The following is a 121,690-nucleotide window of genomic DNA, read 5'->3' on the forward strand; positions in this document are numbered from 1 at the left end:
TAAAATAATACAATCACACCTTGCTGTAGCATTTGTATATAGCCATGAGTAAGTATGGTTGTTATTGACAAAAGTATCAACATTTTATCAATTGCAGTCTATACCGTAGCATCAGGAATTGTATTCCCATGTGGTAAACTGCCATCTGAAGTTAAAAGCACCTTTCTGTTTTATTGCATACTTGAATAACAATAGCTGTTGGTTTGAATCAAAGTACTCATGTCTTTTTAAAGGCAGAAAAGCAGATTCACTTTAGTAATTTTTCAACCAACAGCTTAACAAGTAGGGCAGGTGGTTTTCTTTAGCAGCATCTGCCTATAAAATTAGCCATGTATGGTATTGCAATCACTTTAAATTCAGAAACAATGGAAAAGCTGTGTGCACTACTATAATCTTGATAATCATCACAGTATATATTTTGTCTACAAACAGAAGTAATTTGTTTCAAACCAACAGCTATTGTTATATCAACATGAAACAAGGCAGGATGGTGTTTTCAGCTTCTGATGGTAGTTTATTACATGGAAATACAATTTTGCCCGAATCTTTGTATACAATGCAATTGCACATGTTATGTCAATAACAACTATACTCACTCATTCATGAAGACCAGGTCCAAATGTATTAGCAAGGCGTGGTGATTAAATATATCTGTAAAATAAAACGAAGAGAAAATAAAAAATGAAGAAGAAACTAATATTGTCTTTCCTGCAAGAGTACCCACCTAATGAAGTCACGGCAAACATAAAACAATGTCTAGATAATAAAGAATGAAAGAAGGTACTAAACGAATTTTAGCATCGAAACTCATTCTAGTCATAACTGCTCTGAACGAAAATGAGCTGTGAATATCTTGCCTTTGCTGATAGTCGATTCTACGCGCAGTTTTCAATTGAACAAACGCGAATATTGGTATCACTGATGTCAAGTGATTAACATAACTTGTTTTATCCATGACAGATGTTTGAGTATCGAACTGTTCGAAAATCCAATGTAAACGTTATCCTCTTCACTATAGTAATTTGTATTTTAATGGTACCCTTTGCCAAATACATTCTCACTAACTAATAATCAATCTAATATCGTCAGTGGACATCATAGCTTTCATCGTTGTTTGCATAGATATAGTAGGACTAGATTGCTAACGAGTGTGACGTAATATAAGACTTATTAAGACGGCAGCGTGACATTCACATTGAGCTCTATAAGACCTGGAGGGGCAAAGGGGCCTGGACCCCGTGGTCAAAAACATGGCGGTAATGGCGGATTTTGGTTGTCAAAACTTCCACTTTGAGAAAAATTTTAACATTCCTCCCAGAAACGAATCTCTATTACTGCTCATAGTAATGACAACCAGCGAAAACAACCGATACCGTAAGCATAAAATATTGAAAATAATGCTTAAGGTTTGTGAAATAGACACACAAATGAGGTAAATCTACAATAAAATAACGTATATTTTGTCAAGTAATGCTTTAGCTATATTAGAAATAAATATCAAACGGCAATCTTTACACTGTTAATGTGTTGTTAAGCTTTAATGCATAATCCATGTGCATTACTTGTGTTTTTGACTGTTTGTGAACAGCTTGGTGCAACTGTCTTTCTTGAATAGATGGGTAAATCTTAGTTAAAATGTCGAAAAAGGAGTTAGAAAAAGTTAGCTTACGACTTTAGTCGACTGGAAATATATTATAAGTAGGTATGTAATTTTTTTGAGTTTTTTTGGTAGGATTGATTCTGGGTGTCTTATAAAGTATTATGATATTCTGATAAATCTACTGAGAACTTATGAGGAAAATATCTTGAACTAGGAGAGCAAAAGAACGAAATTCAGAAATTCTATAATCATGTTGCTGATTCTGTTTTAAGCCAAGATATTAGAAACTGGATTGTTATTGACAACCATGGATCTACTGAACAGAACTACATTAATTTCCCATTGAAAAATACTATTTCTTAAATCGAAGTGCATTGGTTTCTCTGACATAACACTTTTCTTATTGCTGCATGAAGGCAAACCTGTTTAAATAATTATAATGTAGGTGAAGATATTTAGCATGTTGTATAATTGTTATTATACAGACATTATTTATAATATTATGGCCTTGTGTAATGTATGTCAAGAACTTATTAATTCACAAAAATGCTAACCTTCTTGCACTACTTTTCTTTTGTGTCCTTACAAATTACAGTTACCTATACTAATTTTTTCTAGGTTCAAACAACTTGACAAATTTTTGAATTTTACATTATGCCTTTGAATTTTTCTTTTTGTCTTTTGGTAAAAATATCAGTGAATGACTTAAAAATCAAGTTTATCTAAAATAGTATTTTGTACAAAGTAACTATACATAATTGGAAAAGTCTCATGTTGAAGGCAGATGTTGCTTCTTTTACTAGATTGCTACTCTTATTCTTTTAAATGATATCGTAATTCTTCAAAAGACATAAAAAGTTCTTTGTCATCAATTTTTGCTTCTTCCACATTCAACTTCATTGCAACCAATGGATCTTATGTGAATTTTTAATCACCTGGAATTGAAAAATAATATGGATTTTGTCAGATGATGCAGTACTATATTTAATGTTTCATGCATGTCATCATAAGCTTTTCTTGAGCAAATATTTCAAGGTAGGAGCAAAATTTAGCACATTATTGAAGTAGTTTTTATCTTGATTTTGATGTACTAACCTGTTTACTACACTGTAAAACTAACAATTCATTTACAGAAACACCAGATGGCATTTATAAAACTTTTAGCATAAAGAAAACCTTTACACACCATCATCATGATTGTCCATAATCTGTCAAATTGTCCAGGCTAGCTGTTTAATACAGGTACTTTTTATTGTACGACAGGTACCAAAGAGTTCATTAATTAATCCTGCACTGCATTTGATTTAAATACAGCTCTGTCCTTATTATTTGCTTCATATTTTCATAAAAATATCATGAAAAAATCCTCCATTTCAACTCGGTTGAAACAAGGAGTTTTAAAATATGCATATCTCGATAAGAACAGGTTGCTGTGCCTCGTCTAGCAACCGATTAAGTAAGGAACAATTAAGATTGCATAAACATAACTTAAATTATAACTTAGGAGTGAAAACATTCACAAAATATATACCATCACACTTTAAGTATTGACTTAAAACAAAACTCTGAACACTTTAAATGGTAAACAATCTCACGTTGCTTACCGGTGTCTTGAAATGTTTCCATTTCTGGCATTACTTCAGCATCCCTATACCAAACAAGTTTGCAGCATGTTTTAAAGATAAAATGTCTAAAAGTTTTTATTCTTGGCATTGACATTTTAAATAATCGCAATTGTGGTTGTCGAATCCGGGTGGGCGAAAAAAATTTTATTTTATAAGCCTGCGTCTTTCCGCTTACGTTGACAACCAAAATCCGCCATGTTTTTGACCACACGGCCGCGCGCTAATTTATAGTAATTTTGTTGACGTTTCCCCTCCAGGTCTTATAAAACTCAATGATTGTGAACATTGATTATGAAAAAGAAATACTGTTGGATAATTGTGATAATGAGAAGTAGGAATATTTTTGATCCTCATCCCACCATTACTATCCATTTATGACAACAATATTCCTTATTAATAGAAACCATTTGTAATGTTTGGGGGGAGAGGATTGATCGATGCAGATCAGCGCGAGAGTTGTCCGACGTTTGAATAATTCAGTAGAAACACGACAATGCGAAACAGATAAAGAAACAGCTATAAATCCAGTTTTGCTTTACCAAGTTCTTGTTGAGGCAAGATAAATTTAAATCAAACGTTGACAATTTTTCCTCTATCATGATTGATTTGCAAATTCTCATTGATGACGTCATTCCTCATCGTGGTCTTCATCTAGTCATGCTCATGACAGGCTTCACAGCACGAACCAGAACGATCAATCATTCTCATCTGTCATCCTTTTTCCCAGTAAAATCACTTTCTCTCAATTATCTATGGGCACATAGATAGATAAATAGCCCACGCAGGTACCGTCAGCTAAAGTGGCATAAGCTTTTTGGAGCGATAGGCGTGTAAAATGTACAATAAAAAAGTTCCAAAAAGTTATATTTTCTCAGGTTTTGAATACAGTTTTCGACATTGTTATGAAATATTAGATAAGGCAATGTGAAGAACACATCCGCTGCCAAGCCAAGGCTTTGTGGACTTTCGTTGCTTCAACGTTTTCATTGGTTTATTGGTCCATAGCATGCTTGATGATTTGAATCTTACTGGTCATTGATTACTATGATGACAGTGTTCTTTTCTTTCTCGAACTAATAGGAACGATGAACCGCGGATAGTAATCTAATAAAATATTGCCAATATTATAATGAACTAAATTACATAGCCGATTGTATATTTCTTCAATTGAGCGTTTGTCATTGTCTATTCACAGTCACAGGTTCATATTTTTCTTCCTTTCTAGAACATAAATATGTTATAGAACAAAACCATTATAGAGTAGTTCGAGTTATTCATAGTAACTTACTATTAAAATGAAAATGTAATATCAAATCCAGTGAAGAGTGAGACTTCCAGTTACCGAAAAATCTGTTAAGCGAGTGATGATGAAGTTTCGATCGTAGTTCTTAGTGTGTTTTGCTTCATACTTCTGTATATAATACTTTTTTTTGTTACGAATTTCGTTAAAATAGAATAATATATTGTGCCAACATCTCGCTGAAATTTTCTCTTCCATGCAGTAATCCTCGTTATAAATAACGTAAGGGAAAACTGACTTTATTACGCTTTGTTTTGTTAAGATTTTTATTCTTGTACCACACGTGGTTTCACCTAAACGAACTCGTTGTAAAAAACAAAAACTTATTGTATGTCGTTTAAGTGTCTGTTTTGAAGCATTCGTTTTGTGAGCGATGAACAAACATATTATGAGATACTTAGCAGCAGACATATATTTTCTTATTGTGTAAGAATAAGAGTATTCTGATGTTGAATATACGTTAAATATTTGACTTGTAGAGTCATTCATCCTGGAAGGTTTAATTCTCTGCGTTCTTATTTCTTGATCATCAAAAACGTGACCGTATGTTGAGTGTATATTTTTTTCTTAAAGTGAGGTATGAAATTGACCTCAAAACGACACTCACTCTGTGTATCGTTTCTAAGTTTACTCTGATCTTGTTTACGACCAAGCGAAAGATGATTCGATAAGCAAAATAATTTGTTCGAATATTTCATGTAAATATGTTTAGCGGTATAATTTATTTACGAAGCCATCTCGTTGTTTTTTATATGTCTCTATAGTTCTATTTTTAAAATAATATTAAAAATTACTATGAAAAATAGTTGAGCGAGTTATAAAACGGCTCAGTTTTCGTCAAGCACTTCATTGATGAAATTTGAAATGTAAAAAATTTGTTGATCAAACTGATAAGAAAACACTAAATTATTAATATGTGATTTAAAGTCAGCTGTTGGATAATATAAGCAATCTACTTTTTGTTTTAGTTAAAATTGAGTAAGATGTCATCAGTAGACGATCAGACGCGAGGTTTTTTATGGACTGCTCCACGTTGCATATCAAGAGCATTTCAACGAGCAATAATAAATCTTTACAATGGTAAAATATTTCATGAGCCTTTTTCCCAATTCTATTATTTGGTCCTAACCGTAAAAGTGACCGCTACAGAAATATTCCTTATCAACTTCATGGCACTTTGGATGCTATCAGTGAAAGTCTTTCGGCCAAACACGAAGGAAAGAAATTTGTCTTCTCCAAAGATATGGCTTATCATCTAAAGGATAATTTTGAAATTCTTCGACAGAAAGGTCTTAGAAATTTTAAGCATTCCTTTCGCATTCGTAATTCAAAGAAAGCTGTTCCTTCTCTTTATCATGCATCAATAAGTTCAAAGAAGACAGGTTGGTATTATTTCGATCCACAAGAAGCTGGATTTCGCGAATTGTTGGACTTGTATGAATTTGTTGTTAAAGAGCTAGACCACAGTCCCATTGTCGTCGACGCCGATGATCTTCTTGAAAATCCTGAAGCAATGATCAAAAAAATATTGCGATGCGTCAGGTTTGGAGTACATGGAAAATATGACTAGTTGGGAACCAGGAGTTGCAATACCAGAGTGGAACTTATGTACCGGCTGGCATCATGCTGTTGCAAAGAGCTCAGGAATAAAGAAGAATGATAAAATGACCTCATCAAAAGAAAAAGAAAGCAATGAAATAGATGAAATTCTATCTTGTGGACAGCAGCATTCATGTCAATGTATGAATTTGTAAAAGATTTCCATAAATTCCATCTGATTGTAGTTTAGTTTCTATCATACTTATAAAAATTACGATGAAACGATCAAACATTCACATCAGACAGTGAGCTTGACTATGTTAGTTTAGTTGGCCATCAGTCGAAATCCGTGAAAGCAATCACAATAAAACAAAAATTCAAATGAACCAATTGTAAGATAGCAATTGGACTCCCTTACACGTCCGGCCACCCCTCTTATCAGTCGAGACCATTCCAGACTGTCCACTGATCTGGCCATTGAACAATAAAATAAGCGTTTTTTGGGTTCATAGACACTTTATCCGTCGAACCAGTCAAACCACCTCGCTTATCAGTCGGTTATTCCAGGTTAATTAAAATTTATCTGATCTGTATAATATAAAACAAATTCCGAAGAAACAAGACATTTTGAGATTGCAAAATATGAATCAAAACAAGACGAGAAGTAAACTGTAAATTTTTGACTTTATTTCAAAGTCATCCTCAGACAGAATGAGGATGACTTTATTTCAAAGTCAGTATCTAGAGAATTGTTTAAGATAATATTTTAATACTATGATGTATGTTCATGAAAATCGTTCTTACATTCTGATATTCTCCACCAAGTAGTAACCACGATGTTTTTGATTCATGACTTTCGTTTCCTTGTTCACTGTAGAAGTATTTTGTTGAAAATCCTTTGTTTCTTTTCTTAATTCCGTCATATCTTTACTTATTTCCTGATACTAACCACGTCCATACTAAATTTTTGATTTATTTCAGCCATAACTCTTTCCATTTTTCTAGTCATTTCATCCATTGCTTTTTTACTTGCTCGTTATCAGTAAGACTAGTATCACGGGCACTGGTCGAAGTGGTGAATCGCAGTTTCGGGTTGACTGCAGAAACCATTTTGAATGAACCGACATGCCGAAATAAATCAACCGATTTGTGGGGACAAATCGAACGTGAAAGTTATAAAAGCTCGAATCTTAAGTAAGAGGAGAGACCGACTAAGGTTCGAAAAGACACTGGGATCAACTGTCTCACTCTCTGAAAGGTCGGCATAAGGGTAGTTGATAGGTTTCTTTTCCTAGTGCTGAGGAAATAAAAGTTCTATCCACTGAGCGTCAGTGTGACAAATATGGCACAGAGCACGACGTGTGGTCGTTTTTGCGTGATTTGAATTTTACAAGTTAACTAAATTTCAGCATATAAAAATATTCACACATAGACTGCTCTAGCAAAAAGAACTTTGACCCACACTCTTTTAATAATACAGCTGTTTTAAAATGGTTATTCATTAAGGCTGTTAGTCTTGGTTTCTGCTGACCAAATTTGTGCGAAAATTTTATTGCATCCTGAAAATTTAAAGATTTTTGATGTTGTCTTATAAGCAATAAATGATTATTCCTCGTTGTTGTTTATACGTTCATTAGAAAAATTTCGTAGGTTTTTCACCAAATTTGTTTTCCTTTTTTTATCATTGTTGCAATGAAGAAAGTGGAACTTTCTTAAATCTAGTGTTTTTTTCCCATTAAGTCTAAATGGCAATGAGTATAGTTTGGACAGCCCTGTAGAAAAAGTTTCCTTACCTTTACACAGTTGTTTGTCAGTTCTTGAATAGTGACATCCGTAACTTGTTCACAGTCTTCCAGGTGATCTTGCGTAACTGTGGAAAATTTCAACACAGCAAAATTAAATTTTTATGGTCCACTTTAGAAAAAAAACACGTAATGTGCTTCAATATGATTGCACTTTTTGCAATGGAAGTCAAACAATATTATTCAGTGAAAGTCTGCAGGTCTCTTCTCTGCTGGTTAAGCTGAAGTAATTGTTGGATGTTTATCCTTGGCTGAAAAAGTCATCCATAGCCATCCCGACGTTTAGAAATATCATATAAATCTTTTAAACATGAGTTGTGTTCCCAGTAAGTTATAATTCTTTAATTACAACTGATCTTCAAATTCTTCAAAAGGAAGTCTTCCGACATGAACGATTTGCTTCTTTCAAAAATAATATAATGACTAAAATATAACGAAGCTTTCCAGGAAATACCTTCCAAGTCAGAGAAATGTTATTTAAATGCAATTTCTCTATTGCTTTTTAAGCATAGTTAAGATTTAACTGCACTTGTTCTTACATCAATCAACTTCTTTTCATCTCGAGCATTAGATGGGACACCTTCAGCAATCAAAATATCGCATCTTACTGTGTTCATTTCTTCTTCAATTGTTTTCAATGTTTGGACTTGTAGTTCTTTTATATTCATCTTTTCTAACGTTTCTTCATCCATTGTTTTTTTTAGTTGCTCGTTATCGGTTTTTACTCTTGATTGTTAATGTAAAATTTTGTACTTATTTTGATGATAAGTCATTTCTTCGTAAAAAGGTTTTGTTTTAACTATTAGTTTATCGCTACAAACTGAACCAAATAATTCTTTGGCATTTAAAATCATTTTTATCGATGTGCGATGGATACAAGATGTAGAAGTTTCGCAAAACTTAGATGGTTGATACACAGGTCATAATGCAGAGCTTGCTTTGCTGTATAGTGCACAAAGCATTTTCATGTCATGTATACAAGACACGGAGTCCTCAACTTACCCTTTATGTAGGTACTTTTTAAAATTTTTATGATTTTGTTTTGTGATTGTTTTAGATCTGCTGCACTGTAAAAGGAATGGGCTATTCTTTTCCACAAGCATATATGTCAATTTCAGTTGGCTTTTTAGAATTTATAGTTTCTCCTTTCGATAGGCCAACCTTTCTTTTTTATTACTGCAAATACGTTCTCTTCTTTATCCATAATAGTGCTATCCTGGCTTCTAAACAATGACTACACATTTATCGTACATTTTAACATAAAAAAATTTTGTGCTTTCAACTACTGCAAACATTCTCTTGCTTTGATTTGATATGCGGTATAATCCAGTTTTATGTTCTTCTCTATGGTCGTGTACGTAATTGCGTTTCTGTTTTTACAAGAAAACTTCTTAATCTGTGTTTTCCATATTTCTACGGCAATTGCATTTCCGATATAATCCATCAATCTGTATTCTACTGTGAGTGTGTGTTTTCCGGCATACATTTAACCACAAATATAACGATGATTATCTATTTAAATCAATGGATTTAGTGCTGTTTTTCGCTCTCTTTTACGATGCGAAACATCGCCCCTCCAGATTTTTCCCTTATTGTGATCGTAGATAGTTATATTTATAAGCTTTTAAAAAAATTTATGATTTCATTTATATTTTTTTGTTGGTTGTGTGAATTCTCGCTAATAAAATAATAAAATATTGCAAGTGTTAGTGAAATTGAAATTGATGAAAATGACCATGTCGTAAGTAATAATTTTAATATGTTTCAACCAGTTCCTCGAAATTTCACATTTTTGAATTTAGTCCTATTAATTTAAATCCCGAACCTGATGAACCTTGTGCAAACAAATTGAATGTCTAATATCGAAATCTGAATATGGTTTAATGAGAACTGATGACTTCGTTATGAGTGGTAGAATAAAATTTATAGCTGGTTCCACTTTATTTGATACTTTAAACATATGCGTTTATCCAAGACCTTTAACTATTATGTGGTGTAATATAAACTTATACATTGATGATGTTTTAGTAAATAATATTGCTAATCAATATATCAGGATTTCATATTTAAAAAGTATTCTATACACATCATATAATTCACGTGACGAGTTAGCTAATATGAACATAGATACGTTGCATGGAGCTGGAAAAATGCATGCTTTAGATAAAATTAAATGAAATACAATTGCGAATGAAAAAGTTGATAAATGGAAAAAAATGCACGAGTAGACCTTATAAATAATAAAACATGCAAAATTATAGATCAACTTTATATGACTTTAATAAATGGGTATCTTAAAACAAGTTGGATTTCATCAGTTGTGGTTTGAAATTCCAATTTGCAAGAGCTTAAAAACATTATTATTTGATGGAATTAGCTGCTGATAATCCTCAAAATTACGATATCCATCTTAGGGATTTTAAGATTACAATTAGAATGTTTACACCAAATGAACAATTAAGTGAAGCAATAAATAATAAACTGATACAAGAAAATAAAGAGAGTCATTATTTTGTAAACAATTTGAGAGTTGTTACAAAAACTCAGCCTATCGTAACCAAAGCAATGAAGTGTTATGAAGTATTCACAGGTGCTCTACCATCAAGAGTTTTTATAGTTTTTCAAAAAACAGCAAGATTTAATGGTTCATATCAACAAAATTATCACTTAAATATATTATTAAATTTCTCTTATTATTGTGCACGTACTAATCATGCTGTAACCCATACGTATTGTGAACGAAAAGAAACATATTGGAATTTAAAGAAAATTTTTGAAAAAAAGGAAAAAATGAATTTTGATTATCCCCGATTTAAATCTGATAATGGATATAAATTGTATGTTGGAAAAGTTTTTAACAACTGATGATATAATTTATTTGGGAAATAATAATAACACTATTAAAAAATTCAAAGGAGTTTTACCAGCTGATTATTACCCAAAAAAAATTTTGGGGAAGGAGGTTGGATATGGAATAAATATACTAGTGATCAACCAGTTCGTCATTGGGTAGCACTGTGGAAAGATAGGAAAAATTAAAATTTTTTTGATAGTTTTGGTTTAAGTCCTGCACATTATAAAAATAAAAGATGGAAAAAATTTGCATTAGATAAAAAATTAAATTTTAAAATTTTTTTTTATGAAAGACGTAAAAATATTAATACAACTACTTGTTGTGTTTATTGTTTGTTTTGTTATTACAAAAATGCTTAAAAATGAATATTTTAAATGAAATTAATCATAATTCGAGTTGAGAAAATGATAAGAAATTGTTAAGATTATCTAAAATGTTTTTTCCAAGAATTAAAAAGTTTATGCACGAAAATGTAAGAATTAGAAAAAAATACTCAAATATGAGGTAGTTATATATTTAAAATATATATAAAATATATTTAAGATATAAATTATGTGTAATATGTCATCATTGTATCAGGAATTACATTAATACCTTTGTTTATGTATCCATATCTAACACATATTTTCCAAAATTTTTTTAACAAAGTCTTTATCAGCATGTAATTCATCGTATGAATAGTCATTGCATTTAGGATCAACCATGTCCTTCATATTCAAGAACACATTTTCATCCAAAGTAAAATGTGCTTTTTTGTATATTTTCTTGTAAAATATTACTCAGTCAACAACAACAAAAACAGTCCTTCTCAGGACTTTATTAACCTGGACGATCATCATTTACAAACATATAACGATACTCCCAGGTTCAAACCATTTACTTTAAAATATTACTATGACAGACATCAACAGTTGCACTTATAATGGTTAAAATAAGAGAAATCAGCAAGCCTATCATCTATAAAACAATGTTTTAAAAGATAATAGCAGACTTTTTTAATTTAAGTGGGGGTTTGGAATGCATAGTAAGTTAGTCTACTAAGAGATGAGGAAGGGGAGCTTCCAAATAATATAATACATTTGTGTAAATCTGTTAGTCTTAAATTGGATTACTCTAAAACTAAGCATTGCTTAGACCAATAATTTCGTTGCAATTGACTATATATAATATAAATCACTGCAAAACATTTAATAGTCTCTTAATCTTTGTGCCAGTGTTGTTGAGAAATTTGGCAAGGGCCGTTTGCACAAAGAAAGAATAGTCATATCCACTAGATAGCAAATTCTTTTAAACGTTTACAAAACTTCTTAAAAGAGAGAAATTTAAGATTTGAAATGAGCATTCGCTAAAAGAATACATTTCTTCCAAGATTAAAACAATTTCTATGTCATAAAGAAAATATACACAACTTTTTACAAGTTTGAAATTTTAGTATACAATCGATAACGCTATACACTCTTTGTGCAACCGACCACAGAATTATTCATTTTTGACAGCTGAAAATTCAAACAAATAAATAAAAGTTGGACCATAAATAGCTTTAATTTTCTCTTACGCCTGTTTGAAACGTGGCATTTTACACGAGCTGAATGCATTTAAAACAAAAGATAATGAGGATTTTATATCATTTGTCGAAGGTAAAATGCAACGTTTAAAACGGGCCTTAACTAATATCTGGTGATACTCCTCAACAAGATAGAATCACTCGAAAATTTAGACTGGAGAGTTTATTTAGCAACAAGTATGGGTGATAATAAACATAAGGTATATTTACATGGGTAGCACATGTATCACAAAATTAGCCTTATAAAAAAATAAGGCTAATGCTAGCTGGCTGCTACTAAAACATTTCCACAAAAATCATTTTTTAACCCAAATTATTGTTCTTTTTAGTCTTCCCTTCAAAATAAAAGTCTATTTCTATTATTTCCTTCAATATCTGGAGAATAAGCTTTGCTTTGTTTTATCGCTTATGTTTATGTCGGTAGTGCAAATTAGGCTTAATGTTTTGCCAAAACATGCAATATTATATTAATCCTCGTCACTATCAGCAAAACATTTCTCTTCTTCATAAGCTTATGTCCTTAATGCGTTAAGAGTATTGCACTTGTTTGATAAACATAGTAATCACACAGTAAAAATTCCCAGTACGTTTTAATTTCTAAAGATCTTTATGTTCATATTCTATATATGTCCTACAGGATTTTGAAAACAAAGAAAATACATCTAATTGAATAGGATATGATCGAATTTTATATATGTTAATGAATAAATATTCTGTTGGGGTATATAAGTTTTGTCGGATTCCAGTCAGATCCTTTTAGAGTAATAGCTTACACGAGGCTCTGCAATGCTCTGCATTTTGGTGGACGTTAGTATCTGGTAGAAATGCTTTCGTTGTTTCCTTGTTCAAATGCTCTCATCATTTGCTTGATTAAATACTTGTGTCGCTTGCTTAATGAAAGACTTGCTTCATCAAAATAGAACTTCCTTGATGAAAGTGTTGTTGGTTCTGTGAAGGGTTTTCTTGTTTGCTTTTTTAAAGGTTTTCGCTGTTTGTTTTGTGACAGATTTTGTTGATGGTTGATTGAAGACTTATTAGATTGCTTCATTAGAGTTGCGGTGTTTTCTTGATAGAAGGTTTTCCTGGTTTCGTCGAAGGAGACTTTCATCGTTTGCTTTGTGAATGTCTTTCGTTCATTGCTGTGTCAAAGGTTTTCGTTATTTGCTTGTAAAAGACTTGCGTTGTTTGATTTGTGAAGGCCTTTGTTGTTTGCTTAGTAAAAGGCTCTCTTTATTTGGTTATTGAAAGTGCTTCGCTATTTCCATGCTATAGAATTTCTTGCTTGCATGGTGAGAGGCTTCGTTATATTAATGTGGTATTTTCTTTCGAGATTGTTGTTGTAGTTTTCTCGATTCTTGATATATATATATATATATATATATATATATATATATATAGGCTTCATTTCTTTAACTAGTGCTTGTAGTTAATTTTTTGTATCGTATTTGGCATTATGTTGTTAGAAGTGCTGTCCCAACAACGATTTTGCGTTGTTTCAATGCGAGTAGGTGGAAAATAATCAAAGTTGGTGCATAAAGATGCAACAATGTAGAATGTACGGTGTACTTAACAGTATGAATGGAGTATAGTATTTCTCTATAATTGCTTGAGAAAGAACTAAACATGCATTTGCAGTTTATCACATTTAAAGCAAAATCAACATTACATTTGTGGCATCTTCCAACTTCTTTGACGGCATTTTTTTCGTAAAAATTGTTAATCTTACATATAACCAAGGTATCATTCGTTTCCTTTTTTTCTTAACAATAAGAATGAAATTAAAGATATATAACATTTCACAATTAAAGAGATTTTGATGTTAATTAGTATTGATTACAGTATTTTACTGGTCTTGTGTGGAATGCCAGTCTATAGTCGACAATCGTAAATAGTAGTAACTATATAAACTACAGGAGTCTTTTGAAAAAAATAACACAGCTCAGTTAAGCCACTATTGAATATACATGCGACATTCTATAACTTTTTTTAGCATTGATCCTATTTTAATCGAAGTCACATTCTTGTGCTATAATGTTGTAAAGATTTTTAAATATTAGAATTCTTTTGATCCGATCAAAACTCTTAAGCAAAGTTGGTTCTACGTTGTTTGTTTATATTTAGTTACCATCATGAAATGAGCCTATTAGGATGTATTGGAGGCAATAAATCGCTTCATTGATTGTTTCAACGTGAATTAATTGCTTCAATGTGAAAGCTTACATTTAGTAAATTTCATTATCTTTCCGTGACAGGTTAAAATCAGCTAAGCAGGTATTTCATGTTTTCGATCCGAAGAAAATTTGGAAACATTTTTTAATCATCTTTAACATGCATTATCACGGCATGCATTTATCCTGTACAAACATGATTGTTTTCTAAATGAGATTTAAACTCTTTTCGTCTTTAAATGTCAACTCCTTAGATAGTGCTAAAGTTTCCTCAGGCCATTGGCAGCAAAAAACAACGTTTAATGAGTGTTTAGGATAGGTAGTTACAAGAAGCAAACTATGAAAATTTAGACGGAGAAATATTTTTCTAAAATTTCACAATTAAATACTTGCACAAGATAAACACCAGTCAGCAGTGTTTGACTTGTGCTTTTAATTGTTAGGTAGTAACCATCGTCTGTTCTTTTGCGTGTGTTTTACGCGAAAACTATTTCTGTCTTTACTTCATTAAACTACAATAGATTGCATTACTTAAATAAAAGGTCGCTTATATGTGCTTTTTTAACTGCAAATTTATTGCTGACATTATGAAACCTAAATTTTAATCACAATTTGTGGTGAATAATCATAAACGTCAATAACTTTAGTCTTACATTTTTGAGATGGCATTCATTTTGGTAAAAACTTTGTGGTTGATAGGGTGGTAATAGTTTAACTCATTTGCTGGAGTTTTGGTTATTTGTTTTGCACGAAGTAGTGGCTTCTGCAAGAGACTGTTGTTGGTGGAAGAAGAGGTAACATGTTTGCTTTTTATTGAGTAAGATTTCAAAGCCAAATCCAATGGGTTTCTATAGCATTGCTTCCATTAGAGAAAATAGTTATTCTGCTCAAATTTATTAAAGCGAGTTCTTTTGCTTCACTTTCAACTACAGTTTACTCGCGTTCTGTTTTCATCCTCTATTCAAAAAACTTCGGTGACTTTATGAGTATATTTCTACATTTTATTTTTTATAAGTATACTTCTACATTTTATGTTTATTTCTGCATAAAGTATATTCTATACTTGTTTGTTGCCAGAAACCAAATACTTTTTCTGACAAAATGAAACTTTAGTTAATGTATTATTAAAATTACAAGATCACTTATCCCTCATATGAACATATGATGAATCAATAAATGTATCTATGCTTAATTCATCAGTCTACCCATGCTAAATCCTTCAATTTACTCATGCTGGAGCCATTTATCTACTCATCCTCCGTCAATCAGTCTACAAATGCTGAATTAATCAACGCATTATCGAAAGTCAATCCCCAAGGGTTAAAGCAAAATGGTATGAAACACGAAACGAAATATCAATATTTTTCAGATTAGTATTAAATACGTATATAATATGTGTTAATCGGTTAATACGTACGTAATATGTATCAGTTTTTTAGTCCATTTTTTCATTTCTTTTCTTCTTCCTTGCCGCTCCTTTTTATTGGGATCATGCTTTCGCTTACGTCTTTCCTATTTTCTAACTCTTCAATTCAGGTCTTATTTTCGTCGTCGTTTCCTTTCTGTATACCAATTGGATTAATTTTACTTCTCGTTCTTTGGATTAAGTTCTTGTTAGTTCTGTTGTTCCATTGTTCAATTGTTTGGTTTAGTAATTTCTAAGCCTAATTCCAGCTTTCATGTCCTTCATCTGCTCCAAGCTCTTAACAATATACGCTTCAACCTACTCCCGGTTATTGGGTTTAAATTTGGTGCATGTCTGCCCCACTCTCTGTTTTCCTTCAGTCTTATTTTGTACGTGATGTTCATGATCGTGTCTTGCTTCGTTATATTATTTACCTGCATGTGTGTTTAAAGCTGAGGATTGTCTATTAAAATAGTGATTTGGTGCTGTCTTTTCCCCTCTCTTTTACGATGCAATGCATCGTCTCTCCAGATATAGTCTCCCTTATTTTGATCCTGGTGATCGCACATTTTACGGACCTTTCATACTGTACAATATTAAGCTCTGGATTTTTTGGCTGTAATTGCCAGCTGTGTTGTTGCAGTATGAGTCATTACATCATAAACTTTGTTCCATTTCTTATTTTTTGTTTTTTTTTCTCTTATTCCCTCTTGAATTTGTCTGGCTGTTGTAAATTGTTTAAGCACATACTCTAACTTCATATACGCAAGATGGATTTCCTTGTTCAGTTTATGCCCTTGTAAAATCGAACTCGAACGTGCAAGTTATAAAATTTCGATTCTTAAGTAAGAGGAGAGACCTACTAAGGTTCAAAAAGACACTGGAAATAAAATTTCTATCTACTGAACGTCAGTGTAATGAAAATATGGCACAAAGCAAGGCGTTTTGTCGTTTTTGCGTGATTTGAATAGTACAAGTTAAGCAAACTTGAACATATACAAATATTCACACAGACACTGCTCTAGATAAAGAACTTTCAGCCATCTTCAGCAATCAAAATATGGCATCTTACTGTGCTCATTTTTTTCCTCAATTGTGGTCAATGTTTGGACTTGTCAATCGAATTTGTGCTTTAGACCTCACATCATAACTTTTTCAGAATAGAGGTAGAGGCACAGGTTCTGTTTCATCACTTCTAGTTGGTGAACGAATGATGACATTTCATGACGGATTTCGACGGACATCAACATTACTTTGACATGAATTTCCGAAAATTTCAGTGTTTAAGTATCGCCAGCTTATATCTAATGGATTGAAAATTTTCGTCACAGGAATGTTCATTCGTTGTTCATAAGGAAAAGTGGGGTGGGAAAGGTTTAGGCTTAGTGGTTTTGAAAAGTCTTTACAAACAATGGTCATTTTTTCTCTTCGTTGTCTATCTGCTTGTTCAAAAGACGTTGTATGATGAGAAATGTTTAAGATACTCTTTCATCACCATGATGTATGTTCATTAAAAAGGTCCTTACATTCTCATTTTCTCTACCAAATAGTAACCACGCCTTTTTGATTCGTAACTTTCGTTTCTTTGTTCACTCTAGAAGTGTTTTGTTGAATATCTTTTTTTTCTTTTCTTAACTCTGTCTTCTCTTTACTTATTTCCTGGTACTGACAACGCTGAAACTAAATTTTTGATTTTACCATATAATACCATGCGGCACTGGTCGAAGTGGTGAATCGCAGTTTCGGGTTGACTGCAGAGACCAATTTGGATTAATCGACTTGCCGAAATAAATCAACCGATCTGTGGCGGCAAAATCGAACGTGAAAGTTATAAAAGTTCGATGCTTAGGTAAGAAGAGACACCTACTAAGGTTCAAAAAGACACTGGGGTCAACTGTCTCACTCTCTAAAAGGTCTGCATAAGAGTCGCTAATAGATTATCTTTTCCTCGTGCTGAGGAAATAAAAGTTCTATCTACTGAGCGACAGTGTAACGGAAATATGGCACAGACCAAAACGTGTGGTTGTTTTTGTGTGATTTCAAGCGTACGAGTTAAGTTTCGGGTTTTAATCGTCCACGAACATGTTCATTTTAAATTCTTGCCCAGGTCTGATTAATCATTAAAACCCTTTGTTTTCTTATTGCCACTGGCCAGTGTCATGATAACTACGATCTACAATGACGGCGAGAACTTCTATGTCTCATTACCCTGTTTAGGGATACAGGTCTTCTCATGTGTGCATTATGTTATCTTTGGCGTCTTGATAAAGTTTTCTTTCCACTGAATGAGTAATGATCCAAAGGATAGTTACTCTAAGATTTTATACCGGAGTCTTCTGTTTACTCGGTCGATGGCTGTGGCAGTGCTCTCACAATCAAATTTTTAGTTCCTTAGAAAATGCTTACAAATTCCTCAAATTCCAATTAACTTTCTTCAATTTGTAAAAATTACTACATAAGCTCAAAAAGTGTTTTTTCGTGGTTTTTCATTAGCAGAAATTTAATAATATGTTAGTTCTGAATAGCTATTGCTGCGCACGCACTTTATCCCGAAGTATCGGGATTTGTTTCACAAGGCACTACTTGAAACAAATTAAATCTGTTTTGTTCACTTTTTATTTCATTTACTTCAGTGGATGAAAATCCAAGATCTTCAAACGACTTTTTGATATCACAAACTGTTGTATGAAATTCGGCATCAAAAATTTTCCAAAACAGTTATGAGCAAATATATTTCTTATATTGCGAAGTTCATAAAAAAAAACTCTAAATTTGCTTCAAATTTTGTTCCAATTGAGTAGGGAAAATACTAGTGGCACAAATAATGTCGTACAGTCTCAGTTACTAGTGTCCCTATCTTGAAACGTTGACGTAATATTTTGTTATAAATTTTTTATGCTTTCAATTTGAACACGTTCGGACCACTAACCCTTGTATTATCTCACTCTCCGTTAGATACTTCGCAATGAGTGCTCCGATCTTTGATGAATAAATGACAAGTTTCTTTTGTACTAACATTTTGTATATTTTCTTGATGTGAATAGAATTTCTTTCTTCTTTTGATTCCATCGAAAATAAGAGGGTAGTTTGTTAGAGATCAGCGTCGATGCTATTATCGATAATCGTTATTTGCAATTTACCAAAATATATTGATAACGGAACTTTTACTTGGCAAATATCATTCAACTGAACTTTTCAAATTTGTTCAACAGCTTTTTAAAGTTGGAATTTTTCCTCATTTTGTGTAAGATTTTTAGATAAAGCAAATTACTTCATGTAATGCACACGTCATGTTATAGTATTGGATCCAAATTTATGGCAATAAAATGTTCATGAGGTATAGATTGTGTTGCTGGTGATCCCAAATTAGGTGAATGCATCCAAGATAAAAAAAGGCGTGGAGTTTCAATGAGTCGCGTAATTATTAAGCGATATCAATGATCAACTTGTACCGTTGATCACTAGACGCGTCAAAGTTTATTAAACACATTATACAGCAACTAAACACTAAGACCGTAACGGGGCAGAAGTTCTTCCTTTGTTATTTTGTTCTTTTCTTAATTTATGCTTGGATTTTTTTCTTATGCTTCCGCTTATGTCGATGATTATGTAACATTCATCGTTGATCATCTTTGTTTTGTCATTTTTCTACGCTTGTGCTTCTAGCTTTTGCTTAGTTTACTCGTGTAAACCAGATTTTTATTCCTTTCTGCTCGGCTTTCAACTATCTTTGCTGCTAAAGAGCGCCGGATTCTCTCCAGCGAAAGCTAATTTACATCTTTAGAAATAAGACTTTGTTTATAGAAAATTTTTCCATTCTCATATACATGACCTTTCAATAAATACACAAAAACTAACGATGAACACAGTTTTCTTGTTTATTTAATTCGGCCAATTTTTTATTGATACGTAATTCTGGTCTGAGACTGGGCTTTGTGAAAATTTCGTCAAAAATGCGGCCTAGGGCAGCAAGACACTTGCGTTCACACAAACTGTACCGGAAACATACTAAGGGATTGTGTTCACAATGATCAACGTCGTCGAAGAAACTGAGCATATTTAGTTTGTGAAAAGTTTATACTCAGCTAACACGTTGTATAAAAAAGAATTTAACCATGTGATACCTCGCTCAGTTGTAGCTTCAAGCACACAATAGCGAAATTCTATTTCGTTGACCATGAGTTTGGTGAAAAGTTATTCAAAATGCGTTGTCACAAACTACACCCGTTTTCGTTTACAAAACTTGAAGACATTAAAAATAGCACCAGGTAAATGTGAATATTCCAATATCTAACCATGTTTTGTCGCTGCCAAACTTCTTCTTCTTTATCTAACAGTAAACTAATACTAAAAAAGTTTCCGTATAAGCCGACGTCTGAAACTTTTGTTATGAATTTATCGTTACATTCCTAACCGATGTCACAATACCTTCAGCATACATACAATACCACGTGCTATTCGTGACTTTTGTTATTTCGACTACATACTATGTGCATAACATGATGCTTTGATCACAAAGTTTCATTTTTGTAGTTTAAAGATTTGTCCTAAATTTATAAAAATAGGCAGGAAAGCGTTAATTTGAGAAGCCTTGACATGAACAAAGTTTAAACAATGTTTAGCGTACATAAAAATAAAGAGAAGTTAATAAAAATCGTCATTTGCGAAGTTTCATAGTCGCTTTAATTCTTATAAACGTTAATGATTTCGAATGAAAACACTGATCGCAAAATTCTTCTCTGAAAATGCAAACCGATTTTCTTCTCCATTTTCTCTATCAATCGAGGCATAAACAAGTGGTGGTGCTTTACTTGTTGATGGTTTATTTTTATCACTATGATTTACTCATTTATATTGATTACGAACAGATTCATAAGCATTTTCTCCAGGTTCTCCAGCAATGTCCCTAACAATCATCCCTTTCTTTAACATTTTCTCACGTGGGAATGTTCTTTGTGCTTACTGTTTTGTTAAATAAAACCCAGTAAGAGCTTACTTTATGTATCATCAGTAAAATAGACAGCGGAGTATATGCGTAGGAATGGAAAGTTTTTTGAATTTGGTTTTCTGAATTTGGTCAACCTATCTTGAAACGTTGACGTAATATTTTGTTATTAATTTTTTATGCTTTCAGTTTGAACAAGTTCTGACCACTAACCCTTGTATTATCTCGCTTTCCGTTAGATACTTCGCAATGAGTGCTCCGATCTTTGATGAATAAATGACAAGTTTCTTTTGTACTAAAATTTTGTGCATTTTCTTGATGTGAATAGAATTTCTTTCTTCTTTTGACTCCATCGAAAATAAGAGTGTTGTTTGTTAGAGATCAGCGTCGATACTAATATCGATAATCGTTATTTTCAAGTTACCAAAATATATTGTTAACGGAACTTTTACTTGGCAAATATCATTCAACTAAACTTTTCAAATTTGTTCAACAGCTTTTTAAAGTTGGAATTTTTTCCTCATTTAGTGTAAGATTTTTAGATGAAGCCAATGACTTCATGTAATGCACACGTCATGTTATAGTATTGGATCCAAATTTATGGCAATAAAATGTTCATGAGGTATAGATTGTGTTGCTGGTGATCCCAAATTAGGTGAATGCATCCAAGATAAAAAAAGGCGTGGAGTTTCAATGAGTCGCGTAATTATTAAACGATATCAATGATCAACTTGTACCGTTGATCACTAGACGCGTCAAAGTTTATTAAACACATTATACAGCAACTAAACACTAAGACCGTAACGGGGCAGAAGTTCTTCCTTTGTTATTTTGTTCTTTTCTTAATTTATGCTTGGATTTTTTTCTTATGCTTCCGCTTATGTCGATGATTATGTAACATTCATCGTTGATCATCTTTGTTTTGTCATTTTTCTACGCTTGTGCTTCTAGCTTTTGCTTAGTTTACTCGTGTAAACCAGATTTTTATTCCTTTCTGCTCGGCTTTCAACTATCTTTGCTGCTAAAGAGCGCCGGATTCTCTCCAGCGAAAGCTAATTTACATCTTTAGAAATAAGACTTTGTTTATAGAAAATTTTTCCATTCTCATATACATGACCTTTCAATAAATACACAAAAACTAACGATGAACACAGTTTTCTTGTTTATTTAATTCGGCCAATTTTTTATTGATACGTAATTCTGGTCTGAGACTGGGCTTTGTGAAAATTTCGTCAAAAATGCGGCCTAGGGCAGCAAGACACTTGCGTTCACACAAACTGTACCGGAAACATACTAAGGGATTGTGTTCACAATGATCAACGTCGTCGAAGAAACTGAGCATATTTAGTTTGTGAAAAGTTTATACTCAGCTAACACGTTGTATAAAAGAATTTAACCATGTGATACCTCGCTCAGTTGTAGCTTCAAGCACACAATAGCGAAATTCTATTTCGTTGACCATGAGTTTGGTGAAAAGTTATTCAAAATGCGTTGTCACAAACTACACCCGTTTTCGTTTACAAAACTTGAAGACATTAAAAATAGCACCAGGTAAATGTGAATATTCCAATATCTAACCATGTTTTGTCGCTGCCAAACTTCTTCTTCTTTATCTAACAGTAAACTAATACTAAAAAAGTTTCCGTATAAGCCGACGTCTGAAACTTTTGTTATGAATTTATCGTTACATTCCTAACAGATGTCACAATACCTTCAGCATACATACAATACCACGTGCTATTCGTGACTTTTGTTATTTCGACTACATACTATGTGCATAACATGATGCTTTGATCACAAAGTTTCATTTTTGTAGTTTAAAGATTTGTCCTAAATTTATAAAATAGGCAGGAAAGCGTTAATTTGAGAAGCCTTGACATGAACAAAGTTTAAACAATGTTTAGCGTACATAAAAATAAAGAGAAGTTAATAAAATCGTCATTTGCGAAGTTTCATAGTCGCTTTAATTCTTATAAACGTTAATGATTTCGAATGAAAACACTGATCGCAATATTCTTCTCTGAAAATGCAAACCGATTTTCTTCTCCATTTTCTCTATCAATCGAGGCATAAACAGGTGGTGGTGGTTTACTTGTTGATGGTTTATTTTCATCACTATGATTTACTCATTTATATTGATTACGAACAGATTCATAAGCATTTTCTCCAGGTTCTCCAGCAATGTCCCTAACAATCATCCCTTTCTTTAACATTTTTCTCACGTGGGAATGTTCTTTGTGCTTACTGTTTTGTTAAATAAAACCCAGTAAGAGCTTACTTTATGTATCATCAGTAAAATAGACAGCGGAGTATATGCGTAGGAATGGAAAGTTTTTTGAATTTGGTTTTCTGAATTTGGTCAACCTATCTTGAAACGTTGACGTAATATTTTGTTATTAATTTTTTATGCTTTCAGTTTGAACAAGTTCTGACCACTAACCCTTGTATTATCTCGCTTTCCGTTAGATACTTCGCAATGAGTGCTCCGATCTTTGATGAATAAATGACAAGTTTCTTTTGTACTAAAATTTTGTGCATTTTCTTGATGTGAATAGAATTTCTTTCTTCTTTTGACTCCATCGAAAATAAGAGTGTTGTTTGTTAGAGATCAGCGTCGATACTAATATCGATAATCGTTATTTTCAAGTTACCAAAATATATTGTTAACGGAACTTTTACTTGGCAAATATCATTCAACTGAACTTTTCAAATTTGTTCAACAGCTTTTTAAAGTTGGAATTTTTTCCTCATTTAGTGTAAGATTTTTGGATGAAGCCAATGACTTCATGTAATGCACACGTCATATTATCGTATAGGATCCAAATTTATGGCAATAAAATGTTCAGGAGGTAAAGATTGTGTTGCTGGTTATCCCAAATTAGGTGAATGCATCCAAGATAAAAAAAGGCGTGGAGTTTCAATGAGTCGCGTAATTATTAAGCGATATCAATGATCAACTTGTACCGTTGATCACTAGACGCGTCAAAGTTTATTAAACACATTATACAGCAACTAAACACTAAGACCGTAACGGGGCAGAAGTTCTTCCTTTGTTATTTTGTTCTTTTCTTAATTTATGCTTGGATTTTTTTCTTATGCTTCCGCTTATGTCGATGATTATGTAACATTCATCGTTGATCATCTTTGTTTTGTCATTTTTCTACGCTTGTGCTTCTAGCTTTTGCTTAGTTTACTCGTGTAAACCAGATTTTTATTCCTTTCTGCTCGGCTTTCAACTATCTTTGCTGCTAAAGAGCGCCGGATTCTCTCCAGCGAAAGCTAATTTACATCTTTAGAAATAAGACTTTGTTTATAGAAAATTTTTCCATTCTCATATACATGACCTTTCAATAAATACACAAAAACTAACGATGAACACAGTTTTCTTGTTTATTTAATTCGGCCAATTTTTTATTGATACGTAATTCTGGTCTGAGACTGGGCTTTGTGAAAATTTCGTCAAAAATGCGGCCTAGGGCAGCAAGACACTTGCGTTCACACAAACTGTACCGGAAACATACTAAGGGATTGTGTTCACAATGATCAACGTCGTCGAAGAAACTGAGCATATTTAGTTTGTGAAAAGTTTATACTCAGCTAACACGTTGTATAAAAAAGAATTTAACCATGTGATACCTCGCTCAGTTGTAGCTTCAAGCACACAATAGCGAAATTCTATTTCGTTGACCATGAGTTTGGTGAAAAGTTATTCAAAATGCGTTGTCACAAACTACACCCGTTTTCGTTTACAAAACTTGAAGACATTAAAAATAGCACCAGGTAAATGTGAATATTCCAATATCTAACCATGTTTTGTCGCTGCCAAACTTCTTCTTCTTTATCTAACAGTAAACTAATACTAAAAAAGTTTCCGTATAAGCCGACGTCTGAAACTTTTGTTATGAATTTATCGTTACATTCCTAACAGATGTCACAATACCTTCAGCATACATACAATACCACGTGCTATTCGTGACTTTTGTTATTTCGACTACATACTATGTGCATAACATGATGCTTTGATCACAAAGTTTCATTTTTGTAGTTTAAAGATTTGTCCTAAATTTATAAAAATAGGCAGGAAAGCGTTAATTTGAGAAGCCTTGACATGAACAAAGTTTAAACAATGTTTAGCGTACATAAAAATAAAGAGAAGTTAATAAAATCGTCATTTGCGAAGTTTCATAGTCGCTTTAATTCTTATAAACGTTAATGATTTCGAATGAAAACACTGATCGCAAAATTCTTCTCTGAAAATGCAAACCGATTTTCTTCTCCATTTTCTCTATCAATCGAGGCATAAACAAGTGGTGGTGCTTTACTTGTTGATGGTTTATTTTTATCACTATGATTTACTCATTTATATTGATTACGAACAGATTCATAAGCATTTTCTCCAGGTTCTCCAGCAATGTCCCTAACAATCATCCCTTTCTTTAACATTTTTCTCACGTGGGAATGTTCTTTGTGCTTACTGTTTTGTTAAATAAAACCCAGTAAGAGCTTACTTTATGTATCATCAGTAAAATAGACAGCGGAGTATATGCGTAGGAATGGAAAGTTTTTTGAATTTGGTTTTCTGAATTTGGTCAACCTATCTTGAAACGTTGACGTAATATTTTGTTATTAATTTTTTATGCTTTCAGTTTGAACAAGTTCTGACCACTAACCCTTGTATTATCTCGCTTTCCGTTAGATACTTCGCAATGAGTGCTCCGATCTTTGATGAATAAATGACAAGTTTCTTTTGTACTAAAATTTTGTGCATTTTCTTGATGTGAATAGAATTTCTTTCTTCTTTTGACTCCATCGAAAATAAGAGTGTTGTTTGTTAGAGATCAGCGTCGATACTAATATCGATAATCGTTATTTTCAAGTTACCAAAATATATTGTTAACGGAACTTTTACTTGGCAAATATCATTCAACTAAACTTTTCAAATTTGTTCAACAGCTTTTTAAAGTTGGAATTTTTTCCTCATTTAGTGTAAGATTTTTAGATGAAGCCAATGACTTCATGTAATGCACACGTCATGTTATAGTATTGGATCCAAATTTATGGCAATAAAATGTTCATGAGGTATAGATTGTGTTGCTGGTGATCCCAAATTAGGTGAATGCATCCAAGATAAAAAAAGGCGTGGAGTTTCAATGAGTCGCGTAATTATTAAACGATATCAATGATCAACTTGTACCGTTGATCACTAGACGCGTCAAAGTTTATTAAACACATTATACAGCAACTAAACACTAAGACCGTAACGGGGCAGAAGTTCTTCCTTTGTTATTTTGTTCTTTTCTTAATTTATGCTTGGATTTTTTTCTTATGCTTCCGCTTATGTCGATGATTATGTAACATTCATCGTTGATCATCTTTGTTTTGTCATTTTTCTACGCTTGTGCTTCTAGCTTTTGCTTAGTTTACTCGTGTAAACCAGATTTTTATTCCTTTCTGCTCGGCTTTCAACTATCTTTGCTGCTAAAGAGCGCCGGATTCTCTCCAGCGAAAGCTAATTTACATCTTTAGAAATAAGACTTTGTTTATAGAAAATTTTTCCATTCTCATATACATGACCTTTCAATAAATACACAAAAACTAACGATGAACACAGTTTTCTTGTTTATTTAATTCGGCCAATTTTTTATTGATACGTAATTCTGGTCTGAGACTGGGCTTTGTGAAAATTTCGTCAAAAATGCGGCCTAGGGCAGCAAGACACTTGCGTTCACACAAACTGTACCGGAAACATACTAAGGGATTGTGTTCACAATGATCAACGTCGTCGAAGAAACTGAGCATATTTAGTTTGTGAAAAGTTTATACTCAGCTAACACGTTGTATAAAAAAGAATTTAACCATGTGATACCTCGCTCAGTTGTAGCTTCAAGCACACAATAGCGAAATTCTATTTCGTTGACCATGAGTTTGGTGAAAAGTTATTCAAAATGCGTTGTCACAAACTACACCCGTTTTCGTTTACAAAACTTGAAGACATTAAAAATAGCACCAGGTAAATGTGAATATTCCAATATCTAACCATGTTTTGTCGCTGCCAAACTTCTTCTTCTTTATCTAACAGTAAACTAATACTAAAAAAGTTTCCGTATAAGCCGACGTCTGAAACTTTTGTTATGAATTTATCGTTACATTCCTAACAGATGTCACAATACCTTCAGCATACATACAATACCACGTGCTATTCGTGACTTTTGTTATTTCGACTACATACTATGTGCATAACATGATGCTTTGATCACAAAGTTTCATTTTTGTAGTTTAAAGATTTGTCCTAAATTTATAAAAATAGGCAGGAAAGCGTTAATTTGAGAAGCCTTGACATGAACAAAGTTTAAACAATGTTTAGCGTACATAAAAATAAAGAGAAGTTAATAAAATCGTCATTTGCGAAGTTTCATAGTCGCTTTAATTCTTATAAACGTTAATGATTTCGAATGAAAACACTGATCGCAATATTCTTCTCTGAAAATGCAAACCGATTTTCTTCTCCATTTTCTCTATCAATCGAGGCATAAACAGGTGGTGGTGCTTTACTTGTTGATGGTTTATTTTCATCACTATGATTTACTCATTTATATTGATTACGAACAGATTCATAAGCATTTTCTCCAGGTTCTCCAGCAATGTCCCTAACAATCATCCCTTTCTTTAACATTTTTCTCACGTGGGAATGTTCTTTGTGCTTACTGTTTTGTTAAATAAAACCCAGTAAGAGCTTACTTTATGTATCATCAGTAAAATAGACAGCGGAGTATATGCGTAGGAATGGAAAGTTTTTTGAATTTGGTTTTCTGAATTTGGTCAACCTATCTTGAAACGTTGACGTAATATTTTGTTATTAATTTTTTATGCTTTCAGTTTGAACAAGTTCTGACCACTAACCCTTGTATTATCTCGCTTTCCGTTAGATACTTCGCAATGAGTGCTCCGATCTTTGATGAATAAATGACAAGTTTCTTTTGTACTAAAATTTTGTGCATTTTCTTGATGTGAATAGAATTTCTTTCTTCTTTTGACTCCATCGAAAATAAGAGTGTTGTTTGTTAGAGATCATCGTCGATACTAATATCGATAATCGTTATTTGCAATTTACCAAAATATATTGATAACGGAACTTTTACTTGGCAAATATGATTCAGCTGAACTTTTCAAATTTGCTCAACAGCTTTTTAAAGTTGGAAATTTTTCCTCATTTAGTGTAAGATTTTTAGATGAAGCCAATGACTTCATCTAAAAATCTTACACGTCATATTATAGTATAGGATCCAAATTTATGGCAATAAAATGTTCAGGAGGTAAAGATTGTGTTGCTGGTGATCCCAAATTAGGTGGATGCATCCAAGATAAAAAAAGGCGTGGAGTTTCAATGAATCGCGTAATTATTAAGCGATATCGATGATCAACTTGTACCGTTGATCACTAGACGCGTCAAAGTTTATTAAACACATTATACAGCAACTAAACACTAAGACCGTAACGGGGCAGAAGTTCTTCCTTTGTTATTTTGTTCTTTTCTTAATTTATGCTTGGATTTTTTTCTTATGCTTCCGCTTATGTCGATGATTATGTAACATTCATCGTTGATCATCTTTGTTTTGTCATTTTTCTACGCTTGTGCTTCTAGCTTTTGCTTAGTTTACTCGTGTAAACCAGATTTTTATTCCTTTCTGCTCGGCTTTCAACTATCTTTGCTGCTAAAGAGCGCCGGATTCTCTCCAGCGAAAGCTAATTTACATCTTTAGAAATAAGACTTTGTTTATAGAAAATTTTTCCATTCTCATATACATGACCTTTCAATAAATACACAAAAACTAACGATGAACACAGTTTTCTTGTTTATTTAATTCGGCCAATTTTTTATTGATACGTAATTCTGGTCTGAGACTGGGCTTTGTGAAAATTTCGTCAAAAATGCGGCCTAGGGCAGCAAGACACTTGCGTTCACACAAACTGTACCGGAAACATACTAAGGGATTGTGTTCACAATGATCAACGTCGTCGAAGAAACTGAGCATATTTAGTTTGTGAAAAGTTTATACTCAGCTAACACGTTGTATAAAAAAGAATTTAACCATGTGATACCTCGCTCAGTTGTAGCTTCAAGCACACAATAGCGAAATTCTATTTCGTTGACCATGAGTTTGGTGAAAAGTTATTCAAAATGCGTTGTCACAAACTACACCCGTTTTCGTTTACAAAACTTGAAGACATTAAAAATAGCACCAGGTAAATGTGAATATTCCAATATCTAACCATGTTTTGTCGCTGCCAAACTTCTTCTTCTTTATCTAACAGTAAACTAATACTAAAAAAGTTTCCGTATAAGCCGACGTCTGAAACTTTTGTTATGAATTTATCGTTACATTCCTAACAGATGTCACAATACCTTCAGCATACATACAATACCACGTGCTATTCGTGACTTTTGTTATTTCGACTACATACTATGTGCATAACATGATGCTTTGATCACAAAGTTTCATTTTTGTAGTTTAAAGATTTGTCCTAAATTTATAAAAATAGGCAGGAAAGCGTTAATTTGAGAAGCCTTGACATGAACAAAGTTTAAACAATGTTTAGCGTACATAAAAATAAAGAGAAGTTAATAAAAATCGTCATTTGCGAAGTTTCATAGTCGCTTTAATTCTTATAAACGTTAATGATTTCGAATGAAAACACTGATCGCAATATTCTTCTCTGAAAATGCAAACCGATTTTCTTCTCCATTTTCTCTATCAATCGAGGCATAAACAGGTGGTGGTGCTTTACTTGTTGATGGTTTATTTTCATCACTATGATTTACTCATTTATATTGATTACGAACAGATTCATAAGCATTTTCTCCAGGTTCTCCAGCAATGTCCCTAACAATCATCCCTTTCTTTAACATTTTTCTCACGTGGGAATGTTCTTTGTGCTTACTGTTTTGTTAAATAAAACCCAGTAAGAGCTTACTTTATGTATCATCAGTAAAATAGACAGCGGAGTATATGCGTAGGAATGGAAAGTTTTTTGAATTTGGTTTTCTGAATTTGGTCAACCTATCTTGAAACGTTGACGTAATATTTTGTTATTAATTTTTTTATGCTTTCAGTTTGAACAAGTTCTGACCACTAACCCTTGTATTATCTCGCTTTCCGTTAGATACTTCGCAATGAGTGCTCCGATCTTTGATGAATAAATGACAAGTTTCTTTTGTACTAAAATTTTGTGCATTTTCTTGATGTGAATAGAATTTCTTTCTTCTTTGACTCCATCGAAAATAAGAGTGTTGTTTGTTAGAGATCAGCGTCGATACTAATATCGATAATCGTTATTTTCAAGTTACCAAAATATATTGTTAACGGAACTTTTACTTGGCAAATATCATTCAACTAAACTTTTCAAATTTGTTCAACAGCTTTTTAAAGTTGGAATTTTTCCTCATTTAGTGTAAGATTTTTAGATGAAGCCAATGACTTCATGTAATGCACACGTCATATTATAGTATAGGATCCAAATTTATGGCAATAAAATGTTCAGGAGGTAAAGATTGTGTTGCTGGTGATCCCAAATTAGGTGAATGCATCCAAGATAAAAAAGGCGTGGAGTTTCAATGAGTCGCGTAATTATTAACGATATCAATGATCAACTTGTACCGTTGATCACTAGACGCGTCAAAGTTTATTAAACACATTATACAGCAACTAAACACTAAGACCGTAACGGGGCAGAAGTTCTTCCTTTGTTATTTTGTTCTTTTCTTAATTTATGCTTGGATTTTTTTCTTATGCTTCCGCTTATGTCGATGATTATGTAACATTCATCGTTGATCATCTTTGTTTTGTCATTTTTCTACGCTTGTGCTTCTAGCTTTTGCTTAGTTTACTCGTGTAAACCAGATTTTTATTCCTTTCTGCTCGGCTTTCAACTATCTTTGCTGCTAAAGAGCGCCGGATTCTCTCCAGCGAAAGCTAATTTACATCTTTAGAAATAAGACTTTGTTTATAGAAAATTTTTCCATTCTCATATACATGACCTTTCAATAAATACACAAAAACTAACGATGAACACAGTTTTCTTGTTTATTTAATTCGGCCAATTTTTTATTGATACGTAATTCTGGTCTGAGACTGGGCTTTGTGAAAATTTCGTCAAAAATGCGGCCTAGGGCAGCAAGACACTTGCGTTCACACAAACTGTACCGGAAACATACTAAGGGATTGTGTTCACAATGATCAACGTCGTCGAAGAAACTGAGCATATTTAGTTTGTGAAAAGTTTATACTCAGCTAACACGTTGTATAAAAAAGAATTTAACCATGTGATACCTCGCTCAGTTGTAGCTTCAAGCACACAATAGCGAAATTCTATTTCGTTGACCATGAGTTTGGTGAAAAGTTATTCAAAATGCGTTGTCACAAACTACACCCGTTTTCGTTTACAAAACTTGAAGACATTAAAAATAGCACCAGGTAAATGTGAATATTCCAATATCTAACCATGTTTTGTCGCTGCCAAACTTCTTCTTCTTTATCTAACAGTAAACTAATACTAAAAAAGTTTCCGTATAAGCCGACGTCTGAAACTTTTGTTATGAATTTATCGTTACATTCCTAACAGATGTCACAATACCTTCAGCATACATACAATACCACGTGCTATTCGTGACTTTTGTTATTTCGACTACATACTATGTGCATAACATGATGCTTTGATCACAAAGTTTCATTTTTGTAGTTTAAAGATTTGTCCTAAATTTATAAAAATAGGCAGGAAAGCGTTAATTTGAGAAGCCTTGACATGAACAAAGTTTAAACAATGTTTAGCGTACATAAAAATAAAGAGAAGTTAATAAAATCGTCATTTGCGAAGTTTCATAGTCGCTTTAATTCTTATAAACGTTAATGATTTCGAATGAAAACACTGATCGCAATATTCTTCTCTGAAAATGCAAACCGATTTTCTTCTCCATTTTCTCTATCAATCGAGGCATAAACAGGTGGTGGTGCTTTACTTGTTGATGGTTTATTTTCATCACTATGATTTACTCATTTATATTGATTACGAACAGATTCATAAGCATTTTCTCCAGGTTCTCCAGCAATGTCCCTAACAATCATCCCTTTCTTTAACATTTTTCTCACGTGGGAATGTTCTTTGTGCTTACTGTTTTGTTAAATAAAACCCAGTAAGAGCTTACTTTATGTATCATCAGTAAAATAGACAGCGGAGTATATGCGTAGGAATGGAAAGTTTTTTGAATTTGGTTTTCTGAATTTGGTCAACCTATCTTGAAACGTTGACGTAATATTTTGTTATTAATTTTTTATGCTTTCAGTTTGAACAAGTTCTGACCACTAACCCTTGTATTATCTCGCTTTCCGTTAGATACTTCGCAATGAGTGCTCCGATCTTTGATGAATAAATGACAAGTTTCTTTTGTACTAAAATTTTGTGCATTTTCTTGATGTGAATAGAATTTCTTTCTTCTTTTGACTCCATCGAAAATAAGAGTGTTGTTTGTTAGAGATCAGCGTCGATACTAATATCGATAATCGTTATTTTCAAGTTACCAAAATATATTGTTAACGGAACTTTTACTTGGCAAATATCATTCAACTGAACTTTTCAAATTTGTTCAACAGCTTTTTAAAGTTGGAATTTTTTCCTCATTTAGTGTAAGATTTTTGGATGAAGCCAATGACTTCATGTAATGCACACGTCATATTATCGTATAGGATCCAAATTTATGGCAATAAAATGTTCAGGAGGTAAAGATTGTGTTGCTGGTTATCCCAAATTAGGTGGATGCATCCAAGATAAAAAAAGGCGTGGAGTTTCAATGAATCGCGTAATTATTAAGCGATATCAATGATCAACTTGTACCGTTGATCACTAGACGCGTCAAAGTTTATTAAACACATTATACAGCAACTAAACACAGACCGTAACGGGGCAGAAGTTCTTCCTTTTTTATTTTGTTCTTTTCTTAATTTATGCTTGGATTTTTTTCTTATGCTTACTCTTATGTCGATGATTATGTAACATTCATCGTTGATCATCTTTGTTTTGTCATTTTTCTACGCTTCTGCTTATAGCTTTTGCTTAGTTCACTCGTGTGAACCAGATTTTATTCCTTTCTGCTCGGCTTTCAACTATCTTTGCTGCTAAAGAGCGCCGGATACTCTCCAGCGAAAGCTAATTTACATCTTTAGACTTAAAGACTTTGTTTATAGAAAATTTTTCCATTCTCATATACATGACCTTTCAATAAATACAAAAGAACTAACGATGAACACAGTTTTCTTGTTTATTGAATTCGGCCAATTTTTATTGATACGTAATTCTGGTCTGAGACTGGGCTTTGTGAAAATTTCGTCAAAAGTACGGCCTAGGGCAGCAAGACACTTGCGTTCACACAAACTGTACCGGAAACATACTAAGGGATTGTGTTCACAATGATCAACGTCGTCGAAAAACTGAGCATATTTAGTTTGTGAAAAGTTTATACTCAGCTAACACGTTGTATAAAAAGGAATTTAACCATGTGATACCTCGCTCAGTCGTATCTTGAACCTCACAATGGCAAAATTCTATTTTGTTGACCATGAGTTTGGTGAAAAGTTATTCAAAATGCGTTCGCACAAACTACACTCGTTTTAGTTTAAAAAACTTGAAGGCATTAAAAATAGCACCAGGTAAATGTGAATATTCCAATATCTAACCTTGTTTTGTCTCAGCCCAACTTGTTCTTCTTTATCTAACAGTAAACTAATACTAAAAAAGTTTCCGTATATGCTGACGTCTGAAACTTTTGTTATGAATTTATAGTTACATTCCTGACAGATGTCACAATACCTTCAGCATACATACAATACCACGTGCTATTCGTGACTTTTGTTATTTCGACTACATACTATGTGCATAACATGATGCTTTGATCACAAAGTTTCATTTTTGTAGTTTAAAGATTTGTCCTAAATTTATAAAAATAGGCAGGAAAGCGTTAATTTGAGAAGCCTTGACATGAACAAAGTTTAAACAATGTTTAGCGTACATAAAAATAAAGAGAAGTTAATAAAAATCGTCATTTGCGAAGTTTCATAGTCGCTTTAATTCTTATAAACGTTAATGATTTCGAATGAAAACACTGATCGCAATATTCTTCTCTGAAAATGCAAACCGATTTTCTTCTCCATTTTCTCTATCAATCGAGGCATAAACAGGTGGTGGTGCTTTACTTGTTGATGGTTTATTTTCATCACTATGATTTACTCATTTATATTGATTACGAACAGATTCATAAGCATTTTCTCCAGGTTCTCCAGCAATGTCCCTAACAATCATCCCTTTCTTTAACATTTTTCTCACGTGGAATGTTCTTTGTGCTTACTGTTTTGTTAAATAAAACCCAGTAAGAGCTTACTTTATGTATCATCAGTAAAATAGACAGCGGAGTATATGCGTAGGAATGGAAAGTTTTTTGAATTTGGTTTTCTGAATTTGGTCAACCTATCTTGAAACGTTGACGTAATATTTTGTTATTAATTTTTTATGCTTTCAGTTTGAACAAGTTCTGACCACTAACCCTTGTATTATCTCGCTTTCCGTTAGATACTTCGCAATGAGTGCTCCGATCTTTGATGAATAAATGACAAGTTTCTTTTGTACTAAAATTTTGTGCATTTTCTTGATGTGAATAGAATTTCTTTCTTCTTTGACTCCATCGAAAATAAGAGTGTTGTTTGTTAGAGATCAGCGTCGATACTAATATCGATAATCGTTATTTTCAAGTTACCAAAATATATTGTTAACGGAACTTTTACTTGGCAAATATCATTCAACTGAACTTTTCAAATTTGTTCAACAGCTTTTTAAAGTTGGAATTTTTTCCTCATTTAGTGTAAGATTTTTAGATGAAGCCAATGACTTCATGTAATGCACACGTCATATTATCGTATAGGATCCAAATTTATGGCAATAAAATGTTCAGGAGGTAAAGATTGTGTTGCTGGTTATCCCAAATTAGGTGGATGCATCCAAGATAAAAAAAGGCGTGGAGTTTCAATGAATCGCGTAATTATTAAGCGATATCAATGATCAACTTGTACCGTTGATCACTAGACGCGTCAAAGTTTAGAAAACACGTTAAACAGCAACTAAACACAGACCGTAACGGGGCAGAAGTTTTTCCTTTGTTATTTTGTTCTTTTCTTAATTTATGCTTGGATTTTTTTCTTATGCTTACTCTTATGTCGATGATTATGTAACATTCATCGTTGATCATCTTTGTTTTGTCATTTTTCTACGCTTCTGCTTATAGCTTTTGCTTAGTTCACTCGTGTGAACCAGATTTTTATTCCTTTCTGCTCGGCTTTCAACTATCTTTGCTGCTAAAGACCGCCGGATACTCTCCAGCGAAAGCTAATTTACATTTTTAGACTTAAAGCCTTTGTTTATAGAAAATTTTTTGATTCACATATACATGAACTTTCAATAAATACAAAAGAACTAACGATGAACACAGTTTTCTTGTTTATTGAATTCGGCCAATTTTTTATTGATACGTAATTCTTGTCTGAGACTGGGCTTTGTGAAAATTTCATCAAGAGTACGGCCTAGGGCAGCAAGACACTTGCGTTCACACAAACTGTACCGGAAACATACTAAGGGATTGTGTTCACAATGATTAACGCCGTCGAAAAAACAGAGCATATGTAGTTTGTGAAAAGTTTATACTCAGCTAACACGTTGTATAAAAAGGAATTTAACCATGTGATACCTCGCTCAGTCGTATCTTGAACCTCACAATGGCAAAATTCTATTTTGTTGACCATGAGTTTGGTGAAAAGTTATTCAAAATGCGTTCGCACAAACTACACTCGTTTTAGTTTAAAAAACTTGAAGGCATTAAAAATAGCACCAGGTAAATGTGAATATTCCAATATCTAACCTTGTTTTGTCTCAGCCCAACTTGTTCTTCTTTATCTAACAGTAAACTAATACTAAAAAAGTTTCCGTATATGCTGACGTCTGAAACTTTTGTTATGAATTTATAGTTACATTCCTGACAGATGTCACAATACCTTCAGCATACATACAATACCACGTGCTATTCGTGACTTTTGTTATTTCGACTACATACTATGTGCATAACATGATGCTTTGATCACAAAGTTTCATTTTTGTAGTTTAAAGATTTGTCCTAAATTTATAAAAATAGGCAGGAAAGCGTTAATTTGAGAAGCCTTGACATGAACAAAGTTTAAACAATGTTTAGCGTACATAAAAATAAAGAGAAGTTAATAAAATCGTCATTTGCGAAGTTTCATAGTCGCTTTAATTCTTATAAACGTTAATGATTTCGAATGAAAACACTGATCGCAAAATTCTTCTCTGAAAATGCAAACCGATTTTCTTCTCCATTTTCTCTATCAATCGAGGCATAAACAAGTGGTGGTGCTTTACTTGTTGATGGTTTATTTTTATCACTATGATTTACTCATTTATATTGATTACGAACAGATTCATAAGCATTTTCTCCAGGTTCTCCAGCAATGTCCCTAACAATCATCCCTTTCTTTAACATTTTTCTCACGTGGGAATGTTCTTTGTGCTTACTGTTTTGTTAAATAAAACCCAGTAAGAGCTTACTTTATGTATCATCAGTAAAATAGACAGCGGAGTATATGCGTAGGAATGGAAAGTTTTTTGAATTTGGTTTTCTGAATTTGGTCAACCTATCTTGAAACGTTGACGTAATATTTTGTTATTAATTTTTTATGCTTTCAGTTTGAACAAGTTCTGACCACTAACCCTTGTATTATCTCGCTTTCCGTTAGATACTTCGCAATGAGTGCTCCGATCTTTGATGAATAAATGACAAGTTTCTTTTGTACTAAAATTTTGTGTATTTTCTTGATGTGAATAGAATTTCTTTCTTCTTTTGACTCCATCGAAAATAAGAGTGTTGTTTGTTAGAGATCAGCGTCGATACTAATATCGATAATCGTTATTTTCAAGTTACCAAAATATATTGTTAACGGAACTTTTACTTGGCAAATATCATTCAACTAAACTTTTCAAATTTGTTCAACAGCTTTTTAAAGTTGGAATTTTTTCCTCATTTAGTGTAAGATTTTTAGATGAAGCCAATGACTTCATGTAATGCACACGTCATATTATCGTATAGGATCCAAATTTATGGCAATAAAATGTTCAGGAGGTAAAGATTGTGTTGCTGGTGATCCCAAATTAGGTGGATGCATCCAAGATAAAAAAAGGCGTGGAGTATCAATCAATCGCGTAATTATTAAGCGATATCAATGATCAACTTGTACCGTTGATCACTAGACGCGTCAAAGTTTAGAAAACACGTTAAACAGCAACTAAACACAGACCGTAACGGGGCAGAAGTTCTTCCTTTGTTATTTTGTTCTTTTCTTAATTTATGCTTGGATTTTTTTCTTATGCTTACTCTTATGTCGATGATTATGTAACATTCATCGTTGATCATCTTTGTTTTGTCATTTTTCTACGCTTCTGCTTATAGCTTTTGCTTAGTTCACTCGTGTGAACCAGATTTTTATTCCTTTCTGCTCGGCTTTCAACTATCTTTGCTGCTAAAGACCGCCGGATACTCTCCAGCGAAAGCTAATTTACATTTTTAGACTTAAAGCCTTTGTTTATAGAAAATTTTTTGATTCACATATACATGAACTTTCAATAAATACAAAAGAACTAACGATGAACACAGTTTTCTTGTTTATTGAATTCGGCCAATTTTTTATTGATACGTAATTCTGGTCTGAGACTGGGCTTTGTGAAAATTTCATCAAGAGTACGGCCTAGGGCAGCAAGACACTTGCGTTCACACAAACTGTACCGGAAACATACTAAGGGATTGTGTTCACAATGATCAACGCCGTCGAAAAAACAGAGCATATGTAGTTTGTGAAAAGTTTATACTCAGCTAACACGTTGTATAAAAAGGAATTTAACCATGTGATACCTCGCTCAGTCGTATCTTGAACCTCACAATGGCGAAATTCTATTTTGTTGACCATGAGTTTGGTGAAAAGTTATTCAAAATGCGTTCGCACAAACTACACTCGTTTTCGTTTACAAAATTGAAGGCATTAAAAATAGCACCAGGTAAATGTGAATATTCCAATATCTAACCTTGTTTTGTCTCAGCCCAACTTGTTCTTCTTTATCTAACAGTAAACTAATACTAAAAAAGTTTCCGTATATGCTGACGTCTGAAACTTTTGTTATGAATTTATAGTTACATTCCTGACAGATGTCACAATACCTTCAGCATACATACAATACCACGTGCTATTCGTCACTATTGTTTTTTCGACTGCATACTATGTGCATAACATGATGCTTTGACCATAAAGTTTCGTTTTTTGTAGTTTAAATATTTGCCCTAAATTTATAAAAATAGGCACGAAAGCGTTAATTTGAGTAGCCTTGACATAAAAAAGTTTAAACAATGTTTAGTGTACATAAAAATAAAGAGAAGTTAATAAAAATCGTCATTTGCGAAGTTTCATAGTCGCTTTAATTCTTATAAACTTTAATGATTTTGAATGAAAACACTGATCGCAACATTCTTCTCTGAAAATGCAAACCGATTTTCTTCTCCATTTTCTCTATCAATCGAGGCATAAACAGGTGGTGGTGCTTTACTTGTTGATGGTTTATTTTCATCACTATGATTTACTGATTCATATTGATTACCAACAGATTCATAAGCATTTTCTCCAGGTTCTCCAGCAATGTCCCTTAAATCATCCCTTTCTTTAACATTTTTCTCACGTGGGAATGTTCTTTGTGCTTACAGTTTTGTTAAATAAAACCCAGTAAGAGCTTACTTTATGTATCATCTGTAAAATAGACAGCGGACTATATGCGTAGGAATGGAAAGTTTTCTGAATTTGGTTTTCTGAATTTGGTCAACCTATCTTGAAACGTTGACGTAATATTTTGTTATTAATTTTTTATGCTTTCAATTTGAACAAGTTCTCACCACTAACTCTTGTATTATCTCGCTCTCCGTTAGATACTTCGCAATGAGTGCTCCGATCATTGATGAATAAATGACAAGTTTCTTTTGTACTAAAATTTTGTATATTTTCTTGATGTGAATAGAATTTCTTTCTTCTTTTGACTCCATCGAAAATAAGAGGGTAGTTTGTTAGAGATCATCGTCGATACTAATATCGATAATCGTTATTTGGAATTTACCAAAATATATTGATAACGGAACTTTTATTCGGCAAATATGATTCAACTGAACTTTTCAAATTTGTTCAACAGCTTTTTAAAGTTGGAATTTTTTTCTCATTTTGTGCAAGATTTTTAGATGAATCCAATGACTTCATGTAATGCACACGTCATATTATAGTATAGGATCCAAATTTATGGCAATAAAATGTTCAGGAGGTAAAGATTGTGTTGCTGGTGATCCCAAATTAGGTGGATGCATCCAAGATAAAAAAAGGCGTGGAGTATCAATGAATCGCGTAATTATTAAACGATATCAATGATCAACTTGTACCGTTGATCACTAGACGCGTCAAAGTTTATAAAACACATTAAACAGCAACTAAACACAGACCGTAACGGGGCAGAAGTTTTTCCTTTGTTATTTTGTTCTTTTCTTAATTTATGCTTGGATTTTTTTCTTATGCTTGCGCTTATGTCGATGATTATGTCCAATTCATCGTTGATCATCTTTGTTTTGTCATTTTTCTACGCTTGTGCTTATAGCTTTTGCTTAGTTCACTCGTGTGAACCAGATTTTTATTCCTTTCTGCTCGGCTTTCAACTATCTTTGCTGCTAAAGAGCGCCGGATACTCTCCAGCGTAAACTAATTTACATCTTTAGACGTAAAGACTTTGTTTATAGGAAATTTTTCCATTCTCATATATACATGACCTTTCAATAAATACACAAGAATTAACGATGAACTCAGTATTCTTGTTTATTGAATTCGGCCAATTTTTTATTGATACGTAATTCTGGTCTGAGACTGGGCTTTGTGAAAATTTCGTCAAGAGTACGGCCTAGGGCAGCAATTTTATTTTTCAATACTTGTTAGACCAATATTTATATAAACCATCATAGAACAAAGCATTATCCAGTCTGCTTGCACGATAAAAATATAAATGTTGCGTTCGTCGTTTTAAAATCGTTTGAAATACGAAACTGCAGGGAGAACAGGACGCGTAATCGTATTTATATATATTTATATTATAATGTTTACAATAATCTATATATTCATATCTCAAAGTTTTGTTGTTGATGCCAGCTACATTGTGCTCGTTAATAAAACTTTAAAGCATTTAAGTTGGTATCAATCTAAAGTAAAAACCAGAGTCTATTCAACAGGGGTCTTTGTTTTGTAAAAGCAGAATATGTTCACAAGACACTTGCGTTTACACAAACTGTACCGGAAACATACTAAGGGATTGTGTTCACAATGATCAACGTCGTCGAAAAAAATGAGCATATTTAGTTTGTGAAAAGTTTAAACTCAGCTAATCCGTTGTATAAAAAGGAATTTAACCATGTGATACCTCGTTCAGTCGTAGCTTGAACCACACAATAACGAAATTATATTTCGTTGACCATGAGTTTGGTGAAAATTTATTCAAAACGCGTTTGTACAAACTACACTCGTGTTCGCTTTCAAAACTTAAAGGCAATAAAAATAGCACCATGTAAATGTGAAAATTCCAATATATCAGCTAGTAATACATGTTTTAGAACAGCTAAAATATTTTGCGACATATTTGAAATAAAAGAACTCTTCGGGTAATTAACTAAAATTTTACTCATTCAAAACCAAACGTTACCAAAGCGTAGCGAAAGACAGGGCAATAACAAAGTTAACTTACTCAATCAATCATCAATGCGATAAAAGGAAAATATCTAACTTTGTTTTGTCACTGCCAAACTTGTTCTTCTTTATCTAACAGTAAACTAATTCTAAAAAAGTTTCCGTATATGCTGACGTCTGAATCTTTTGTTATGAATTTATCGTTACATTCCTGACAGATGTCACAATACCTTCAGCATACATACAATCCCACGTGCTATTCGTCACTTTTGTTATTTCGAGTGCATACTATGTGCATAACATGATGCTTTGACCACAAAGTTTCATTTTTGTAGGTCAAAGATTTCTCCTAAATTTATAAAAATTGGCACGAAGCGTTAATTTTAGTAGCCTTGACATCAACAAAGTTCAAACAATGTTTAGCCTACAAAAAAATAAAGAGAAGTTAAAAAAAATCGTTATTTGCGAAGTTTCATAGTCGCTTTAATTCTTATAAATGTTAATGATTTCGAATGAAAACACTGAACGCAATATTCTTCTCTGAAAATGCAACCGATTTTCTTCTCCATTTTCTCTATCAATCGAGGCATAAACAGGTGGTGGTGCTTTACTTGTTGATGGTTTATTTTCATCACTATGATTTACTGATTTATATTGATTACCAACAGATTCATAAGCATTTTCTCCAGGTTCTCCAGCAATGTCCCTTACAATCATCTCTTTCTTTAACATTTTTCTCACGTGGGAATGTTCTTTATGCTTACTGTTTTGTTAAATAAAACCCAGTAAGTGCTTACTTTATGTATCATCAGTAGAATAGACAGCGGAGTATATGCGTAGGAATGGAAAGTTTTCTGAATTTGGTTTTCTGAATTTGGTCCACCTATCTTGAAACGTTGACGTAATATTTTGTTATTAATTTTTTATGCTTTCAATTTGAACAAGTTCTGACCACTAACCCTTGTATTATCTCACTCTCCGTTAGATACTTCGCAATGAGTACTCTGATCTTTGATGAATAAATGACAAGTTTCTTTTGTACTAAAATTTTGTATATTTTCTTGATGTGAATAGAATTTCTTTCTTCTTTTGGCTTCATCGAAAATAAGAGGGTTGTTTGTTAGAGATCAGCGCCGATACAAATGTCGATGATTGTAATTTGCAATTTACCAAAATATATTGATAACGAAACTTTTACTTGGCAGATATAATTCAACTGAACTTTTCAAATTGTATCAACAGCCTTTCAAAGTTAGAATTTTTTTCTCATTTTGTTTAAGATTTTTAGATGAATCCAATGACCTCATGTAATGCACACGCCATATTATAGTATAGGATCCAAATTTATGGCAATAAAATGTTCAGGAGGTAAAGATTGTGTTGCTGGTGATCCCAAATTAGGTGGATGCATCCAAGATAAAAAAAGGCGTGGAGTTTCAATGAATCGCGTAATTATTAAGCGATATCAATGATCAACTTGTACCGTTAATCACTAGACGCGTCAAAGTTTATAAAACACATTAAACAGCAACTAAACACTAAGACCGTAACGGGGCAGAAGTTCTTCCTTTGTTATCTTGTTCTTTTCTTAATTTATGCTTGGATTTTTTTCTTATGCTTGCGCTTATGTCGATGATTATGTCACATTCATCGTTGATCATCTTTGTTTTTTCTACGCTTGTGCATATGGCTTTTGCTTAGTTCACTCGTGTGAACCAGATTTTTATTCCTTTCTGCTCGGCTTTCAACTATCTTTGCTGCTAACGAGCGCCGGATACTCTCCTTGAAAGCTAATTTACATCTTTAGACTTAAAGATTTTGTTTATAGAAAATTTTTCCATTCTTATATACATGATCTATCAATAAATACACAAGAACTAACGATGAACACAGTTTTCTTGTTTATTGAATTCGGCCAATTTTTTATTGATACGTAATTCTTGTCTGAGACTGGGCTTTGTGAAAATTTCGTCAAGAATACGGCCTAGGGAAGCAAGGCACTTGCGTTCGCACAAAACTGTACCGGAAACATACTAAGGGATTGTGTTCACAATGATCAACGTCGTCGAAAAAACTGAGCATATTTAGTTTGTGAAAAGTTTAAACTCAGCTAACACGTTGTATAAAAAGGAATTTAAGCATGTGATACCTCGCTCAGTCGTAGCTTGAACCACACAATAGCAAAATTCTATTTCGTTGACCATGAGTTTGGTGAAAAGTTATTCATAATGCGTTCGCACAAACTGTTAATCTTTCGCAAAATTGTTCGGGTAGAGCAAACATTTATTTAATGTAGTGAGCTAATTAATTTAGAAGATTCAATACAAAACTATAATCGTAACTGAAACTCAGAGGAATGTCAATAGTTTATATATACAAAAATATCACGTGACTAAATAAACTGAACTATATATATGAATACAAACTAGCGTTCTATTTTTCGTATAGTGATGCAGTATAATCTTTAACACTCCCTCTCGAAAAATATGAACTGTAACTAATCAATTAAACATTTAAAGAGTTCTTCTAACTTTCATGAGTTCTCTCATACTTTGAAATTTCGTCTTCCCTAATGGTTTGGTCAACAAATCTGCTAGCATTTCATCTGTAGGACAATAGTCAAGACGTATTTCTTTATTAGATACTCTATCACGGATATAATGACATTTGATATCGATATGCTTGGTTCGAGGATGATACTTTGGATTTTTGGATAATGCTATAGCTCCTTGATTATCTTCTTTAATCGGAGTGGGTTTTCTTTGAACAAAACTTAAGTCTGAAAGCAGTGCACGTAGCCATATGGCTTCTTGAGAAGCCAAAGATGCAGCAACATATTCTGCCTCCGTTGATGAAAGTGCTACAACACTTTGCTTTTTACTAGCCCAACTGATTACACCTCTGCATAAAGTAAACAGATATCCTGATTGCGATTTCCTTCCATTTGGATTACTTCCCTAATCTGCATCAACATAACCTTTTAAGTCTATATCAACTTCTTTCTTTCCATCATATGCAATTCCGTAATCAATTGTTCCTTTGACGTATCGCAATATACGTTTTGCAGCTATCCAGTGTTCTTTTCCGGGTTTCGAACAAAATTGATTCACCATTCCCAGTGCTTGTGCAAGGTCAGGTCTTGTTCCAGTAACTGCATATGTCAATCCTCCAATCAACGCTTGATACTTAGTAGTTTCAACTGGCTCTTCTTGATTGGGTAGCAACTTTGCTCCTTGATTAACAGGTGTTGCAACCGGTTTACACTGATCCATACCAAACTTTGCCAATAAATTAGTAAGATATTTCGATTGATGTAATTTCATTCTTTTTCTTTCTCTGTTTCGTTCAACTTGAATTCCAAGACAACAACTTAATTCTCCAAGATCCTTCATTTCAAAACGTTTTCTTAATGCTTCCTTTTCTCTTTGCAATATTTTGAAATTATTACTGGCTAGAATTATGTCGTCAACGTATAAGGCAATAACCATAATATCATCTCCCTCTCGCTTTATGTACAGGCAAGGGTCTGATTTTGATTGTAGATATTCTGAACCTTTCAAAAATTGGTCGATGGTGATGTACCAACATCGTGATGACTGTTTCAATCCATAAATGCTATTGTTCAGTTTACAGACGAGTTTTTCTTCTCCCTTTTTTATGTATCCTTCAGGCTGGTACATAAAAATTTCTTCTTCCAATTCACCGTTCAAAAAGGCTGTAGAAACATCCATTTGATGTATCTCAAAATTAAGCTGGTTCGCAATTTCCAACAAAGAACGAATTGATTTATACTTTGCAACAGGCGAAAAAGTTTCGTCGTAATCCAAACCTGGTTCCTGAGAAAAACCTATTGCGACCAGACGAGCTTTATGTCTCTCTACAGATCCATCCACGTTGTATTTTACTTTAAATACCCAACGACAATTGATAGTTTTTCGTTATTCGGGAAAATCAACTAATGTTCATGTTTCGTTCTTGATATGAGCTGCGTATTCATCATCCATGGCATATTTCCAATGCTTCTTATCAGGACCAGTTAGAGCTTCATCTACGGTTGTGGGTTCTATTAAACTTAGCTCTTCATTTATGAATGCTGTGTTACTTTCCCACCAATTTCCAGTAATCACTGTCCCATATCTTTCTGGAGGTTTTCGTTGACGAAATGAACAACGTGGTTGTTCTTCGATTTCTGTTTCTTGCAAAATGTTTGACTGATTCATGTCTTCATTAGGATCTATTGTGGTATCGTCTTTATGATTCGGTGAAGGTAAAGAAAGATCAGTAATCGTAAATTCTTCTTTAATAAATCTTGAATTCATTTCATTGAGATCAACTATTTCTTTCTTTGTTTGTTTGATAAATTCATCTTCATTAAACAAGACATCTATGGATATATAAACCTTTTGAGTCTCAAGGTCAAAAAGTCTATATCCTTTACTTGAAAGACTATAACCAACAAATATACATCTTTTTGTTTTCGAATCCCATTTCTTTCTATTTTCCTTTGATACATGCATATAGGCAGTACATCCAAATACCTTAAAATGCGATACATCTGGTTTCTTTCCATAGAAGCTTTCATAAGGTGTCATTCCATTAACAGCTGCTGTAAGACTTCGATTTCTAATAACGACTGCTGTGCAGACAGCTTCAGCCCAAAACCTTTTCTCAAGATTTGCATGACACATCATGGACCTAGCTGCTTCTTGTATAGTTCGGTTCATTCTCTCGGATACACCATTCTGTTGTGGTGTTCTAGGTACACTTAATTGATATTGAATTCCCTTTTCTTTAAGATAGTTCATGAACTCTTTGGATCTATATTCACCGCCATTATCTGATCTAAGGATTTTGATTTTCTTCTCTGTGAAATTTGTAACCATAGCTTCATATTCCTTAAACTTCTCTAATACCTCATTTTATCTTTTTATAAAGTAAACAGCTGTGAATCAGGACTTATCATCAATAAAGGTAACATAGTAACGACTATCACCATAACTGTTTTCTTGCATAGGTCCACAAACGTCACTGTGAATGATTTCAAGAATTTCCTTTGCTTGAGTTGCTTGTCCTTTGGGGAAATGAAATTCGATTCTGTTTGCCCTTTGCACAACCTTCACAGAACTTAGGTTCTTTTGTAGACTCAAAATCCAACCCATTAAACAAAAAGGGATCTCTCAATAATTGCAAATTCTTTATACTCAAATGACCATACCTCTGATGCCATAAATCCTCTTGATGATCTTTTTTAACCATATTGACATCATGGAATTTATCATTCTTTAAACTTGCATCAAGTATGTATAAGCTATTTCGTAGCTTACCAGATCCCATGACAGTTCCTGATGTGTCAAAGATAACACATCCACTTTCTTGAAGATGAATTGAATATCCTCGCTTAGTCGTGGCACTTACTGAAAATAGATTCTTCGCAAGGTCTGGAACATGCAAAACATCCACCAATCTTACAGGTTTATATTTCTTACCAGCTTTGATGTTAAGCCAAATATTTCCTTTTCCAAATGCTTGGACAACACGATTATCTCCCAGACGTACCTTTTGTGGGCTTGCAAAATGAACATAGCCAAACATCATTTTCTTTTCATATGACATGTGTTGGGATGCTCCTGAGTCTATATACCATTCAGTCTTTATGATTTTTAGATTCCGATGACCAAAATAATGCAGGTTCAACAGATGCATTAAATGATGTATCTTCTTTTCTTTCTTTGTGGTCTCTTGACTTATTTTTCTTGGGTTTATTGCAATTTCTTGCCCAATGTCCAGGGATTCCACAATTGTAACATTTTCCTTTTTTCTTGTATTTTATTTTTATTTTATTGTTTCTCTCATTTTTTGACAATAAAGCATCTTCTCCAGCATCTGCACTTGATAAATTTTCTTTACTTTTGTAGCTTCATGCAACAAACTTGCTACTACAAATTCCAATGTTAAATCATCAGCACGAGACTCTAAAGCTGTAATCAAGTTACTGTAGGATTCCGGGAGGCTACATAAGAGCGTTGCAACCTGATCATCCTCTGTTATAGATGCACCCAGCGCTTCAAGCTGACTTGCCAAAGCTTTCATTTTATTAATATGCTCAGTCATAGATTCGTCAATCCCCATAGTTGCCGAGAAATATTTCTTTCGAAGAAACAGTTTGTTCGCCAAAGACTTTACTTCATAGTGGTCTTCCAATTTTGACCATGCTTCCTTCGCTGTTTTAGCCGATCGAACTATTGACAATTGTTCGTCCTTTCATGATAAACAGATTGTAGCGAGAGCTTTTCTTTCTCGTCTTTGAAATTGTTTGCGTTGAGTTTCAGTAGAATCTTCAACAGAAGGCTCAACCTCGACGCCATTAACAATATCCCAAAGATCTTTATCTTCTAGGATCATTTGTAACTTAAATTTCCCAAGATGAAAGTTCTCTCCATTAAATTTTTCGATTCGATACAACATTGCGTGTTCGTCACTACCTGACGCCATTGTCAAAACTTGTCAAAAATACGGCTAATTTATGTATAAATTACACTCAACAAGTCCTCAAACCGAACAGGCGCTCTCTGGGCCCATAACCTGTTAATCTTTAGCAAAATTGTTCGGTTTGAGCAAACATTTATTTAATGTAGTGAGCTAATTAAATAAGAAGATTCAATACAAAACTATAATCGTAACTGAAACTCAGAGGAATGTCAATAGTTTATATATACAAAAATATCACGTGACTAAATAAACTGAACTATATATGTGAATACAAACTAGCGTTCTATTTTTCGTATAGTGATGCAGTATAATCTTTAACACAAACTACACTCGTTTTCGTTTACAAAACTTGAAGGCATTAAAAGTAGCACCAGGTAAATGTGAATATTCCAATATCTAACCTTGTTTTGTCACCAAACTTGTTCTTCTTTATCTAACAGTAAACTAATACTAAAAGTTTCCGTACATGCTGACGTCTGAAACTTTTGTTATGAATTTATCGTTACATTCCTGACAGATGTCACAATACCTTCAGCATACATACAATCCCACGTGCTATTCGTCACTTTTGTTATTTCGAGTGCATACTATGTGCATAACATGATGCTTTGACCACAAAGTTTCATTTTTGTAGGTCAAAGATTTCTCCTAAATTTATAAAAATTGGCACGAAGCGTTAATTTTAGTAGCCTTGACATCAACAAAGTTTAAACAATGTTTAGCCTACATAAAAATAAAGAGAAGTTAATAAAAATCGTCATTTGCGAAGTTTCATAGTCGCTTTAATTCTTATAAACTTTAATGATTTCGAATGAAAACACTGAACGCAACATTCTTCTCTGAAAATGCAAACCATTTTCTTCTCCATTTTCTCTATCAATCGAGGCATAAACAGGTGGTGGTGCTTTACTTGTTGATGGTTTATTTTCATCACTATGATTTATGATTTATATTGATTCCCAACAGATTCATAAGCATTTTCTCCAGGTTCTCCAGCAATGTCCCTTATAATCATCCTTTCTTTAACATTTTTCTCGCGTGGGAATGTTCTTTGTGCTTACTGTTTTGTTAAATAAAACCCAGTAAGTGCTTACTTTATGTATCATCAGTAAAATAGACAGTGGACTATATGCATAGGAATAGAAAGTTTTTGAATTTGGTTTTCTGAATTTGGTCCACCTATCTTGAAACGTTGACGTAATATTTTGTTATTAATTTTTTATGCTTTCAATTTGAACAAGTTCTGACCACTAACCCTTGTATTATCTCACTCTCCGTTAGATACTTCGCAATGAGTACTCTGATCTTTGATGAATAAATGACAAGTTTCTTTTGTACTAAAATTTTGTATATTTTCTTGATGTGAATAGAATTTTTTTCTTCTTTTGATTCCATCGAAAATAAGAGGGTAGTTTGTTAGAGATCATCGTCGATACTAATATCGATAATCGTTATTTGCAATTTACCAAAATATATTGATAACGGAACTTTTACTTGGCAAATATGATTCAGCTGAACTTTTCAAATTTGCTCAACAGCTTTTTAAAGTTGGAAATTTTTCATCTAAAAATGTTACACGTCATATTATAGTATAGGATCCAAATTTATGGCAATAAAATGTTCAGGAGGTAAAGATTGTGTTGCTGGTGATCCCAAATTAGGTGGATGCATCCAAGATAAAAAAAGGCGTGGAGTTTCAATGAATCGCGTAATTATTAAGCGATATCGATGATCAACTTGTACCGTTGATCACTAGACGCGTCAAAGTTTATAAAACACATTAAACAGCAACTAAACACTAAGACCGTAACTTAACTCATGTAAATGTTCAGATTGAAAAACACACAGAATTATTTTGCTTTTTTTTCCATAACAGGAATTGAACAAGGGCCTTGTGGGTGAGAACCACAATTCCTAACCACTAGACCATATGGAAGTGTGCATAAAACGACTAATCTTTAAAGTTTATGGCAAAAACGTATTTGAAGAGTTCAATTAAAAGTGATTATTGAAATAATATGTCAGTAACTAAAATTTCTTAATATTTGAGAAATAATAAATCTTGTCACAGAAATATGGGGTTTATTTGCTATTATAGTTAATTTAATGATGAAGTCTTCATGAGATACAATTTTCATTGCTTAGAAATTGTTATGTTTTTGCAATGTTAAAATAAAATAAGAGCAATGTCCGTATATATATTTAATATAAATATAATTTCTGTCATAAAATATACTTTTAAAAAACAGAGGGAATTTTATATTTCAATGAAAAACTGTGTCGATTTCATTGAAAAATTTTTTAAGTCAACTACTTTTCTAGTATCATATATCAGCCTTAGGGATTTTAAAATAACAATTTGAGATTGACATAATTAAAATACTTTGTTAAAAAACGTAGCTATGCAAATGTAAAAATACAACCTGAATGTATTATCTTTTGTTAGGCAACTTTTTTATTTTGATTAAGTAAGAGTTATTAAATGGAAAGATAAAAACCAGTAAGAGTGTTTTTTCCAAAAATGTTTTGTTTTTTCTATACTGGGAGTTAAACCCAGGCCTTGTGGGTGAAAAACACAAATCCTAACAAATAGACACTATAGAAGTACCCATTTTTTAACAACATTCTTTTGAGTTTAACGCATAAAATGTATTTTGTAGATTTTTAATTTAGAAATCATTCTTCAAAAAACAATTCAGTCATTAAAATTTTTTTTGTCGTGACAAATACTAATTTTCAATATATAGATATATTTAATTTCCAAAGCTTTATGTTAATTTAATAATTAGTAACAAATAGTTCAGTGTTTGTAAATGATGATCGTCCAGGTTAATAAAGTCCTGAGAAGGACTGTTTTTGTTGTTGTTGACTGACGTTTCGACAACCTTAGCGGTACTCATCTTCAGAGTCAAATGAGGAGTAAACGTCAGGTTAGCTGTATTTGTTATCTGGTTCTTACGTCAGTGTATTGTGTGTACAGGAAATGTGTATTGTCATTGTGGATTAGTGTGAAGTTAAATATTTTATTTTTAGTTGTGATGTGTGATTTAGGTGTGACGTATTTAGTTGTAATGTGTGGTGTCAATTGTGTATTGTCATTGGGAATTAGTTTGAAGTGTAGTGTTTTTAGTTGATCGTTTGTTTGTATTGTGAATAAGTCGTTTGTAAGGTGCCGGTAATTGCTGTGATCTGTTCAGGGGGGTTTGTTCCAAGTTGGTATACCAACTTTCTAATGTAAGCCGTTGTCTATAGTCAATACTGTAATTGATGCATTTTGCCGAGTCCCAGTCAATGTTGTGCTTTGTGATTCGGTGATGTTCGGCAATGTGATTAGTTTTGTCTTGTTTCTTAGTAACTCGTTTGTGCTCAGTAATTCTTATGTTTAAGTTCCTTCCAGTTTCCTCGATATAGGAGGCGTGGCAGTCGGAGCAGTTTATTTTGTATACTGCACCTTGTCGTTCGTTGGGTTGTTCTTGGTCCTTTATGTTCGTTAGTACTTGCCGTAACGTTGTGATTGGTTTATGTGCGACACGTATGTTGTATGGTCGTAAGATACGCGAGATAGTCTCAGACGTACCTTTGATGTAAGGTATCGTTGCTGTTGTCACTGAGTTGTTCGTTTCATTGGGTTCGTTAGGTTTGTAAGTGTTGCGTAAGTAAATAGTTCTGTAATAATATAAGGAATATATTTGAAATTCGTCATAAAATAATCCTATAGCTTCTCTTCTTAATAATCTCAACTAACAAAGCAAAATCTAAAAAATATGTTTCTCAAGATTGTTGGGGATTATGTCCATTAGTAAAGTATTTATTAACCATGTGAAAGATACTGTTGTTAATTAATTATCGTCCTTTTTTAATAGCAAATTACTACTGTAAAGAAAAGTTTAGATTTAAAAACTAAGGCTTACTGGGAAAAGTTGTAAATTTTAATGAAAATTGAAGTATCCAAAACTAGCCACATTTTTAATAAGCAACAATATTAAAACCGAAAAACAATGTGAACTAAAATTTATGTGTCATGCTACTTAAACTAAGTGCGCATAGTTTTTTAAATATTTTACCTTGATATTTTGTCTCACGTGTTAAACCAACTGTACTAATCATGTTTTAATTAATGATTTACAAAATATTCGACAAGAATTTATGAACTACACTTAAAAATTCTTACGGACTAACATTTAAAAATCAGATTTTAGCAAGACATTATTACAAAACCATCTTGTTTCTGCTGAAAATCATTTATATTTCCAGGATAATTGCTAAAGTTAATTAAATTTTTTTTGTAAAATAACTGCATTTAGAAAAGACTTTAAAAAATAACCATATTTTGAAACATTTACAGAAAACGAATAGGAAACGTTTAACAAAATAAACAGGATAAAACAAGAAGATGTTTTCCACTAAAGTATCTAACATTAATAATATTCAACACATATATTAAATTTATGTTTTCAGTGAAATAACAGCATTAAAATTAATATTAAATAGTCTCGTTTTTAAAGCCTTAACGGTAGTGGATACCAAACGTTTATTAAAATAAACAGACGAAGCAAATAGATGTTGAGATTGACATGAAAAACTTAAAGTACTTTGTTGAAAATCGTATCTATACAATTGTAAAAATACAACCTAAACGTATTATCTTTTGTCAGGCAATTTATTTATTTTGATTATTTGAAATTTATTAAATGGAAAGATAAAAACCAGTAAGTGTTTTACAAAAAAGAATTTGTTTTTTCCATACCAGGAATTGAACCCAGGCCTTATGTGTGAAAACCACAAATCCTAACCACTTGATCATATCGAAGTACCCACTCCTTTAATACTTTCTTTTGAGTTTAGCGCATAAAATTTATTTTGTAGAGTTTAAATTTGGAAATCATGCTAAAAAATATTAATCAGTCATTAAAATTTTTTATGTCGTGATAAATATTAATTTTCAATATATAGTTATATTTAATTTATAAAGCTTTTTGTTAGGTTAATAATTAGTAACAAACAGTTTTGTAATAAAATAAGGAACATATTTGAAATTCGTCATAAACTAATCCTATAACTTATTTATAATCTCAACTAATAAACCTAAATCTTAAAAATATGTTTCTCAAGTTTGTTAGGGATTGTGTCCTTTAGTAGAGTATTTATTTATCATATGAAAGGTACTATTGTTAATTAATAATCGTCCACTTTTTAATAGCAAATCATTACTGTAAAAAAGGTTTAGATTTAAAAAGAAAAGCGTAGTGGGAAAAGTTCTAAATTTGAATGAAAATTTAAGTATCCAAAACTAGCCACATTTTTGAATTAGCATCAATATTAAAAGAGAAAAACAATGTGAACTAATATTTAGGTGTCGCGCTAATCAAACGAAGTGCCCTATGGGTGTTTTAAAATTTTACGTTGATATTTAGTCTCACATGCTAAACCAACTGTACCTATCATGTTTTAATTAGTGATTTACAAAATATTCGTGAAGAATTTATGAACTTCACTTAAAAAATATTACGGACTAACATTTAAAATCACATTTTGGCAAGACAGTATTAAATAATCCATCTTTTTGCTGCTGAAAATCTTTAATATATCCAGGATAGTTGCGAAAATTGAACGTTATTAGATTTTTTTATAAAATAACTGCATTCAGAAAAGAGTTTAAAAAATAACCATATTTTGAAACATTTACCGAAAACGAATAGGAAACGTTTAACAAAATAAACAGTATAAAGCAAGAAGATGTTTTCCACTAAATTATCTAACACAGACAATATTCAACACATTAATTAACTTTATGTTTTCAATGAAATAACAGCATTAGAAATAATTTTAAAATAGCTTATTTTTATGTCATTAACGATAATGGATACCAAACGTTTATTAAAATAAACAGACAAAACAAATAGATGTTGTCATGTAATTAATCTAATAGAGATAATATTCGAAGCACACATATTTTGTGGGCTTCATATCCCATTGTATTAGTTTGATGTTGAAAATTTAATCCATAACATTGTCTTGCTTAGAATTAATTACATTTTTGCATTATTAATCGAATATGTTACCAATTCCTTATTATATATAAATGAGTGCAATTATTTTCATCAATACTGTTTTTCAAAAATATGCGGCATTTTATATTTTTATAAAAAAAACTGCGTTGATTTTATTGACGAAATAGATGTAGTTACTTCATACGTATCATATGTTAAACTGTAGGATTTTAATACCTGACCTTTAAAAATTATCTCATTTTATACTTATGAAATGTATCTCATTCCATTATCAAAATATTAGAATAAATCCTTTTCTGTTCGGTAAGGTATATTTATTTTATTTTTCAAAACCGAAAAATTTAATCTTTTTTATATTAAAAAGGAAATCAAGTCACTCTAAAAGTTTTATAATAACATAAATATAGTTAAATAATTTGTTAATTAATGTAGATATTTAACTATAAAATACAAAATTAAACGAATTGATTTTTGTTGACAAACTTTACTTTTATTTTGTTTATAAACAATTATATTAAAGTAATAAAGGTAAACACCAACAATTATCACACACAGAATCATTGTGCTTTGTTTCCACACCGGAAATTGAACCCGGGCCTTGTGAGTGAGAACCACAAATTCTAACCACCAGACAATATGGAAGTGTGCATAAAAATGACTTATCGTTAAAGTTTATGACATAACAATTGTTTGAAGAGTTTGAATTAAGAATGATTGTTGAAATATTATGTCAGACACCAAAATTTCTTAATATTTGAGAAATAATAAATCTTGTCACACAAATAAGGGGCTTATTTGCTATTATAGTTAATTTATTGATGAAGTCTTAATGAGATACAATTTTCATTGCTTACAACTTGTTATATATTTGCATTGTTAAGGGAAAATAAGAGCAATGTCCATATAAATATTTAATATAAATATAATTTCTGTCATAAAATATACTTTTCAAAAACAGAAGGAACTCTATATTTCAATGAAAAACTGTGTTGATTTCATTGAAAATTCTTTCATTCACTACTTTTCTAGTATCATATATTAGCCTTAGCGATTTTAAGATAAAAATTTGCGATTGAGATAAAAAACTTAAAATACTTTGTTGAAAATCGTATCAATGCAAATGTAAAAATACAACCTGAATGTGTTATCTTTTGTTAGGCAATTTTTTTATTTGGATTAATTGAAATTTATTAAATGGAAAGATAAAAACCAGTAAGACATTTTTACAAAAAAATTTGTTTTTTCCATACCGGCAATTGAACCCAGGCCTTTTGAGTGAAAAACACAAATCCTCTTCAACATTTTTTTTGGTTTAATGCATAAAATATATTTTGTAGATTTTCAATTTGGAAATCATTCTTAAAAAATAAGTCAGTAATTATAACTTTATATAAGGTGAGAAATATTAATTTTTAATACACAGTTATATTTAGTTTCTAAAGGTCTATGTTAAGTTAATAATTAGTAACAAATAGTTTTGTTATAAAATAAGGAACGTATTTGACGTTCGTAAAAACTAATGCTATAGCTTCTCTTATTTGAAATCTCAGCTAACTAACCTAAATCCAAAAAATATGTTTCTTAAATTTTTGGGGATTATGTCCTTTAGTAAAGTGTTTATTTATCATGTGAAAGGTACTATTGTTAGTTAACTATCGTCCACTTTTTAATAGCAAATTATTACTGTAAAGAAAAGTTTAGATTTAAAAACAAAAGCTTACTGGGAAAAGTTCTAAATTTGATTAAAAATTGAAGTATCCAAAACTAGCCACATTTTTTAATTAGCAACAATGGTCACCTTGGTCACCTTTCTCCGCTTTGTCCTGCTCGGGTAGCGGGTCTTTGCCGGAGACCCAGTTCTATGAGACTTCTCCAGGCTGCTCTGTCCTGGGTATCCTCTTCTTAGCAACAATATTAACCCTTAAATGCCAAAGGAGGGAGAAACTCAATGCAAAAATCTGTTCTTTGGTATTTTTTCTTAAAATAACAAGATATACCAAGTTCAATTAAAAAATTTAAAAAAAAACATTTTTTTCTTCTTAAAAAAAATTGTCACAGATTTGTCACATTGGGCATTAAGTGCTACTTTCTATAATAAAGAAAACTAGAGTTTAAAACTAAAATAATTATATAGTATTCATTAACAAAAGCATGAAAATTGTGAATATAATAAGAGTTTTAATCAATCAATACTTTAATCTGTCAGTATGTAGAAGTCTTTATGATTTTATTTTTTTGTGTGGTATTCCATAAAGCAATTTCTGTCTTTATTGAAGCAGAGATAAACATTGCATTTGCCACAGACAACATGAGAGCGAAAGGCAGAGCCAATTTTACATCTCTGACGATTTCTGTCATCCCAGGAAGGCATATGATCTATTTTATCAAACCGTATCTCATCATTTGGTTGAGTGGTTGGTCTTTTTTGAGATGTCGAGGCATTGGAAGATCGTCTTCTTTTTCTTTCTTTTGCTACCTTAATCAATCCCTCTGCAATTGTTGCTTGGAAGTCACAAGTTTGATTTGTTTCTTTCCTCTCTGATTTTTTCTGAAAAGAAGCCATGAATTGACCATAGCCACTGTAAGGGTATGAAACCAAAGGTAAAGATACCATCGCCTTGATCTTATGGAATACTTGTACAATGAGCAAAGCATGTCCATTAAGTCAATGCCCCCATGAATTTATTGTACTCGTCTACAAGCTTTGACTTGGGAATTTCCACATATTGCTTCTCCTTTTTTTTACCATCTCTTTCCAACACCTAATGGCTCTGCTCCACAGTAAGTAGATACCAATGTCACTGCCTTTTTGTCCAGCCATCTGATAATGGTAATTCCTTTTGATGAGTCATTTACCTCATCATATGCTCCTCGACCTTCCTTTTTTAGAATTTTTTCAGGTTTAAGCTGACAACCTTTCATTCGATTTTGAAGCATCGTTCCAATGTACTGTATACCTCTGCGTAGTAACTTTTGAACTAAGGCAAAGGAGTTGAAACAGTTATCAGCATAAATCTTGTGGTTTTTGTTATCAGGCAAGGTAGATGAAAATTTGAGAACCACCTCTCCACTAACACCTACATCAAAGCGACTTTTGGTTTCTTCAGTCGCTCCCTGGTACACATCAAAATCATGCATAAAACCAGAAAGATGATGCTCTAGCACATAATTTGAATCCCCACTTTGTTGGCTATTTTGGCATGTACACCCTTGGTCCATGCTTCCTTTAAACGCAACCATTACCTCCTCAATTGACTGGTGTTCTTCAGGAGTAACTTTGAGAAAGTTGCTTCTTAAGTCTCTAAGCCAAGGTCGTAATTTCCTAACACGATCATTTTTCATGTCATCAGTTGCATCATTGTTGTTAATAAAATGTGGTACTGTAAGGAGCTTCTCAAATCGGTTTCGGGATATCTCATCAGCAATTGGTGGGTAACGCGTAGCTCTCTCCCAGTATGCTCTTATAGATGGAAGCTGACAAAGCCCCATGTGCAAGTATATTGCAATTAATTTTTCTAATTCCTGTACTGTAGTATTAACAGATGTTCCAGTTTTTTCAACATATAAATGTTAGTTTGCTGACACATGTTTTTAAGCATCTCTTTGTTTACAAACTGTTGAAAAATTGTCAAAGGTGATGGTGGAGGTTCAGGTACAATATACTGATCTCCCATGCAAGGCTTTTCAACATGCACATATCTATGTCTTCGCCATCGATAAACACCCTTTTTTGCCTCGTTGTCAGCAAAAGACTTGACTCTTTGAGCCAATGGAATGCAATCATCACCATCTGTACTTGTATTTTCTTCATCATTTTCATCTGCACTTGTTCCAGAATCACAAAGCAAATCAATGTATCCATCATTATCAGCAATTAGCTGGTATTCATCATCAGATGATTCTTCACTGAAATCAATTTCACTAGTGTTGATATGATCTATTACTTGCAACACATCTTCAACACCAAAGATATCCTCTTTCAAATTCATACTCTAGAAATTGAAAAATTAGAAAGTAGTTATGTAGGGAAATAAATACACCGGCAATTGTGTTAAGTAAACATAACCCAAAATCATTCATAATAAAATTATACTAATAGTATTTCAAAATTCTAGCTTAAGACCTACATATATTGTTCAATTTTTTTAAATTCTAGTAAATAACATTTTTCTTAATAATTTAGTTAACTAAACATTCAAAAATAATAAAGAATTCCATCCGTGTAACAATTGTAATTCCATGTGTCATTAATTAAAATGGCACTCAAATGCCCATTGTGACAAATTTGACATACAACTATTTCCATGTATTTTTTTCGAAAGAAAATATATAATCAAAAAACTCTAAACTAATTTTATAAGCTTGTGAGTCAATTATAACGATTCAATATATAATACCACAGTAACTTACCTTTTATACAGTGTATTTCTCACATTTTCTTCACAAGATTTTCACTTCGCATATTTTAAAAATGACTGCCATGTTGAAATTATTTTTTTCAAGCCCCGTCTTCACAATAAGCATTATCAGCTCATTAGTAATATTAACTAAGGGTCAAATGTGTCACTAAGCGCATTTTTAGGAAAAATATAATACAATATGGATGCACTAGCTCTATAAATATATGTGTGACAAAGTTTTCAAACGGGGCATTTAAGGGTTAAAAGAGAAAACCAATGTGAACTAATATTTATGTGTCATGTTATTTAAACAAAGTGCCCTATGGGTGTTTTAAATCTTTTACCTTGATTTTTATTGTCGCATGTTAAACTAAATGTACTAATCATGTTTTAATTAATGATATACAAAATATTCGAGAAGAATTTATGAGCTACACTTAACAATTCTTACGGACAAACATTTAAAAATCAGATTTTGGCAATAACATATTACATAAACCATCTTGTTGCTGCTGAAAACCTTTTATATTTCCAAGATAGTTGCCAAACTTAAACTTTATTAAATATTTTTTGTGAAATAACTGCATTCAGAAAAGAGTTAAAAAAATAGTCATATTTTCATACATTTGAAAAAAACGAATAGGAAACGTTTAACAAAATAAATAGGATAAAACAAGAAGATGTTTTCCACTAAATTATCTAACTCAGACAATATTCAACACATAAATTAAATTTATGTTTTCAGTGAAATAACACCATTAAAAATAATTTTAAAATAGTCTTGTTTTTATATCTTTAATGGTAATGGCTTTCAAACGTTGATTAAAATAAACATAAAAAACAAATAGATGTTGTCGTTTAATTAATCTAGTAGAGATAATATTCGATGCATACATATTTTTGGGCTTCATATGCCATTGTATTAGTTTAATGTTGAAAATTTAATCCATAACATTTTCATTGCTTAGCATTTATTATATTTTTGCATTATTAATCGAAATTGTTGCCAATTGCTTATTATATATAAATGAGTACAATTATTTTCATCAATTCTATTTTTCAAATATATGCGGCATTTTATATTTTAATAAAAAAACAGCGTTGACTTTATTGACGAAATAGATTTAGTTACTTCATACGTATCATATGTTAAACTGTAGGATTTTAATACCTGACCTTTAAAAATTATCTCATTTTATACTTATGAAATGTATCTCAATTCCATTGTCAAAATATTAGAATAAATCCTTTTCTGCTCGGTAAGTTATATTTTTTTTATTTTTGAAAACCGAAAAATTTAATCTTTTTTCATATTAGAAAGGAAATGTAGTCACTCTAAAATTGTTATAACAACATAAATAAAGTTAAATAATTTGTTAATGAATGTAGATATTTAACTATAAAATACAAAATCAAACGGATTGATTTTTGTTGACAAATTTTACTTCTATTTTGTTTATAAACATTTATATTAAAGTAAAATGGTAAACACCAACAATTATCACACAGAGAATCATAGTGTTTTGTTTCCACACCGGGAATTGAACCCGGGCCTTGTGGGTGAGAACCACAAATCCTAACCACTAGACCATATGGAAGTGTGCATAAAAATGACTTATAGTTAAAGTTTATGACATAACAATTGTTTGAAGAGTTTCAATTAAGAATGATTGTTGAAATATTATGTCAGACACCAAGATTTCGTAATATTTGAGAAACAATAAATCTTGTCACACAAATAAGGGACTTATTTGCTATTATAGTTAATTTAATGATGAAGTCTTAATGAGATACAATTTTCATTGCATACAACTTGTTATACAGTGACACGCAAAAGTGTTCAATACACTGGATAGTTGTTATTTTTTGATGAAAATTGCATGAAATATTCATGTTAGTGTAAGAAACAAAATCTATGAAGGATATTGAAAAGCAATCAGTATTTTATTGTTTATTCAAAAACACATGAAACTAAGTAACGCAAAAGTATTCAACACATCAATTTAGTATTTAGTTGCAAATCCTTTTTTTCTGTTTTACAGCAAGAAGTCTCTTAGCATAGTTCTCAGTGAACTTCTTGCATGTCTCAGGCGTTATTCGATTCCATTCTTCCAAGCAGACAGTTTTCAAATCGTCCATATTTTTAGGTTTCCTCTTGTGGACAATGATTTTGAGAATCCTCCACAAATTTTCGATTGGTTTTAGGTCAGGTGATTGGCTGGGCCATTTCATCACCTCAATTTTGTTATCCGTAAACCATTTTTCAATAGCTTCGAGGTGTGCTTCGGTTCATTGTCTTGTTGAAGCACAAAACCACTTTCAAACTGGAAGGAATCAACCGATTTCTTAAGTTTTTCCATCAAAATGTCTCGATACATAAGGGCATTCATGCTTCCTTCTATGATCTTCAACTCTCCGACTCCATTCGAACAAAAACAAGCCCAAATCATTATACTACCCCCACCGAATTTAACTTTTGGGATAGTGTTTTTTGGAGCATGAGATTCTCCGCTTTTTCTCGAAACCTTGTTAGCACCATTATGACCAAAAAGTTCTATTTTTGTCTCATCTGACCATACAACAGTGTCCCAATACGTATCTGGCTTCACTAGATACTCGTCGTCAAACTTCAATCGGTCAACAACATGTTTCTTCATCAGAAGAGGCGTTTTTCTGGGGGACCTGGAGTGAATACCTGCTCGATAAATAGTCCGACTGATAGTATCTTTGCTAACATTTACTTCAGCATCTTTTAACTGCTCTTGTATCTCTGAACGGGTTACAAATGGGTTCTGTTTCACTTTTCTCATGACCAACCTTTCACTTGCACCAGTAATCTTTCTTGAGCGGCCTGTTCTGGGACCATTTCAAACAGAGTCACACTTCCTCCACACTCTGATGATGCATCCCACTGTGTTTACATTCACGTTTAAAGCCTGTGATATCTTCCTGTAATCATTCCCTTTTTGGTACAGTTCTACGATACGTTCACGCATGTCGTTGCACAATTCCTTTGCTTTAACCATGGCTAAATAGTAAACACTAAGGGAAACTAAGTTCACGAACGGTTACAGAGGTATCACCGGCCATACTGACTTCAAAATAAAGACGGGGAAGCTGGTGATTGGTCAAATATTGTCATATTAATATGGAAATGAACCATGATGAGATGTTTGCAATAAAACACTATAGTAATATGTTACCAACATTATGATAAAATAATGTGTTGAATACTTTTGTGTTACTTATTTTGATGGTTTTTTCAATAAACAATAAAATACTGATTGCTTTTCAATATCCTTCAGAGATTTTGTTTCTTACACTAACATGAATATTTCATGCAAAGTTCATAACAAAATAATGATTAGAACGTGAGATATTAACAATTATCCAGTGTATTGAATACTTTTGCGTGTCACTGTATATTTGCATTGTTAAGGGAAAATAAGAGCAATGTCCATATAAATATTTAATATAAATATAATTTCTGTCATAAAATATACTTTTCAAAAACAGAAGGAACTCTATATTTCAATGAAAAACTGTGTTGATTTCATTGAAAATTCTTTCATTCACTACTTTTCTAGTATCATATATTAGCCTTAGCAATTTTAAGATAAAAATTTGCGATTGAGATAAAAAACTTAAAATACTTTGTTGAAAATCGTATTAATGCAAATGTAAAAATACAACCTGAATGTATTATCTTTTGTTAGGCAATTTTTTTATTTGGATTAATTGAAATTTATTAAATGGAATGATAAAAACCAGTAAGACATTTTTACAAAAAAATTTGTTTTTCCATACCGGCAATTGAACCCAGGCCTTGTGAGTGAAAAACACAAATCCTCTTAAGCATTTTTTTTGGGTTTAATGCATAAAATATATTTTGTAGATTTTCAATTTGGAAATCATTCTTAAAAAAATAAGTCAGTAATTATAGCTTTTTATGAGGTGAGAAATATTAATGTTTAATATAGAGTCATATTTAATTTCTAAAGGTCCATGTTAAGTTAATAATTAGTAACAAATAGTTTTGTTATAAAATAAGGAACATATTTGAAGTTGGTCGTAAACTAATGCTATAGATTCTCTTATTAGAAATCTCAAATAACTAACCTAAATCCAAAAAATATGTTTCTCAAATTTTTTGGGGATTATGTCCTTTAGTAAAGTGATTATTTATCATGTGAAAGTTACTATTGTTAGTTATTTATCGTCCACTTTTTAAAAGCAAATTATTACTGTTGAAGAAAAGTTTAGATTTAAAAACAAAAGCTTAGTGGGAAAAGTTCTAAATTTGATTAAAAATTGAAGTATCCAAAACTAGCATAATTTTTAATTAGCAACAACATTAAAACAGAAAACCAATGTGAACTAATATTTATGTGTCATGTCATTTAAACAAAGTACCCTATGGGCGTTTTAAATCTTTTACCTTGATTTTAAGTGTCACATGTTAAACTAAATGTACCAATCATGTTTTAATTAATGATTTACAAAATATTCGAGAAGAATTTATGAACTACACTTAACAATTCTTACGGACAAACATTTAAAAATCAGATTTTGGCAATAAGATATTACATAAACCATCTTGTTGCTGCTGAAAACCTTTTATATTTCCAAGATAGTTGCCAAACTTAAACTTTATTAAATATTTTTTGTGAAATAACTGCATTCAGAAAAGAGTTAAAGAAATACTCATATTTTTATACATTTGACGAAAATGAATAGAAAATGTTTAACAAAATAAACAGGATAAAACAAGAAGAAGTTTTCCACTAAATTATATAACACAGACAATATTCAACACATAAATTAAATTTATCTTTTCAGTGAAATAACAGCATTAAAAATAATTTTAAAGTAGTCTTGTTTTTATATCTTTAATGGTAATGGCTTTCAAACGTTGATTAAAATAAACAGACAAAACAAATAGATGTTGTCGTGTAATTAATCTAATAGAGATAATATTCGATGCATACATATTTTTGGGCTTCATATGCCATTGTATTAGTTTAATGTTGAAAATTGAATCCATAACATTTTCATTGCTTAGCACTTATTATATTTTTGCATTATTAATCGAAATTGTGACCAATTCCTTATTATATATAAATGAGTACAAATATTTATAACAAATTCTATTTTTCAAAAAATATGCGGCATTTTATATTTTAAAAAAAAAACTGCGTTGACTTTATTGACGAAATAGATTTAGTTACTTCATACGTATCATATGTTAAACTGTAGGATTTTAATACCTGACCGTTAAAAATTATCTCATTTTATACTTATGAAATGTATCTGACTTCCATTATCAAAATATTAGAATAAATCCTTTTCTGCTTGGTAAGATATATTTTTTTTATTTTTGAAAACCGAAAAATTTAGTCTTTTTTCATATTAGAAAGGAAATGTAATCACTCTAAAAGTTTTATAACAACATAAATAAAGTTAAATAATTTGTTAATGAATGTAGATATTTAACTATAAAATACAAAATTAAACGGATTGATTTTTGTTGACAAATTTTACTTCTATTTTGTTTATAAACATTTATATTAAAGTAAAAAGGTAAAACCAACAATTATCACACACAGAATCGTATTGCTTTGTTTCCATACCGGGAATTGAACCCGGGCCTTGTGGGTGAGAACCACAAATCCTAACCACTAGACCATATGGAAGTGTGCATAAAAATGACTTATCGTTAAAGTTTATGACATAACAATTGTTTGAAGAGTTTCAATTAAGAATGATTGTTGAAATATTATGTCAGACACCAAAATTTCTTAATATTTCAGAAGTAATAAATCTTGTCACACAAAGAAGGGGCTTATTTGCTATTATAGTTAATTTAATGATGAAGTCTTAATGAGATACAATTTTCATTGCTTACAACTTGTTATATATTTGCATTGCTAAGAGAAAATAAGAGCAATGTCCATATAAATATTTAATATAAATATAATTTCTGTCATAAAATATACTTTTCAAAAACAGAAGGAATTCTATATTTCAATGAAAAACTGTGTTGATTTCAATGAAAATTTTTTCATTCAACTACTTTTTTAGTATCATATATTAGCCTTAGCGATTTTGAGATAAAATTTGAGATCGAGATAAAAAACTTAAAATACTTTGTTGAAAATCGTATCAATGCAAATGTAAAAATACTACCTGAATTTATTATCTTTTGTTCGGTAATTTTTTTGTTTTGATTAATTGAAATTTATAAAATAGAAATATAAAAACAAGTAAGATTTTTTTACAAAAAAAATTGTTTCTTCCATCCCGGGATTTGAATCCAGGCCTTTTGGGTGAAAACCACAAATCCTAACCACTAGACCATATGGAAGTACCTATTCCTCAACTACTTTCTTTTGCGTTTGATGCATAAATTTATTTTGTAGATTTTCAATTTGGAAATCATTCTTAAAAAATTAAGTCAGTCATTATAACTTTTTATGACGTGAGAAATATTAATTTTTATTATATAGTCATATTTAATTCAAACGGTCTATGTGATGTTAATAATTAGTAACAAATAGCTTTGTTGTGAAATAAGGAACATATTTGAAGTTCGTCATAACTAATGCTATAGATTCTCTTGTTAATAATCTTAACTAACTAACCTAAATCCAAAAAATATTTTTCTCAAATTTGTTGGGATTGTGTCCTTTAGTAAAGTATTTATTTGTCATGTGAAAGTTACTATTGTTAATTAACTATCGTCCACTTTTTAATAGCAAATTATTACTGTAAAAAAAGGTTTAGATTTAAAAACAAAAGCTTAGTGGGAAAAGTTCTAAATTTGAATGAAAATTTAAGTATCCAAAACTATCCACATTTTTGAATTAGCATCAATATTAAAACAGAAAAACAATGTGAACTAATATTTATTTGTCATGCTACTCAAACAAAGTGCCCCATGGGTGTTTTAAAGCTTTTACGTTGATATTTAGTCTTACATGCTAAACCAACTGTACTAATCATGTTTTAATTAGTGATTTACAAAATATTCGTGAAGAATTTATGAACTTCACTTAAAAAATATTACGGACTAACATTTAAAATCAGATTTTGGCAAGACAGTATTAAATAATCCATCTTGTTGCTGCTGAAAATCTTTAATATTTCCAGGATAATTGCGAAAATTGAATGATATTAAATTTTTTTGTAAAATAACTGCATTCAGAAAAGAGTATAAAAAATAACCATATTTTTATATATTTACAGAAAACGAATAGGAAACGTTTAACAAAATAAACAGTATAAAAAAAGAAGATGTTTTCCACTAAATTATCTAACACAGACAATGTTCATCACATAAATTAACTTTATGTTTTCAATGAAATAACAGCATTAGAAATATTTTTTAAATAGTTTATTTTTATTTCATTAACGATAATGGATACCAAACGTTTATTAAAATAAACAGACAAAACAAATTGATGTTGTCGTGTAATTAATCTAATAGAGATAATATTCAAATCATACATATTTTGTGGGCTTCATATCCCATTGTATTAGTTTGATGTTGAAAATTTAATCCATAACATTGTCTTGCTTAGCATTTATTATATTTTTGCATTATTAATCGAAATTGTTACAAATTCCTTATTATATATAAATGAGTGCAATTATTTTCATCAATACTGTTTTTCAAAATATATGGGGCATTTTATATTTAAATAAAAAAAACTGCGTTGACTTTATCGACGAAATAGATGTAGTTACTTCATACGTATCATATGTTAAACTGTAGGATGTTAATACCTGACCTTTAAAAATTATCTCATTTTATACTTATGAAATGTATCTCACTTCCATTATCAAAATATTAGAATAAATCCTTTTCTGTTCGGTAAGGTATATTTATTTTATTTTTCAAAACCGAAAAATTTAATCTTTTTTATATTAAAAAGGAAATCTAGTCACTCTAAAAGTATTATAATAACATAAATAAAGTTAAATAATTTGTTAATTAATGTAGATATTTAACTATAAAATATAAAATTAAACGGATTGATTTTTGTTGACAACATTTACTTCTATTTTTTTTATAAACAATTATATTAAAGTAAAAAGGTAAACACCAACAATTATCACAAACAGAATCTTTTGCTTTGTTTCCACACCGGGAATTGAACCCGGCCTTGTGGTTGAGAACCACCAATCCTAACCACTAGACCATATGGAAGTGTGCATAAAAATGACTTATCTTTAAAGTTCATGATATAACAATTGATTGAAGAGTTTGAATTATGAATGATTGTTTCAGACACCAAAATTTCTTAATATTTGAGAAATAATAAATCTTGTTACACAAATAAGGGGCTTATTTGCTATTATAGTTAATTTAATGATGAAGTCTTAATGAGATACAATTTTCATTGCTTACAACTTGTTATATATTTGCATTGTTAAGAGAAAATAAGAGTAATGTGTGTATAAATATTTAATATAATTATAATTTCTGTCATAAAATATACTTTTCAAAAACAGAAGGAATTTCATATTTCAATGAGAAACTGTGTTGATTTCATTAAAATTTTTTATTCAACTACTTTTTAGTATCATTTATCAGCCTTAGCGATTTTAAGATAAAAATTTGATATTGAGATAAAAAACTTAAAATACTTTGTTGAAAATCGTATCAATGCAAATGTAAAAATACAACCTAAATGTATTATCTTTTGTTAGGCAATTTTTTTATTTTGATTAATTGAAATTTATTAAATGGAAAGAAAAATACCAGTAAGAGTTTTTTACAAAAAAATTTGTTTATTCCATACCGGGAATTGAACCCAGGCCTTGTGGGTGAAAACCACAAATCCTAACCACTAGACCATATGGAAGTAGGCATTTGCCAATTGTGCTAGTAAAAGTGGCATATTATGCTAGTGGCAGTGCTTGTTTTTTGCCAAAATTATGCTCAAATTATGCTCCCTTTTCAAAATTATGCTACTTTTTTAAAAAATTATTCTGTGCACAAACTTCACAACTCACAAGACAAGTTTGAAAATGTATTTTATTAACCCTGGCCAGACATTCTGGGCTCGGTTGTTCAAAACCTGGGTAACTTTATCCGGTGGTTGGGCCTATACGGCAAATAAATCTGCTGTTCAGCGGATAGTTATCCAGCGAACAAAAGTAGGTTGCACAAAGCCTGGATAGTGTGGTGGATAACTATCCGCGGATAGCTTGCTAGTTGCTAACCATCGCGTGTAGCAGAGCACGACACAGTTTGCCCAAGGTTTTGCACTCAAATGGCCTCCAGTTACCATGGTAAAGTATGCAAATTTCGAGTAAACAACGAACGGTGCGCGCGCTAGCAACAATAATAAGTTGAATAATAATTAGTATGCATTTATTTTATTGCAGTTTCTGACAAAGCCATGGATAACAAATTTAACATTGTAATGTGTTTCTGAAGGTGCTTCTTTCTAAGCTTCTCCAACAGTTAATTAGCGCTTAATTGAAGCATCTTTGGTAAGCAAGAAGATCTTGTCAAGAACTGCTGGGATGTCTGTAAGATGCCACTTCAATGCATGGCATTGGCATTAAGATGGCTAGGTACAACCACTCCACCTAATATAGATTGTTCAAGACCACATCAAACGTGCTAGTTACCAAGCAGCAATATTAATTCCAACCATAGATGCATCATTGAGGAAAGTCCAAATCCATAGATTGATTGTGGCAGTTGTGCATCCATTGAACGAACTGCACAATTGCATCTTTGAACGTGACGGTGTCATATTCATTTACTTCTGCAAAAATATATGGCTGTAAGAAGCATCCTTTTCTAATGCCTCTGAGCTTCGTAATTAATAGCAACTGAATTGCAAACGGATGGCATGTGGCGACATTTAATTCAATAGTGAAATACAAATCAAAGTAAGTAAACAAAAAAATCAAAGCAACACGATTTCACGTCGCTGAGGATTGAATTCGAATTGTATCTTTAACAATGTTCTCTATGCATCATTCGGAATTTGAACGTTGACTTGTAGCTGCTTAAATATTTTGAAACTTGCGTAATCTTCGGCTTACGAGGTTAATCCTGTTCCTTTGCTTTACTTGAAAAAGACCCAAGGTTTCAAACTCAAAATAGAATTGATGTTAACATTATGAGGTGTGGGAAAAACAACAACATCGGGAGACGAATTATCCATCAAAATTTTAACATTTGTGATTTCACGAAAACAAATATTCAAATAACGCAAAGGGCTTGTTATTTTCTAGTTCCTGATTGCACCGCTTTGAGCAAATATAATCAATAACGGTGAAAAATTTATAAATTGAAGTTCCAATGTATGGACTCGTAAATTAATGGAATATTGTTAATAATTCACCTACAAAGGCGCTTTATTCGATCATTCTTGCAAAATAAGAAACATATTGTATGGTTAGGTAGGCAAGCTTTTTCTCAGAAACGTTGTTAGGATTTTCCCCTTTCAAAACGGTCCAATTCGTAATTTTACAATCAAATGTTAAGCTTCCTGTGAAACAGCAAAACGCAAGATAAACGAAACAAAAGCCATTTACGTGATTCTTGAAAACAATGTTAAAAATTTTAATGATCCAGACTTACAAATTGAAAGATTTCCTATGGTGCGATCAAACTGAAAGCAATCCTCAAAGTACATCGCAAACAACGTCATCGTATTAATTAAGCTTCTTAATAATACACTCGATTATACATAAATTGTAAATCATAAAGCATGCACTTGATTGTGTGACAAACAAACACAAGTCAAACGTGCTCGGTCTGTACAATGACATCGGTCTTATCAAAATTTTTGATGACGTAGAATAATAGTAAAACGGAAAGTATTTAAAGTACGAAGTATGTGAAGTTCAAAACCCTCAGTTGCTGAGAAAGAACAAATCACGCTTGGTAAAGAGCAAATTGATAATAAGCACAAAGTGGTCCTCATTGGTCAGCTCATTAACTTTTCTCAAATTTCCCATCAGAAAGTTACTTTTCTGACTGTAGGACTAGTCTAGATACAAACATTTTTTTCGGATTTGGTTGGTTGATTTGGATCTACCATAACTGGAAATTTACGACTGGGGATTGCTCTTAAAAAATCTGTAACGTAAAGATGTGAGGCAGAAAGCAAAAAAAAGAAGGAAAGCTTTGTGTTGTATTTGCTATGGCCAACCTGACATGTACTCCTCATTCGACTCTGAAGATGACTACCGCTAGCAAAAATCATCAAAAATATCTTATTGAGGAGATTTAATTGAATGTTTTTACAAGTAAATTCTAAGTATGATTATCCTAACATATATGTCATATTTATAACAAGTCATCGTCCTTAATACGCCAGCAACACTGCATAATCAAGTGCAGTAAAAATAAAGTTAATTCAAAACAGCATAATAACCTTTGTGACTATTACATATAATCGAATCAAATCAACTGGCGAAAACATCACTATTTCTACAAAAAACTAGATAGCTACCTTTAAATTTGAACTTTACGACACAATAAGCCTAAAACGAAGCAGTGCGAGACAAGACTTTAAACACAACAGAGCATAAATGTAAAATTAAAAGTTATTTGTCACCAGGATGAAGTACCATCTTAATAAGCTCACTTAAAGATTAGCTTCAAATACCGTGAAGGCCATTGCAATTCTATAAACATGGCCTTTACAATTTATTCAATATATTGCAGAAAAAAACGACTTGTGTTATGTATTCACTTGTTCCTAGATGTACGTGTTAAGTAGAATTGGAAATAATTGTATTTTGTTGTTCACACAGGATCAACCCATTTTGCAGGAAACAGTCCAACTTTTCCATTAAGTCTACCTTTACACCAACCCTGTTCATCTTCACCAGATAACTGAGTGATAATATCACCGGCATAAAAAGACAGTTCATCTTCTTCAGACGCCACGTAATCATACTTTGCTTGTACAGGTACCCCATCGCTATCCTCATTTGACTGGTATTCATTGCCACCATTTACTTCTTTTTCAACACCATCCACTTCTGATTGATTGCTAAATAAAAAAACACGCGATACCTTTCTGTATTTTACATGATTTATACGATGAATCACCACAAATTAAGTTGAATAAAAAGTTTATAAAATAACATAAGCAATATGTGTGCTATGATGTGTCAATGACCGTGTTTGCATCAGGCCATCAAAACACGGAAATTGAAATTACTGTTGAGAGAATCTTGACATGCCTGAAAACAAAGAAGATTTTTGCCAAAATTGACTTGGAGGGCATTTCAGTACGTGTAAATGTGAGCTTAAATGTTGATTTGCTGATTTTTCCACACTTTCGAAATCAATAACCTAGCTTTAGTTCAACGTGTTTTTGACTTCTCTGTTTAATAGAATTTACAGCTTCGGTCGATTGGGAGATTTCAGCTTTTACGTCAATTTATGCCATAGATATATTAAACATGGATTGCCGACGTATATACAGGTTATACGTAGCCGTCATAGCTAATTGAACTTTCCAAGATGGCGGCCAAGCGGGCAAAAAACAATAATTTGTACAACAAAAATTAGGTTTTTCTCATTTTAAGACGTAGTACCCCTTCCATTCTAGTTCTACCCACTTTTTTGGAAATGGGAGGACATCGAACAGTTTTGGATGCATCAAAGGAATAACACGACAAATTTTTTATTGAGTTGTCACCTGAGTCCAATGATAGCAGTTTTGTTAAGTCTTGAGTCCAACGATAGCAGTTTTGTTAAGACATTTTTCGCATATGGAAATAACAAAAAATTAAAAATAATGATGTGTGCTGGTTGGATTTGTGATTTAATGGGTAACATAGACCAAAAAGGGCAAAAACAGCAGACCTTATTAGTCAAAACATTCGAGGGTGAGGAGTCGGCCTGCTGCTTCTACATAAAGAGATGTGCATGTCAAATCTACATTTTTTTGAACTACACAATGTATGTGCATAGTGAAGCAGGTTGACTTATCATTTATTTGCCAAAGTTAAGGCAAGCTTGGTCAACTGCAACATGTATTGACTCTTGAGGTTTGACACAATATACTAATCTCACAGAAGATGAATAATAATGAATGAGAATAAATGATCTGAAATCGGATAAAATGCTTTTCAATTGATTTGGCAAATGTTTACAAGACAAAGTGTCATGACTAAGTTTGTGTTTCATTACTTTTTCATTATTAATAAATTCAAACCACACTCATGTGGTACTGTGTGGTGTGTAATACTTCTAGTCACACGACCAAATACTACCATGATAATAAAAAATAAACTATAAAACTGTAAAATACTTCAATTTGTGTAAAATATTTATATTTTATTTGAAACATAAAACTTTTGTCGATTTTGCTTCAGTCGCTCAATGTAATATATAATAATAAGACATACTTAAAGAAGTGACTGGATCTATGAAACATTGTATATTTGTTCTTATGGTTTTATCCTTCATCATAAATCTCCTTTCAGAAGTTCACATTAAACCGAACTCGGTATTTCTTACATTGTAGTGCTCGAAGCGAAATTTGTCGTGTTATTCAATTGATGCATCCAAGTTCACAGCCAGAAACTCCGTAATGTCATGCCATTTCCAACAAAGTGACTAGAAATAGCATGGAAGGGGTAAGACGACGAAAACTGCGAAAAACATCTTTATCGTTGTACAAATGATAGTTCCTTTGCCCGCTTGAGCCGCCATCTTAGAATGTTCAATTTGGTAAGGCCACAATCTAGGTTATATTTATATCTATGATTTACGCTAATTTAAATAGACGCACTTCTGAAACATTTGACGAAAATGACACTGCTAAAATGCATCACTTGTACTTGAAGATCTTAAAGATACATTATAATTGGTACATGTCAGGCACTCGATGAGTGCACAAGGATTTGCTTTATTCTCAATGAAAATTACAAAAAACACTGAAGCATTCTCAATGTTTCTTGTTCAGTTATTCGTGCAAAATATTGATAATTTGTGCATCTCGAAAGGGAATGGCTCAGTTCCGTCACATGCTTGTCTTTCTGGCACTTTTACAGCACATGAACATGTTTTCAACTTTTCATTAAACAGAAAATCATGGCTTTATTCTTTTATTTATCAAAAATTCACTGATGAAATGTTTAGACGTCGTTGTAATTTACGCGAATAAGATCAAGTTTACGTTAGATAGATCGCAAATAACAATAAATGTAAAGGCGGAGAATACAACCCCGCGATTCCCGCGCACTAAACCCGCAGTCACGAATATTTGTGTCGGAACTCAGTGTTACATGTCATTTCTGTTATCTTACAGAACAAAAACGTACAGGATTTTTGCTACGCAAATCAATAAAACTAACATTTAAAACGGAAAAACGTAAAATCATACGCAATTTGGACTCCTAGTGTTTGCGTGCGCTTCGACCGAATTTCCATGAACTTCGTTAGCTTCAACTACACGTGTCATGTTTTAACCCTGCGTGTGTCGTTTTACCTATTTAGCCTTGTTATTTTCGAACGCAAGCTATTTTAAAATTGATTCTCGTTAACACAATTTTCACTCTAAAAATGGTTATTATTAGCGACTTTCGTGGACCATTCGAAACCTAACTATCTATTTCAAGGAACGTTTTTGCAGATCTTGCGCGCAGGTGACTCCAGTGTTTTCAAACTGTTCAGTTTTTTTTACACAACCTGTATATCACTATTACAAATAATCCACCTCACTTACTTCATGTCATTTTCAGGGACATTGTCTTCAAAATCATCATCATCATCATCATCATTATCGAATGGATTCGTGCTTACGACGACATTTGGTTCATCACGAGAAATGTTATCAGTGCTATGTCTGACACCACCATCCATTGTGGTTAAGGTTTGAGATTTGTAATTTGAACTTTTATCAGGATCGTAATCCTAAAAAAATAAAATCAGCACGTTAATGTTTAGGGCAAAGAGGTGATCACATAAAAAAACGCAAGATACAATGTATCTTTTGTAGTTATACTTGTGAATCTAAATATGAGGATTGACGAAACCCTATTGCTATTGTTCTTTTTCAACATTTTAGTAAGTGCATTATTTACTTAAATGTACGCGTATTCAGTTTAAGTTTTGAGATTTGATAAAAGTTAATTTACAACCTGTGACTAGAACAGAGTTTTTGTCATTGGAAAATTGAGTATAGTTCTTGTAAAAAATCTCTTTCCATTGATAAAGTATATTCACCCTTACTTTTTCTTATCGGAGTAGCCATGCCTCATTGAAAAAATATAATGTGTGGCTAGCATGATGGAAGTCGGGTCAGACGTACTTTTTATCAAAAACCCTTTAGTTTAGAAATTAATCCATTGTCAAATTTCAATGCTCGATCTCTAAGTTACAGACACTGATGCATTAATGTGCATGTTATGCTGTTAAAAGTTCTGGTACATTTGCAGGAGCAGAAAAGCTTTTGTGCTTGTTATTTGTAACAATGAAAAGCATTTTATGCACGTAGCTGACCACACTGTATTCACCCGTAAGCTTTGCATTCGAGGTATACTAGGCATTGGCCCCAATACGTCCATTCCTATAAATATATATACACTCAAACCTGTATTAAGCGGACACCCTCGGGTAATGGACTGGTGTCCGCTTAATGGAGGTGCCCGTTTAACAGAGGTTCTCGTTTAACGCACTTGCTTTAAGACAACTATCTTTATAGTTGTTGTGATAATGTGTTTGTGACTAACATTATGTCTGTAGATAACATGAAATATTTAAATTGTCCGCTAAACACAGATTTCATTCAGGACTTTACTAAGTGTCTGTTCAATACAGGGTGTCCTCTTTATGTAGAGCCATATAATACAGGTTTGACTTTATGTACAAAACCATGACCATAAATATAAATTATTTTAACACTTAACTTATACTAATATTTCACTTCCATGGTGAGCAATCCACACATTTATATACATTCTTATGTTATAATTTTAATGTTAAAGTATATAGCTACAGAGCAAAACCTTAAAAGATAATATAATCATAGGAAAACTAAAGGCAGAAAGCCAGTGCTCTACATCACATATTAAACAACTCAATGAACTCTCACAAGTGAACAGTCTCAGTTACAAAAGGGAAAAAGCTCAATTTTTATACCTACAACTACTCACCGACGATTGTTGGTCAAAGTGCGATGCATTAGTGCGTTGTGAATTAACTGAATGATGGTGATTATAGTCATTACTTGGAATGAATGTAGTGTTTGAATTCCAAGTATCACCGTAATAGTTGACAGCACTCGGAGACCTGTAGTGATCGCTGACCAAGAAATCACCGCCGGGGGTTTCATGAAATGATACATCAGTATTTTGATTATGGGATAAATTTTCGTTGCTTGAGGTTGACCATTCGTCGAATGGATTATGAGGCTCGCCTTCAGAGGCATGAAAGTCCACAGACTTTTCATTTTCGATTGGTCTTTTTTTGTGTTTTCGCTTACTAAGTCTTCGCCTTAAACTAAAGGTTCTCGCAAAAGTTCGTTTGGATACTTGACGTGAGGTAAGATTCCACACATCGGGTTCCTGAAGAGGATCATGGCATGCCGTTTATAAGAAAGAAAACATAAGCAGAAGCAAATAAGCTTAGTAAAAGCAGTCGAAACTGGTTGTAAAGAACTTCTGCTCGTGTTATCAAAAAAAGGCTGTAAGAAAGACACTGAATTAAGATGGTAAATACTCATGCATAAGATACACAGCTTTCGACTTTATGCCATGCCATGGAAAGTTAGCAAGGAAAAACTTCTATTTGGGCGTCAGCAACAGATCACTACATGTCTCCAAGCAATCGCAGTTCAACATTAGAAAATACATGCTAATGCAATGGTTAACATAGCTATGACGCTGAAGCGCAGGGGAGGACAGGGGGTGTGTGATTTAGTTAAAAATAATCTATTGTAAAATATATGGAAGAACCAACTATCGACATTGGTCTAGGTTAACTTGAAACATAACTACTGGGCCTAAAAACGGGGGTGGGGTTGTTGTATTTGGATATGAGCACCTGAAATCACTACGTAGCAAAGTGATACAACTGTAAACAATTGCTAGCTAGGAAACTATGTCTATGAATAGATAGAAATATCTGTTACTTTGGATTTACGTTAAAAAGTAGCAACATTGAAATGTACACAATGGAAAAGCTCTTAAGGTTCTTTTGTTTACGACGAACGTCGATCAGTGCTCTACCAGATAATACGCCGAATATCCGGCAATATTGTTTTTTCTTGACCGATATCCCAGGTAGACTCTCATTCAGTAGTAACCAGTATAAACTGAGAAGCATGAAGAGATCTAAGATGGATTATTTAGGGAGGGGGGGGGGTTATGATGCTCTAGGGTTGATTGAGTTTAAGTGGCTTCTAATTTCTATGGCATATCCATCAATGAGCATGTCAGGCCTTTTCATTATGATTGAAAGATCTTAAGAACTTTGTTCTTTTGTACACTAATCACAGTTGTCTTTATGATTTAAAAACAATAAAACAGGTGCGATTCGTCAACATCTGTGTTTGCATTAGGTGGGATACTTTATTTGCACAGGCTAATGCAAACCTCAGAAACGTTTGTGAGATTCCTTGAACAGGTGCAAACCTTGACTGTATCTATCTGCTCTTGAGTATTTCTAAAGGTCCAGTTTGCATAAACCTGCCTGTGCAAACACAGCAAACATCTTTAATTTCTTTGAATTGCAAACATCTCTGGTATATTAATAATTTGCATGAAAATTAACAACTTTCCTATAAACCTTCATAATATTTATAAATAGAAAGACTCAAGAGCAGATCAACGCAAGCTCATATCCTTGACTAGTAGGAATCTGTAAATCTCTGCACACCTCCCGCAAACTGTAACAAACACTTTTATTTCATTATGTTGTTTTCATAAAAAAAACACATGTAAAAAAATTAGATCTACACCACGTTTATCAAGTTATAGCTATATATATGTAGCTAATAAGGATAATAAGATCACAAACCTCAAATTCAGGCCATTTCTGTGGCATTAGTGGTCCGTACTGGGTAGACCACCATGTTAAGTCTTTCACAGCATCTGAGCCTTGAATCTTGCTTAGAAAAACCTTGTATATATTGTTCAGCCTAAAATCAAAAAGTATTCTTGATATTAAATGTTAAACATTATTACAAAGCATCATCATTTATATTGTAAAATGGCATTTGAAATATAATTATAAATTATAATAAATTGCCTTTCTACACATTTCTTGTTTATAACTAATATTTATTCAAAGATTATGATACCTCCTTGGTATCCTTAACATTATAAAGGGTTGAAAAAACTGAACACTTTAATGATAGGTATAATGCAGTGGCAGCAGAGGGATTCCACCTACATATTTCCTACCACATTAATACAAGCAATGGCATGGCAAACTCAATTGTGTGCGGATGCACATATTTTTTTATTTGAAAATTGTCATACACTGATGAAGATATGCATGTATGAAGTTGCACCTTCAAAACCAGGGCAACAAGGCCACTAAAACACTAAAGTAATTGTTCAGAATAAAAATACTAAATAAAATGACCTACAAATTAGGCTTTAATCTACAAAAATCGAAAAGTAATTCGCAAATGATGTCATCATGTTTTATAACATTGGGTGCAACTTTACCACAGGCACTTTATAAAGAGCATGCCTACTTGATGTATAGTTATTACAACATCTAGCAAGTTTATACAGCACAACTGAGACAAATGTGTTACTTTGACATATAAGAACCATTATTAGACAGTTTGCTTCCCTTCTTTAATTTACATACAAAGGATATCTGTAGGTACATTAAAAACTATAAAACCGGTAACCAAATTCATATGTACATAATGATAAAAATCAATATTCTTCTACATTACTAAATTAAAGTTAGCAACAAATTAAGAATTGCTACATAACAGAGCACACATTGATTGTAGGTCAATGAAGTAAGTTAAAATCTTGCAAATGCTTCTAATAAATGGTAAGAAACAATAATATCAGAATTTGTGGTTAGCTCAATGACGAAAACTAGTAATATGCTGTTTATCAAAAATTAGTGAATTTAGACAAAGAACTATTACTTAATTGAATTGAACTGTGCTTAAAATAAATTGGAAATCTCTACAATAGCTAGCATCATATACATCTAAGGTTTGACCTTTGACTAAATTAGACTGGACATTTTCATGTATATAAATCATGACCATAAAAGAAAATAGTTTATAAACAAGTTCTTCCACTCTATAGTACTGTAACTATTTATGATACAAGTGAAAAGATAACATGTATGTATTATCTATGCAAGAAAAGCAGTGGAGTAATGGAAAAGAAGAGTTATCACACTAAAGCTTAGTTTAGGATGGCACTTACACTAGTAAATATACAAATCTTTGTAAATTTATTTGTTAAAGGTAGCACACCAACACAAAGTGCTAATTCATTTTAAAAATTTATACAAGCAAGAATATTCCTGGCCTGTTGGTCACAAGCTGTCAGGTCATAATGCTGACATAGATTGTTCTCAATTCAGTAAAATACAACACAATTATTAAAGGCCATAAATAGTTCAATTCTGTGCCAATCCTAAAGAACGAAATCTCCGCTCTTAAATACCAACTCAAATAAACGTACGCGAGCTCCCCAATTCGTATTCACAATATTTAACCGTAAATAAAACTATTTCAATGATGTCGAAATTTAAGGCATAATTAGTGTCGTAAAAAGCCTTGCATTAGAATATACAATTTACAAGTCATTAAAGTTCTATATTGTTCTAGAACACGCAAATATACACAGGTTGATCTTTCACATAAGATTACGAAATAATTCTCAAACAAGTGACAAATATAGCCTTTGTAAAACTGTTTATAAAATTGTCCAGAATTGTAAAGGAACAAAGTAAGTTCATAACAGTTTGTTTAAATGTAGTATAAGTCCACATTCTTTAAATTATTACCAATCATTTGGAATAGGAAATAAGTCGACTCTAAACAACTATAAACACGCGCTGGAGAAAGTTTACCGAAAAATTCTGAAATATAAAAATAAGTCAAAACAAAATATGTACAGCCGTTGTACTGTTGTACGTGACACTTATAAAAGGGAATGGGGATGGATTTGAAACGAATGAGCAGTAAAAAATGAAACAATACATAAAATTAGTTACAAATTGTCCAGTCATGGCAATTTAGACTGCAGAGTAATCTAATGATCTTAGAGCTTCTTGAACAAATAAAAGTGTTACATACCTGTCATTTTCAGATATATCCAGGACTTTGTGATAGCGAAGCATGGTTTCCTTGATGAAATTTAAACGAATCTTTTCAAATCTATCCCACTTCGTAAATTCCCCTTCTAGTTCGTTCGCGTAAGATTCATTGGAGGTGTTCATTTCGAAGAGACGTTTTTCGTACTTCTTTCTCGTTTCCTGGAGGTCAGATTTAAGCTTTGAACTTTGATCTTGAAGTTTTTTAAGTTTTTCAGGCGGACTGTTGTCTTTCTCGGCATTACTCACAAGCAACGATGCGTTTTCTGATGCCTTCGCAGCGCGATGAAAATTCTTCTTCGATTTATCCATTTTATTATAACGTCTTGACCAGGGATCATATATCTTATTGAAACAATGCTCACAGTCCTTAACCTCTTTCCATTTAAGAACAGATTTGTGATAATGCATGCCTTTCCACTGCTTTATCGATTCACACAATTCTCCTTTCAAGCGATTGTGTCGTTCATCGTGCATTTCTGCTATCTCCTCTGCCTCACGAAGAGTAGCTTTAAAAACTTCCAAAGTACTGCCATACTCTGAAACTTTCCCTGCAATCTTTTCGTTCCATCGCTTAGCCCATTCACGAAGCTTCAGTGTGTATTTCATTTCAATTTCAGCTCGCTCAAGGAGCATTTTCATAAATTCATCGCACAGAGTAGCGCCGTCTTCGAGTCTCTTAACCGTATTCTTAAAGCCGTCGATTCCCCAGAAATTTGTGTTTGTATACGATTCTTCCATAGTCGATGCACGATTTGTCCCTTTTATTGACATTTTGAAGATTAATAATAAACAATATTCAAGGGGTAAGCTTTACAGTTTAGGTACAAAGCAATAACACACAGTTTTGAAGGACAGAGGATTATTGTACATAACGTTCTGGTTCAAGTTTATCATAAATCACTCAAAATATTAACATCGTCCAGCCCGACATCCGGTGACATCACTGTGCATTTTGAAAATACTTCGTGTAACTAAAATAAAAATGACCTGAAAATTGAAAATTGAAAACGTTCTGTCGGGCGCTAATGTAATTTATAATTACATCATGATCAAAGTATTTTCACCAAACTTGACATTGAAAAACGAAATGCAAATGTTTGAGTTGGGTTTCTTCTTTTCCGTTAAATCATGTATCACAAATTTTTTTTGTTTACATATTAAATTTCTAATTGCAACAGTTACCATCTGGTAATAAATCAAACATTTTGACTCTGAAGATGACTACCGCTAAGGTTGTCGAAACGTCAGTCTACAACAACAAAAACAGTCCTTCTCAGGACTTTATTAACCTGGACGATCATCAATTACAAACAAATAAATCGAACATTGCTAAAGTTATTCACAAACCTACATAAAAAGTAATTACATAGACCACCACCTTTCATCTTGTTTTTAAATGATTTTTGTTACAATTAACCAAACTATGCTATTTACTAGAGCAAGGAAGAGAAAAAGAAGGTTTTTCAAACCTTCCTACCATTGAAATGCTGCATGAAAAAATGCAAAGAAAGCTGAATTGAAAAAAAGGAATTGAGCGTAGACAACAAGAACTGTAATTAAACTGAAAGAAATTTAATTTGGAGTCTGATCAAAGAAGGGAAATATTCAAACTTGAGAAGGAAGAGAGAAAGACATTTTTAGAAATTCACAAAAAGCACATTAGGCTTGTTATAATTAAGTTTCCTTGTACATTAATAGTTTTTTCAATGTAATGATAATCTCATGCATATGATGATGCAGCATTAAGCTGAGTCCGTCTTGTAGTTATGTTCTTGAGCAAATAATAAAAAAACAAAAATGTTTATATTTTAGATAGATAATCCTCGTATCTTGGTGGACTATGAGATTGAAATAGATACTGGAAACAGAGCCATATACAAACATGTATGAAAGTTTCTTAAAATACTAGCAACCAAGTAGTATTTTCTAACAAGTTGCAGCAACACTTTCATGTTCTTCTTAAAAGCCGAAGCCAAACCCCCATTCCGCACTAATGCAAACTTTATTCATTTTTTTGCTAAACAGCTGTTGTTAAGCAGTCATTTGTACACCACAAACTGTGAGTGTCTGTCTACTAAAGAAAAAATCATAAAGAAATAACATGAAGAATTTACAAACTTAAGCGTTACTTGTACACCGATTTTACCTGAAATTTTAAACAATAAAAACTCTTATGCCCGCTGTACATAATTCATGGGTTCTTTGTTAGTCTGGCAATTGCTCGTTAAGTTCCATCAACAAATCCCTAGCAAGCACTTGTCTAAAGGTGCACCTCTTGCATGTTTTGCCCTTGAAAAAGCCTCTGGATCAAGCCATGTAAGTACGAAGGTTGTAAGCAAATTGCTGTGTTTCCTATAAATGTCTTCCAGAATCTATGTGATAAAAGAAAAAAGAAATCAGCAGAATTTTTCAACATATTGCACTCAAATAAAGACTTTGCTTCTAAAAAGATAACACCTAGTTCCTCCTCCACTTGGCCAAAACAAGTGCACCAAAACACACCACCGATTTGGGTAGGGTAGCCTCCTTAATAGAATCATCAAAGCTTCCATTCCTGTGGCACTTGTTCCTTGACTGCAAGTGTATTTCTGTGGTAAGTTTAATGCTGAGGATAAACATACACATAACATGTCATTTTTTTAAACAGTCATCAATGCTGAACTAACATTCACAATTAGTTTTTTTTTTTGTCACAAAGAGGCCGAAGTGGTCTATGGTGTTCAGGTAGGCAAATTATTGCATCCGATAGAAGAAATTTAAATGTGACACGCACACCAGAAGTTAAATGTTTGATGGCCAATATATTCTTCCATTTAAAGATGGATTTCAAAATAGCAAATACCATGGTGAATGGTGATAATAACAATGTAATAGTTCTTAAAAGAACTTTTTTGACCAGAACACTAACCCAACAACTCAAAGGAACCGTTATTTACAGCTAGAAAGAGACACTATTCATTTTGGCAGACTACTCGTCAGGTGTCAACGTCTGCTAAATGAGAACCGTGGTACTTTCGCCCGTTTTGGAGAGGTTTTCAACATACGCTTTAAAAGACTCTTTTACTTTTACTGATGACCCTAAACAACAAAATTTTTCAATGTATTCGAATCCAACGATGTGTTCTTTCGATGTAACTAGTCTCTTCACTAATGTGCTCTTAGAAGAAAACATTCAAATTTGTGCTCAAAATCTTTTTCACTCGGACATGACGTTGCCGGACATGTCTGAGAATGCCTTTAGACAATTAATGATGGCTGCCACAAAGGGTGTGGAGTTTAGTTTTGAAGACACCATGTATAAACAAATTGACGGGGTGGCTATGGGTTCTCCACTTGGACCGGTTCTTACGAATATTTTTGTTGGCTATCACGAATGCAAAATGCTTGCATCTTCAGATTGTCCGGATGTGCTGTGGTATAAGCGTTATGTGGATGACACCTTTTCTTTGTTTCATAACGATAAAAATCGTGAACTTTTCATAATAAACATTGCTCTCTTCACCCTGCACTAAATTACACCTCTGAACTAGAGTCAAACAATAAATTAGCTTTTTTAGATGCTCTTGTACACAAACGCAATGGTCAGTTCTTAACAAGCATTCATCGCAAAGCAACTTTCACTGGTTTGTACACACGCTTTGACTCTTTCTTTTAGCATAGAGAAAAGATTTCTTTAGTGAAGTGTTTGATAAAGCGAACGCATAGATTGTCCTCAAAAGAGTTGATTGATAGTGATCTTATCTCACTGAAGAATATTTTTGTGTTAAATGGATATCCGGAAAAGTTGCTAGACAAACTTTTCTTATCCACTAACAATGAACGGAATAAGTTTTTCGGACCGGCCAAGTGCCCTGTTTTCCTTAAACTTCCCTGGATGTGTAAGGCATCTAATGACATCGAGAAGGAAACTAAAAATATCACCGAGAGTTTGTTTTTGGCATGCAATGTGGTCTTTATATTCTCAAAAAGAACTATTCTTCCACCCACTACCAAAGAGTCTCTCCCTGCTCAAATATCATCAATGTAGTCTACGAGTTTAAATGTGAGTGTGATGCCCGCTATGTAGGTGGGACTTCTCAAAGGTTGAGTGAAAGAATAAAACAGCAGGTACCAGCTTCTGTCAGGAATAAAACTGTTCGTTTACGACAACTACCAAAACGTGGGTGTAAAAGTGAAAATCCGATTCTATTTGATTCAGCGATTTGAAAACATCTTTTAAGCAACACTCGCTGTGCCAATGCTTATTCTGATGAAAACTTTAAAATTATTAAAAAATGTCGCTCGTCATTCCAGCTACGCATCATGGAGTCGGTATTAATTAAATTGACTAATCCTGTCCTTTGCCGACAAAAGGATTACGTGTTTAATCTGTCTCTGTATTAAGTGTCATTTCTAAAAATAGGGATAACATTGACCTTTTGTAACGTTATAAATATAGCATGATTTGGAGGTTCTCATTTAGCAGACGTTGACACCTGACGAGTAGTCTGGCGAAATGCATAGTGTCTCTTTCTAGCTGTAAATAACGGTTCCTTTGAATTGTTGGGTTAGTTTTCTGGTTAAAACAGTTCTTTTAAGAACTATTACATTGTTATTATCACCATTCACCATTGTATTTGCTATTTTGAAATCCATCTTTAACTTTGTCACCACGACAAAGTCTCTGTTTCATTCTTCCATTTGAGCCCATAAACCTGATTTACGACAGGTATTAGCGGACTCACCATCTATAGTCAGACCGGTATAATCAGCCTTAATATTTGCATCATGGAGTCCAAGATATATTGATAAAGAAACTACAGCATCTAACAAACCTTCTGCACCACGTTTTCTGAATTGCTTAACACACACCAAACGTGTTTGGATGGAAAGATGGATAGTGTAGCTGATAAAACGAACGAAGACAAATTTTTCGTCCTGTTGTTTGGCATCAACAGACCCGTTGACCTGAACCGCAAATCGACAGTAAGTTAGGAGTTCCCCTTCCAACTTTTCTCGTTTGAGGTCGCCTTCAATGTGAAGCATTTCAGCGTAGTGATTAAGATTACGGTAGTGCAAGTGAATAACTTGAGGTTGAAAACAAGAAAATCCTATTCCACCTTCAGAAGTATTACTGCATGATCTAAATTTTTTTTCTCCATGAAATTGGGCTTATGATCGTGATGGCAAAGATCAGGCTGTAGGTGTGAGCAGTTTGCTGACATTTTAGACATCAACAGCCATGTGTGTTAGTGTCGCAATGATATTGGAATCATAACTATTCAATGTTCGTAACCAAGGAGGAGACGAATCTTTTTCGGTCCATTGGGTTGAAACCGTTTTCATCTTTACTACGGTAGGCGCGAGGAGCGCCATGCAAACGTTACTTTAAAAATAGATTTTTACCACATTTTTGGAAGATCTTTTTGCTTAAGACAATAGAAAATTGTGTTGTAATACAATTAATTTGTACATGAGAAGTAAAAAATAAAATAAAAATTACGAGGATATCAGCATAATTTTAATTCAACGTCATAACTAAACAGCATAATATCTCAAAACACAAATTTCCTGCTAGATCAAAATGTTTAGTAAGAGAGTATTTAGCTCAGGACAAGCTCAGTCACAAATTCTTTAATAAAACACCGCTTAAATAATTGTTAGTAGTTTAACTCGACTAGTATTCTTAATTTCCTTTGAATTGGAAGTACTTTGTAAACACTGACTGCAATAAAAGTATGGATGTCACTAATCTACGAGGAAACAATGCGAAAAAAATTATCTACCATCATACATTGCCCTTTCCAGTTTCTTAAAATGCGATCGCGACTCAATGGTGTATTCGCAAAAGTAAACTGTGTGCCCGAATAAAAATCACCACACAAACTCATAGAAAAAAACGCAAAAAAATTTATGACACAAAATGCGATATATTTCTAAGTAAATCTTTGATTAATAAATGAGTATAAACTGGGTAAAAAGTCAAAGTACTTTTCATTGTTTTTTAAAAATATAGTAATATGCACCTGCGTCGCCCGCATATCTTGGCTCAAAATATTTCAAAATAAGCTTCCACTTTCTTTGTTTTGTTAATTCCTCTAATTTTTCATGAAAGTCATAGCCAGGATCATCCAAAATCTTCTCATTAATAGTAAAGAGTATCATGCCTCCTTGTTTCACCACATGAATAAAATCATCCATTCCTTTTCCTTTCACATGACCAGGTGCAAAAACACCAACGCATATTACTGCATCGTATTGACCAGCGGTTACTCCCAGTTCAACTGATCCATCTGATCCCATGGTTCCCTTTTTTAGTGATCTGTAGGAAAATATCTTTACGGAAATATAAAAAATCTTTACGGAAATATAAAACATTAATAAGGGAAATGAAATAAAAATGCTTAAATAATTAATGCAAGAATATATTGAACATAAAAAACTCATTGATATATGCTCTGTGCATGTGCTCATTAATATTTTAAAACGTTGACATTAAAATAAAGGATCGATTCAAATGTTGGCTATTTTGTTGATCGTAGGATCGTAAAAAAAAGACACAGTACTTTTATGAAAACCGTTTACCAAAGAAATTACTGATTTAGAACCATTTTTTGTTTGAAATGAAAAGCATTTAAATTTTATTGAACATTTTTACAATAACACACAGCAATTGATAATTACTAAAAAAATTTTACCATTGTACAGAAAATTTTAAAATGCTGTATGTTATTCATGTACTTTAAATAAAATTTTAACCTGTAAACTCCTTTTGTCTCAGAAAGCTTCAACATTTCTTCACTAATGTCAATACCGTCTACATTTTTATATCCCAGCTTGTAAAGATGTTCACCAACGAGTCCTGTGCCACAACCAAGGTCCAGAATTTCAATGTCCTGATTGTAGTTATGTTTAATCAGTGTCTCGTGAAGCTGTTCTGCTGCAACTACTGGTGCTTGATAACTATTACCATCAATTGAAACCTAAAATTACATTTTGTATATTAAAAGTTATGTTGAAACGCTCAAATAGTTGCCCATTTTTAGCTTTTCAATTTAAAAGATCTCTTAGTGCTATTATATAATTTCAAATTTAAAAAACGATTTCTTGTATTGAGCGGTAGTTTTAACTTCTTTGCAATAAGTTGCTTACTACATAAATCTTAACATTAATCATATTACAGCTTCAACTATGCTTTGTTGTAAAAGATTGATCTTTATATACATCTATTAAAGATCCTTTACCAAATTCTAAGGAGCTTTAATAATTTAGGGAGGAGTAATTCTTTTTAAAGTCTAAGTTCTTTTCTTCTTGAACATCTGCTGCAAAAGCAAGATTGCTAAAGTCTGGCAAAAATTAGCAACGATTTATGCTGCTGTTTATTCTAAAAATAGGTACGAAATAAATACTTGTGCCTGGCCTCTCAAGTACATGGTCATCAAATAAAATAGATAAATAAAGATATTTTAAAGAGCATTAAACATTTAATAAATTTCCATTAAAATTGTCAACATAAGGAAAATGTGCTTTGTTCTCTCTAATCAATCAAAAAAACAATATCATTTTTTACATAGTTTCTCCATAATGCATTTCTTTCGACTATTTACGTTGAGGCAGGTAAAGTCTTCTCAATGTCTTATAATTTTATAGATTAATTTATCTTGCGCATTTTTCATGTAAACCTTTTTTTGTTATATATCGCTAATAACTTTTCTTTTAAACAGTTTTCAGTACGTTTATGTATTGGATATCTTCTACTCGATCAATGATTTCACGCCCGTATTCTTAAAAAGTACAACGATTGATTTTTCAATTCATAGTAATATTAATAAAAAAAAATAATCATAATAATGTTATGTTCGTCTTTAAAATCATCAACTTGTTCATATAAATTTAACAAATGTAAAAAAACTTAGTCTTAGTTCAATACCTAAAACTTAGAGACTAATTGTTTAATGAACAATTTGGGTTGTCTCAAGTATTGCAAATGTTTGCATGTCGCCCAATCCACCTGGAATAGCCTATTTGAGTGACCCCTCTAACATTAGACCACCAGAAGTACCGCCTTTGTTGATAAACCATGCATTCTTCTTAGTTCATTTGCACGAGAAGAATAATACATATTTTTTATCCTCTGTCCCTCTTACATTCTTATCCCACGTAGAAATGTAAAAGTAGAAATGAAAAAGGTTAACCTTCTACGTGTTTCATCCAATACAGTAACATTTGGACGATTATGTTCCATTTTGTGTGTTGTCTTGACACACCTTTGATATTCTCACCTCATCTGTAAATCTTTGTATTATACATCTGTGTACATTAATCGATACTTTCTACACATTTTCCTATAAAATCTTAAACTGATCCTATCAGTCTATGTTCTATATGCTCTCTGGGCCAAACCAGTACAACTACTCGCCAAATTTTTAGCAGACTCCACTTCCAAACCACACCCACTACCTTGAGTAATGACATTTTTCTTCTTAACAGTTTCTCTAAAAGCCTTTTTCTTAATGCCTGCACCTGAGCTGTAAACAAAATCTCACAGCTCTCTTTGCTAAATAACCTACTCTAAACGATTGCCAAGTCCTTTTGTCACCAACTTTAGAAACAAACTTCACATATTTGCCATGCAATCATTTTTCTAAAAAACTGTTTTTTCTAAGTTTTTCCTCGTGCTTCTTCAATACACTTTTCGTCTCTATGTACCATAGGCAATGAAGAATCCACTGGAGAAATCTATCTTCTAAATTTCAACATCACCTAAATGTTCTCAATATAGTGTCAATATCCTTCTTTTTTAAATTTTTAAAACCGTTAAACTCTTCCTTACTTCAAGCAACTATGGGAAACTATTTTAGAGCCTAAAAATCTCAAGCAAAACAACATAACAGTGGTCCCCATACCAAATTTTTTAAGAGAAAAAATAGTCCTTCTCTGCTGCCAGTAGTTTGAAATTCAGTGAAAGGCCACCCAATCTTAAAAAGTAATTCGAAAATAGTTAACTTAGACAATAGATGTACCACAATCAACATATTAACCTAAAGTGAACGATCACATCCTGGTAGTAGAAAATGTGGCCAGAACAACTGCCCCAACAGGCTATTGATAATGCATTTTTTAAGGTTGTGCTCTAATGCCAATGCCAAACATTTATAGATGTGCAATAAGATATAGATTCGCAAACCGTCTAAAAACATCGTAACAAGTCTTGCCAAAGAACTAAACGATATTCTGACGATGGCAATACATCAGGTACAAAAAGCGAAGACAAAGAGGAAAGAGTATATAGCAACAAGGATTGCGATTTATAAGCAGAATCAACAATTGCCAGTCTAATTATGAGAATTTATTTAGTTTAAAAAATCGTAAAAGCTTACGCTCCAGATGGTTTGTAAAGTAAGCTTTACAAATTGAATGATACATGCTCAAAACTGTTTAAAAGCATTTAGTTGAGGGCAAAATTTTTTTTAACTAGGCGACAAAGCGAAATGTGGATTTTTTGAATAGGTTTTGTTTCAACATTTTGTTATTTTTGCGGTTAAAAACTTCAAAAACCAAGCGCCTCTATAATTTTTAAAACAAGCTATATTTTTGAGAAAATTTTAGAGTTTCCAGGAGAAATCGCAAGCTAGAGCAATCTGATTGGCACTTTTTTTCAAAAACGTACACAAACCGCTGATTGGTTCGAAACAAAATTCCAACTTGTTCTACGCTGTATGCTTTATGTTTCATGAGCTTCTTTTTCCACTTTTTTTTCAATCTCTTCCATTCTATAATTGTTAGCAAACCGTTCTCAGTGCTAGTGAATTGGGGCAATAGACCTGTTATTAACCTCTCGTTTAAATACTTTTCATCCGTCCTTTCATCTTTTTTTTAAACCTCCTGTCATTCTTACACGAGTTCTATCATTGCATTCCCACAATGACATACTTTTGTCTTTTGTCCTCTAAAAAGTATTCTTACCTCACCCCTGTACCTTACTTACACTAAATTCTCTTTCATACACCCAACTTCTCATTTTTGGGTTTTATGCCTAATAGTTGTTAAAAGAACTCTTTTGATCCGTGAACTATATCCAGATAATACAACGTACTAATCTCATGTAAATAGTGGATCATTGCAGGCTCAAGTGATTGAATAAAAAGAATACAATTATTTGGCATGGAACACATGCTATAGATTGATTGAATATGTGTATTACGCTTTTATGCTATGCTTATATAAACGTTAGTTATTGGTCTTGAATAATCTGAGTTTTTTTAACCTCAAATTTTTCTGTTTTTAGATCCCAGTCTATTTTTATCACTATTATTTCTTGCAATGCAACAGTCTTTACAAGTTGTTCAAATCTGAAATAACCTTTTCATTCACTACCTAATCCCTTGGTCTCACTGGCACCACTTGGACGAGTACATATCAGAATAATAGTATTGTATACTTAAAATTGCAAATTTCTTTAAGACGAAACCAATTTACAATTGTCTACTCGGGATCGCAATTTAACAAAACAAGATATATGTAAAAAACTAAATAAAAAAAAACACACAATTTTTCTATTAGTTTGTGTCACTTGAATAATACCAGACTCACGAAAAAAGCCCCTCACTATGGGTCCTTGCATTTACTGCATAAATTATTATGCGCTTATATTCATTGTCATTATGATTTATTGCGCAGCACTAGTTTGATTTCTTTAAAATTTCAAAGACAAACCACAATTAAGAAAACCTAATTTCAAAATGATAAAACGATATTAACTTTCATTACGTAGTTACTTAATTGGTAATCTTAACGGAAACTTCGCTAGATTTCAATTTAATTAAGCATGACGACCTGCGATATTTTACTAAGAAAGCGACGAAGGGCGTCAAAATACACCCTAAACGATATCATTCGTCCACTTGGTATGTCCGTCTATCTCCGAAGATACAGAATAACAGGCTTGGACACTTTTCTGTGTATGGACAACAAGAGATCCTGCAAGGCCAAATGATCTTCTAGTATATATATGTTAAACTATGCTTTGCTCACAAAAATTTAAAGGATAGGCGATAAAGTTTGAAATTTGATGAAATCAATTTGCATTATGAAAATGATTTTGAACAAGTTAAGTTAACGAAACATGCTCAGTGCATGCTTTGTCAAAAGGCTATTCTTTCTTAAACTAAAATCAAATAAAATAACATTGAAAATTTTCAATTTTAAAATGCTTACATCGTTTCTAAAGTGGCCGAAAGAGTGGAGCGGCCGTAGATGCATCAGCGCCCCTATTCCTTCGGCCAAAAGGCATGAATATCAAAGAAGGCATCTTAAAGAATATCTATGGAAAATTTTTACATGGCCGTTAATAATTGGAAAAAAGACAATGAAAATATTAAATCCTCCGTAAAAGAGGATTAAATTATTTTATTTTAAATCCTCCGTAAGGGAGAAATTACTCCTTATAGTGTTAACAAAATAATAAAGATGAAAAACATTTTGTGATCTGATAACAACTATCTTGTGTTATTGGATCGCGACTAAAACACCACACGAGTAGATACTAGTGACATACAAGTACATACAAGTGACATTCGAGTACATCATGTACATACGACTGACATACGAGTTAATTCGACTGATATACGAGTACATACGTGTGACATACGAGTATATTCTAGTCACATATGAGAAGTAGCACAATTTCTTAGATAATACGTTGATGTTTTCATTTACTTCTGCTTGTATTTTTCTTGGCTCTGCGGAAACCATTTGAAGGATTTCAATGCTGAAGAGGTATTTTATTTGCATACTACATTCATTTGCATGTTTCGATTGAATTTGGTATCTGAGGTGGATTTACTCCTCAATTTTTGCATTGAAAACATTTATTATACGAAAGAAACATGAGCTAGTCTAGTAAGGAATAAATCGAATTGCACATTAGCTCACATCCATCCCTTATTTTATACTTTTTAAATTATTTATTTAAGTCTTTAAGATACTGATTTTGCAGTTGAAAGACTGAATTACATCATGTATAACTTAAAAAAAATAAAAGTAATCCGGAATTGTACGCATAATATGACACATACGTAACACAGTGCAACTGTCGTTCAATTGAAATATGTATAACGTACATTTATTTTATACAGTACGTTTGCAATGCATTATTTAATACGCTGAGTATTTGGTCGCTTTCATAATATATATTTCCGCAAGGTGAAAGTGTCTCAAAGTTTACTTTATAGCATCTCCAGTGCAAAACTACTGTTGATTAAACCGTTTTATATATTATGACATTACGCACAACAGACACCAAATTCAAATGAAACATACAAATGAATGTAGTTTGAAAGTAAAATACCCTTTCAACATTTAAATCCAGCAAATGGTCGCCCCAGGGTCTGGACAAATACAAGCAAAACTAATTGCAAATATACATGTATTATTAAAGAATTGTGCTACTTCTCATTTGTGACCAGAATATACTCGTATGTACTCATATGTACTCGTATGTCACTCGTATGTACAACTTACCTGAACACTAATTACCTGGTCGGGAAAATCCCATCCAAATTATTATATTTTATTAACGCGCGGCTGGGTATCAAAAACATGGATGCCGTCAAACCAAATATTGCAAATTTTTTGGGAGAAATAACGAGGCCTCATTGAATGAAAAGTTTTGCACTCCCCCAGAATAGTTTTGAATTTCATATTTTTATTGCGTGCTCGTAACAGCAAGTTTTTTATTTCAAAACTTTCTTTCTAAAATGCCAAAATATTGTGCGGTACCTGGTTTCCAAAATAGTACAGCAAATGAGAAGTTTTCAATGCACCGGTGAAAAAGAAAGAATATAATTTTTATGAGTGTACTTATTGCTTTTACAATTCATTGCCGTCGCTTTTTTGCATTTGCGTTTTCTCTGTTTTTGCAATCGCTTTTTTCGCTTCGCTTTCTTTAATATGTTTCCCATTTTAATTTATCTTTTATCATGGCAGTTGATGTTTATATTCGATGGTTTATATTTGTTGTTTTATCAACGAGTTTCACTTACACTCTATTTGAAAACTATCTTTGGCAGGCAAAAAGTAACAGGAGCTCATTTTGTTTGATAACAATTTAACATGACGATCAAAACAACACAATTTGTGTTGAGGTTTATTAAATGAGTAAAATGTGTGGTCCTGTATCAAAGAAAAAATACAGAACGAAAACTCAATGAATCGTTTATTAAATGCTTTATTTTCAATTCGTATGGTTTGTCAACTATTTATGTAACACAAGACTTATAAACATATCACCATTACTTTCACTCCAGGTATAGTAAAAAACTGCATAATAATATAATGGGAAAATATCCAGCTAGTTATTTATTTAGGTGCAACAATACTCAGCAAAAGTAAGCTGAGTCTAGAATTTAGATGGCTGAATAAGTAAGTAGACGACACAACTGTCATATAATGAGCAATCGGGATTTGGCTAACCAAGCTAAAAATCATCAAAATTGAAAACAGTCATTACATTTTTTGTCTTATGAATACGTGTCTATCAACTCCGCCATTTTGCACTGATTCGATAAACAGAACAAGTACTTCACAGCCGCGTTTAGAAATAAAAAGTTGACCACCAACCCCCCCCTCTAAAAAAATAGATTGTATTTTACAATTTACATACGATACTCAGTTTTCTAGTACTCAAATTAAGCTCAGCCGCAGAGAGTGAATGATAAAAATAATTTTTCAATTGAAAGTTTTTCACCCAAAATTACCTTATGTCATCCATGTTTTTGATACCCGTGTCCAGACCCCTTTTCCTCTCTAGGTAATTTAAAAGAACTCAATGGTATATACTCGTATGTCACTCGTATGTACTTGTATGTTACTCGTATGTACTCGTATGTACTCGTGTGGTGTTTTAGTCACGATCATGTTATTGACGCATTTGAGTCGTGTCTAACGCTTATTAACGAATTTCTTTGTAAGAAAATAAAAAGATTACTTCGTAGCTGATTTGTTTGTAGGTTATTTATCATGAACTTAATTGTTGAGAAGGATCGAAAATAAACTTGTTCGCTTTGCTCACTTGTTAGTGTTTATTGTCCATTTCAGTTAACTTTTCAAATGGCGGTTGCCAAGTTACTTTCTAATGTTGCCAGTTACATTTCCAAATATGGAATATTCGATTTGAACTTGTCAACTTGAGTTGACAAGTTGTGTACTTGAGTACTGAAGTTGTGTACTTGAGTACTGAAGTTGTGTAGTTGAGTACTGAAGTTGTGAACAAAAGTTGCGAAATACTGGCAAACGCGAAACGTCTTTGTACCCTGTAGACATTTGGCAATGAATCCGTTCAGTAAGCAAGAAAAAGCTTTACCAATAGAAGTAAGAAATGAAATACTTGAAATGCGGTTAAATAACGAGCGTTTGACAAATATTTCGAAACAACTACATCTACTGTATAAGACTATATCAAATATAATAGATCTATGGGTAGACACTGGTTCTATTGCACCTCGCCAGAGCTAACGTGATGTTCGAACAACGCGTACAGATGACGTTATTAAATTCACTGAATATCTAAAAATTATTAAACCATCTATTTACGCAAAAGAGATTCAGCAACACCCAGAAAATAACAAAGTTTGCCTTCCATCAAACATACCTAGCAGGTCATCCATTAGTAGAATTTTGAATAAAGATCTTGTTTACTCTTACAAGATAATAAGTCAAATTCCTCGAGAGACAGAACGGCCGGACGTTAGGGAGAAGTTAGAAGCTTACGTAGCAAATATTTCCATTGATTGACTGCACCGTATGCATTTCTTTGATGAGTCGTCTGTAGTTGTTACGAGTGGCAACAGACGTCGAGGGCACAGTATGCAGGGTACTCCTGCATTTAAAAACCAACTATACTCTTCTAGGGCCACATTTACTGTATATTTATTACATAATGCAAACGGCGTATCGCATTACAACACTCTTAGAGGGCCGTCAAACGGATTACAATTGCTAAAGCTTTTCCTTGCTTACTCAACGGTTCATTGCCAAATGTCTACAGGGTACAAAGACCTTTTGCGTTTGCTAGTACTTCGCAACTTTAGTTCACAACTTCAGTACTCAAGTACACAACTTCAGTACTCAACTTAAGTTGACAAGTTCATATCGAATATTCCATATTTGGAAATGAAGTTGGCAACACTAGAAAGTAACTTGGCAACCGCCATTTGAAAAGTTAACTGAAATCGACAATAATCCTTCTTGTGTATAACAATTGTACGCACTCACCAAAGATATACATGCCTTTTTATCTCATAGAGTCTATGACATAGACAAAAAGAAGCGTGGATTCTCAGGTTAGGAGTCCGATAGATGCGTGAGTCGGAATCGTATAGATTATAAGTAAATAATTTTTTTCGATTTCTTTGCCGGGTCCTCACGATCTACATTAATTTCAATACAGGTTAGCCGATATAATAAAGTAATACAATGATGAAGCTTTCGCCCAGGTTAGCATGTGGTAACTGTCAGCTGCACTATAGACTCAAATCCTTTTTATCCCAATGAATATTGCGCGTCAAATTACGCGTCAGTTAAATCATGCATAAATTAAACTCAAGTGCTAAATAATTATCCGTGCAGTTTGTCAGCAAGTCAAAGCGCTTTACACTGACGAACTTAAAGCAGACCACAACAAGTACATTATAACAAAATCTGTGTAAAATAACTAACTTTATAACATAATGCTGCATTGTCATTGATGCTCTTATCGTGGTCTTTCATAAAGCCTGAAATTTTCTCTTTGTCTTTATAACGCTCGATGAGTCATCCAAGTACGGTAGTCGTTTCTCGATGCAATACATGCCAACCAAAATCATCAAAAGTTTCGTTTCATAAGGCTTTGTTATGCAAGCTTAGCTTTGTGCTTACACGTTAAAATATTTTTTCTTATATTTTGCAAAACATTCCAGTCATTACCTTTTCATAAGTGGCAGCCCATTTTGAGTAAAGATTAACCACATCTTGTTGGGGTGTGCTTGAAGTAAATCGTTTTAGACGTCTGAAGCATTCATTTTCATTCGGATCCATTAATATTCGTTTTTTATCACAAATTCTGCGAATGTAGGAGTGTTACGTGTGTTGTTTAATGTTTATGTGATACACGTGTAGTAAACGGATACATCAATAGTTATGACGTCGCAATAATTTAATTTGTAAGTAGAATTGGTAAGAAATTGACAAGTTGACAGGAATTATAATTAGGGAGAGGGTGACCAAAAAAGAAAGAAAAGAGAACGGAGATAGTATTAACAGGAAAACAAATTAAAATTTTCGGAAATTAAAAGATATTACATTGGCGAAGAGGAAAGCAAAAGCAATGGCCACAATACTCAGTATTTTACATTCATCGCTTTTGTTAGAAATATAAAACAATCGTTATAGTTTAGTTGCGTGACGGAATGTAAATTTGATTACTGTCAACCAATGGAGATAATAGGGCAGGGCATGCTAATAAAAGTGTCATTTTTCTTTTACGTTTAATCGAGATAACTGTTTGTAGTGAGTTTTGATACATTACAGGAGTTATTTGCATAAGCGAATAATAATTTTATGGCTTCCGCGGGTTAATTTGTAAGTTAAATTGTAAATAGGAGATATGTTAATGAGGGGGAAACGAAGAGAGGGCGGGACACACTCTTAACATATACAAAAGTACTGGGAAAGTTTGTTACTATTTACTCAAAGCAGTCCGCGTGCTAAGGTCATGGAGTCCAAGGTTCATTGCGATGGAAACCAAGGCTCATTGCGGACGCTGCAAGAGAAACAGGCTGTTTGCTACAAGTATTTGAATTTTGTTCACATGCACATAGTGTGATTCACGTGCACAGGTGTTAGCTACGGTGGCCAGTATCTGCAATTCACAAATTAATTTGTCAATGCACAAACATTCCCTTAAATTCAAAAACAATGTATATGATACTAAAATAATGTGCTAAAAGCATAACAAATTTGCCAAGATGCAAATCAAACTGAAGTTATAAACAAATTGAATATTGCAATGCAAAATAAAACTGACCAAATGCACGAAACCAGTTATCGCAATGCAAAATCAAAGTTCAATAACAAAGCCTACCGGTCATATCTACAGAAGACTAGGAACAAGAAATTTTAGCCGGGGGGTTAATATTGTAAGAAGAGACTCAGTTTACCACATGATGGTTTACCATTGGTAATTCGCTCGTGTTTTAACACATTTGAATTATAGTCCTGAGAAGGGCTGTTTTTGTTCTTTTTGACTGACGTTTCGACAACCTTAGCGGTAGTCATCATCGGAGTCAAATGAGGACGACGTTTTATTAATATGGGGCTGATGGAGTACAAGGGAGAGGAGCCCAAAAGAGTTTTTAGAAAGACGTTTCCAGTAAAAGTTGGAAAAACTATGAATTATGATGAGGTGCGGCAGGCAGCTTTAAAGAAATGGGAAGATTATGACCGTAAGTTTACTCGTGATCGTGGATATATTCTGGTATATCCAGATGGTAAATTGGCCAATACTACTCCAGGCAGTTCAGAAACGTTTACGGTGTGTAAATATAAAGAAGATCTAGGCAAAGCATATTCACGAATTGCTTTGTATCTTTGCCCAGTGGGTCCATTGAAGGAAAGTAGTGGCGGTGAACTTCCGATATCAAAATATTTTTAAAGTGAATATGAGGTAAATGACGAATATTTGGTATATGATGAAAATAATGAAGTCTTACAGCCTTCAGATGTCCAACTAGGTGCTGTTCAAATTGAAGATGACCATGACGTAATTCAATCATGTTCTATGGAAGATTTTATGTAAGTAGTTTTCTATTGATTAAGCTAAAGTTTTTATTTTACATGTATCAATGTGCTTTTTATTATGTTACATGATAATCCATAATCATGTAAATTATAGTTATTATTGTCATATACTTAAATATATTATTAGTTAAATAGTTAGTGATCTTTGTAAAATGCCTTACTCATACATGCATGTGTATGATAACCACAATAACAGGAAAAGCTTACGTATAGGACGTGGTCAACCTACTGACCACAGACAACTTACAGGACGTGGTTAATCAACTGACCACAGTTTAATCCTACGTCATTGTACAATCACGTATAACCCGAGAATCGAAAGCTGTAGTTATGTTGGTGCTTAGTAAAAGTCCACATCAGAAGAAAGCCTCATGTAAAAGAAAACGAACTATTTACGAAAACAACCAAAGAATCCAGATATATATCCTATCCATCAACAAAAGAGTCACTGAAAGCAGTTGTCTTAGATAAGTTTGAACATTTACACATTCACATTATAACGTTTATATCAAAATTATTAGTATATTAAATAAATATCTTAAGAATTGACAACAACTTCTCCACTAGATTTTACTCCTTTTGTTACGAGCAATTGAACCAAAAGCGGCCATTTTATTATTAGTCGGGACGTTCGTAACAATAAGGCCAATGGGTTTTGATGAGAGCAAAGCTGTTAAGGAGGCCATAAGGAAAAGCTTAGATCAGCATGAATTTTCAGACAGTGGTCAGCATGTTGACAATTCCAATGAAGAAAAACAAAACTTAGATCACAAAACTGTTATGCACCCTATAATAGAACATGCCAAGGCTGAATTTAAAGGAGAGCTTCGGCAATTTGTAATCAGTAGGCTGAATATTTGGGATACAACAGAACCATACTTCAGGCGAAAAGGCTTTTTGAAGCGAAAAGGCTTTTTGAAACGAAAAGGCACACTGAATGTCACGTTTGCTGCTGTTCAAACTGAAGAGGAAGAGGATGCGATTTATAATGGTGGTCCTTGAGAGAGCTTTTCACCCAGGGTGCGAATTAGTTGAGAAAAACGATGTGCAAATTTTTCGACAAAAATTTTTTCCAGAGGCATAATCAAATGATATTACATTAATTATTATACTGTACTATTTACTAAATTAATATGTTTAGAACGTATTATTTTTATAATATTTTATCAACGTATACATATTTACAAGTTATCATGTTATAGTACACGACTAGTCACTTTCTGACGAGTCTTGGTCCGAAAAATAAGCATGTTTGCTGCAGCTTGATGCGTCTAACGTATCGACTTTCTTCTTTTGCTTCTCTGGGTAAGCATGGCCTCCATATCCAATTCTTCGTTTCTTTTGTTCATACTACCGCTCTGTTGCGGTAGCTGGATCATAATCTTTCACTAATGGAACCTTCTCGCTAATTCGTAACAGACTGTCCAATATTTCTCTTGACATTCCGTTACGTAGGTGTGGCTTCATTCTGGCCATTGTTGAGAACATTCGCTCACCAAATTAACTTCCTCACCAAATTAACTTCCTCACCTGGCCAGGACTGGGTGTCTATAATTGGACAAAGGTGTTTGTAAACTGGTGTCTCTTGAAGATCACTAAAGCGATTGCCCAAACAGAGGATAATCGCATCTATCCACTCTTGTCGTTGTCCCGCAGCTCCATTTAGTGCACGGGGATAATTTGTGGGCACAACACCTTGATACGAAATCTGGTTCTTGTCGTCTCCAGTAGGTTTGCAATCCTTCCTAAATTTATCGAAAGTAGCCTTGCCAAACTTACTAGCTTGAAGCTTGACCATAGTCCAGTCAAATTCCTTGATTCTCCTTAAAGCTTTAACTGCATCATTGTCGTCAGTTTGTAGTCCAAGAGACAAAACACGCAAAGGACCAATATGTCCACAAAGATAGAAGCATACATTGGGCAATGAACGTCTTTCCGTTTAGCTAGGGAAGCCTTCTGCTTTTGGGCTTCAGGTGAAGTAGTTGCGGCCTACATAAGAAACAAAAAGTAACATATTACATGATATTAAATAATTTAATAAAAATGCTTATTACTGTTATTACAGGCAAACATTATTCGGGAAAATTTAAGGAGGCGATGCAAATTTGATGGAAAACAGCAAAAGGTGAAAAATTAGCAATTTTTACCTGTTCAATATGCTGCATATACATGCCGTAGTTCTCCAAGAAAACCTTCGTGGCGCGCACTTTGTGATCTATCCACCTTGTCCCACTTGCTTTGATGGGCTTATAGACAGTTTCTCCATACACTTCAGCTAGTTTTTTCAGCTCTCTCAGTTTCTTGGGTGACCTCTTGTACAGAGAAAACAGTTGACGCACTATTTCATCTACTTGTGCAAAAAACGTAGCATTGAATGCGTCGGCAGCAGCTAATTCTAGACGGTGATTGAAGCAGTGGACGACAGTGAGCCAAGGAGCGACTTCTTTTAGACGAGCTGCTAAACCAGTATTTCTCCCTATATTAACACTTGCCCCATCTAGACCAGTTGCAGCTAGTTTTGACTCAAAGTTTGTAATGCCAAAAAGGGCAAAAGCTTCGTTCATAGCTTCCTTCAGCCCTGCAGCATCTTCGTTTTCAACTGTTTCAACCGACATCAATTTGCAAGTACCACGACCGTTCTTACTCACATATAACACGTAAAACAATTCTTGTGATTTTACACTGGTATCGGTGCTGCCATCGCATAAAACTGACAAATATCTAGCATCCTTTAAATCTTCATCAAGATTTCCTTTCATGACAACAGAAATGTGATCTGACAACTCAGCAGCTGATCGGTCTGTTCGATACGATTTGCCTAGATCAACGCCGCACTTCTCCAGGAGCTCGCAAATGGGGATATACTTTTTGAGAGGCAACTCTTCCTTACACACAGTGTAAGTGGCATTAAAGAGAATTCCATCCTTTCGCGATCGGCAACTGCCATTTTGTCGAGTCCTTGCCCAATGGTAGTTTCGTTTAAATATTCTTCAACATATTTCTCATTCAACGCTTCCTTCAAATTTAGCTTAACTGCCATCTTATGTTGATCAGAATTCATATGATTTACCACTGTGTTTTTCTTTACAACAGCTGATCCTGTTATGAGTGTGCGAGAGGAATTTTTTGCGCTTGTTATTCTGTCTTCTTTGTTTGTACAAACTTTACAGCGCAGTGAATTCACCACTTGGCCATCATTCTCGTATTAAAGCTAGTCGGCATTTAATGTTTCTATCAATTTTTTTACTGTGTTAATTATGCTAGTACAACTTTTCGACGAAGAAGCCATCATGGCAAGAAAAACAAAATCGAGAAGAGAAACATGCACCGAATATAGCTACTTTTGTCTTCTGATTATCTAATATGTTTTATTGATGTTTACTTATAACAAAAAATATTTTTGTCATATCACAAACAATGCGTAAAAGCAAAAAGTACGGTTAATGAAGGTTGCCAGTTTGGGTTTTTGTTCTAACGTTTCGCTCCCAAAAATCTTCTTGGCTTATTTTTCAAATTTGAAAATTTTAAAGGTTTTTAGGAATCAGAAGGAAAATGTCTCCTGATTTTATCGAAAACACTCAAAATAGCTATGATGACAAAAAAAGTAACGATGTACAAACTACAAAACAACGCAATGCAAAAATTAATATTTATATATGTATTACATCCATATATGGTCAGAAGAGCCATGTATGTCGACCAGTATGTCGACTGTTGACAGACTTTCCAGTCTCAAAGTGACGACGTTATTGAATTTGATGACATTGTGTCAACATGGCCAATTACATGGCCTAAGATTTTAAAAACGTTTTCTTTCAATATATGTGATAGTAATTAATGAAAAACTTTTTGCACATCGTTTGAAAAGTGACGTGCAATTATGTTCATTTTAGCCAAAATGATGTGCAAATTGCATATTGCACACCGCTAATTCGCACCCTGTTTTCACCTACTTATCGGATCAATCATCAAAGACAGCAAATGTATTTTAGGTAAGGCTATTGTAGGTAAATGTGAAAATCATGTGACATCTAAAGATGCATTTATTTTATTTTGTCATAACAGGTACGTTGGTTGGCAATGATATCAGATGTAATGTTATGGCTTTTCAAAATAGAAACTTTGAAATTGTTGGACGCATGTTTGCCACAATGATTCTTCAAGGTGGTGAACAGTACAGTTTGTAAATATCAAAGTACAGTTATCAAAGTTCTGATATTTAAATATGATACAACTTACCGTGTTCTTTCAAGAACACCGTGTTACTTAGATTCGTGTTCTTTCAAGTACAGTTTGCAAATATCAAAGTACAGTTATCAAAGTTCTGATATTTAAATATGATACAACTTACCGTGTTCTTTCAAGAACACCGTGTTACTTAGATTCGTGTTCTTTCAAGTACAGTTTGCAAATATCAAAGTACAGTTATCAAAGTTCTGATATTTAAATATGATACAACTTACCGTGTTCTTTCAAGAACACCGTGTTACTTAGATTCGTGTTCTTTCAAGTACAGTTTGCAAATACATTGAAGGTGGACTCATAGAACCAAAGTTAGAATAAGTGGTTGAAATAACTGTAAGGAAATCTCTTAAAAAGGTAAGTTGTATCATATTTAAATATCATATTTAAAAGTATTCATTTCAGTACTGCAAACTTTTTATATGTTTGAGGTCTTATATCTTCACTTATTTCTTGCAAATCTTTGTCTTTTCAAGCTAATTTTCCCAACACTGCTGAAATGTTTTCTAACTTTTTTACCTTATGTTTGCCATGTTTTACGGAAAATTATTAAATCTTGCATTTCCTAAATATTTAAATAGTGAATTTGCTATAGGAAAAATTTTTATGCCTGTTTTATGTATTTTCAGTTGCAAGAAGCAGACAACCAACAAGATGTAAACAATGCCTTTGCAGAATGTTCAGACTGGCGTGTTGAAATTGATGGTCTACCATCATCTATTAAACTAGAGAATAAAGACCATTTTATGAAAGAAGTCATAGAATACTTTGATGTGATCAAATGCGAGCCGATCCTTGATCAGCTGCTTCATGGGTTGAAATATTACAATGTCAGTGCTGAGTTGTTTATCATCTAAGATAAAAGTCACCAATATCTTGCTCTGTATTCAATTTCAAATCATTTTTTCTATAGACTAGTTTGTTACAATGTGGTTAAGCAAGTAATTGTGTTCACATTGTGGGCACTGTCATGCTTGTTGTCTATATTACACTTTTCACAGTTATTACAAAGTTTGTTAACTAAATAAACTTGAGCATTTTTATTTAGTTTTAACTGAAAAGTTGTTCATGAGCAATCTTGCACAAGCTACGATATCTAGCCAATGCCTGCCTCCAATTTTCTGGTTTTAATAAACCTAATTGTTCTCCAATAGTTTGGAAGTATTCCTGATTAATACTGTATTTTTCATATTCATTACAATATTGCATCATTTCTTGAAGTTGCTCATCAGAAACTGCCTTGAGGTGATCAAATGCCTGTGTACACTCGGGCAGAAAAAATAGTTCATCTGGCCGTACTTCAACTGTGTCAAATCTTGACTTTCGTATATAGTGAGAGTTCCAGTGTCGCATAACAGAGTTGAAATCTTCTTGCAAAAGATCAGAGAAACTATACCACAAGCATTCCTTTTCCATCTCAGAAGATGTGTCCAAGACACCAGTCTCAACAAGATTTTAAAAAAATTTATCCACTAATTACTTCTGTGTTTTCTTAAGAATGACCACCAGGACTCAATGCGCTGATTTGCTGGTGAGGAGCCATATCTATGTGCCTTAACACCAGCCAATTCATCTTCACACATACTTCTTAAATATGCCTGCCTTGCAGATATGATAACGTTTTCAATGCCGTTATCTGTTCATAATAGAGTTGCACAACCCTGATACTTAGTGACAGTGTCTAAGAAATGCTTTCCTGTTACTGCAGGATCTTTTGTTTTGCATACTTTCAACCACAGTATCTTACGACTATATCCGTCGATACATCCATGCACCGGAAAGCCGTATGGTTTGAGCTTATCGTAGCCATCCACATGCCAAACATAGTTTAGCCCAGGAGAATGATAAATTCGTCAACGAAGAGTGCCAGACTTCCTTAAGTTTACCCCTTCTGAGGCCAGTTCTTTCACCAAAAGTCTGACGGTCTCGCGAGGAAGCTGCATCCCTTCTAGTTTCAAGGTATGAGTAATGGAGCGATAACCATTGGAATTTCCACGTCCATCGAGTTCCTGCCGAATACACTGGCGAACACTGTTAAATCAAACAATGTTTTTTCCTCGAAGTCTTGAGTGTAAAGTACGTAAAGACATATTAATATCATGATATCGTCTTAAGAGAAGCAGGTTTTTTTCATATGCAAAACCTTGCATAAAATAGTTCTTAATTACATCGCCTTTAGGAGCTTCTGCGTTGTCTTTCATTTTAGTTTGTGGTACTTGGTATTCAATTTTAATTTACAAGGCAATAAACAAAATACTTTTATTGTCACACCCGGTTAAGATTTCTTGTTCCTAGTCTCCTGTAGATATGACCGGTAGGCTTTCATATTGAACTTTGATTTGGCATTGCGATAACTGGTTTCGTGCATTTGGTCAGCTTTATTTTGCATTGCAATATTCAATTTGTTTATAACTTTTAATTTGTTTTGCATTCAGCACATTATTTTTGTATCAAATACATTGTTTTTGAATATAAGAGCATGTTTGTGCATTGACAAATTAATTTATGAATTGCAGATAAGGGCCACTGTAGTTAGCCATAGATAATGCAAAAACAAATCACATATCATTCAGCAGGTGGCCGTCGCCAGCTAAAATTTATCGAAAAATCCACCCTTTCCTCCCTCCCTTTCTCTCTGTTGATTTTGCATGTACTATTTAGACTTGTTTCCGGGGTGGCGTTTTTATCACCTCACCTTTTCTGTGCTATACAGAAAAACTTTATTCGCAAAGATTTTTTTTTAAAGTGGTTCTATGACGAAAACTTAACGTTAAAAAATCATCGATTTTAGCATTCAATAGTTTAAGCACATATCAATTATTGCTTTCGTAAAATGTAAGCAAAAACAATAATATAACGAGGGAGTTATGAACATTTGAAATGTCTAATTTTCATGTCCGCCATTAAAATCGGCCATTTTGAATATTTGCAATCAGCAAAGTGTGTGACGTCATAGTCTTAACACGGCAAGGAGCGCACATTGGAAATATACAAAGTTATACATAAATAGAGCAAAAAAATGTCAAATTCATCGAGATCTAGCTCGCTCTCTGAGTCTTCGATCGAGACAAACGAATCGATTTCTTCATCGGAATTTGTGACGGCAAATTCGAACGAATCTAATTCGGAAATTTTGCCATTTCTCGATAATATTGAACCGCTTGCTTCGCCCGATGAAATTGCTGAGTACGAAGCTACAGTCGCAGAAGAACGGCGGGTTGAAGACATGCTGCAAGATCGTTTTGATGCCCGTGTTGATGTTACTTCATGGTAAGATGTCATTCTTAGTGTGTTACTTTGATCTGAATCGTCTGCCGTTAGCTATGATAACTTTATGGAAACATACAATTTGGCCAATATTAAAGGTGTGAATGTGGCCATTGTTCGTTGGATCTTGTTGTCAACCCTCAAGAGTGCCAATGCTGCATGGAAATAAAGCAATGCCGTGGTAAAATGTATCAGTTCGAAATCGATGAAAGGAAATGCATTTTGGATCACCCTGGTTTTAACGAAGTTTGCCTGAACGAATTTGTTCTTCAAGCAGCTTCGTTAGGTTTAAAGACCAAAGGTCATCGCATGATACAGACACTTCATTTTGTATTTCCTTTAAAACCTTAGTATAAATATATATTATATATTGAAAGTTTGCCTGGATGTATTATTGGTTCTCTCAAATTGTGAAAATTTATCATCTGCAATATGTGTAAGTATATAATAATTGCAACTTGTGCTAACCTGACGCCGCTCTCTTGACGTTGTTGGTGTTTGTGATTTCTTCCAAATAGTAGGCACGGCACCAGGTTTGAGCCGTCTAGTCATACCACCCAAATGGAATAAACGCTCAAAACAATCATCGGAGAAGTGATTCGAACAAATCATAAATTGAATTTCACGCAAACTCTGATTAAAGTTTGTGCGCTTCGTCTGAACAAATTTAACCCAAATTCTTCTCAAAGACTCGTCGTTTAGGCTTTTATGTAATGAAATGCCTGTACTTCTATCAGACTTATTACTGCAATCTTGCACGACACAGCGTGTTGAAGGCATGTTAAAAAAATTGAGTTATACAACCTTTTAAATCTCTATTTGTATATTGTGTTATATTGTAAACAGCCGCGAGTTAAGACTATGACGTCACAAGCACCTTCCTTCTTGAAAATTCAAATATGGCGCATTTTAATGGCGGCTCTTAAAGTTCAAGTTTTATCACTACGTAACTCGAGCAGCATGAAATACATTGCGCTAAAATTTCGCCAGAAGAGATTTTTTTACATACACTATTAATCTATGAAAAAAAACGAGAGGCAAAATTTTCTTCATAGTACCACTTTAAATTGTGTAAAATAATTAATTTAGATTATATTATACTTGTTATTTCTATTTTAATAAACCGGCATGTGCTTTCACACATTGCCAATTTTTATCCAAAAGAGTACTCTTTAATGTTATGCGCACAGAAAACAGAGCTCATCAGCCCAAGAACCTCTTTTGATTCTCGATTTGTTATAATTAAGCGGAAGCGATAAATCATATTCGTTAAACATACGAGACTTTGTGTTGTAAATTTCATGAGACTTTTTGCAGATCGATACCGGAGAGGCAGGTAATTTGCGAAAAGTTGCACCTCCGAAGGGATTGAAGCGTTTGTAAGGAAATCTGACTATATTCGAACCAAGTTGTTGACAGAAATGGCAGACAGCAATGTGATAGTGACTTTCGGCGTCAAATTAAAACAACTTCAAATGACATGAAAGAGAACTGATTCGGTGATTAGTTCCAACAAAGATTCTGCAATCAAACGCCAATTTGAAGCGGTAAAGGCTCTAACAAGCGCGTTAGAAACTTTGAGGCGAAACGTAGAATCTTTAAAATCAACAAGAAGTGAGCGAGGACGAAGTTACAGCAAGGAATATTGGTGTTGAAGACAAGATCGAGAAGGCAGATAACGACGTAAAGCAATTAAAGGAATAGCGAAACAATAACGAATACGAAAAAGAGGGAAATGCGCGTGAGATGCAATTTTGATACGAGTTAAAGCTACACGAAGCTAAACTGAAACTTGATGCTGAACGTCAAGCGAAGGTCACTAAGAAAATTCCTCGAAGGATGCGCACTAAAAACAAGTGGAAGCGAAATTCCAAAGCTCCTAATATCCAAATTCGATGGACACTACATGAATTGGCAGCTATTTTGTGACAGTTCACGGAATCAATCGAGAAATCTGGACAAGCAAGTAAAGCTAAATTTCCGTAAATCTCAAAATCGCATGCCGGCAAGGTTTCTGACTTCAGTGACAAGTTGACATAATGCGTCCAATCATTGCAATCGCTCAAAAGGTTAAACGAAGTGAAGGGTCTTACGATGGTGACCATTGACAAGCTGCCAGCGATACGGGGTGACCTGGTTAGGTCGAATGGTTACTAGGAAACGAGGCACTTGAATCAACTGAGGGAAGCATTACGCCTTTAGCTACGACGTGACCCGGTGGACACCAGTCAAAACTTAAAGAATAATCTAGTCAGGGAACGTAGGGAAAGAGAGAGAGAGTATATCTTATTAACCGAACAGACATACCCTGAGGGTGCGTATATTGCAATAGTAACGATTATAAAGCTGTCGACTGCACGAAAATTACAGCTATAGCTGACAGAAAGCAAGTCATGGTAAAAAAGAAGCTGTGCTTCAAATGCGCCCTTAAGAATCACCACGCTGAACAGTTTGCAAGCAAAACATCGTGTCAAACCTGTCACAAGACACCATACCTCGATATGCAACAAATCACAGACAAGTGAAATGCAAAAGGTGACCTTAACAAAGTAAATGGAATTGTTACTAGAGCACTGATCGATAGAGGAGCGGGCAGCTCATATGTTTGTGCTAAGGTCGGAACTCGGTATAAAACAAAACCTCTAGACGTATCCTCTAAACGCGTTGAGATGTTATGGGTTTTCATCTTACAAGAATGGAAACATACCATTTTGTGATTCAATCTCTTGTCAATTGCTTCTGCATGGATAGAAAGCTTATGAGGATTGACAAAAGCGAACTTCTCACGATAGAAAACCCACAATTGAGAAGTTCTAAGACTGAGTAACCGCACCTGTCCCGAGCAACCCTGATCTATGATGACAACAGGAAACAACTACATATCCACGTGATCCTTAGTGTTGGAGATTATGCCAGAATTAGAACTAACAAGCCACCCTTAGTTGGAATTTCTGGACAACCGGTAGCAGAGCTTACAGAGATAGGTTGGATCATCATTTCCATGGAAAAGTTTAACCGACAAACTTTACTACTCACCAAGTCAAGCCACGTTGACTACTACGAATTGTTTCATCGTTTTTGATTTACACACATGTTTTATTGAAGTCATGAAACTGAAGTCATGTTTTATTTTAATGTTACGCTATATTTCTGCTTGTGCTTCATGACAATTTTTTTTTTATTGTTAAGAAAACTGATCACCACTGTGAAGCAAGTTGCATTGGCACAGATAAATGCAAATTACGAATATGTAAATTAGAAACGACTTGCGATACATCATCTAATTTACATATACCAATTTTAACATCTCAACAATTCGGCATGCATGCATGCAAACGTTATTTTAAAGATAAATGTTTACCACATTTTTGGGAGATCTCTTTGCTTAAGATAATAGAAAATTGTGTTGTATTACACTTAATTTGTACATGAGAAGTAAAAAATAAAATAAAAATTCGGAGGTTATCAGCATAATTTTAATTAAACGTCATAACTAAACAGAATAATATCACAAAACACAAGTTTCCTGCAAGATAAAAATGTCTAGTAAGACAGTATTTAGCTCAGAAAAGCTCGGTCACAAACTCTTTGTTAAAAAACTGCTTAAATAGTTGTTAGTAGTCTAACTCGACAAGTATTCTTAATTTCCTTTGAATTGGAAGTACTTTGTGAGCACCGACTGCAATAAAATATGGATGTCATTAATGTACGAGTACACAATGCGAAAAAAATTTCTACCATCATGCATTGCACTCTCCAGTTTCTTAAAATGCGATCGCGACTCAATGGTGTATTAGCAAAAGTAAACAGTGTGCCCGAATGAAAATCAACTCATACACTCACAGGAAATAACACAATAAAAAATTTATGAACACAAAATGCAATAACTATCGTTGTGATGTATTTCAAAGTCATCCTTTGATCAATAAATGAGTATCAACGTTGTAAAGCTAAAGTATTTTTCAATGTTTTTGAAAAATGAAATAAATTGCACCTTTATTGTTTGCATATCTTGGCTCAAAATATTTAGAAATAGGTTTCCACTTTCCTTGTTTTGTTATTTCCTCTATTTTCCGATGAAATCCATAGACAGGGTCATCGAGTACAAATTCATTAATTGTGAAGAATATTATGCCTCCTTGTTTTACAGAATGAATAAAGTCATCTATTCCTTTCCTTTCACATGACCAGGTGCAAAACACCAACGCATATTACTGCATCGTATTGACCAGCGGTTACTCCCAGTTCAACTGATCCATCTGATCCCATGGCTCCCTTTTTTAGTGATCTGTACTTTGCGGAAATATAAAAATTTAATAAAAGAAATGAAATAAAATTGCTTGAATAATAAATGCAAGAATATATTGAACATAAAACTCGTTGATACATGCTCTGTGCATGTGCTCATTAATATTTTAAAACGTTGACATTAAAATAAAGGATCAATTCAAATGTTGGCTTTTTGTTGATCGTAGGATGGTAAAAAACGCAGTACTTTTATGAAAATCGTTTATCAAAGAAATTACTGATTTAGAACGATTTGTTGTTTGAAATGAAAAGCATTTAAATTTTATTGAACATTTTACAATAACACACAGCAATTGATAATTACAAAAAATTTATCTTTGTACAGAAAATTTTATAATGCTGTATATTATTCATGTACTTTAAACCAAATTTTAACCTGTAAACTCCTTTTGCTTCAGAAAGCTTCAACATTTCTTCACTAAAGTCAATACCATCTACATTTTTATAACCCAGCTTGTAAAGATGTTCACCCACGAGTCCTGTGCCACAACCAAGGTCCAGAATTTCAGTGTCCTGATTGTAGTTATGTTTAATCAGTGTCTCGTGAAGCTGTTCTGCTGCAACCACTGGTCCTTGATAACAATTATCATGAGCAACCTAAAATTACATTTTGTACATGAAAAGTTATGTTGAAACGCTCAAATATTTGCCCATTTTTACTTTTTCAATTTACAAGCTCTCTTTGTGCTATTATATAATTTCAACTTAAACAATGACTTCTTGCATTAAGCGGTAGTCTTATCTTCTTTGCAATAAATTGCTTAATACATAAATCTTAACATTAATCATATTACAGCTTCAACTATATACTCTTTATATACATCTATTAAAGATCTTTTACCAAATTCTAAGGAGCTTTAATATTTTAGGGAGGAGTAATTCATTTTAAAGTGTACGTTCTTTTCTTTTTGAAGTATCTGCTACAAAAGCAAGATTGCAAAAGTCTGGCAAAAATTAACTACGATATATGCTCCTGTTTATTCTAAAAATAGGTATGAAATAAATAATTGTAGCTTGCCTGTCAAGTACATGGTCATCAAATAAAGTCGATAAATAAAGATATTTCAAAGAGCATTAAACATTGAATAAATTTCCATTAAAGTTGTCAACATAAGGAAAATGTTCACTCTAGTCATTCAAAAAAATAATATAATTTTTTACATAGTTTCTCCATAATGCATTTCTCTCGACCAATTACGTTAAGGCAGGTAAAGTTTTCTCAATTTCTTATAAGCCAAAAAAACAGAACGCAACTACTTATACTCTACATTTATTAAAAACAATTACGCTAGAAACTTCATAAACAAAACTATATACAAAATACAAAACAAAACACAAACCGACAAAAGCAACAAAAAACCGGACGAAACAGTAAAATCGTCACATTACCATACATAAACGGAACATCAGAAATGACTGCCAGACTTCTTCGGCCATTTAATATTAACGTCGCCCACAAACCTACACAAAAACTCAAATCATGTTTCACCAAACATAAAGACAAAACTACAATTCATGATACAACTGACGCGATCTACATGATACCATGTAAAGACTGTTCAAAGCAATACATAGGACAAACATCTAAGAAAATTGAAACAAGACTCACAGAACACAAAAACGCCATAGAACGACGAGATCCAAACTCACTATCGGCAGAACATACCCACGGAAACAACCACACATTCGACTGGACAGAAACTAAAGTACTCGGACGTGCACAGACTAAACACGCACGCAAATTTAAAGAAGCTTGGTACAGTAAAGACAACGACACCATAAACAGACATATCGACATACCCATCATATACTCACAACTAAAGAAAAAGGACAAAAAAACTAAAAAAAACACCAAAACTAAAACACTACACTTTAATATCACTAACACCAATCATATTAACAATACACCAAAACCCATGGCAACGCATTTCAACCCATCCAATCACATTAATCCACCCACTAAGAAAGCACATTTAAGAAAGGATCATTTGAATTTCGAGAAAGAGTTGTATGAAACGAAGCTGCACTACAAGATTCAATTGGAAGAGTCCAAGAGGGACAAACCAGAAGAGACAGGAGAAATGAATTCTACAATTAGTGGGAATCTGGAAGCTAAACTACCAAAGCTGGTGATTTCAAAATTTAACTGAAGCTGCAAAAATTGGCCAAGATTCTGGAACCAGTTCAGCCAGACTATTGACAAATCAACTATTTCCAATGTAACAAAATTTTCATACTTGAGAGGGTTGCTTGAAAAACATGTCAAGTATTCCATAGAAGCACTACTTTTCACTAGTGAAGGGTATAACCGAGCAAAAAGTACACTTCAGTCTAAGTATGGAAAGGAGTCAGAAGTGATTAAAGCCTACACCAAAGAAATTCTTGACTTACCCAATATACCAGATGCCAATGTACAGAAGGTGCATAAATTCTGCAAAGGACTCACTTATTGCGTACAGTCTTTAGAAACTATGGGAAAACTGGAGCAGATCAATGGAAGTGTTGCAATGACATTGGACAAATTGTCTGGTATAAGAAGCGACTTGGTTCGTACAGATCCCAACTGGGATGAATGGGATTATATTAAGCTAATAGAAGCCTTAACATTGTGGACTAGGCGAAACCCTATATGTGAAGGAGAAAAGAAAGAAAATCGGAACCGTCTCCGCGAAAGAGTATTCAACACCAAATTGGGTCAGCGTAAATGTGTCTATTGCGATGCAAAGGATCACAAATCAGCTGACTGCTCAAAGGTAAAAGATATAAACGAAAGAAAACAAATATTGGCAAAAAAGCGCCGCTGTTTCAACTGTACCGGAGAAAGGCATAGATCAGCAGATTGTACTAGTAAAATAACCTGTCAACATTGCGAGAGAAGACATACTTCTTTGTGTGAACAAGCAATGGGGAAGCAGACCCTGATGACCGCAACAAAAACCAATGAAGGAGTCTTTCCAGTCTTGACAGTGAAAGTTAATGGGATCATGTGTAGAGCATTAGTTGATTCTGGAGCTGGCAGCTCATATGCATCTGCAAAGTTGGTAAGTGTCCTTGGCATAAAACCTGTTGATATAACAACCAAACAAGTGGACATGCCCTGAGTAGTAGCGTAAACGTCTGGAGACCTATGTAACTAAAGTGGAGTCCCTCGATGGAGAGTTTGGTATGGAAGTAGATTTAATAAAAGTGGAAAAAAGTGAACTTTTATCAGTAAAAAACCCCCAATACAGCCATATGATTTCCAAATACTCACACTTAAAAGGGGTTGATATCCAAGATGGTGACACGAAGGCTCAGCTTCCAGTACATGTTGTTCTTGGGGGAGGGGAGTATGCCAGAATAAAAACAAAGAATCGTCCCCGAATAGGCAAAGATGGCGAACCTATCGCGGAGTCGACCAAGCTGGGATAGTTCGTGATGTCCCTGGAAAGGAATTTGATCACAATCATATGTTACTAACACAAACCACTCAAAAGGATTATACGAAGTTGTGCCGGTTAGATGTTTTAGGACTTGCCGACACCTTAGAACACGATCAAATCTCAGTGTATGGAGAGTTTAAGGAACAATTGGTCAGGAGTTCAGAAGGTTAGTAAGAGTCTGGTCTACTGTGGCGAGGTAACCATCCTCCCTTACCATCCTACAAAGAAGGAAGTTTGCGACGGCTCAACAGTCTTGTAAAGAGATTAGACAGGGAAGAAATGGCCAGTGAGTATAACAGGATTATTGAGGAACAAGTCAGCAAAGGGGTAGTTGAACTTGTAACCGAGCCCCCAGTGGGTAGGGAGCTCTACTTACCTCATAAACGCGTGATACGTGAAGCTGCACAAACAACGAAAATCCATGTAGTTTACGATGCATCCGCTCGAGCGACTCCAAGTGCTCCATCCTTGAATGATTGCCTTTACCCAGGCCCGCCGTTACAGAATAAGCTTTGGAGCGTATTGGTTCATCATCGCTCATTTCCAGTTGCACTTTGTGGAGATATAGAAAAGGCATTCCTCCAGATCTGAATAAAAGAACAAGAAAGAGATGACTTACGGTTTCACTGGAAGAGTGACAGTCAACCTGAACCCTTGACATATAGATTCACGAGAGTCGTCTTTGGCCTAACTTGCTTTCCATTTCAGCTTTGAGTAGTGCTAGAGCATCACCTAGAAACTTGGAAAAAGAAGATGCCAGATATCGTTGAGGAACTGAAGAAATCTATGTATGTAGACGATCTGCTTAACGGGGGACAAACAGTAGACGTAGCCAAGGAAAGAAAAAGGAAATCAATCGATGTATTCAACGACGCCAATTTCAGTTTGCATAAGTGGAACTCAAGTGCCCCTGAGCTTGAAGCAGATGAAGAAGAAAAGGATGATGAAGAAGAAACTTTAGCAAAACAATAACTTGGAACAAAATCTGGAGAATCTAAAGTGCTGGGACTGATATGGAAAAAGAAAGGTGACGAGATTTCCATAGTGATCCCATCAGAGAAATCGGCAAAAACGAAACGAGAAGTACTGAGTAGATTGGCTCAGGTTTATGACCCTTTGGGAATTACATCACCCTTAATTCTAGAGGGAAAGATAATTTATCGTGATATCTGTAAGGAGAAGCCTTTGTGGATGTACAGCTAAGCCATTCTTTGATATATCGATGGGACTGCTAGGAGAGCAATCTTCCGTGTGAAGTAAGTGTTCCGCGATCATTAGCTGGGTTCCAAGAACCAATCAAGTCTTTAGAGCTGCATGCATTCGGGGATGCTAGCACACAAGGCGTAGGAGCTGCAGTGTACTCAGTTATTCATCAAGAATCGGGAATTACTCAAATTCTAGTTGCTGGTAAAAGTCGTCTGGCAAAAGAAGACCTAACTGTTCCACGGCTAGAACTTGTGTCAGCCCACATGGCAACGAACCTTCTTGTGAATGTGCGAAACGCTTTGGATCATTCATCGCGGCCGCAAAGTTTTGCATGGCTAGACAGCACTGTCGCCTTGCATTGGATACTGGACGTGGCCAGTATAAGCAGTTTGTCTCAAACCGTGTCCGTAAGATACACCAACATCCTGAAATAAAATGGCGATATGTGCCCACATCCGAAAATCCAGCAGATTTGGCCAGCAGGGGTGGGAAATTAAATCAGACGTGGCTCTACGGTCCAGAATGGTTATCTGATATGAGCAGATGGCCAAGTAATATAACCACAACTCCAACTATTGCAACAGAAGCAGAAGCGACAGTCTCCCAAAAAAGTATCGCAATGACAACAAAACAGTACAGTGGTGATGTTCTGGAACAGTTATTAAGAAAATGCTCACTTAAACGAGCTCTAAGAGTGTCGTCATGGCTTTTCAGATTCGTAAACAATTGTACACAAGGGGAAAAGAGAACAGGACCATTATCCTTTACCGAGATTGAAGAGGCTAAGATGAAATTTGTGAAACAAGCCCAAAAGCAAGTTCAATTACAACCAAAGTACGAGCAACAATGCAAAGAACTTAGTCTTACGCGCAATACAGAAGGGATTTTAGAATGTCGTGGCCGAATTGTGGGTCGGTATCCTATCTACCTTCCCACAGATTCCTTGCTGGCTCAAAGAGTAGTGGAAAAGTTGCATCGTGAAACGTTACATGGAGGTGTTGGATTGACAATGGCTGCTGTAAGAGAGACGTATTGGAAACCGAAGTTAAGAAGCTTTGTAAAGAAAGTTAGAAAGGAGTGTTTTGGTTGTAAAAGATATCGAGCGACATCAGTTCCCACACCCCCTCCAGGAAAGTTAGCCGAGGACCGGACTTGTGGCGAAACAGCGTTCGAGGTAATTGGCGTAGATTTCGCGGGACCAATACGTTACAAAGGGAAGTCAAGCAAGGATTGCAAAGCGTATCTGGCGCTGTTTTCATGTAGTCTAACTCGAGCAGTGTACTTGGACATGATGCCGGATCTATCTGCGTCCACGTTCATACCAAGTTTGAAACGGTTCATTGCTCGGAGGGTAAGACCCAGGAGGATCTATTCAGAAAATGGGGTCACCTTCATAAAACTGCGAAGTGGATTGATACTTTAGGAAAGAAGGAACGTCCTCAAGGTTACTTGAAGGAATTTGACATTAAATGGCAGTTTAATTTGTCCCGAGCACCATGGTGGGGAGGACAGTTCGAGCGGCTGATAGGAATTGTCAAACAAGCGATGTATAAGGCAATTGGAGGCGCAAATCTGAAGTGGGAAGAACTGTGTGAAGTGATACTTGACGTTGAAGTGCAAATCAATAGAAGACCGCTTAGTTATGTTGAAGACGATGTTCAACTGCCAGTGTTGACACCCGAGCTCTTTTTATTCCAGAGATCCAATCATCTGCCACAACAGAAATTATTGGTCGAAAGTGATCAGGACTTACGTAAGAGGGCAAGATATTTGAAATCTTGCAAACAAGCCTTGTGGAAAAGATGGTCGAAAGAATACCTTACTGCACTGCGAGAACGACATAATATGAGTCATGGGACTAAAAGCTCATTGTAAATGTCGGAGACGTCGTGGTGATCAAATCCAATGAAAAGAATAGAGGAAAATGGCCTCTTGGGATTGTTATAGAGACATATCCAGGAAGAATTGAAGTGATACGTGGGTAATGTTGAAAACGCCAAATGGAAACCTAGAACGACCAGTTCAATTGCTTTACACAATGGAATTAGCTTGTGATCGACAGAGCCATGAAGAGAGACCTGATCTTAATCCAGACGCTCAACCATTCAAGCCAAAGCGTAAGGCAGCTGAAAATGCAGCGGGGATCATCAAATCGATTGCTGACGAAGAAAACGAAGAGATTTGAAACGCTCCCTAGATCATTAATCCATTTAGATATACATCTTATCTTCAGATGTATAGGGGGAGTGTGTTGGGAATAAGTTATGTTATTTGAATGTCCTACTGACTGAGAGACAAATTTTCCTTAGTTGTTATAATTTCGTTAACCAATAGGCTTAGAAAAATTTTGATTGATGTTTTGTACAAAAGGGGTTAAAGAGGGAGTCTAAGTAAGTGAGCAATATATGTATGAGATAAACATTGCCAGGGAATAAAATTTCGTTATTCAAAGGCTTGAGTTGTTGCATCTATTCGACATAGTCAAAAGGAATATTGCCTGGGCGACGGGCAAGATTCACAATACATATATATATATATTAATAAATAAAAGTTTCTCCGGATTTAAAGTGAGTTTTATTGAGCTTTCGACTCGTTGCTTCGAGCCTTCATCAGAATGAAAAATATTTATTTACACGTGCTTTTAGCTTGGAGACGTTTAGAGCGTCTAATTGGAGGATTGGGTGGATTAATGTGATTGGATGGGGTGAAATGTGCCCTCCTACAAGACACCACCACCTACGAACTTCACACAGACCCCAGCAAAACGACCATCAACCGCATCAACCAGAAACTGAAACAACTAAAAGACAAAAAGAAACTAAACGAAAACGACTACAGAAGAATCCGACACAATGACGCATCCACCGCCAAATTCTACGGACTACCAAAAATCTACAAAGAAAACAACCCACTTCGACCTATCGTATCTCTTCCAGGATCACCTACGTATGAACTTTCAAAATATCTTTATAACATTCTGTATCCATCAGTGGCGTAGCTAGCGGTCCCTCTCCCGCCCGGCGGGAGTAGAAATTTCCCAAAAAAATAATAAATATTCTATTTGGACATAAGATATACATTATTTCAAGAACAATTTGTAATATTATGTTTTATTCGTTCATATTTACGCTTTTATTAGGTGGTTCGTAATCGTAATACAGCAAAATCTCAAGATTTGTTATGTAACCTAGCAACCGCCTTTTCTCGCACATTGCATACTCGCGCGATTCTCCACGTATTCCGCCCATCTTAAGAGGGCGGAACATACAATATAATTCTATATAAGAAGTTTTGAATTCTGGTTGGCTAAGGGACTTGACGCATGCTCAAATCTGCTGTTTTTATAGTCGAACTCCCGCTATTTTAAATTGGCGGAGGTTGTAATTATTCGACCTTTTAATACGAGTACAGCGATTAGTGATTATCAAATTACGTGTCATTGTCGGTATTAATTTTCCATTGTTTTTACTCTCAAATTGCTATTTTGTATTTGTGTATGACACAATGGCTTGAAGTGCGACTGCGATTTGCTCAACTGATGTTGATTTAGTAAATAGCTTATTAGCTAAACCGTTCTCTGCTCGATCGTCGGTCGAACAGAATGTTATCGTTCATGAACGGCCTACTCCTGATTTAACTATCCAAAATAAGGGAAGAGCATTTCAGAGAGATTGGTATGAGGCGAAGGACTGGCTGTGTGGCAGTACAACCTTGCAGAAAGTGTTTTGTTGGCCATGTCTAATGTTTTCCCAAAACATCGCCATCGTGGACTAAGAATGGCTACAACGATATGCGGAGTATTATGTGCATTTAAGACATGGAAAACGTATGGAGCTAGTGAACGAATTGATTGTCTTATGTCCCTCGCTAGAAGAAATGAGATTCAGCGTCACAATGAGGAGGTAAGACAAAATCGAGAAATTTTAAAACTGTTACTGAGGCCGTGCTGTATTTGTCAAAGCAAGAGTTGCCATTTAGAGGTCACAATGAGTCCGAAGGTAGCTTGAACAAAGGTAATTATAGAGAGTTGCTCGAATGTTTTGCTAAGTTTGATTCTGTATTTGAGCGTCGACTGCACAGTAGACTAGCAGAATCTGATATAGTTGGTGACAGAAGATTTACTGGAGTCTCCCCAGAAATTCAAAATGGTCTTATCAGCTGTCTTGATTCAATTATTGAAGATGAAATCAGAAAGGAAATAAATGATTGCACATTTATGAGTATTCAGGTTGATGAAGCATCTGATGTCTCCACCAAAGAGCAGCTAAGTGTTATTGCTCGGTTTGACAAAGCAAGTGAAATTATGGAGAGGCAATTAGGATTTGTGGATGTAAGTATGAACAGAAATGCCACAGCAATATCACAAGTTGTCAAAGATAAACTTGGTGAGTATTCTAATATAAAAGAAAAACTGGTTTTACAAACATATGATGGTGCTTCTGTCATGTCTGGCCATATGAATGGTGTTCAAGCATTGGTTCGACAAGAGTATCCTTTCGCTCATTTTGTTCATTGTGCAGCTCATAGATTGAACCTGGTCCTATGCCAGTCAGCCTCATCAATTTCTCCTGTTAAAATCTTTTTATTAATATAGCTACATTCAGCACATTTACAAGCAATGCCCCAAAAGAAAAGCTTTTCTCACATCTAACAACCTTGAGTTTCCTGCCCTGGTGAAACAAGATGGTATTATCGCTCTAGATTAATCAATGTATTGCACAAAACTATGAAAACTTTTAGATATTTTTGAGGGGTACTTGAACAACCAGCTGGGTGGGATGATGAGTCATTAAGTAAAATAAGTGGCTTACTGCATTATCTTGATAGCTTTCTCTTTTGTTTTCTAGTGTGTGTTTTTTACAGGATTTTAGAACAGTCCACAATTTTGTATTCCATTCTTCAAAATAGGGAAACCCATTTTAACTATGGCATAAACACGATTGACAATTTCAAGCAGTTTATTGTGTCACTTCGCACAGATCAAGCTTTCACCGAGTTTTACCAAACTGCACTAGAAAAAGTAGGCCCACCAGCAACCAGAGCAGATAGTAGATACAATTACAAACAGCTTTATTTTGAGATTATTGATTCCATTAAAGGCATGTTAAGTGAACGATTTCAAGATATTAATCAGTTCGAGTTTTTAGACCTTGTAAATCCTAAACTATTTACTACATGGAAGGGCATAAGTCCACAGGAGAAGATCAATCTTCTCAAAGATAAGTATAGTCCTCTTTTTGACATCCAAACTTTGGAGAGTCAACTTTCCTTCATTTACAACGACAGGGACTTTCACAAAGAGTGCAGTAATGAGGTTCTTAAATACATCTTCAAATTTAATCTCCAGTCGAGTTTAGGTCAAGTGGTAAATTTGTTAAAATTGAATGGTGTGTTGGCAGTGGCAAGTGCTTCAGTAGAGAGGTCGTTTTCTTGCTTAAAAGGGTAAAAGCTATTTAAGAAATAGAATGGGTCAAGGTCGGCTTAGCTCTTTGTGTAGAATATCTATTCACAAAGATATCATTGAAAAGAAAGAGGAATCAGAGGTGTTGCATAACGAGGTGTCTGAAAAATTTGTAGAAAAACCCAGGAGGCTGGCCTTTCTTTATAAATGATGAGTATAGTATGTGTTTTGATATTTGTTCGTATAATACATGGTACTTCATTGAGAAAATTAAGCATAACTTTAAAGAATAAAGCCATCCCTGTCTACTTGCCCCAATCTAAACAAGTTTAAACTAACAAGTAGAATGCTAAGAAAAATCTCTCTCTATGCACTTTAGAAGTGTCGTATACTATATTATTTTTTGTGCTAATACAAATTTCTTCTGTTTATGCAGGGGCAGTGATGAGTAAATTATGTTTTAGGGGACAATTGTCTCCTGCGTAACGTTTCTCTGAGCCACCGTTAGTACTTTTTTAACTAGTTGCAGTTTCAACGATTGCCACATTAAGAATGCAGCTAACAAAAATGGGTTTTTATAAATTATTGTACAACAAATAATTCGCCCTCGAAATCGCAGGAAATGCTGTTTCCAAGGCTCTGGATTTCAAAATTTTCCGGGGGGGGGGAAACCCCCGGACCTCCCTAGTGGTCGCGCCTCCGGCGCGAGATGCATTGGCGGGAGTGACTATTTTTCCTAGCTACGCCACTGGAATCCATTAGTCAAAAATTCACCTCACACTATCAGAAAGGCCACCACTTTCCTCGCCAGTATTGAACACATTAAACTACGACCAGATGAAATCATGATATCCTACGACGTGACATCACTCTTCACATCCATACTACTAGACATCGCCAAACAAATTACAAACGAACTACTCACAAACGACAAAACTTGGCAAGCTACAACACAAATAGACAAAAATGACATCCTAGACTTACTCAACCTTTGCCTCTCCACTGAATTCACCTTCCAAAACACATACTACAGACAAATTTCAGGCACACCAATGGGATCTACAATATCCACATTCTCGCAGAAGCTGTCATGCAACACCTCGAAACACAATCAGTCAGAAACAACACAAACATCAGACTATGGAAAGATATGTCGACGACATCTTTGCCATAGTCAAGAAAGACAAAACTGAACTAATCCTACACACCATTAACCATACCACAAAGAACATTACCTTTACTAAGACGAAGAACACGACAAACAACTTACCTTCCTCGACATCCTACTAACCAGAACAGATGACGGTACACTAAACACACAAGTATACCGCAAAACCACCAACACAGACCAAATACTCAATTTCAACAGCAATCATCCAACACAACACAAAAGAAGCTGCATTCGAACACTTTTCAACAGGATAAACACTCATTGTAATACGGAAGAAGCCAAAAAAACAGAACGCAACTACTTATACTCCACATTTATTAAAAACAATTACCCTAGAAACTTCATGATAAAAACTATATACAAAATACAAAACAAAACACAAACCAATAAAAGCAACAAAAAACCGGACGAAACAGTAAAAATCGTCACATTACCATACATTAACGGAACATCAGAAAAGACTGGCAGACTTCTTCGACCATTTAATATTAACGTCGCCCACAAACCTACACAAAAACTCAAATCATTTTTCACCAAACATAAAGACAAAACAACAATTCATGATACAACTGACGCGATCTACATGATACCATGTAAAGACTGTTCAAAGCAATACATAGGACAAACATCTAAGAAAATTGAAACAAGACTCACAGAACACAAAACGCCATAAAACGACGAGATCCAAACTCACTACCGGCAGAACATACCCACGGAAACAACGACACATTCGACTGGACAGAAACTAAATTACTCGGACGCGCACAGACTAAACACGCACGCAAATTTAAAGAAGCTTGGTACAGTAAAGACAACGACACAATAAACAGACATATCGACATACCCATCATATACTCACAACTAAAGGAAAAGGACATAAAAACTACAAACAACACCAAAACTAAAACACTACACTCTAATATTATTAACACCAATCATATTCACAATACACCAAAACCCATGGAAACGCATTTCACGCCATCCAATCACATTAATCCACCCACTCCTCCAATTAGACGCTCTAAACGTCTCCAAGCTAAAAGCACGTGTAAATAAATATTTTTCATTCTGATGAAGACTCGAAGCAACGAGTCGAAAGCTCAATAAAACTCACTTTAAATCCGGAGAAACTTTATATATATATATATGTATATAACCCTAACCCTAACCCTAACCTCAGCCCTAACCTAATGTGATTGTTTTGAGGATTTGAATGTCTTCGTTAATATGCGTGTGTAACGTTTAATCGTTAAGAAGGATCGAAAATAAACTCGTACGCTTTGCTCACTAGTTAGTCTTTAATCCTTCTTGTATATAACAATTGTACACACTCACCAAAGATACACATGCCTTTTTATCTCATCGACAAAAGAAGCGCTTCACACTGACAAACTTAAAGCAGACTACGACAAGTACATTATCACAAATTCTCGGTACAAAATACTTTATAACATAATGCTGTAATGTCATTGATGCTCTTATCGTGGTTTTTCATACAGCCTGAAATTTTCTATTTCTCTTTATAACGCTCGATGAGTCAGCCATGTACGATAGTCGTTTTTCGATGCAATACATGCTAACCAAAATAATCAAAGTTTCGTTTCTTAAGGCTTTTAATGTAAGCAGCTTTGTGCTTACACGTTAAAATATTTTTCTTATATTTTGCAAAACGTTCCGGTCATTACCTTTTCATAAGTGGCAGCCCATTTTGAGTAAAGATTAACCACATCTTCTTGGGTGTGCTTGCAGTAAATTGTTTCAGACGTGTGTAGCATTCATTTTCATTCGGATCCATTGATATTCGTTTTTTATCACAAATTCTGCGAATGTAGGAGTGTTATGGTGTTGTTTAATGTTTATGTGATACACGTGTAGCAAACGGATACATCAATAATAATGACGTCGTAATAATTAATTTGTAAGTATAATTGGTAAGAATTTTACAAGTTAACAGGAATTATAATTAGGGATGAGGGTAACCAAAAAAGAAAGAAAAGAGAACGGAGATAGTATTAACAGGAAAACAAATTAAATTTTTTGGAAATTAAAAGATATTATATTGGCGAAGAGGAAAGCAAAAGCAATGGCCACAGTACTCAGTATTTCACATTAATCGCTTTTGTTGAAATATAAAACTATCGTCATAGTTCAGTTACGTGACGGAATGTAAGTTTGATTACTGTCAACCAATGGAAATAATAGGGCAGGGCATGCTAAAGAAAGTGTCATTTTTCATTCACGTTTAATCGAGATAACTGTTTGTAGTGAGTTTTTATACATTACAGGAGTTTTTTGCAAAAGCGAATAATAATTTTATTGCTTCCGCGGGTTAATTTGTAAGTTAAATTGTAAATAGAAGATATGTTAATCAGAGGAAACGAAGAGAAGGTGAGACACACTCTTAATGTATACAAAAGTACTGGGAATGTTTGTTACTTTTACTCAAAGAATTCCGCGTGCTAAGGTCATGGAGTCAAGGTTCATTGCGATGGAAGCCAAGGCTCATTGCGGACGCTGCAAGAGAAACAGGCTGTTTGCTACAAGTATTTGCATTTTGTTCACATGCACATAGTGTGATTCACGTGCACAGGTGTTAGCTACGGTGGCCGTATCTGCCATTCACAAATTAATTTGTCAATGCACAAACATTCCCTTAAATTCAAAAACAATGCATATGATACTAAAATAATGTGCTGAAAGCAATACAAATTTGCCGATGCAAATCAAACTAAAAGTTATAAACAAATTGAGTATTGCAATGCAAAATAAAACCAAATGCACGAAACCAGTTATCGTAATGCAAAATCAAAGTTCAATAACAAAGCCTACCGGTCATATCTACAGAAGACTAGGAACAAGAAATTTTAACCGGGGGTTAATATTGTAAGAAGAGACTCTGTTTACCACATGATGGTTTACCACTGGTAATTCGCTCGTGTTTTAACACATTTGAATTATAGTCCTGAGAAGGACTGTTTTTGTTGTTGTCGACTGACGTTTCGACAACC

At 33.5% G+C, this 121,690-nt stretch overlaps 3 protein-coding genes, 2 long non-coding RNA genes and 4 other non-coding genes across 11 annotated transcripts; 3 read left to right on the top strand and 6 right to left on the bottom strand.

Annotated features, from left to right (window-relative positions):
* Positions 1–4,416: 4,416 nt before the first annotated feature.
* LOC124457848 (branched-chain-amino-acid aminotransferase-like protein 2) lies at positions 4,417–6,306 on the top strand. Its single transcript, XM_047008027.1, is given in 4 exon segments — positions 4,417–4,426; positions 5,494–5,640; positions 5,643–6,044; positions 6,046–6,306. Coding segments are annotated over 3 exon segments (768 nt in total). The 5' UTR covers positions 4,417–4,426; positions 5,494–5,508; the 3' UTR covers positions 6,280–6,306.
* Positions 6,307–59,081: 52,775 nt separating this feature from the next.
* Positions 59,082–59,153, bottom strand: Trnae-cuc. Its single transcript has one exon. It is a non-coding gene; the product is annotated as a tRNA-Glu (tRNA).
* A 4,023-nt stretch (positions 59,154–63,176) lies between these two features.
* Positions 63,177–63,248, bottom strand: Trnae-cuc. The gene has a single exon. It is a non-coding gene; the product is annotated as a tRNA-Glu (tRNA).
* A 2,445-nt stretch (positions 63,249–65,693) lies between these two features.
* Positions 65,694–65,764, bottom strand: Trnae-cuc. Its single transcript has one exon. It is a non-coding gene; the product is annotated as a tRNA-Glu (tRNA).
* A 586-nt stretch (positions 65,765–66,350) lies between these two features.
* On the bottom strand, positions 66,351–66,422 carry Trnae-uuc. Its single transcript has one exon. It is a non-coding gene; the product is annotated as a tRNA-Glu (tRNA).
* A 2,375-nt stretch (positions 66,423–68,797) lies between these two features.
* LOC124458530 (protein kinase C and casein kinase substrate in neurons protein 1-like) lies at positions 68,798–78,779 on the bottom strand. Of its 2 annotated transcripts, XM_047008520.1 has the most exons (4): positions 77,832–78,768; positions 75,566–75,686; positions 72,273–72,460; positions 68,798–69,584 (listed from the first exon to the last, which is right to left on the bottom strand). In XM_047008520.1, exons 1-4 carry the CDS (start codon positions 78,620–78,622, stop codon positions 69,335–69,337), a joined length of 1,350 nt encoding a protein of 449 aa, XP_046864476.1. In that variant the 5' UTR covers positions 78,623–78,768; the 3' UTR covers positions 68,798–69,334. The 2 variants fall into 2 exon arrangements, with proteins under 2 accessions (XP_046864476.1, XP_046864477.1); XM_047008521.1 differs by lacking the exons at positions 68,798–69,584; positions 72,273–72,460 and adding an exon at positions 73,551–74,112 and having other exon boundaries at positions 77,832–78,779.
* On the top strand, positions 77,397–79,666 carry LOC124458535. The gene is made up of 2 exons (XR_006953253.1): positions 77,397–77,481; positions 79,289–79,666. It is a non-coding gene; the product is annotated as an uncharacterized LOC124458535 (long non-coding RNA).
* Positions 79,667–83,740: 4,074 nt separating this feature from the next.
* On the bottom strand, positions 83,741–120,704 carry LOC124458531 (methyltransferase-like protein 27). 2 transcript variants are annotated; one of them, XM_047008524.1, is made up of 3 exons: positions 120,368–120,704; positions 107,859–108,079; positions 83,741–84,152 (listed from the first exon to the last, which is right to left on the bottom strand). In XM_047008524.1, exons 1-3 carry the CDS (start codon positions 120,455–120,457, stop codon positions 83,825–83,827), a joined length of 639 nt encoding a protein of 212 aa, XP_046864480.1. In that variant the 5' UTR covers positions 120,458–120,704; the 3' UTR covers positions 83,741–83,824. The 2 variants fall into 2 exon arrangements, with proteins under 2 accessions (XP_046864480.1, XP_046864479.1); XM_047008523.1 differs by lacking the exons at positions 107,859–108,079; positions 120,368–120,704 and adding exons at positions 84,590–84,813; positions 93,794–94,005.
* On the top strand, positions 100,181–100,968 carry LOC124458534. The gene is made up of 2 exons (XR_006953252.1): positions 100,181–100,264; positions 100,537–100,968. It is a non-coding gene; the product is annotated as an uncharacterized LOC124458534 (long non-coding RNA).
* Positions 120,705–121,690: the final 986 nt, after the last annotated feature.

This window comes from Xenia sp. Carnegie-2017, unplaced genomic scaffold, assembly GCF_021976095.1.
Source record: "Xenia sp. Carnegie-2017 unplaced genomic scaffold, XeniaSp_v1 HiC_scaffold_6, whole genome shotgun sequence".
Classification (NCBI taxonomy): domain Eukaryota; kingdom Metazoa; phylum Cnidaria; class Anthozoa; order Malacalcyonacea; family Xeniidae; genus Xenia; species Xenia sp. Carnegie-2017.

Coding starts and splice junctions, on each gene's coding strand:
- LOC124458530 (XM_047008520.1), bottom strand. CDS start 78,622: ATGTCAATAAAAGGGACAAATCGTGCATCGACTATGGAAGAATCGTAT. Junction 72,461..75,565: donor AGAAATGGCCTGAATTTGAG/GTTTGTGATCTT, acceptor TTATTTTTTTAG/GATTACGATCCTGATAAAAG. Junction 69,585..72,272: donor GTCCCTGAAAATGACATGAA/GTAAGTGAGGTG, acceptor TTTTTTATTTAG/CAATCAATCAGAAGTGGATG.
- LOC124458531 (XM_047008523.1), bottom strand. CDS start 93,904: ATGGATCCGAATGAAAATGAATGCTTCAGACGTCTAAAACGATTTACT. Junction 84,814..93,793: donor GGGCTGCCACTTATGAAAAG/GTAATGACTGGA, acceptor ATGTAATTTTAG/GTTTCAATTGATGGTAATAG. Junction 84,153..84,589: donor GAGACAAAAGGAGTTTACAG/GTTAAAATTTTA, acceptor ATTTTCCTACAG/ATCACTAAAAAAGGGAACCA.